This window comes from Dipodomys merriami, unplaced genomic scaffold, assembly GCF_024711535.1.
Source record: "Dipodomys merriami isolate MVZ:Mamm:240054 unplaced genomic scaffold, mDipMer1.0.p SCAF_471, whole genome shotgun sequence".
Classification (NCBI taxonomy): Eukaryota; Metazoa; Chordata; class Mammalia; order Rodentia; family Heteromyidae; genus Dipodomys; species Dipodomys merriami.
The window spans coordinates 703,710-847,888 of record NW_027206037.1 but is presented as its reverse complement, the minus strand read 5'-3'; the positions used below and the strand labels follow the sequence as shown (position 1 = coordinate 847,888).

Genomic DNA, 144,179 nt, shown 5'->3' with positions numbered 1-144,179 from the left:
CCAGGGCTGCAGGTGAGAGACTCGGTACAGTTGTGTGAGTCTTGGTATAGATGTGCGAGACTGTCCGATACAGTTCTCCAAGGGACCTTGGTGACATGAGGATGGCTATGCCCTGAAGCTTTTAGTAGACCCATCCATGCTTTGTGTCTCCCTCTTTGATAGAGGCTAGCTGGAAACTCTTCTGTCCTGAGCACCCCTGGACCCAGTTATCAGCAACCCTCCCAATGTCTTCCACCAGGTCATGGAGCAGCGGGCCCCAGAAATCTGCAGGTATCTGTTGGGTGGTGGTGCAGGGAGATAGAAGGCAGGCCCCAGAACTCTTAGTGGGTCTGATCTTCCCTGGACGACCAGTCCATCAGAGGAAGCAGATGGGAATTTAGAGAGGGCTAGTGATGTGGAGGGGGCCCTTTAAAGCCTATGGCCCTACCCAAATTCTCAGCCTCCCTTTGCTGTCCATGAGGGAGGTAGAGGAGTGTCTAGGTAGTAGCATCTAGAGGAGGACTAGGTGGAAATTCTGAAGGACGAGATACCATAAGCTGTGTGCCAGTGGCTCATGCCTGTCATCCCACGCCTATCATCCTGCACACTCAGGAGGCTGAGATCCAGAGGATCTCATTTCCCAGCCCAGGCAGGAAAGTACCATGAGAGCCTCATCTCCAATCCAACTGGAAGTGGAGCTGTGGTTCAAGTGGTAAAGCACTGACCTTGAGGAAAAAGAGACATTAGAGACAGTACCCAAGCCCTGAGTTCAAGTCCCTCAACCCAAAAGAAAGAAAGAAAGAAAGAAAGAAAGAAAGAAAGAAAGAAAGAAAGAAAGAAAGAAAGAAAGAAAGAAAGAAAGAAAGAAAGAAAGAAAGAGAGAGAGAGAGAGAAAGAAAGAAAGAGAGAGAAAGAAAGAAAGAGAGAGAGAGAAAGAAAGAAAGAAAGAAAGAAAGAAAGAAAGAAAGAAAGAGAGAGAGAGAGAGAGAGAAAGAAAGAAAGAGAGAGAGAGAAAGAAAGAAAGAGAGAGAGAGAAAGAAAGAAAGAAAGAAAGAAAGAAAGAAAGAAAGAAAGAAAGAAAGAAAGAAAGAAAGAAAGAAAGAAAGAAAGAAAGACAAAACGTAAGAGATGGTGAAGTAGTAGGGCTGCTCTGGTTGGGAGAACAGGTGCTGGCCTCACTGTACAGACATTTCTAAGAACTCCCCAGGTGTGCCCCAGTGTGAAGCCACAGCACAGTGGGCAATGCCTTACCAAGAACTCCAGAGGTCGTGGCCTGTGGCAGGCAGGGACTGGATGAATGGTAGCAGGTGTGGGATGGTAGAGGCTGATATCTGAGGATGGTGGTTCAAAGCCAACTTGGGCAGGAAAATCTGTGAGACATTATCTCCGGTGAAACACCAGAAATCCAGAAGTGGCACTGTGGGTCCAGTGGTAGAGCACTCACCTTTAGCTGAAGAGCTGAGGGACTGCACACAGGCCCAGAGTTCAAATCCCATGACCGACAACCAAAAATAAGGTAGCTGAGATTTCTGCATAGCAGTGTGTACATTTAGAAAATGCCAAGCTGTTATGAGCCATTTCAGACTTGTCAGAGGCCCTTAGTTTTGTCTATAATTGGTCTGAGGATAGTAGTGCCATCTTCTTGGGGGTGGGGATAGTCAGGGTCCTCAGGGACTGCTGAGGCCTTGGGCTTCCTGTGTGCATGTGCGTGCGTGTGTGTGTGTGTGTGTGTGTGTGTGTGTGTGTGTGTGTGTGTGTGTGTGTGTGTGTGTTTCCCTCATCTTCCTCTGTCCACTTCCTGAGTTGCCTCTTTCTGATCTCGGATGGTGCCCCTTCTCCACACTGATCTTCCCTTTAGCCCCCTATCAGGGTCAACAATGAGTCCTAAATTGCCAGAGGCCTGGATTCCAGATTTTTTGGGGGGCTCAAGTGAGGCCTGTCCAAATCTTAGGGCACCTCCAGAGGATTCTGGGTCAGCAGGGCCGGCTTGCATAAGTTCTCCCCTGCCTCTGGGCAGGCGTTAGTCATGTGATGTCCTGTCCTTTTCCCAATCTGGGCCTCTGACTCACGTCCCTCCCTGCATGCTGGCACTGGAGTGGGGGAAGGGGGGTTTGTGGTGGCTCTGGCCAACTTGAGCTTGATATCTGACTGAAGGCTGCCCAAGAAACGAGGATTCAGGGTTACATGGGATTTGAGGTCAAGGTGGCTTGGAAGTATCCATTGGTGTGTAGGAAATGTAAACATATCTTGTTGCAGCAAAGTCTATCTTCCCACCTGAGCTTGGCCTCTCATGTCCTTCTAGACAATTCTGGATGCCCAGAATACAGATGCACACACTTTAAATTCTAGGTCCAGGAAACTGGGGGGATTAGAGACTAGTATGGCCAATACTTCAATGTTATGGGACATTAGCCTTGACCTAGCTATGCCCCCCTTGTTGTATGTTCACTTCTTAATCCATTGCTGGCCCCACACCGGCCACTTATGGCAGTGTTGTGAACCGGCAGGAATGGAAGTGAGATACAGGGTGACCAAAATCTGGATTTATGGCTTGATTGGATGTGGAGTGGGGGTAAAGGGTGTCTTAAAAAATCTTAGAGCTGGAACTCAAGGTCTAGGCACAGTCTCTGAGCTTCTTTTGCTCAAAGCTGACACTCTATCACTTCAACCAGAGCCCAACTTTCATTTTTTTAGTAGCTTAGTGGAAAGAAGAGTCTCACGGATTTTACTGCCTGGGATGGCTTCAAGCTGCCATCCTAAGAGCTCAGCTTCTTTACCTAGGATTGCTGGTATGAGCCATTGGACCCTGCTAAGGATATGTGTGTGTGTGTGTGTGTGTGTGTGTGTGTGTGTGTGTGTGTGTGTGTGTGTGTGTGTGTGTGTGTGTGTGTGTGTGTGCGTGTTTGCGTGTTTGTGTGAGTTTGCCGGCTGGAACTCAGATCCTAGGTGGTATCCTTTAGCTGGTTTGCACAAGGTTGGTGCTCTACCACTTGAACTACAGTACATATCAGCTCTCTGCAGCTACTGACTCTCTGGAGAACAAAAAGCTCAAACCTGATCTTATTTCTTTGACCTCAGGGGAGGGTATGATTCCTGTGAAGCCTGGAGGAATAGGAGTGGGGTAGGAGGGGTAACTGTACGTGGGTGCTAGGCTGGGAGAGAGGTCCTCTGTCATTAGCCAAGAAGGAGAGTGTGGCCAGGTGCTATTAGGTCATGCTCTCATATTCCTAGCTACTCAGAGATCTGAGTAGCTGAGATCTGAGCATTGCGATTCAGAGGCAGCCCAGCTAGAAAAGTGTGTGAGACTCTCCTCTCTCAATAACCACCCAAAAGCTGAAAGAAAAACTGTGGCTCAAGTGGTAGAGTGCTAGCTTTGAATGAAAAAAAACTGAGGGACAGATCCCCGGCCCTGAGTTCAAGCCCTAATTCTAAGATGCACCCACACATAGAAAGGCGGTAATGATGACCTGAGCCAGAACTGGGGGAAGTCCTGAGGAATAGTAGTAGTAAACTCTTTAGCCAGTTCAAGTGTTTCTCCCTAAGTACTTGGGCTGAGGGGTCTGCACCATGGCAGTAAGTTCGATGGAACCTGCCCCTCCATCCTTGCACGGGGACACAGAGCCAAGGGAAACGACACTATGGATGCTCCTTTGTAGTAGGCCAACGATTGCAGACTTTCATCTGTCCCCGAGCACTGGTGAGGAAAGCAGGGCTCTGAGCCCTGGGACTCCTGGGATAGCAACTGCTACAAGCAGCAGCCAGCTGGCTGTGCATTGGTGAGCCCACAAGTCTTTCATGAGCCCAACTCAACACCCACTCAGGATGTGCCTGACAGATTTGCACTCTTGTGATACCGCATGAGCAGATGTTACCTGCCATGCCATCTTGCAGCTTTTGGACCTCCTTGCCCCAAACTGTGGTCTGAGAAGTTGATTTACTGCTCAGATCCACACTGCGCCCATGACAGATGCAAAGGAGGCCTAAGGGTCAGGAGCTGTGAAAAATAGGCTTCCAGCCACAGGAAATGACTAGGGTCCATGGTGAAAAAGATCTAATCTTCCCCCTGAGCCCCACTCTGGGACTTCACACTCTTTCATACCTGTGCCTGAAGTACAAACCTTGACCCAGCCTTGAATGTCCTGCCAAACTTGTCTGAAGCCACAGAACCTTCATTTCACACACACCACCTGCTCTACACCACACCGGAGGACCTTTACCCATTCTGTGCCTTCTGCCTGAGGCTCTCTGTCCTGTTCCAAGCCTTAGAACTCCTGTGGAATTTTGGCACTGGTTATATCACCTTCTGGAGCAAATCTTTCCTTCCTATCTCTCTCTAGATGTAGAATTGTGCAGACTTACTGGCAAATGCTCTATCTTGGTGTGTGTGTGTGTGTGTGTGTGTGTGTGTGTGTGTGTGTGTGTGTGTGTGTGTGTCAGTTCTGGTGTCAACGTCTAGTGTATTGGGGTCCCTGGATAAGGGTCACAATATCACCAGGACACAGGGGATGCAGCGTGCAAACAATTGCCACTGCATGCTGTGCTTTATTGTTAGTGGGTATTTAAAGACAAGCAAGCATAATCTTTGCCAAGATTTGATCAGAAGACATTCACACAAAAATTTCAACAGATACATTTTTACTTAACCTATAAGACAATGTCTAGGTATATTATTATCTAAACTATTTTAGAGAAAGCTAAAACTACTTCTCCAATCTCAGGAAAATGCTTGACCAATTGTTCATCTATGCTTAAGCAAGCAGAAGAGCCACTTCCTCAGCTCCCAGGAGTCTGTGACATGTGTTTTGAGATAGGGAGAGAGAACATTTTCCCTCTCTAGCCCAGGAGTCTGTGACATGTGTTTTGAGATAGGGAGAGAGAACATTTTCCCTCTCTAGCCTGGCATTCCAAGAGCTTTCCTAATCCCAAACACAGTCCTCAGATAATCCTGAGGCTGGAGCCTGCATCATTCTTACCCCTCAACATAGACCCGGAGTCTTCACATTCTGGGGTTTGAATTCATGGCCTGGACGCTATCCGTTAGCTTTTCTGCTCAAGGTTAGCAGTCTACTACTTGAACCACAGCTCTACTTCTGGCTATTTGGATGTTTAATTGGAGAAAAGTGTCTCATGTAGACCTTCCTGCTTGTACTTGTGATCCTCAGATCTCAACTTCCTGAATAGCTGAAATTACAGGGGTGAGCCACCAGCAGCTGCTCTCTACCTCTTACCTCGCACCTCGACCCTCCTGAGACACAGAAGAATATGTCTCACCAGGCTCACTTTTTTCTTTTTTTGCTGTTCATCGGGCTTGAACTCAGGGTCTGGGTATGTTCCTTAGCTTCTTTTGCTCAAGGCTAGCCACAGTGCCACTTTTGGCTTTTTCTGTTTCTGTATTACTGAAGATTCAAACCCAGGGCTTCGTGCATGCTTGGTAACCTCTCTACCGCTAATCCACATACACAGCCCAAGGCTGACTTGTAACCAGAGTTATGAGGGTGGGATTTATTGGCTTACCCCTTTTGGCATAGAAATCGCTGAATATTTCATAACTTTGCCGACATTTTGGACCAGTCTGTGACTGTGCAATGAGGAATGATGAATGAGTGAGAGCCACCAGGCCCTAGATGTCTAGGCTCACATTCTACATAGGGATAGATAATATGTATCCAGAACCTTCAACCACTCCTACAGCCTAGGAAATCTGAGGGCTTGTCCCGGGTTGCCCAAGTTGGGTGGGCTGAGCATGGGCAACCTGCTGAATGCCCATTATCCATACATCATCCATCCATACACAGAGACATGGAGTGATTGCCTCCTTTTGTAGGGGGCAGTTCTGTGTTTGTACCATGAGCTTAGGCCCTGTCTCTGAGCTCTTTTTGCTCCAGAGTAGCACTGTGAAACTTGAGCCACAATTTCACTCATTTTTTTATTTTTATTTATTTTTATTTTTCTGGTGATCTGTTAGAAATAAGAGTGTCACCGACTTTCCTGCCCTTGCTGAATTCAAAATGGCATTCTCTACATTCTCAGCCTCCTGAGGAGCTAAGATTATAGGCAAGAGCCATTGACACCTGGATTTCTTTTCTTCTTGTTGTTCTTTTTTCAATTGTGACAATCTGAAATCTTCACGGTGTCATTCCAATGGTTTGCATTCGAAGTAAACTACCCAGCCTTGGAGTTCGAATGCTAGGACTGCCACCCACAAATGGAGGGAGATTCTGACAAACTCATTCCTATTCGTATGACTGCTAATGGAATGCTATAAAAGTAATAATTAAATTTGCAGTTGATTCATGATTCTATTTCATAATGCCACACAAATATTATTGGATTTATATCTTCTATTTTAGCACCATGGTTTGATTCCCCTAATGGAAAGATTTTAACTAATTTTTAATGAATGCTTTTATAAGTATTCAATCATGATATTTATAAAATGGTGGAATAATGTAATAACTAATAATTGGTAATAATATATATATATATATCATTTAATATCCTCACATTCCCTCTCTCTCTCTCTCTCTTTATATATATATATATATATATACATATATATATATATATATACACACACATACATATATACATATCTATCAATGTATATATTGGGCACTACGGTGCCTTGATCAAAGGTCCTCAGAATTTTCTGGCAGCTCAGTTTCCTGGAGGCTGTTGTGTTAAGACTGTGACCCAATTTATGGATTGGGCATTGTAGGCAGTGAGTTGAAATCCCAGCATGGCCAAAAATTTATTTGTGGAGTAAGAAGCCAATTTTGACACATTTGTTTCCTTCTCTGTGAAAGTCCTAGGTCTCAGTACGATGTATAATCTATATGCAAATATAATCTAGGTGATATGATGTAATAAATGAAGTGTTATATGTGTAATAATACTACATAAATAATGGTAATAAACATCATACACAGTAAACCGATGTATGTAAATAGATCTCATATACGAATATTATTTTTTCCAGTGCTGATGCTTGAATTCAGGCCCTAGGGAACTGGTCTGAATTTCTTGTCTACAAGGACGGTGAGCTTCCACTTCACCCCCAATGTCACAGATTTAACTAGGTCCCAAGTTCAAATCCCATGCCTGCTAGAAAAATAGTGCAAATTCCAAGCCAGGGCCTTATTATTATTATGATTATTTTTTTTTGACCAAGCACAAGACTTGAACTTAGGTCTTTGCACCTCTGCCACAACCAAACCTGGGATTCTAGGACCCAAGTTCAAATATCGGGGCTGGCAAAAAAAAAGAAGGAGAAGTATAAAACTGAGAAGTTCAAGAAGGTGATATTAATTTTTTTGCTTTGTATTGTGACCATCCTGAGTCTAAATGACAAGGCCCAGAAAGTGCACATGACCTTGCATTGCTGATGTTTGGTGGGCTATTAGGGAAGCCATAGCCAAAACCAGCAACTTTGCCCTGGAGTTTTAATCCCGGGACTGCCACTAATGAATGGTGGGAGGTTCTGAGAAACCCATTCTGATGATATATCCATACAAATGGAATGTTATAAAAGTAACAATTAAATTAGTAGTGTATTTTTTATATTATAAAATTTTACACAATTATACTACATTGAATAATTTTCAATTAATACTTTATTATGTATTCAATCATGATGATTAAAAAAGGAAGGAATAATTTAGTTGCCAATAATTAGTAGTAATATGGTATATGCAAATTCATAATACAGACATCTCTCTTAGTTTATACATATACACCTATCTATCTACCAATCTACACATTTATCTGTTTATATACTTGTCACTCCTGGAGCTCAGTGGTAGAGTGCTCCTCTAGTACATACAAAGCCCTGGGTTCAATTCCTTGCTACCACATGCACAGAAAAGTCTGGAAGTTGTGTTGTCGCTCAAGCAGTAAGCACTAGCTTTGAGCATAAAAGATTAGGGACTGTGTTTAGACCCTTACTTAAGACCCAAGACTGGCACCAAAAATAAAAAAAATAAAAGAAGGTTGTGATTGCAATGATATAAGGATAGGACTGCAAATATCACATAGCAAGCTGGGAGTCTGGTGCTGACAGCTGCTATCTAATCTGACTTAACCAGAGGTAAACTGCTGCAACCCAGCTCCACGGAACCAGATGCTGCTGGCTCACTCACCCCTATCATCCAAGATAGTCCAGGGCTGAGGTCTGACACTGGTGGGTTTAAATCCCAGCCCTGGCAGGAAGTCTGCGAAACTCTGAGCTGTGGCTCAAAGTGTTAGAGCTCTAGCCTTGAGCTAAACGTCTTAGGACAGTAGCCCCAAACTTTGAGTGCAATGCCCATGGCTAACTCCCCCTTAAAACAACCCCACCCCTTTAAGCCATTAGATGTGAACTTTGTGCAGTTTGTGAAGTGTTTCTGAAAAATTGGTGATACTGATGAAAACACCCTAATTATAATGACAGCTTGTGGGATATAGCTATGTGATGAGTCCTTCATGAGGTGTTGTGTGCTGAGTCTTTCACCTTAACCTGGTATCTGCTCATTCTTCAGAGAGGTATCACTTCTCCTGAAAGCCTTCCCTGAAACACACACACACACATACACACACGCACACACACACACACACACACACACACACACACACACACACACACAACACAGAGTGCATCACACGTTCATCCACCTGCTGGTCCTTGTAAAGTTCCACAAGTAAGATGATTGTGCACATGAGAAAGTTGAGGCTCAGATATGTCCCCATGTCAGGGCCAAAATTATGTATGTACTGAACTCTAATGAGTTGCCTCCTGCAGACAATTGTTTTGGTTTATTTTTCTTGGTCGTAAATGTTGAACTCAGGACACTGACCTTTCCCTGTTGAGTTCATGGCTAGTGCCTTATCACATGGAGTCAAGGACCCTAGGCATATATACTGAGGTCTGTCATCATGCCTACTCAGGAAGCTGAGATCTGATAATCTGGGTTCAAACTATCCCGGACACAAAAGGTCCCATGAGACTATTACCTCCTACTCACCATTTAGCAATTTGAAATGGAAGCCAGGTGCCACAGAATCACGTCTGTCATCCTAGCTGCTCACAAGGCAGAGAGCTGAGGATCAGGGTCCAAACCAGCCTGGAGAGGAAATTCCTTGAGATGGTTATTTCCAGTGAGTCACCAGAAAGCCTGAGCGGGTGCTGTAGCTCAAGTGGTAGAGTGCTAGAGTTGAGCTGAAGTGCTCAGAGACAGCACCCAGGCCCAGACTTCAAGTCCTCCAAATTACAAGCAAAGAAAGCAAGAAACCTGAAGTGGATTGCTGAAAATGTGTCTTAGGGGTAGAGTGCTTTGCATATACGAAACCCTGGGTTTGAATCCTCAGTAACACATCCCTAGAAAAAAAGCCTGAAGTGTCTCTGTGGTTCAAGTGGGAAAGTGTTATCTTCGTACAGGAGAAACTCAGGTATAGTGCTCAGCTCCTGAGTTCAATCTCTAGAACTGGTGTATGCGCGCACACACACACACACACACACACACACACACACACACAGACACACACACACACACACTCACACACGAAGATACCAGAAGTAAAGCTGTGACACCAAATGGTAAAGCAAATTGCTTCTGCTCTGAGCTTACGATCAGCACCCTGGCCCTGTGTTCAACCGCAAAACCTAGCCACCCAAGGCCCAACTAGGAGAGGTCAAAGGTTTCAAAACTTGATGAGCTTCACCAGCACTAGATGACCAGAAACATTGTGATATTACATATGTACTTAGATTTAGCAAGCTTCTGGAAACCGAGGGATGCACTGTTGCCGATAATGAATCATTTCATTAGGTTCGGCTCCCTAACTTTTCTGCCAGAAGGACTCTTGAATTAATTGTAGCAACTTGTTTCAACACTGGGACATAGTTTAACAAAGACAGGATAAGTGCAGGGAACTTGGCCTGCCACTGGGAGGTGGCAAAAATGAAGGCTTCCTGTCAAAACAGAGCACTGGGACAGACAGAGCTTGGGTTACAAAGAGGCCTTTTTCTCCTTGACTTCAGAGCCCACCCACATTCATCCTCACCAATTGCCCCCAGATGAATTGTCTGTTTCACAGCTGTACAGGAGTGAGGCTTTTTGGGTGCCTGTTCCAACAAAGGAGGAGAAGAAGCAGAAGAAGAAGAAGAAGAAGAAGAAGAAGAAGAAGAAGAAGAAGAAGAAGAAGAAGAAGAAGAAGAAGAAGAAGAAGAAGAAGAAGAAGAAGAAGAAGAAGAGAAGAGAGAGGAGGAGGAGGAGGAGGAGGAGGAGGAGGAGGAGGAGGAGGAGGAGGAGGAGGAGGAGGAGAAGGAGGAGGAGGAGGAGGAGGAGGAGGATGAGGAGGAGTAGAAGAAGAAGAAGAAGAAGAAGAAGAAGAAGAAGAAGAAGAAGAAGAAGAAGAAGAAGAAGAAGAAGAAGAAGAAGAAGAAGAGAAGAAGAAGAAGAGAAGAAGAAGAAGAAGAAGAAGAAGAAGAAGAAGAAGAAGAAGAAGAAGAAGAAGAAGAAGAAGAAGAGGAGGAGGAGGAGGAGGAGGAGGAGGAGGAGGAGGAGGAGGAGGAGGAGGAGGAGGAGGAGGAGGAGGAGGAGGAGGAGGAGGAGGAGGAGGAGGAGGATGAGGAGGAGGAGAAGAAGAAGAAGAAGAAGAAGAAGAAGAAGAAGAAGAAGAAGAAGAAGAAGAAGAAGAAGAAGAAGAAGAAGAAGAAGAAGAAGAAGAAGAAGAAGAAGAAAGAAGTTCTTTCTTTGATTTTTTTGGGAGGGGTGGGAAAAATCCTGTTTCTCCCTTGTGTCCTTAACCTGCCTCTTGTTGGAGTCTCTGGTCTGCTTTTGGTCCTGTGGCTTGGTTGGTTTCTTAAGTCAGTTTGTTCAAACAGGTAGAAAAATGTTCTGCTTTACCCAGGATTTTTGCCTTTTTTGAAAAAAAATTGTTTTCCATCCTCCTCCCAGGCTAGTTCATTGGGAGGCAGATATGCTTTGAGTATCACAAAAGAGGGAGATGCAGTGATGAGGCTAGGTTCTGGGTAGAGTTGAGGCCTTTAAACAGACAGTAGCTTTTCCTGGTGGCTAGTTTGTGAAAAACTCACAGACCCCAGCCTGGAGCCACTCTCAGGGTTTCTGTTACTGAACTTCAATTGATTGTCGAGGCTGCTAGAGGGAGGGGAAGCCTCTGGCTCTGATTACCCAGTGAAGAAAGCCACTCCTAGAACTGGTGCTCGAGCTGGGTGACTTTTCCCGGGAGCTGAGTCTGGCAGGTCACACCGCCGTTAAGTTCTTGTGATCTCTTAAATGACTCGTTTTATTCCAAGGCTTGAGTTGGAGCTAGCAGCTCCGCCAAGCTTTGTCGGTATGCAAGATGGAGATCTCCGGTACTGGGGGGGGAGGAGTGGCCTTCCCTCCTCTGCTTCCTGAGAAGGATTGAGGACGTCAGGCTTCTACTCACGCTGAGTCTTGCTTCCTGGGTCGTCTCTGGTCTGCGAACTGGAGGATGACGATGTCTGCTCCTTGTCGGTTCTTGCTGGTGTTGAGTAGAATCAGCTTGTCCGCTGTGTCTGGCTCCTTCATACTGGACTCTCTGTGCCTCAGGTATGGCCGCGGCCGCCGCTGCCACTGCAGCTGTTGCAGTGGCGGCTGCTGGCAAGAGCTCAGATGTGTCTCCTTGCCTGGATTTTCCCTCTCTGGCCTGACTCTCTGTCCTGTGATGGCACACTTGGTGTTATTCTCTGGCTTGGGACTGTTCACTGGAACTCTAAAACTGCTTTCTCTGTGAGAGCTTGTTTAGATTCCAGCTTCTCCTCTGCCATCTTCCTGGAACTTCTCCATGCAATTTTTATTGTGTTAATGGTTAATAAAATATTAATAAAACTTAATACATATCCTAGAATTATTTCATCTAATTTTATTTAAAATTATACACTAATTAAACCCTTCATTATTTATTGTAGTGACAATTATTACACCTATGACATCCTATTACATAGCATATAGATTTGCACCTGAATTATACATCTTACCTGTCACCGACTACTTTCAAAGAGAAAGAAAACTGTCATGCTCAGCTTCTCACTCCAAGATTACATTTTTGGCAGTGCTGGGATCTAAACTCAAGGCCTAGAATTTCATGAATGGGTGATTTTCAGTGCAGCAGCCACTAGCCAATTCAACTCCTAGACAGTTCCCAGGCAGTGAGATCAAGCCCCATATGTTGAGGAGCTGGTAATTTGTGTGCTCATTTTTGTTGAATAGCATGAACATTTGAATTTCTTTTCTAATCTCTTCCATGACCCACTCGTGATTCAGAAGTGTGTTTTTTAACCTCCATGTGTTACAGGAATTTTTGATTTGGTGTTGAGTTCTAATTTTATTCCCTTGTGGTCTGAGAGAATACAAGGAATAACTTCAATGTTTCTGAATTTGGACAAGTTTGCTTTGTGGCCTAAAATGTGGTCTATTTTGTAAAATGTTCCATTTGCTGCTGAGAAAAACGTGTATTCTGATGCTGCTAGGTGAAATATTTGGTAGATATCTATTAAATCTATTTGATCTATGCAGGTGTTTAGATCTGCGGTTTCTCCCTTGAGTTTTTGCCAAGTTAAACTATCTAGTGCGGAAAGTGGTGTGTTAAAGTCCCCAACAATTAATGTCTTTGGATCTATATGGGATTTTAGGGAAAGTAGTGTTTCTTGGATAAATTTGGGTGCTCCATTTTTTTCCGAATAGATATTTAGAATTGTAATATCTTCCTGAAGGAGAGATCCCTTTATTAGTATATAGCGACCTTCTTTATCTCTTCTCACGAATTTCAATTTGAAATCTATTTTATCTGATATTAGTATTGCAACTCCCACCTGTTTATGGGAGCCGTTTGCTTGGTAGATTTTGTTCCAGCCTTTAACACTGAAAATGTCTTTGTTTTTTGGGCAAAATGTGACTCCTGAAGGCAGCAGATAGAAGGATCTTGCTTTTTAATCCAACTAGACAGTCTATGTCAGTTAATTGGAGAGTTAATTCCGTTAATGATGAGAGATAGAACTGAGAATTATTTGAGAGTTCCTGCTATTTTATCCACCTTCTTGGGGGCTGTGGCAACTGGGTTTTTTCTATGGTTCTTGGATTCTCAGTTTGGCTGCGGTTTCTTTGCCTTTTTGTGGTCTTGTTGGTTTTCTATGTGTAAGATAACTTTAAGAATCATTTGTAGGGCTGGTTTGATGGAGATAAATTGTTTCAATTTTTTCTTTGCTATGGAAAATTTTTATTTGACCTTTGGTTATGAAGGAGAGTTTAGCTGGGTACAATAAACATGGTTGATAGTTGTTTGTCTTTACGGTATGGCGTACATCATTCCAGGCTCTTCTTGCTTTAATTGTCTCTGCTGAATAATCTGAGGTGATTCTAATTGTTTTCCCTTTCTAAGTGATTTATCTATTCTCCTTGACAGCTTTAAGGATATTTTCCTTGGTATCAATTGATCCTGTGAAGATTATAATGTGATGCTGGGTTGTTCTGTTCTGGTCTGGTGTAATTGGAGTTATAAAAGCTTCTTCTATCTGAATAGGCCTATTTTTTTTACATGTTTCGGAAATTCTTTGCTAGGATCCTGTTAAATTTCCCAGACCATTAACTTCTGTCTCTAGGTGCTCCTCCACACCAATTATCCTCTGATTATGCCTTCTTATGGTGTCTTCCAAGTGTTGAGTAGATCTATCCCCTTTCTTGGATTTGTCTTAGATGGTTGTACGTTCTTTCTCTATAATATCTAGGCTGTCTTCAATCTCCGAAAATCAATTTTCTGCATAGTCTAACCTACTATCAAGACTTTCTACTTTGCTTTTAATTTCTTTTCCTTCTAGTTGGTTGGCTTTGATTGCTTCAAATTCTTTGTTGGATCTTTGTTTTAGATCTTGTATGAGCTGCTTTACTTCCTTAATTTGGTGTTCAGTGTTTATTCTCAAATCACTTAGTTGATTGGTTATGGTTTCCTTGGACTCTCATTCCTTCTGTTGGGTTCCACTCAGCATTCCCTTTGTGGTCTCCCTGACTTCCTTCAGTCTTTGTTAATGGATTCCATGAATGCCTTTAGCGATCTTTGTGTATTCTTATCCTGCGCTCTCAATTCCTGTATTACTCTTTGATTAGCTTCCTCCCCTTCACGCATTTCCTGTATTTCTCTTTGAGTGTTCTTAGCCCTGCCTATTTGGGATGAAAGTAACACCAGTTTTGTGCTAGAACACTATCTTAAAGCAAGCATCAACTAAAATCTGTAGTTTCAAAATCAAAGCCTGCAGATACGATCTAATTCAACAGATATATCTATTCAACATCCAACACCTATGTATTAATGGGTTACGAACCGCAAAGAATAGTTTGGCAAACCAGACATTATTAGGTTTAGGGAGAGATGTGGTTAAAAATAGGAATAGAGGGATGTGGACAGACAGAGGGAAGGTTAATTTAACGAAGTCCTAATTTCTAAGCGGGAAATAGGTTGGATAGAATGATAATAGAGAGAGAAAAAAAAGAAGAAAGAGGAAAAAGAGACAAGAAAAAATAGAAAAACAAAATTTAAAAGTTAAAACGTGAAACACTTAAATACTTAAAAATTATGCAAACTAAAAACACAATATTCAGAGAATATGGATAGGATAAGAGAAGGGTAGGGATAGAAAGGAGATGTGAAAAACTTAAAAATAAACATGCTTAAAATATTATATAAGTGTAAAGAGATAGTACTGCTATTAAGGAATTTAAGTCTAAGAGGTTTGGAATTGAGTAATAAATTTTTGGATTAAATGTGTACACAATGGGGGATAATGTCTAATAATCGACTATGGGTATATCTGAGGAAGAGCAGAACATCAATTAAATAACACAAAGAAGAATGAAAGAGAAGAAAAAGGTGAAAAGAATGAGAAGGAAAGAAAAAAACGAATCAAAAGATCAATAAAGCTAAACATAAAAAAATTTTTAAAAGAAAAAGAAAAAAAGCACATACATATACCCCTAAAATAAAAATTATGAGGAAGAAAAAAGTTAATAGAAAACACATTTTTTAAAGTTCAAAATGAAAAAAATTAAAAACAGTTTTAGAAAAAATTTCTTTATAAATGGTACAAAAAAAGAGTTCTTTGAGTTTTTTGGAAATGGGAAGATCCTGTATCTCCCTTGTGTCCTTAACCAGTCTCTAGTTGGAGTCTCTCGTCTGTTTGTGGTGTTTGATATTCCTGTGGCTTGATTGGTTTCTTACGTCAGTTTGTTTGAGCAAGCAGAAAAATGCTCTGCTTTACCCAGGATTTTATGATCCTCCTCCCAGGCTAGTTCAATGGGAGGGAGATCTGCTTTGAGTATCACAGAAGAAGGAGTGGCTGTTTTCTCTAGTTTGGAGATGCTGTGATGAGGCTAGGTTCTGGATAGAGTTGAGGCCTTTCAGCAAACGTTTGCTTTTCCCCGGGGGGTCTAGCTTCTGAGACACTCACAGAGCCCTACCTGGAGCCATTTTCAGGGTTTATGTTTAATGAATTTCAATTGATTGTCAAGACTGCTGTAGAGAGGGGAAGCCTCTGTTTCTGTTTATCCAGTGAAGAAAGACACTCCTGGGGCTGGCGACCCAGGCTAGGTGACTTTTACCTGGGTTGAGCAGAGCCTAGCAGGTCAGGTTAGGTTCCTGTGACCTGCTTAATGACTCTTTTGTTTTCTTCCAAGGCCTGAGTTGGAGCTAGCTGCTCAACCAGGCCTTTGCCATTATCAAAGATGGAGATTTCCCATAGTGGGCAGAAGGGTGGTCTTCCCTCCTCTGATCCCTGAGAGGATATCAGGCTTCTACTCAAGCCGGAGTCTTCGTTCCTGGGTCATCTCTGGTCTGTGAACTGCAGGATGACGATATGTGCTCCTTGTCAGTTCTTGCTGGTGTTGAGTAGAACCCGCTCACTGGCCGCGTCTGGCGTCTTTGTCCTGGACTCTCTGTGTTGCAGGTATAGTGTCTATGGCTGCCACCAAAGGTGCTGCCATTGCAACTGCCACTGCTGCCACTGCCACTGCCGCCACCACCACAGTCACAGCTGTTAGCAAGTGCTCAGATCCATCTCATTGCCTGGATTTTCCCTCTCTAGCCTAATACTCTTTACTGTGATGGAACACTTTGTGTGATTCTCTGGCTTAGGATTGTTCATTGAAGCACTGAAACTGCTTTCTATGGGAGAGCTTGTTTAACCCCCAGCTTCTCTTCCACCATCTTCCCGGAACTCAGTCCTATATTAGTATGTGTATAATAATACTAAATAGGGGCTGGGAAGGTGGCTCACTGGTAGAGCACTTGCCTTGCATGCATGAGGTCCTGGGTTCAATTCCTCAGCACCGCATAAGTAGGGAAAAAAAGCCAGAAGTGGCGCTGTGGCTCAAGTGGTAGAGTGCTAGCTTTGAGCTGAAGATCTGAGGGACAGCTCCCAGGCCCAGAGTTCAGATCCACGACTGGACTCCCCCCCCCAAAAAAATGCTAAATACAATAGACAATAAGTAAATGAATCAAGTAAAAAATAAAATAAATACAAAATCAATAATAAAAATCATAGTGTTATAAACATACATAAGAAAATATATATCATATATTACACATATATAGAAATATTTTTCCATTGCAGGCCCTTCATTCAGACCCTGGTAACTCTAAACTGAATTTCTTTTCCTCAAGGACAGTGAACTTTGCTTTCACCCACGGTGCAAAAGAGTAACCTGGATGGTGAGATCAAATCCGAGCACTGAAAGAAATACTGGCCCCATTTCCAAGACAGTGACTTAATTCTTTTTTTTTTTTAAATTTCATTTTATTTGTGAACATACTGTAAAGAGGGGTACAATTACATGGGCAAGATAATGAGTACATTTCTTATCAAGCATTGCAGCCTCCACCTTTGTTTACCCTTCACATCCCTTTCCAGCCTCCCCCCGCCCCCCACCCAATCCCGCCCACCCCCCCACCGCACCAAAGTTGTAAAGTTCGTTTTTGACATGACGACTTGTACTTCACATAGTTTCATAGTGTCCACTTGTATCCTTAAACGACTTGTTTTTCACCATCTCCTCCACAAATTATACTGACATCAAATATAGTGAAAGCAGGGGTTGTACTGTGGGGGAGGGACATACAAAGCTACAAAGAAATAATCTTATTAATGAGTTAGAAACAAATGCAGGAATGGAAAAAAAAAACATTTAAATACTTACCTAAGGGTTCATTTTCTTAACATCACATTATCTAATCTTTCTTGTTGGACTCTTACATACACTAGATATTGCAAATAAGGGAAACCATGGGACCTTTGTTTCTTTGGGCTTGGCTTACTTCACTAAATATAATTTTTTCCAAGCCTTTCCATTTCCTAACAAATGGGATAATGTCATTCTTTCTGATGGAGGCATAGAATTCCATTGTGTATATATACCACATTTTCTTGATCCATTCATCTATTGAAAGGCATCTGGGTTGGTTCCATATCTTAGCTATGGTAAATAATGATGCAATAAACATAGTTGTGCTAGTAGCTTTAGTGTGGTCTTGTCACATTTTCAATGTTAAAGGCTGGAGCAAAATCTTCCAAGCAAACGGCTCCCATAAACAGGCGGGAGTTGCAATCCTAATATCAAATAAAATAATCTTCAAACTAAAATTCGTGAGAAGAGATAAAGAAGGTTGCTACATTCTAATTAAGGGATCTCTCCTTCAGGAGGATATTACAATTCTAAATATCTATTCGCGAAACAATGGAGCACCCAAATTTATCCAAGAAACACTACTTTTCCTCAAATCCCACATACATGCAAAGACATTAATTGTTGGGGATTTTGACTTAATTATTTTTAAGTAAGCAGCTATGTTTAATCAGTTACATACTGAATATTAAAATAAAATCAGTGTGGAATTTTGTACATCTATTCAGACCTCTTTCCCTTACCCCCAAACTTCTTCTCTGAGCACGACTTTTTTCATTTTTTTATTGTAAAAATATTGTACAGAGAAGTTACAGTAAAATGAGCAAGGTAATGATTTTATTTCCTGTTGAGGATTGTAGCCTCCTCCTTTGTGTTCCACCTACCATCCCCCCCTCCCATCTCCACATCTACTCCCCCTGCTGAGCTCAGTGACTTAATTTTTATTTTTGGCTTTGCACCGGGTTTGAATTCAAGAAGTGGCAACTCTGCCACTTTCGTGCACACTGCTATAGAATTAATGAGACCTGAGTTCAAATCCCAGCCTAGGAAACAAAACTGGCAGAAATTCCAAACCAGGGAGCTTTCTTACTTTTTTAAATTAGTTAAATCATTAATTTTTAATTTGTTCTTTATTTTGCCAACAGGGGGCTTGAACTCAGGTCGTGGCAACCCTGCCTCAGCTTCAATCGCCGTAGGCTAGAGTGTAGCCTCTGGACCCATAGCTGATCCTCGTATCAGGCCCACAGGGTTTGCAGGAAGAAAAAAAATGTAGCATAGAAAAAAAGTGGTGAGCTGCATAGGGCTCAGGATTTCACATTTTTTTCTTTGCACAGTGACTATCTTGGGCCTGAATGACATGTTTGCATATTGGACCTGACCTGCCATTGCTAAAGGCTGGTGGGGTATCAGGGAAGACATAGGCAAACCTGTCAACATAGGTCCCGGGTTCAAATCCCAGTCCTGACACCTACCAATGGCAGGAGATCACAAGAGACTCATTCCTATGCATAGGAATACCAATTGAAAGAGTAGTTCATGTTTCGGTCTAGTCTAAAATTGAATGCAATAATCCTAGAAAGCTGGTTGATCCTAATTAATAGTTTATTAAGCCCAAAAAGAATAATATTCTTTCAATGGTGGTATAATACATGCCTAAGAGTTGGTAGGAATGTACTAGGTGTCATTCAATCATAGATGGAGGGCGCTGGTGCTCTTTACCTGCCATGCCTACTCCAGTGGAGTCTGCTTAGCATGGGAAATGAGCTTTCAGACCTGAAAATGGGGCTTCAGAGACCTACCTCTGAGTATTGGGACTTCACTGAAGTCTACCTCAGAGAATGGGGCTTTACAGAAACCTATTTCTGAGTATTGGGACTTCACCGAAGTCTACCTAGGAGAATAGGGCTTCAAAGAGGCCTACTCCTGGAAAGGCTGGCAAACCCCTGGGAAAGATGTGTTCTTGCTTTTCTTTTCTCCACTGTGTAAGAGTGCCTATAAATCTTTTACTGTTTCTGCTGTTCATTGTACTTACTCATTGTCAACGTTCCCCTATTCAAAGCTCTTTCTTAAGAGTGCTGACGACTCAAATATCTCATGAGTGTCTTAAAAATATGACTAACTCACCAGAGTTAAGTGCTACCCTGAAACCCCTCTTATGGAGTTTAGTAGACAAGTCATAATTAAATATAAAAGTATTGGGGGTTTCACGATGTCATCTCAGCAGAAGGAATTGTTTGTAAGAGATTTACAATAAGCTGTAGGTGCGGCTAGAACAGGAAGAATGTATAGCAATTGCTGAGATAACTACTTAGGAGAAAGATCTTCCTGTTACTCTCTTTCATTTACTAAGAGACTTGCTAGATCTAGGCCTCCATAACCTTATTGTTAAAGAAGGAACAGGAAAAATCTTATGGGACAATTAAGGCCTTTATAGAAATAAGGTAATGGTTAGATGGTGACAAACATCGAAACCCATTATATTTCTTAGAGATAAGCCGGAAACAAGTGCCTTTCAGGCGACCAGCTGGTGACCATACAAGAATGAAGCCCTGTAGCAAGATTGTGTAACCTTTTGCCCTTTCTTATGTAGACTTTTTGCTAAAAAAGTTTGTTATCCTCTGCATTAAATCGCACTCAGCATCCATTCCTAATGTGTGTGAGTTGTCTGTTTGCCATTTCCCCCCCTATTCTAGGTTCCTCCCCTAGGTGTCCTCCGTCGTCCCGCCAGAGCCGTTCCGCGGCATTTACAAATATATATTTATTTGTATAGCACCATCTGCCTATCTATGCATCACTGATTTGGCCAAACCTGGGGCTGGATCTCAGCACCTCGGAAGCACCTGAGAGCTTCATTGGCTAGAGGCTGCCATGCTCACATTCATCCATTCATGAATTCGGCCTGCCAGGCCCTGAGTTCAGATCCTAGCACTGACAAAAATTTAATCTTGGAGTAAGAAGCCGAGTGTGACACATGATTTCCTTTTCTGGGAGAGTCCTGGGTGGCAGTTATGATGGAGAACATATCTACAAATCTAGATGCTATGTGATAGGATGCAAATAATGTAATAAATGGTAGCGGTGTCATCCAAATAAATAAAATAATTGGTAAATAAATGAATAAAACAAGACATAAAATGAATAACCATACCAAACACAATATGAACTCAATATCTGTATAGAAATATAAATTCTATCTTTAAAATGGATATAAGGAGTATCTTTTCCAGGCCTGAGGCTTGAATTCAGGCCTAGGGAACAGGCCTGATTTTCTTGTCTTCAAATATGGTCAGATTCCCATCCCGCACAGTGCTGCATATTTACCCAGACCTTGAGTACAAATCCTTGGTCTGGCAGAAAAATGGCACAAATTGCAAACCATGGAGCTAAATATTTTTTTGTAATGGTGGGCGTTTGAGGAAGCCATAGTCCTGCATGGCAACATAGGCCTCCAGTTCGAATCCCAGTCATGCCACTTCTGGATGGTGGGAGATCCTAAGAGTCTCATTCCCATCTACAGGAATAACGATGGAATGTTATCAATGTCACGGTTGAATAAGTTGCTCATGAATGACACTTGAATAAAATTAGACTTCATGATTTCAGTCAGCGGATTGATTTTATTTAATTATCTTATGAAGCATTAAAAGAATACTATTTCTCACAGGGACACAATAATTTCAGAACACTGATTTACTTAATCATTTATTAAGGATGAAAATAATAACATAAATTACATGGAGGCATAATAAATACCCAAGTTTTGGTAGGAATGTAGTCTTTATAAGTGAATAATGGATAGACATCTCTGACACCTTATAAAGATATATATTTTTAGCATACTACCATCTGGGTGTCACTCTGTTCTTATTTTTTCAAAACCTGGGGCTCGAGATAAGGTCCTAGGAACTGCCTGTCAATTCATTTTGCCCCAGGATGGTGTGTTGACACTCACCCATTCATGAATTGGGCCTTGTAGGCCATGAGTTCAGATACCAGCACTCTGACAAAATGAATCGTGGAGTAAGAAGCTGATGGTGACACATGTTTTCCTTTCCTGTGAAAGTTCTGGGTGTTTGGTATAATTGTAATACGCATGCAGACCTATATCCTATGTAATCAATGTAATCAATGTTCTATGTGCCATAATAATCAATAAAATAGTCACTACATGAATGAAACAAAACATAAAATGAATAACTACACTGAAAGCAATATGGAGTCAACATATGTATGTAAATATAAATCACATATTTAAAATGTACCTGAAGAGGATGTTTTCTAGTGTTGGGGATCGATTTCAGAACTGAGGTGTACACATGAATTTCTTGACTTCGAGGCCAGCTTCCCCATTCCACACAGTGTAACAGAGTTACCCACACTAAGAGTTCCAATCCCAATCCTGGCAGAAAAAAATGACACCTTTATACTGTGTGAGGCGCAATTCTTAGGGAATGAAATACCAATTCTTAGGTGTTTCATTATGCCTCCATTTAATGAATGTGATTGTTTAAATGCTTCATAAAGTATTGATGATCAGTGTTCTATAACAAAATTGTATATAATTTTATCCTAGAATCATTCAAGAACTGCCCATTCAGTCATAACATAAATCACATTCCATTGGTATTCGTATAGATAGGAATGAATTTCTAAGGCTCTCCTGCCATTTGGAGGTGGCAGGACCAGGATTCAAACTGTGGGCTCCAGCTCCCACCACTTAAACCTGAGGATAGGGAACTCACTGATCTGTCCAAGAACAGCAACATCCATGATTAAGCAGGAACCAGGCCTCCTTGATATTTACAAGGCTGTGATAGGAGGATCATGGGCAAATTCACCCTAGGCAGGAATGTCCTTGAGACCCCGATCCAACTTCAGTGTCAACAAAGCTGTGTGGCTCCAGTGGTAGAGGGCTACCACTGGAGCAAAAGCAGCTCAAAGAATGTGCCCAGATCCTGGCAACAAACAGACATGCACAACAATCTGTGCAACCATCCGGCTAAAGCATGTCACCCTCTTGTACCCAACTGAATTGGACAGAGTTCCCTGGGAAAGGGGCTGGGGGAGCCGCTGTCACCTTGACTCCACCCATGGTGACTGCATCTCATAATTTCGGCCACACCCCCATTTTTCATGGTTCTTTCTGACCAATGCAAAACAAGAATTGTAGACATGACCACATTCCATGCTGCCCAGCACCAGGATTCCGTCAGTTGTTCGACACTACCACCAGCAGTTGAGGAAGGTAGAGGTGGCTGAGTGGTGAGCAGGAGATTCGAGGAGACTTTGGAATAGAATAGGAAATTGACATCCTAGTCAGTGAGTGGGAGAATAGAGGATTTCCCAGAGCCTGGTAATGTGACCAGCCCATCTTTCCCATCCCAGTGCTCAGATGTCTGAAACAACAAGACTCCATGAGAGAGCTACAGACAAGAAACTACTGCCAGAACACCGGCAGAAGAATCCTTCCATCAGACCTGCAACATTCAAGAAAACAAAGAACAGGAAAAAGGGAGGGATCCCCACGACAAACACCACTGGGGAGCGTGATTCAACAGAGCGTCTGGCCAAAGCTGATGCTGATTGCAGGCCTCCCTTGCCTTTGGACACAGTCATAGTCAATATTCCTGATACCACCAAGGATCTGCAGAGGTGCTATTTACATGTGATACCTACCCTGGATTGCAGCAAAAGAAACCAGGCATTCTGTGCCAAGATCCAACCACTGAAGCAGGAAAAGACAAACCTGCTGGATTGACTGGAGAAAGAGAGGGAGAAAATAGCTCAGGTGCACGAAGCACCAAAAACAGAGCTAGAGATCCCCAAGCCACCCATACAGAGGTTGGTTTCAGCAGAAAGTGATTTACAATCTGCACTGGCCCAAGTCAAGCAGGCAACCAATGGCAGAGAAATAGAGCAAGGAGTTCTCACCAGCCACCTGTAGGTCTCAAAACGGCACATGGCAGAACTGGAGATGGCGGCTTCTGTGGTCACTACTGCACAGAAGGAGAAAGAAATGTTTTTCAAAGAGCTGATATATGTGACACTTCAGCTCGAGGAAAAGACCAGAAGTTTCGATGACCTGGAGAAAGTGAACACAGAAATTCAGAAGAAGCTGGGAGTGCTCTGGACACAGAAGAGTAACAGGAAGAACAGAATCTGCAACTTCCAACAAGTGCTGGTGGGGCGTTGTTACTGGAGGGACTATTGGACAATCTGATCTGGATGGCCAACTCAGCAAATCTGGAGAGAAACACCTTCCCAGAGGACCTGAGCATTGACAGGCCTGAATGGAGGAGGACTTTCCTTGGCTCACCAAGCAGGTGAACCAACTGACAGAGGAGAAGGAGCAAAGGATGAGGCAGGTGCTTGACCTAGAGAATGAGCTGGGGGAACTGAGGAGGAAGCTGGCAGAACCATCTCAGGCTGAGCGGCAGTTGCAGGCCCAGGAATACCATAGACAGATGGAATTGAAAAACCTGGAGAAACAACTTCACATCCAGGTCAAGGAAAACCAGAGGCTCTGTCTCCAGAATGCGGAGCAGCAGGAGAAACTACAGAGACTGGAGGAAAAGGCCAAGGATTGGCAGGAGATCCCCAAGACCTCACGATGCACATGTGTGTGAAACCCATAACAAGAGGAACAGCTGGTTCTGCTGTGGGATGCTTTCCACAGGGTAAGAGGTGAGAAGGAGGAGCTCACCAGCATCCTGGCCACAGAGCAGCAGGTGTAGAAACATCTGTGGGAACAGCTAGTCCACTCAGAGGAGAAGATAGACGAATGTAAAGAGGTGGCTAAGAGAGAGAGAGAGATCCAAGCAGCTTGGGAGCTGCAGGAGCAGCAGGAACAGTCCCTAGCCCAGCTGCAAGAGCTCAGAGCCACCTGTGAGCAGCACATTGCCTCCAATGAGTGGCTCAACTCTGAGGAGGCCCTGCAATTGACCCTTCAGAGGCACACCCAGATGAAGCAAGTGCAGGGCCCAATCAACTGGGGGGACGAGGTGCCCCCAAAGTGGTAGGACAGGTTAAGTTCCTAGAAGTGACCAGACCACAGAAGGAGAGCCTGCAGGCCCAGCTGAGCTTCCTGGCTTTCCCTGGGGAGTGGAAGCTGTGAGCCCTGGAGAAGCAAAAGGTGAGGAGGTGACTTCTCCCAACATGACAATCGCAGAAGACAGAGACATGCCCCAGACCTAGAGTGACATGGCTCTGCGAGCACTCTCAAAGGCTCAGATCCACAGGGAGAAACTCATGCTGCAGGAGCTGCAGCCCCACTGCAGGCGCCCTGCCAACACAGCAGCTCAGTGCAAGATGGTGCTGGAGCCACAAGCCTCCCGCCCCATGAGCTGCTACCACAGCAGGCATGAGGATGGCAAGTGGGACACGTGGGCATCCAAGAAGAAAATCTGCTTCATCCATGACCTGCATGATGAGGTGGACTTCCATAGTCCAGCAGATTAACTCCACCATCGATGCACCCAGCTGTCAGCACACATTTGCACCATAGATGAGTCCCTCCTGTCATGTAAAGAGCAGATGTTCATCCTGGATGAGCTGTGTTTGGAGAAAGACAAGCATGTGTGACGGCTCTCCCAGAAGATGGAGAAGAGAGAGCTGCTGTTGCTACTCGCAGGGGAAGGTGCTGACAGAATGCTCCAGATGCCTGCATAGGCTGAGGCCCCCGCAACCACCGTCCCTTCAGACGCCTCAGGCTCCAGAGTGGGCAAAATGAGGGAGGAGCAGAAAGGTTTTGAAGAATTGCAACTTCAAGACCATTGGAAACTGCCAAAGGAGAGGTCAGAGTTCCCGACCACATAGAAGACTCCCCCACAGAGCACATCCTGTGGCAGATGCCCCACACCCAGAGCAGCCTACAGCTCGAGGGCTTGGGCAAGGGCTGCTCCCTCCCTTTCTTCTGTAGACTCATGCAGATGATAACTTTCTATGTGACATGACTCTCAAAAACTCAGCAGACACCACAAGTAGGTGGCCAGGTGGCCTTCTCTCAGTCCTCTATCTCCCAGGTGATGGGAAGGGTAAACTGTGGGTCGGGTAGGGCAGAGGCTGCCAGGAGGCAGCCAAAATTCAAGGGACATCTAATGGCCCATTGGTGGCCAGGGAAGAGGTCCGTATTTTGCTTATCACAAAGAATAATTTGTTTTCAAAGGAAAAAAAAGCCTCCAACAAAGATTTGTTCTTCCACTCCTGGGGCTTGAACTCAGTGTCTGGCCACTGTCCCTTAGCTCTTTTTGATCAAATCTGTTGCTCTACCAGTTGAGCACCACCTCTCCCTACAACTTTTTCTGTGTGGAATCAAACCCAGGGCTTCAAGCATGCTAGGCAACTACTCTACAGCTAAGACACATTCTCAGCTAGGATGATCCCTGGTCCTCCCAAATCCATATGGCCATTCCTCAGATAAATAGAAAGTAGGAGCTAGGATGACTATGAAGCACAAGTCTGGTTCACACAGAAATATTCCTCAGCCCCCTCTTCCCACACCCTTAGTTGAAGTTTCTCTTCTACCATTGAGGGATGAGAGAGGGAGAGGGGAGTCCTGAGAGGAGTACCAACAACAGTGTCCCCCCCCCTGAGCCCCACATCTTTCCCCACACAACTGGTTCTCCAGATTCCGATCTTACCTGACTCAATGTGGAGTCTACACTGACTCCCCACCCCTGCAAGGCTCAGGATGAAATAGAGGTCAGTCCTGGCCTCAGCCCACACTTAGCGTGGAAGGTCCTAGTCCCAGACCCACTTCCACCTCTGACTGCCCTGTTAGCCTGGACCACCACCACTCACCACTATATTGGCAGTGATGACCTCACAGATGGATTCCAGGAAAAAGGTCTATGGCAAAGAGCAGAAACAGCAGGGTGAGCAGGGCAGAAAGAGGGGGGTGATTGCTCTGGGATCTTCCTCCTTGAAGCCCTCCCGTCCAGCCAGGACCAGGCTGACCTAAAGCATGGCCAAGGCCAGGGGGTGAGACGAGATGGAGAAGCAGGGACTAAAGGAGGTACTGCTTTGTCTTGGAGCAATTGAAAATTCCAATTACATTTGGCTCATGCTAATCCCAAAGCCAACATGCAATACCTCTCCTTTTTGTTGTTGGCTGTGAGCATTGTCCCTGAGCTCTTTTTCTCGAGGCTAGAACTCATTACTTGAGCCACAAGGCCACTTCTTGTTTTCTGATGGTTCATTGAGGATAAGAGTCTCACACACTTTCCTGCCCATGCTGTCTTGGAACCATAAAGCTCCAGATCTCAGCTTCCTAAGTTGCTCAGATGACAGGAGTGAGCTACCAGTGCCCAGAATGTGATACCATTTGAAGGCTTCTTGGCGAGTCTGTAAAAGGAGCCCCAAAGGGACTGGATAGACATTGACATGACTAAGGAACTGGGATGCGGGAAGGCTGACCTTCAATCCATTCTGTTCCTTAAAATCAAAGATGCCAGATGGTGATGTATGCATCAAACTCTTAGGCCAACAACCACCAGGCTTAGTGGGGAAAAGGTAGAGAATACCCAAAGATTGCAGTGTAGAAATCTTTGATTTTGCATGCATGTGGGGTGTGTGTGTGTGTGTGTGTGTGTGTGTGTGTGTGTGTGTGTGTGTGTGTGTGTGTGTGTGTGAACACAAGGCCTAGGCTCTATCCTTGAGTTTTCTTGCTCAAGTCTAGCGCTCTGCCACTTGAGCCACAGCCCCACTTGCTTTTCTATAGTTAAATGTAGGTAAGAGTCACAAGGACTTCGATGTCCAGGGTGGCTTTGAAGCATGATGGGGGCCCCAGGGAAGCAAGAGTAAACCCAACTCGCAGGTACCATCCCTATGGTGGGATACTCCTGCCCCCTGGTGGCCAGACACGGGACATTGCCCCTCCCCTCTTCCTCCCCCCCTCCCCTGCCATCATCCTCTACAGTTCAATTTGGGAAAGTGACCCAGGCCAAGCTGATTTTGCTCACCCTGAGTGCTGATGCCAGAGCAGGTCTGTTCCAACCTAGACCAAGAGAGCTCCAGGAGGCCTGGCTCTGAGGGGCACAAGGAAGGGAGAGGTCAGCTCCAGGCCAAGCTAAGAGCCTTTGCCCATGGACACCCCTACTTGGCCTTTCTGATCACTGTAAGGCCTGTCAAAGTACAATCCCAAAAAACAAAATTGGAGCTGTGTCTCAAAATGGTCGAGCTTTAGAATTGAAACAAAGAGCTCAGAGACAAGGCCCCAAGCTTTGAGTTCAAGACCCCCAACTGACCCTCCTCCATAAAACACCGGTTAGCTAAATGTGAACTAATAGGATTTGTGAAGTATTTCTGAAGAACGGTGATACTGAAGAAAGCACACTAATTCTAATGACAGCTGAACTTGTGACATACAGCTATGTGCTGATACCTTCACGGGGAGCTGTTTGCTGGGTCCTTCCAACCTGGGGGTTTTGTGCTGTTTGCTGAGTCATCACAAAGGGTGCTATGTTCTGAGTCCCTAAGAAAGTTGAGCTGTTCTGGGTTTTCCAAAGGGTACTGTGTGCAGAGTCCATTACACAATGTACTGTATGCTGAGTCCTTCAAAAAGTGTGGTGTGTTAATTCATCCCAAAGGGTGCTACTATGTGCTGAACCCTTGGGAAGAGAGGGATGAGGTGAGATTTTTGAGTGCTGTGTGCCGAGTCCTTTACAGAGGGTGCTCTGTACTGTCCTTCAAATGGTGCTGTGTTCTGAGACCTTCCACAATGTGATTGTGCTGAGTCCTTCAAAATTGTGCTATATGCTGAGTTTTTCAAAGGGTGCTGTGCACTGAGTGTTTCACACAGTGTGCTACATACTCAGCCCTTCAAAGGGTGCTGTTTGTGGAGTCTTAACCCAGGGTGCTATGTAATGAGTACCTGGGAAAGAGTGCTACAGGCTGAGTTTTTCAAAACATGTCATGCACTTAGTCCTTTACATTGCAGGCTATGGTCTCCCTCCTTCAAATAGTGCTGTGTGCTGAGTTCTCTAAACAGGGTACTATCTGCTGAGACCTTCAAAGTTAACTGTGTGCTGAGTCCTTTACACAGGGTGCTTTGTGCTGTTTTTGGAAGTGGGCTGTGTATTGCGTCATTCAAAAGGGTGCTATGTTCTGAGTCCTTCAGTGGTAGTTATCCCAACAATCAGAGGCACACAAACACAATCAAACACACACATACACACACACACACACACACACACACACACACACACACACACACACACAAGGGTCACCATGCACTTGCTTGGTGTGTGGAGTAGAGGGAGTGGGGCTGAGGGGAGACTAGTTTTCCCCGAGCAGGTACTGGGGTTGGTGGGGAGTGCTATGCTGAAGTGAGGTTGCAATTGCCATGGCTTGGAAGCTTCCATGGACTGGAAGAACCAGGGCCCAGTCAGGGTTGCCATTGTAGTCGGGGTGAGGGGGCGAACCCAGGGGAGGGCTGCCCAGGGGCACACTGCAATGGCAGCCAAGGCCAGGGCCCTGTGAGGGTGGGCGCACATGCACGGGCGGGGGTGGGGCAGCCTAGGAGACGAGTGGAGGGCAGAGAGTGAGGTCAGAGAGAAGAGCAAGCACATGCAGGAGGGGAAGCAGCTTCAGTGGCTGGAGGCCACTTAGATCATAGTGCGGGTCCTGGCAAGGAGCAGAGAGCATGCGGAGCCAGCACAGCAGGCATATTGCTGAGCAGCCCCTTGGAGGCGAGGCGTCCATGGCATCAATGAGTCTGATATCCTGGCTGGGGGAGCAAGGTGGCAGTGGCTGAGGTGCAGCAGTGGAGAAGGTGGCTGCTGAGGTGGGGCGGGGGTGAAAGCAGAGGCCCCTGGGGAGGAGGCTGCTGAGGTGATGGCAGAGGCTACTGAGGAATGGGCAGTATCAGCAGCTGAGGAGGAGGAGCAGAGGAAGCTCACAGCCTTCCCAGGCACCGACAGACGCCCCTGCCCCCTCCCAGCAGTGCCGCATTTAACACATGGTGCTGCCAGCTCAGATCCTTGGTGCTTCTCTCAGTTGTCTGGCAGAGATGGCGCAGCCCTAACCTGCTTGTGGCCCGAACGTGACCCCGCCCCAGGTCCTCAGACTCCAGGGCCCTCAAACACCAGGAGCAACCGCCTATAGCTTCTCCCCAGCAACACACATAAGTGACTGTCCCTTGGGCCCACACCCCGTGACCCCTGTACCTCGTGACTTCCTGTCACTCCCCCAGTGGACCCAGACCCGCGCCTCCTGCCTCCCCTCTCCTGTCCCACCTGCACCTCCCTCATGCCCCACAGTCCGCCCTGGCTCTGCCACAAATGAGACCCAGTTGCTGAGGTGGGGTGTTGACCCTGGGATCCCATTCCCATCCCTAGTGGCCAGTGTCCCCAGGAAAAGAGAAGATGAAGAAATGGGTGAGGAGGGGACACCCCAGAGCCTCTGGCCTGGAGCAGTGGGAGCCACACAGCCGGATATCTGCACCCTTCCTCTCGCTGGTGAGAACCTGATGGCTTTAGTCAGAGGTGGGTAGCAGCACCACTCAGGTCTTTTCCTTTTTTTCTGGGGGTAGAGGGTGTTGGATGCAGAAGATAGGCCCCCTTATTGTTGTGGGAGCCCTTGTCTGTCTTCTGTGCTCAGTCACACCTTCACCTGAGGAGGTCCCAGAAGAGCCCAGTAGGGAGGTGAGGGCACTAGGGGTCAGATGGGAGGTGAATATTTGGGAGGTGTGTTCCTCCAGCACACATACACCTGTCCTGTCCCCCTCCCACCCCAGTTGTTAACAGTTTTCCCAGAGTTATCATATTTCCCAGCTCTGCCAGCTCTGCTAGTGCTCCTGGTACATTTGGTCTCCTCATCCTCCTCAAGAATCCACCAAGTCACCCAGAAGCATCTAGGCTGGAAGTAGGGAGTCCATCCATGTATATAGCCTTTAGGACTCCATTAAATTCCCCAACACTGCCCCCACCCCGGGTCAGACACCCCTCTAGAAGCACTATGACCTCCTTCTTTGTTTTCTCTCTTGGCTCTGAGGAGCCACCTGTCTCAGGACTCCTTCACCCAAGAGTCCTAGCATAGGGTTTTTAGTGAATGGGGACTCAAGGCTGGTTGTTCCCAATGGGAGGGGTCTGTCCCTGGCGAAAGGGAGAGGCAGGGGGGTTCTGTGTTATTAGAGCAATGTTCTCCTTGGTAGGATCCATGCTCGAGCTTCTACATTTCCCAGATGAGGAACCAACTAACTCAGGAGAGACAATGCCCTGAGTCTGTGTGTGCAAGAGAGAGAGAGAGAGAGAGAGACAGAGACAGAGACAGAGACAGAGACAGAGACAGAGACAGAGACAGAGACAGAGACAGAGACAGAGACAGAGACAGAGACAGAGAGACAGAGAGAGACAGAGACAGAGAGGGAGACAGAGAGGGAGAGAGAGAGAGAGAGAGCGATCATCTTTCTCCTTGTACAGACTGACTGTGAATGATCAGGTGGTAAATTGCAAGTGCTGCATGAATGAGTCTTCTGTCACTGGTTTGTATTTGTGTTTGTGTGTGTGTGTGTGTGTGTGTGTGTGTGTGTGTGTGTGTGTGTGTGTGTGTGTGTGTGAGTGTGTGTGTGTTGGGAGTGTAGGGAGATGAGAACAATGAAAATATACATTAGTCACCGTGCCTAAAAAGAGCAAAAGCATTTTATTTTTGTGTATGTGTATTTGTTGTTCTTTTTTCATGAATGCCCAATACAAGCCCAGCCACAATTTCTGTTTTCTCCTTCATCATTTCATGGCATCTTTGGAGAAGGTTTCAGTAGATTTCCTTTCCACTTCTTTCCACCTCCCTCTTCCCCTTTCCTGTAGCCAACTGTAGCTGTTGGGCCTGTCTAGGTCTCTACTCGGAGGCCTGTGGGAAGCGCAGACCAGAGTGGACACCTGTCCTTCTTTCTTCAGCCAGAAGGCTCATGCGTGTAACCACAGCCACACTCTTCCACCCAGACACTCTGCTCTCGTGTGTATAGTTGGAACTAATTCAAGGCTTGGGAATGTGTCTGCCAAACATAATTTGGGAATGAGATGTGGGGGAGGAGGGCAGGGGCTGTGAAGCTAGGAGGGTCTGGGATGTACTGAACGGTGTGATATGGCTGATGGCTCACCACGACGAAGGATGAGAGGGCAACCTTACCCAGGACATTGATGTGTGTGTGGGCATCTGGGCAGAGAGCTACAGGCCCCCACTGGTGGTGTGGATTCCCTTCCGTGTCAGTGCACTGTTGTGCAGTCCTCCCTGGAGTCCTGCAGACTCCAATCTCTGTCCTGCCTGGGCCGTTTCCAGCTGGGCAGTGGTATGCAAGTGTGTTCTCTCTGCTGGAGCCTGCTCAGTATCAGGACATGGCAGTTAGCTAGGGCTCTCTGAATGCCAGTTTCTGTAACCTGCTATAGGCTGCCTGGAAGGAAAAGAGTCCACTGACTTTGGAACCCTTTACGTTTGATTGGGACAAGTGAAATGCCATCTTTTCCAAGGTTTTTACTTGAAGTTGGCAATTTCCACTAACACCTGGGATTATGGGTCAAATTAGACTGACCATTTCAGCTGCCAAACAATGATGTTCAAAGCAACACAGGTAGAGTTCCCTAGACAGATGGTCTCCTGCTACGAACATCGTGCCCTAACTGCCTTTCTCCAGCAGCTACTGATTAGCCTCTGGCTCTGTCTAGGGTGGCCACCACAGTTGAGAATGTTGTGGGGAGCAGAGATTGTGACCTCGCCATCCCCAACCTGCCAGCTGTAAGCAGAGACGATTCCTATCACCTGTACTGGACTCTGGGAGATTCAGAGACCTGGGATGCCTCAAGGATCCTTTCTCTGCAACATGAAACTTGGGGGCCGGATATGGTGGACCATCCTGTCTGGCCCCAGGCGGTGGAGAGTATGCCCCTTCAGCCAGACGTTCAGCTCACGGCAACCTTGTTCACACCTGAGTGGGGAATTGAGTGCCACAAAGCTGGTCAGCCTCTGGACAGAGATCTTTAAGATAGGCATCCCAGAGACCCCAGAATCCAGCAAGTACATCGTGGCTCACGTCCTCGGAGCCAAAAGAGTTAAGTGCGGTGGCACCAGAAGGACAGGAAGAGGGAGTAGGGAGAACTGTGAGAGAGTTACATCAGGTTATGCCCACCCAAGATGCTTACCAGAATCAGATGGGACTTTTTTGTAGTATTGTCGTAGACAGATGCTTATTTATTTATCCAACAAAGAGTTACAGTGTGCGCCAAGCTCGGGGTGGGGGGGATAGGTCACAGATGATGAAAATTTCCAGTGCTGGTTCCACAACACATGAAGAAACCTTGGTTTGAGCTGGATGCCTGTGCATCATGCCTGTCATCCTAGCTACTTAGGAGGCTAAGATGGGAAGATCGAGGCTTAAGTTCTGAGCAGGAAAGCCTGTAAGACTCTTATCTCCAACTAACTACCAAAAAGAAAATGCCAGAAGTGGATGTGAGGGTCAAGCCTTAGTCCACTGGTCTTAAGCACAAAGACCCAGGGGCAGCACCTAGGCTCTGAGTTCAAGGCCCAAGAGTCAGAGAAAGAAAGGAAAGAGAGAGGAGGACGTTGGGAGAAAAAGAAGAAAGGAAGGGAAGAAGGGAGCATGTGAGCCTTGGTTTGGAGTCCCTGAATCAAGGGAGCCAACCATTCACAATATCTATGGGGACAGTTTCAGAGCTTAAAGACAGTATGTAGGACCAAGCCAATGACCCCTCAGCAACTTTATGACATCCAGGAACTTTGTGGTCACCGACTGCAGAGGGAAGCAGCCTCAGGTAGACCCTAAGGCTCAGGCTGTGTCACCAGGTGTCAAACATCCCCAGCCCCAATAAGTTTCTTTTCTGGTCCAAGATCTAGGGAGGTTTTGGGGTGAAGGAGTGTCAAGGCGGGGGGAGGCAAGGAAGATGAAGAAGGAGGATGATCCCAGGTCAGGTGTGTCAGGACATTGGAGCCATGACCTCGCCTGACAACTTCGACCATCAGTGATAGAGCCTTCTACCCAACCACATGGCTTTTAAAAGTCCTGCCACCTTGAGTTCACCATTGACCACCTGGCTGGCATCTGCCACAGGATGCCTGTGCAGTACATCCTTGGAGACATGAACATTCCAGGGCTCAATCTGAAGATGACACTGAGAAGACTGAGGCCTGGGTGACTTCATCTTGAGCTAGCGAGCATATTCTGAGGTATGAGTTATGCAGCTGACCATGAACCCGACCTGAGAATGAACAGAAGAAGCAATTCCCAGGGGACTAGGAACATAAACAATCCTTGGGAAAACCGCAGGCAGGCAGGTGCTGGAGTGCTTGGTGACGCTGCAGTCAGGCCACAGGTGGTGTTTGTTTAAAAAAGGAACTCTGCAGTTTAGCATGTATCCTCTTGAGACTCTTCTGTGGTGCAAGCCAACCAGTTTAAAGAACGTAGGCCCCCTTGATCTAACCAACAACTTGTTTCTGGTCCTTTCCCACTTTGTAGTGTGCCAATCATACTATAAAGTCGTTTTGTGATTTTCCTGGGGTTTGTAGTGATTTGTTACAAGAAATTATGATGTACGTGAAGCCCTACCTTCCCTAAAAAAGTGTATAAGAAGTGTTGTAACCATGGGCTTGGGGCCCTCAGCATCATGGGCTGCTGCCATGTACACTGGGGGGACCAAGATCAAGCTTCCAATAAAGACTCTTTTGCTTTTACATTGGTGACGGTCTCTGGTGGTCTTTTGGGTAAGGATTTCAGAGTTAGGTTTTACAACTACCCTGGTGTTCATTCCTCTACCAGAGACAGAGGTAAGTTTGCCAATGGCACAGGACAGACAGGAAATGAGGGCGGGAGTCGGGACCCATGTAGCCCCGAGACTTCCTCTAGGGGGCACTAAGACCTCTTGACTGCCATTCTCAGAGGCAGAGGTGGGTCTCTCTTCTGGCTCAGCCTTTAGTCTAGATGGCAGATCTGGCATTCAGAGAGGGCCAACTGAAGGTGGGCCAGGCTTGAGTAGAGGCTGGTGGGAAAACCAGAGACCCTGGGCTCTGAGCAGGGTTGTTATTGAGAATACTCACAACCCAGGAACATTGCTGGGATGGATCAGCCCTTTTCTCCTTCCCGAGAGAGATGGACATAGAGCCCTCCCATCTGCTTCCCTTGGCTGCGAAATCCTTTTATTCCCACATCCTGTGGTTGGATAACTAGACCTCACCTCACTGCTCAGTGTCAATGCAGGACAGTGAGAGATCCTGAGTCTCTGATAGGTCAGGGATCCTCAGTATGAGATTGTACTTGAACGTCCTAACTTGGTGCATGGTCAGTCCCATCTAAGACTGCCATGATGTAGGACATAGAATCTAGAGAATCAGAGCAGGATTGGGTCTGTTCTGGGAGTCTTGAGTATATGTGTGAGCTTTGAGCTCTGTTGTGCCCATCTGCTTCCTTTTCTTCGGTGGGTCTTTGCTACAAAAAGCTTGAAACTAGAGACTGGGTCCTATCCCATGTCTTTGATGCTAAAAGCTAGCAGTCTACATTTGAGCCACAGCTCCACTTACAACTTTTTTGAGTGTTTAATTGGACATAAAGAATTCTCATGGATTTTGCGGCGAAGGGTTGCATCCAACTGCAGTCCTCAGATCTCAGTCTCCTGAAGAGATAGGATGAAAGGCATGGAAAAGTATCTTTGGCTGGCTGCCAGTAACTCATGGCTGTCATCCTAGTTACTCAGGACCTGAGATCTGAGGATCACGGTTTAAAGCCAGCTTGGGCAGAAAAGTTCTGCGAGACTTGATGTCCAATGGACCACCAGAGAATAGGCTCTGTTGCTCAAGTGGGAGAGTGCTCACCTTCAGCTGAAAAACTGAGGGACAGTGCCCTGGCCCAGAGTTCAAATCCCATGATCAACAACAAAAAAAAAGAAGTGACTAAGTTTTCCGCATAGCAGTGTGTACAGTAGGAAATGCCATACTGGGCTATGAGACATTGGAGGTATGTGAGAAGCTTAATGTTTTGTCTACAGTGGGTCTGAAGTCGGGAGTGCCACATTCTCGGGGGTGGGATGTGATCCTAATGGAAGGAATTCATGGTTCTCTTCTCAGAGACTACTTAAGCTTTAGGCTGTGTGTGTGTCTGTGTCTGTGTGTGTGTCTGTGTCTGTGTCTGTATGTGTGTTTGGAGGTAGAACTGGGCCTTGAACTCAGGGCCTAGGTGCTGTTCCTGAGCTATTGTGCTCAAAGCTAGTGCTCTGACACTTGAGTCACAGCTCCACCTCTGGCTATTTGGTGGTTCACTGTAGATAGGAGCCACACAGACTTTCCTGCATGGGCAGGCTTTGAACCGTGATCCTCAGATCTCAGCCTCCTGAGTAGCTAGGATGACAGACATGAGCCACCTGTGCCGGCTTTGTGTGTGTGTGTGTGTGTGTGTGTTTGTGTGTGTGTGTGTGTGTGTGTGTGTGTGTGTGTGTTTGTGTGTGTGTGTGTAGAAGTAGGTTGTAACACGGAGTGCTGGACCCTTTGGTAACTTATAAATGCTATCTTTGGGGGATGCATGGGCCGAGGTTTAGGGGCCTGGAAGGGTGGAACACTAGAAGGGAACTCAGCACAATTAAATTATAAGACCAAAGGATCTGTGTTCCCTGGAGATGTCTACTCCCTTAGGCCTGGTTGGTGGCAAAGAGAGCTTAGGAGGACCTGGGGGTGGGGCCCACAGAGGGTGACTCCCCAGGGGGACAGACAGCATAGCCAGCCCTTAGTCAGGATGTGAGCCCTGTTAGTATGGAGTGCACTGGTATGGGTCAGAGTCTGGGTCTTCTCATAATGACGATTCATGGGTGAAGCCAATCCTATTTTAAATCTTGACCTGTAATCTTCAGATTTCAGTATCCTGAGTAGCTAGAATTACATGCATGAGCCTCTGGCACAAGGCCTCTGATTTTTTTTTGGTATATTAGGGTTTGTACTCAATGCCTTAGGCTTGCCAGTCAGGTCTTCTACCATGTGAGGTAAGCCTTTATGTCTTGGACATTTCTGAAATAGATAATATATGCTCAGGCTGGGTTGGATCGCAGCCCTCCTATCTGTGACAGGCATGTGCCAGCAGGTCTGCTCCTCTTTAGTTGGAATGCTAGACATGTAGCGCCACGCTCAGTCATTGGTTTAGATGGATTGTCCCAAACTCAGTCCATGGCAGCCGATTCTTGACCTAAGGTGAAGCTCTGGGTTGGGCCTCGACCATTGGTCCTCAGTCTCCTTCTGAGACAGTTGTGAGGAAACAAGGAATTAATACAGAGGGATCTCTGGGGCAGAGCCAGGCATAGAGGGAGAGGCTGTCAGATATGGTTCTTGACAATTCTGTGAGCATATGACAGGAAGATACCCAGAAAGTGCTCAGATGGGGCCTGTTATTTATCGTGCTAGTACGGGATTATGAAACAAAACATGGCTCTCTTTCATCCTTACCCTATCACCATGAGGAAGGGGATCCTTCACTGTGCTCAGTTTTGCAGCTGGGGAAAACGAGGCATGGAGACGCTAGGTGACCTACTCATGACCCCTAGCTGACAGCAAGCTCGGCCTGACTTCTCTGCCATGTTCCCTAGGACAGTGGGTGTTATTCAGTCCACTACTTGTGGTGGCAAGTCCACTTCTTGTCAGTTGTGAGGCTTGAACTCTGGACCTGGGCACAGTCCCCGAGCTCTTCAGATAAAGGCTAGCCTCTACCATTTAAGCCACAGCATCACATCCAATTTTCTGGTGGTTCTTTGAAGATAAGAGTCTCACAGACGTTGCTGCCTGGGCTGGCTATGAACCATGATCCTCATATTTCAGCCCCCTGTGTAGTTAGCATTATAGTCCTGTGCCACCGACACCTGGCTAAAGTGTAATTCGGATTTTCTTCCTTTCTTTCTTTCTTTCTTTCTTTCTTTCTTTCTTTCTTTCTTTCTTTCTTTCTTTCTTTCTTTCTATCTATTTCTTTCTTTCTTTCTTTCTTTCTTTCTTTCTTTCTTTCTTTCTTTCTTTCTTTCTTTCTTTCTATCTCTTTCTTCCTTCCTTCCTTTCTTTCTTTCTTGTTTCTTTTTTCTTTCTTCCTTTCTTTCTTTCTTTCTTTCTTTCTTTCTTTCTTTCTTTCTTTCTTTCTTTCTTTCTTTCTTTCTTTCTATCTATTTCTTTCTTTCTTTCTTTCTTTCTTTCTTTCTTTCTTTCTTTCTTTCTTTCTTTCTTTCTTTCTTTCTTTCTTTCTTTCTTTCTTTCTATCTCTTTCTTCCTTTCTTTCTTTCTTTCTTTCTTTCTTTCTTTCTTTCTTTCTTTCTTTCTTTCTTTCTTTCTTTCTTTCTATCTCTTTCTTCCTTTCTTTCTTTCTTTCTTTCTTTCTTTCTTTCTTTCTTTCTTTCTTTCTTTCTATCTCTTTCTTCCTTCCTTCCTTTCTTTCTTTCTTGTTTCTTTTTTCTTTCTTTCTTTCTTTCTTTCTTTCTTTCTTTCTTTCTTTCTTTCTTTCTTTCTTTTTTTCTTTCTTTCTTTCTATCTCTCACACATTTTCTGACTCTCTGTCTCTGTCTCTCTCCCTACCTATCTCTCTCACATAGGAACTGGTTGAATGGGTGCTGGAGGAGGTGGCCCAGGGTCCCCATGTGGCTGGACTCAAGGTGGTCCTCCCATTCTGGAGGTTGGCTGTAGGTCAGGAGCTGTCTCCTCAGCCTATTGAACTACCTCCCTGAAGTAAGCCCCACCGTGCCCGGGTTAGACTGTGTCGGATATTCATCGTCCGTCTCTCCCGTGAGTCCTTCCCCACTACCCTCTGCTAAGACAGTTAAAGGAAAGTGTATACGGAGGCATCACATTGTCCTCCCACCCAGCACGATCCAGGGCCTCTGATCCTCACCACCGCTTATCTCGCCAGATCCTGGTTATAAGAAAATGAATCCACTTTATGTCTACTTCACTTTGCTGGAGTGTGTTATTTTGGGGTGGAGGGGCAGTATGCAGAGGAAAGACCCTAGGCCTGACACCTCTTGGGGGACATTTGTTCTTGTGACAGAGCCAAGTCATTGCTGTCAATAAGGAGGAAGCTGCCGTCAGACTGACCTGGAACAATGCTCACAGGTAGGTAGGCTGTTGAAGTATAAAACGCACCCATGTCGGCTTCCCACTCACAACAAAGGGGGTGCAATGTGGGTGGCCCAGAACTGGCCCTAGGGGAATATAAATGGATGGTGGCAGTCAGGTGCTGGTGGCTCCCACCTGTCATCCTGGTTATTCAGAGGCTGAGGTCTGATGGTTGTGACTCAGGACCGGCCTGGGCAGAAGAGTCTGTCAGATTCTTATGTCCCATTAAAAACCTCCCCCCATACACAAAAAAGCCAGATGTGGTGCTGTGGCTCAAGTGGTAGATCCTCAGCCTTGAGAAAAAGAAACTCAGGGATGACACTCAGGCCCTGAATCCAAGACCTAGGACTCACAGAAATAAAATAGAATAAAGGAATAGTGGGCACGTGTTATCTTACTACCAAGAAGGATGGATTCAGTCTTCTCTCTGGTACTTGTAGCCAAAGATAAGAGGCTTCTTTTGATGTTCCTCTAAACCTCTCCTTCTCTCCATTATCTCTCCAGGCTTCAGTTGCAGGATAAAATTCAGATCATTCCACTCGATGTGAACTTACGTACTCTCCCTACCCACCTTCCTTGGGGTGGGGATCCAGGATGGACTCACCAATTGGAGGATGAGGCACCGCAGAGATGGGGGTAGGTATCCCTGAAACAAACCCTCTCTCTCTCTCTCTCTCTCTCTCTCTCTCTCTCTCTCTCTCTCTCTCTCTCTCTCTCTCTCTCTCTCTCTCTCTCTCTCTCTCTCTCTCACACACACACACACACACACACACACAGACACTCACCTATGCCAATTCAATTCAAAGTAGCCTTTTCCAAAGAGACTTTATCTCCTTGGATTAACTGATCTAGGAGACAAACTTGAACCCCTGAAATTGACTATTTTAACTGGGGCTTGCTAGTTGACACGAGATAAACAGAAACTCAAAAGAAAGGCTCTGGTGCCCATCACCTCTGGCTCAGGCTCAAGCCTGACATCCTGGTGACTTGGGAGGCAGAGATCTGAGGATCAAAGATCAAAGCCAGACATAAGCTAGAAAGCCAGAGAGACATTTCTCTCCATGGAAGCACCAAGAAGCCAGATGTGGAGCTGTGGCTCAAGTGGTAGAGCAGCAGCCTTGAGCACAAAAACTCACAGAGAGAGAGAGAGTTCCCAGATCCTGAGTTCAAGCCCACACAAAAATATGGCCCCATCTTGTTGCCCTATACTGCCTGGGCCTCGAGTGACCTCTCATGAAGTATGGTACAGCAGCGGTCCCAGGGTAGTGTATGAGAGCCTTCAAAAAGTGGGTGGTGGAAGCCAGGCCTTCTCCTTCATGCACTCTCAATCCACACCGGCCAGAAGGCAGAGCGTGACAAGGCCAGCAGCCTGCAGAATGAAGATCCCTCTCTGCCAGGACAATTGCAGTGGGCTTCTTAGAAGTAGAACTTGAAAGGGGATCTTACTTAACAAGGAGGAGCAGACAGGAAGCACAGAGTGCAAAGAAACTGTAGATATAGGACAACATAGCTGAGCATGATCATTTCCAGCCATGGCTGCTGATGAGAAACTCAGTACAGATGTGCAAGACTGTCCCGAGACAGGGTCAAGGGGTCACAGGAAAACAGCTATCCAAGGTTGGAATTGTGTCTTAGCAGTATTGGGCTCGCTAAGCACACAGGAAACCCTTGATGCCATTCCTATGTCCCACATACACAGAAAAAAGTCGGAAGTGGCACCTTGCCTCAGGTGGAAGAGCGCTCACCTCCAGGAAAAGAAGCTCCAACACAGCACTCAGGCCCCGAGATCAAGCCCCAGGACTGTCAACATAAAACAGCTCTCAAAGTGACCTTGGTGATGGGTGGATGGCTATGCCCTGTAATTCTTAGTAGATCCATCCATGCTTTGTGTCTCCTTCATTGACAAGGGAACTGGACACTCCTTCTGCCCTGAACACCTGGACCAGGTTATCAGCAACCCTCCCAACATATTCCACCAGGACATGAAGCAGCTGGCCCAAGAAATACTCAGGTCCCTGTTGGGTGGGGCAGGGGGATACAGGCAGGCCCCAGAGTCCTAGTGGGTCTGATCTGCTCCAGATGACCAGGCCATCCACAGGAGGCACATGGGAATTAGAGAGGGGTAGAGATGTGGAGGGGACCCTTTAATGCATATGTCCCTACCCAGATTCCAAGCTTCCCTTTGCTTTCCCTGAGGATGGTAGAGGAGTATCTCGGTGGTTGTGTCTAGAGGAGGACTAGGAGGAAATTCTAAAGAATGAGACACCATAAGCCCTGGGCTGGTGTCTCACACCTGTCATCCTGGCTATTTGGGAGACTGAGATCCAGAGGATCCTGTTTCCCAGCCCAGGCAGGAAAGTCCCATGAGAGTCTCATCTCCAGTCTCCAACTGGAAGTGTTTCCATGGCTCAAATGGTAGAGCACTGGCCTTGAGTAAAAATCATCATTGAAGACAGTATCCAAGCCTTGAGTTCAAGCCCCTCAACAACAAAAAACCCAGAAAGACACCCCTTGCCTGTAAGAGATGGTGAAGGAGTGGGGGTGCTGTGGTTGGGAGAACAGGTGCTGGCCTCAATGTACAGAAATTTCTAAGATCTCCCCTGTTTTGCCCGAGTGTAAAATCACAGAAGGGTGGGCATTGCCTTACCAAGAACTCCAGAGGTTGTGGCCTGTCTTAGGCAGGGAGTGGAGTGAATGTGAGCAGGGATGGGAGGGTAGTGTCAATTTTATTCTCTCCATCCATGGAAGTATGGTTTTGGGTGCTGGTGTCAAAGTCTGAAGCGAAGGATTGCATGTGACTTGTAGCCTGACAAGTTGGGTTTCCCCTGGGTATAAGAAGGTAACTGAAGCCAGGTGCTGCCATTGGCTCACAACTGTAATCCTAGCTACTCACCAGACTGAGATCTGAGGATTGCGGATCAAAGCCAGCTTAGGGTGGCTTTGAACCACCAGATAACCGGAAGTGGTGCTATGGCTCCAGTGGTAGAGCACGCACCTTTAGCTGAAGAGCTAAAGGACTGTGTGAAGGCCCAAAGTTCAAACCCCATGACCAACAACCAAAAATAAGGTAGCTGAATTTTCTGCATAGCATTGTGTACAGTAGGAAATGCCATGCTATGTTAAGAGCCATTTCAGAGATACTCAGAATTTTGTCTACAGTTGGTCTGAGGATCGTAGTGCTATCTTCTCAGGGGTTGAGATGTTCAGGTGCTCAGGGACTGCTGAGGCCTTGGGCTACTCCTGTGTGTGTGTGTGTGTGTGTGTGTGTGTGTGTGTGTGTGTGTGTGTGTGTGTGTGTGTGTGCGTGTGTCTGTGTCTGTGTCTGTGTGTCTGTGTGTCTGTGTGTATTTTTCCCTCATCTTTCTCTGTCCCCTTCCTGGGCACCTGTCTGCCTCTTCCTGATTTCAGAGGGAGCCCCTCCTCCATGGCACCCTGCCTTTAGCCCCCTATCTGGGTCTACAATGAGTCCTAAATTGGCAAAGACCTGTATATTCTAGCTTTTTGTTGGGGCCCAAGTCTGGCTGTCCATAACTTTGGCCGCCTCCAGAGGATTCTGGATCAGCATGGCCAGCTGGCATAGGTTCTCCTCTGCCCCTGGAGGGGAGGGGCTCAGTCATGCCATGTCCTTTCCTTTTCCTCAGCTGAGCCTCTGGATGCATGTCCATCTTAGCAGGCTGGCAGTGGAGTGGGGGAAGGGTGATTGCCAATGGCTCTGGCCAACTTCAGCCTGATAGCTGACTGAAGGCTGCCCAAACAAGGAGGATCTGGGGCTACATGGAAGGTAAGGCCAAGTTGTCCTGGAAGTATCCATTGGTGTCTAGGAAATGTAAATGTAACTTATCACAGGAAAGTCTATCTTCCCCCACCCAGCTGGGTCTCTCAGGTCCTTCTAAACAATTCCGGATAACAATAATACAGAGGCACAGACTAGATTCCAGGGTCAGGGTAGAGGGGGTGAGAGACTGGGATGGCCAGTACCTCAATGTTCTGGGACATTAGCCTTGACCTGGTTATATCCCCCTTGTGTAAGTTCAATTCTTAGCCCAGTGCTAGCCACACATCGGCTACTTGTGGCAGTTCTGTGGAAGTAGCAGGAATGGAAGTGAGATCTAGGATGACCGAAATCTGGATTTATGGCCTGTGGGGTTGGGGATGGCAAAGAGTTTCTATTTAACAAAAAATCTCAGAGGGCTGGGAAGGTGTCTCAGTGGTAGAGCACTTGCCTTGCATGCCTGAGGCCCTGGGTTCAATTCCTAAGCACCACATAAGCAAAAAGGAAAAAGCCGGAAATGACGCTGTGGCTCAAGTGGTAGAGGGCTAGCCTTGAGCTGAAGAGCTGAGGGACAGTGCCCAGACCCAGAGTTCAGGCCCCATGACTGGACCCCCCACCCAAAAAAAAAAAAACCAAACTCTCAGAGCTGGAACTCAGGGCCTAGGCACTGTTCCTGAGCTAACACTGTACCACTTGAATGACAGCTCACCTTTCATCTTTTTTAGGACTTTTTTTGCCTGGGCTGGCTTCAAGCTGCCATCCTAAGAGCTCAGCCTATTGAGTAGCTGGATAGCTGTATGAGACATTGGCACCTGCTAAAGATGTTACTCTGTGTGTTTACCGGGGCTTGAACTCAGAGCCTAGGTGCTATCCTTTAGCTTGTTTGCACAAGGTTGGTGCTGTACCATGTGAACTAGTGTAGCTCGGCTTCCCAGCTTTTTGATGATTCATTGGCGATAAGAGTGTACCCAGGCTAACTTTGAATCTTGATTGATCCTCAGGTGTCAGCCTTGAGTAGCTAGGATTATAGGCATGAGCCACTGGCACCCAGCTTCAAGGAAGTCTTTTCATATGCTCTTCTGTTCTAACAGCTGTCTACTTGCCCTGGCCTAGAACTTTGACCTCTACATCAGCTCCTAGCAACCCCTGACTGTGTGGAGAACCTAAAGCTCAAACCTGATCCCATTTCTTTGTCCTCAGGGGAGGGTATGTTTTGTCTGAATCCTGGGTTGCAGGGGTAGCTATACATGGGTGCTTGGCTGGGACAGACAAGTACTCTGTTTTATCCAAGAAGGAAAGTGTGGCCGGTTAGATACTAACAGCTCATTCTCTCATATTCCTATCTCCTCAGAGGCTGAGATATGAGGATTGCCATTCAGTGGCAGCCCAGCTAGAAAAGTCTATGAGACTCTCTTCTGCAAATAATCACAGAAAGCTGGAAGAAAAGCTGTGGCTCAAGTGGTAGAGTGCTAGCCCTCAATGAAAAAAACTCAGGGACAGAGCCCGGGCCCTGAGTTAAAACCCTGTACCAAAATGTGCACACACACATGCATGCGCACGCGCATGCACACACACACACACACACACACACACACACACACACACACACACACACACAGAGGTGTTAATTTTGAGCTGAGGTAGAACTGTGGTCAGTCCTGAGGCATAATCATAGTAAACTCTCAAGGCAGATCAAGTTGTTTCTCCCTAAGTCCTTCTTGGGCTGAGGGGTCTGGGTTATGGCAGTAAGTTCCATGGGACCTGCCCCTCCATCCATGCATGGGGCCACAGGACCAACAGAAGGACACTATGGATGCTCCTTTGTAGTTGGCCCACGATTGCAGACCTTCATCTGCCCCCGAGCTCTGGTGAGGAAAGCAGGGCTCCAAGCCCTGGGACTCCAGGGGTAGTGACTGCTACAAGCAGCAGCCAGCCACCTGTGGATTCCTGAGCCTACAAGTCTTTCATGAGCCCAACTCAACCCCCTTCAAACGTGTGCCTGACAGATTCACACTTTTGTGATACTTGCGTGAGTGGGCATTACCTGCTGTACCATCTTGCAGCTCCTGCCCCTGTTGGCCTAGAACCCTGGAATGAGATGTCGATTTCCTGCTCAGATCCGCACTGCACCTTTGACAGATGCCATTCTGATGACTCGACCGAAGACCTCCGTGCCCCAAGGCTTGACCTTTCTCTGATACTGTGGCCTATTCTGTAGGAAAAGACCTCCAAAGAGGCTGCTCTGAAGACTGGTAGGACACCTAGACATTGGGAGACCCTCAGGGGCACACTGGAAAGTACTCTGCCACAGAGTGAGGCCCATTCAGGCCAGGTGCTGTTCATGAGGCTTGAACTCTGGGTCTGGGCGCTGTCCACCAGCTTTTCAGCTAACCACTTGAGCCACAGCGCCACTTCCAGTTTTTGGGAGGTTCCATGGAGATCAGAGTCTCCTGGACTTTCTGGCCTGGGCTGGCTTTGAACCGTGATCCTCAGGTCTCAGCCTCCTGAGGAGCTTGGAGGACAGGTGTGAGCCACCGGTGCTAGGCTGATCTGGAGTTTCACTACAGTGGACTAGGAGCTCCTGAAAGCTTTTCTTTATTTTTTTAGGTGCCAGTACTGGGGCTTGAATTCAGGGTCTGGGATTTTTCTCTTAATTTTTCCCTCAATGCTGGGACTCTATCACTTGAGCTACAGCTCCATTTCTGGCTTTTGGTAGTTCATCGGCAAGAAGAGTCTTAGTAACTTTCCTCCCTCTGATCTCTGTCTCCTGAGTAGCTAGTATTTACAGGGGTTGTGCCACTAGTGGCATTAGGCTAGAAGCTTTTCTTTTTTTGAGTGGGGGGAGTCCAGTCGTTGGGCCTGAACTCTGGGCCACAGCACTACTTCCAGCCTTTTTCTTTTTTGCTTATGTGGTACTGAGGAATCAAACCCAGAGCCTCAGGCATGCAAGGCAACCACTCTACCACTGGGACACCTTCCCAGTCCCTAGAAGCTTTTCTTAAGCAAATGTTCTTCCCTGCATTTGCCTTGACTCCTCCATGCAAAGGAGGCCTGAGGGTCAGGAGCTATGAAAAATAGGCTGCCAGCTATAGGAAATGGCTGGGGTCCATGGTGAAAAGACAAGCTAATCTTCCCCCTGGACCCCATTCTGGGATCCCAACCTCTGCTCTACATGTGACTCAAGTACAAACCTTGACACAGCCTTGAATGGCCTACCAGACTTGTCTGAAGCCACAAAACCTTCATTCCACCCACACCACCTGCTCTTAACCACACCTCAGGACTGTTGCCCATGCTGGACCTTCTGCCTGCGGCTCTCTGTCCTCTTTCACATCTTAGAACTCCTGTGGAATTTTGGCACTGGTTATATCACCTCGTGGAGCAATCTCCCTCTCTTTTTTTTTTAGTATTAAGTTTCTAGAGATGGAACTTGTGTAGGCTGACTGGCAAATGCTCTATCTTGATGTGTGTGTGTGTGTGTGTGTGTGTGTGTGTGTGTGTGTGTGTGTGTGTGTGTGTGTGTGTGCATGTGTGTGCCTGGATGCTATTCTATCCCTGAGCCTTTGTGCTCAAGGCTAGCGCTCTACTTGAACCACAAGCTCTACTTCTGGATTTTGGGGTGTTTAATTGGAGGAAAGTGTCTCATATAGACTTGGTTGCTTGCAATTGTCATCCTCAAATCTCAGCCTCCTAAGTAGCTAAGATTACAGGGGTGAGCCCCCAGGACCTGCCCTCTACCCTACCTCTTACCTATAGCATCGGACCTCCTCTGAGTCCCAGAACAATATATCTCACCAAGCTGACTTTTGTTTTGCCAGTCTTGGGGCTTGAACTCAGGGTGTGGACATGTTCCTGAGCTTATTTTGCTCAAGGCTAGCACACGACCACTTAAGCCCTAGTGCCACTTTTGGCTTTTTCTGTTTCTGTGGTACTGAGGAATAGAACCCAAGGCTTCATGCATGCATGCTATGTAAGCACTCTACCACTAAGCCACATACACAACCCACAAACCAAGGCTCACTTCTCATGGGAGTTATGAGGGTGGGGTTTATTAACTTATTCCTTTCATTGTAGAAATCGCTGACTATTTCATATCTTAGCCAATTTGGGACCAGCCTGCGACTTGGCAATGAGGAATGATAAATGAGTGATAGCCACCAGGCCCCGGAGGTCTAGGCTCACATCATACAGAGGGATAGAGAATTTGAAGCCAGAACTTTTGACCGCTCCTATAGCCTAGAACCGTTGTCTCCCTGGAGGCACTCTCTGGCTTCTAGGTGTCCCAATGGGACACCTCGGCCAGAACATAAGGCTTCCGTTTTTTTAAATGGCAGAGAAGGATGCTTTGTTCAAGTTGCCCGCTCAGACTTAGTACTCTCTGAGGGCTTGTCCCAGCTTGCCCAGGTTGGGTGCCTTGGCATGGGCAACCTGCTGAATGCTCATCATCCATACAAAGATACAAGGAGTTATTGCCTCCTATATTTTGGCAGATCTGTGGTTGTACTATGAGCCTAGGTTCTGTCCCTGAGCTCCTTTTGCTCAAGTGTAGCACTCTACCCTTGGTTTTTCTTTTTCATGTGACCTCTTAGAAAGAAGGGTATCATGGACTTTCCCACCCAGGCTGAATTGAAATTGGCATTCTTTACACCTCAGCCTCCTAAGGAGCTAGGATTACAGGCAGGAGTCACTGACAACTTGCTTTCTTTTCTTCTTGTTCTTCTTCTTTTTAATCATAACAATCTGAAATCTTCACGGTGTCATTCCAATGGTTTGCATTCAAATTAAACCACTCAGGCTTGGAGTTGCAATGCTAGGTCTGCCACCCACAAATGGAGGGAGATCCTGACAAACTCATTCCTGTTCATGTGAATGCTAATGGAATGTTATAAAAGTAATACTTAAATGTGCAGTTGCTTCATGATTCTATTTTAGAATGCCACAGAATAAGTTTTGGATTTATATCATCCATTCTATCATGATGGTATGATTAAGGATATTGACTAATTTTTAATTAATGCTTTCATATGTATTCAACCAGGATACTTCAGTAAATGGAAACATAATTTAATAGCTAATAATTGGTAATAATATATATAATTTAATATCCTCACAGTCCCTCTCTCTCTATATATATATGTATATATATACATATATATATCTCAATCTACACATCTATCAACATACATATATATATGTATATTTATAGATAAATATACATATATATACTAGATATGTATATTTACATATATATAAATATACATATATAATCATACCTATGATCAAGCCCCACTAGTCCCATGGGAATAGTGTGGCTTGATCATAGGTCCTCTGAGCTTCCTGGCAGCTCAGTTTGTCAGAGTCTGGTCTGCTAAGACTGTGACCCCATTTATGGATTGGGCATTGTAGTCTGTGAGTTGACATCCCAGGATGGCCAAAAATTGATTCTTTGTAGTAAGAAGCCAATTTTGACACATTGTTTTCCTTCTCTGAGAAAGTCCTTGGTCTCAGTATGATGTATAAAATATATCCTATGTGGTATGATATACTAAAAGGAGTGTTATATGTGTAATAATACTAAATAAATAAGGGTAATAAATGTCAATGAAGTAAACCCATGTATGTAAATAGATCTCATAAAGGAACATTTTTTTTCCAGTGCTGGGGCTTCAATTCAGGTCCTAGGAACTGGTCTGAATTTCTTGTCTTCAAGGACAGTGAGCCATTCCCCTTCACCCACATTGTCACAGAGTTACCCAGACCCTGAATTCAAATACCATGCCTACCAGAAAAATTGTGCAAATTCAAGCCAGGGTCTAATTATTATTATTATTATTATTATTATTATTATTATTATTATTATTATTATTATTATTATTATTATTATTATTATTATTATTGCCATGTACGGGGATTGAAGTCAGGTCTTGGTATCTCTGCCACTGCCAGCACTGGGATCCTAGGACCTGAGTTCAAATCTCGGGACAGACAAAAAATATAAAAAATAAAAGGGAGAAGCATAATACTGAGAAGTTCAAGAAAGTAGTTTTACCTTTTTATTTCCTTTGTATTGTAACCATCCTGGGTCTAAATGCCAAGGCCCAGAAAGTGTACATGACCTTGCATTGCAGATGTTTGGCAGCTATTAAGGAAGCCATAGCCAAAACCGGCAAATTAGGTCTGGAGGTCGAATCCCATGACTGCCACTAATGAATGGTGGGAGATTCTAAGACACCCATTCCCATATGCATCCATAGGAATGGAATGTTATAAAAGTAACAATTAAATTAGTAGTTAGTGTACGATTTTATTATAAAATTATACACAACAATTATACTACATTGATTAAATTTTCAATTAGTATTTTATTATATATTCAATCATGATAATTGGTAGTAATATTTTATTTGCAGTTACATAGTATACAGACATCTCTCTCTTGTTGTACACATATACATCCATTTATCTGTCAACCAATCTACACATTTATCTGTTCATACTCTTGTCACTCCCGGGGCTCAATGGTTGGGTGCTTGCCTAGTACGTACAAAGCCCTGGGTTCGATTCCTCACTACAGCATGCACAGAAAAATCGGGACTATGTCTAGACCCTTACTCAAGACCCAGGAGTGGCACCAAATAAAAGAAAATAGAATGTTCTAACTGCAATGGTATAAGGATAGGACTTCAAATACCTCATCACCGAGCAAACCAGGAGTCTGGTGCTGACAGCTGACATTAAACTGACAGCCAGAAGTAAATCACTGCCACCCAGCCCAACGGAGCCAGATGCTGCTAGTTCACTCAGCCCTGTCATCCAAGATATTCAGGGGCTGAGATCTCACACTAGTGGGTTTAAAACCCAGCCCTTGCAAGAAGTCTGCAAAACTCTGAGCTGTGGCTCACAGTGGTAGAGCTCTAGCCTTGAGCAAAAGATCTTAGAACAGTACCTCCAACCTTCCAGTGCATTCCCTGTGGCTGACTCCCAGCCCTCCCAAAAAAACCCATCCCTCGAAATCATTAGATGTGAATTTTGTGTGGTTTGTGACGTGTTTCTGAAAGAATGCTGAAACCAAAGAAAGCACCCTAATTCTAATGACTGTGTGTGGGATGCAGCTATGTGATGAGTCCTTCATGAGTTGTGTGCTGAGTCCTTCATGGGGTTCATTCTTTCATCTGGTCCTTGTAAGAGCTCCACAAGTAAGATGATGGTGCAGATGAGAAACTTGAGCCTCACCAAAATTATGTATGTACTGAAATCTAGTGAGTTGTCTTCTGCAGAAAATTGTTTATTTTTCTCAGTCGTGAACCTTGAACTCAGGGCCTAGGCACACGACACTTTCTTGTTGGCTCATGGCTAATACCTTCCCACGTGGAGCCAAGGACTCTCTTGTAACAGAGTGTTATGATCTATGAGTCTGTAGCTGAGGTTTTGTCACCCTGCCTACTCAAGAAGCTGAGATCTGAGAATCTGGGTTCCAAACTATCCCAGACACAAAGTGTCCCATGAGAATATTATCTCCTATTCACCACTTAGAAACTTGAAGTGGAAGCTGGGCACCACTAACTCACGCCTGTCCTCCTAGATACTCAGGAGCCTAAGAGCTGAGGATCAGGGTCCAAAGCCAGTCTGGGCAGGAAATTCTTGAGATGGACGCTACTCTCTAGCGACCCAACAAAAACCTGAAGAAATGCTGTAGCTAAAGTGGTAGCGCACTTGGTTTTAGCTGAAGAACTGAAGGACAGCACCTAGGCCTAGACTTCAACTCCTCCAACATACAAGAAGAGAAAGAAAGAAACCTGAAGAAGAGGGGTTAGGCTGCTTTGCATGTATGAATCCCTCGGTTTTGATTCCTCAGTATCACATCACTAAAAAAAAAAAGCCTGAAGTGGCCCTGAGGCTCAAGTTGTAGATTGCTATCCTGGTACAGGAGAAACTCAGGTACAGTGCTCAGGTCTTGAATTCAAGTTCCAGGACAAATGTATGCACACACACACACACACACAAAGAGAGAGAGAGAGAGAGAGAGAGAGAGAGAGAGAGAGAGAGAGAGAGAGAGAGAGAGAGAGAGAGAGAGAGAGAGATCAGAAGTGAAGCTGTGACACCAAATTGTGGTAAAACGATGAGCTTCGGTTCTGAGCTCATGGTCAGCACCCAGGCCCTGTGTTCAACCCCAAAAGCTAGCCATCCATGCCTCAACTAGGGGAGCTCAAAGGTTTCAAATCCTGATGAGCTTCATCAGCCCTAGATGACAGGAATCAATGTGGTATTACACATGTGCTTAGATTCAGCAAGCTTCTGGAAACCTAAGGAGGCAACTTTGCCAATTAGGAATCTTTTAATTCGGTTCAGCTCTCTAGTTTTCTGCCAGAAGGACCCTTGAATTAATTGTAGCAGTTTGTTTCAACACTGGGACATAGTCTAACAAAGACAGGATAAGTACAAGGAACTTGGCATGCCACAGGAGGTGGCACAAATGAAGGCTTCCTGCCCAAACAGAGCACTGGGGAAAGAGATAGCTTTGGATACAAGGAAGCCTTTTTCTCCTAGCCTTCAGAACCCACCCACACTCATCCTCACTATTTGGCCCAGATGGAGTTGTTGTTACACAGCTGTACAGGAGTGAGGTCTTTTTTTTTTTTTTTTGGGTCCGGTCATGGGGCCTGAACTCTGGGCTTGGGCACTGTCCCTCAGCTCTTCAGCTCAAAGCTAGTGCTCTACCACTTGAGCCACAGCGCCACTTCCAGCTTTTTTCTTTTTGCTTATGTGGTGCTGAGGAATCGAACCCAGGGCCTCAGGCATTCAAGGCAAGCGCTTTAACCACTGAGCCACCTTCCCAGCCCCAAGAGTGAGGTCTTTTGTCTGCCTGTTCCAACAGTGAGGCAGACTTCCTCCAGCAGCCTGAGGTGCACAGAAACCCTTAGGCTACACTGTGAACAGTGAGGGAAGCCCTGGAATATGCACTGTCTTGATAGCACTCTGTGCTATGAAGCCATTTTATTCAAAGCAAATTTCCTAGATGTGTGCCTTTCAACATAGGGACTCTAGATCTTCACTGATAGAAATACATTCATACATACATGGGTAGACATGGAGTTACTGTTTTTTGTTTTTGTGTTTTTTGGTTTTTTTTGCAAGTCCGGGTGTTATATTATGAGCCTAGGCACTGTCCCTGAGCTCCTTTTGCTCAAGGGTAGTGCCCTTGAGAAACAGCCTCCGCCATGTTTTATTTTTAATTCTTGTAATCCCTTAGAAATAAGATTGTCCTGGGCTTTCCTGTCCCGACTGAATTCAAATTGTCATTCTCTACTTCTCAGACTCCTGAAGAGCTAGGATTACAGACAGGATCCACTGACACTTGGGTTTCTTTTCTTCTTGTTCTATTTTTCCTCATGACAATATGAAATCCTCACAGTGTCATTCTAATGGTTTGCATTTCTGAGTAAACTACTCAGGCCTGGAGTTGCAATGCCAGGACCACCACCTACAAATGGAGGGAGATCATGAGAAAATCATTCCTATCCATGGGAAGGCTTAATGGAATTTATAAAAGTTAGAATTAAATTGACAGTTAGTTCATGATTCTCTTATAGAATGTCACACAAAAATTATTGGATTATGTCTTCCATTCTAACACCCTGGTTTGGTTTTCCTAATTAAAGAACACTGACTTCTTTTACATTAATACTTTAGTAAGTATTCAACCATGATACTGCATTAAATGGAGACCTAATTTAATAACTAATAATTCACAATATATATAATTTAATATCCTCACATTGTCTCTCTCATCTATATAGCAAACTACACATCTATCTATCTATCTATCTATCTATCTATCTATCTATCTATCTATCTATCTATCTATCTATCTATCTATCTATCTATCTATCTACCTACCTACCTACCTATCTATCTATGTCTATCTATCTATCTATCTATATCTATTTTTCTATATCTATGCCTATATCTAACAATCTATCTATCTATCTATCTATCTATCTATCTATCTATCTATCTATCTATCTATCTATCTATCTATCTATCTATCTATCTATCTATCTATCTATCTATCTATATATATATATATATATATATATATATATATATATATATATCCCACTACTATGGCTTAATCCCAGGTCCTCAGAACTGGCTGGCAGCTCAGTTTGTCAAAGGCTTTTGTTCTAAAACTGACTCATTCATAAATTATGCATTGTGGGCTGTGAGTTCAAATCCCAGCAATGCCAAAAGTTTATATGTGCAATAAGAAGCCAATTTTGACACAATTTTTCTTCTCTGATAAAGTCTAAATATGATGTATAATCCATATGCAAATATATCCATGTGATAAGATATAATAAATGAAAAAATGTTATATATGTAATAATGCTAAATAAATAAACAATGAATAAAGAAGGGTAATAAATGGAGTAAACCTATGTATGTAAAAAGATCTCATATATGAGTATTATTTTTCCAATCATGGGGCTTGAATTGAGGACCTTGAAGCTGGTCTGAAATTCTTGTCTTCAAAGACGGTGAGCTTCCCCTCCCCCACAGTGCCACAGAGTTCCCCAGACCGAGTTCAAATCCCAGGCCTGCCAGAAAAATTGTGCAAATTCCAAGCCAGGGCTTTAATTTTTTTGGCCAGGCCCAGGCCTTGAAATCAGCTTGTGGCAACTCTGCCTCAGCCTTGATCACTCTAGCCTGGGGTGCAGCCTCTGGACCCACAGCTCATCCTAGGACCTGAGTTCAAATCTTTCGAGTGGCAAAATAAGGTGAAGTGTTGGGAAGGTGGCTCAGTAGTATAGTGCTTGCCTTCCATGCATAAGGTCCTGAGTTCGATTCCTCAACAACACATAAGCAGAAAAAAGCTGGAAGTGTTGCTATGGCTCAAGTGGTAGAACGATAGCCTTGAGCTGAAGAGTTGAGGGACAGTGCACAGACTCAGACTTCTGTCTGACAACTGACAAAAAAATGAGGGTGAAAGAAGGAGAAGAATAAAACTGGGAAGTTCCAGAATGTGGTTTTACATAGTTTTTTCCTTTGAATTGTGACCATCTTGGGTCTAAATGACAGGGCCCGGAAAGTGTACGTGACCTTGCACTGCTGAAGTTTGATGGGCTATCAGGGAAGCCATAACCAAAACCAGCAAATTGGTCCGGGGTTCAAAACCCCGCCACCTACAAATGTCAGGAGATCCTAAAAATGCATTCCGATAGACAGCGATAAGAATGGAATGTTGTCAAAGTAACAATTACATTAGTACTTAGTATATATTTATATTATAAAATTATACAAAATAATCGTAGTACATTGCTTAATTTTCAATTAATACTTTATTATGAATTCAAACATGATACCTAAATAAAGGAAGAAATAATTTATTAATTGATAATTGGTAGTAAAATAGTATATATAACTTAATAATATACAGACCTCTCTCTCTTGTTTCATATGTATATATATATATATATATATATATATATATATATATATATATAAAACCAAAAATATCTATTTCTACACTTGTCACTACTGGGGCTCAGTGGTAGTGTGTTTGGCTAGTATGTATGAAGCTCTGGGTTCATTTCCACACTATCACATGCAAAGAAAAAGCCAGAAGTGGTGCTGTCACTGAAGCACCAAAAAAAGTTAGAAAGTTATGACTGCAATTATAGAATGCCAGGACTTCAAATACCTCATGACAGAGCAAGCCAGGAGTCTGAAGCAGATGGCTCTCATCTAACCTGACTTAGCCAGAGGTCAACAGCTGCAAACCAAATCCATGGAACCATACACTGCTGGCTCACCCCTAGCTGCTCAGGGATGAGTTCTGAAACTGGTGGTTTGAGTACTCAGCCCTGGCAGGAAGTTTGTGAGACACTGAGCTGAGGCTCACAGTGGTAGAATTCTTGGGTTGAGGAAAAGGTCTTAGGAGAGTACCCTCAACCTATGAGTGCAATCCCCAAGGCTGAGGACCCTCCCCCCCATTAACCACCCCTCTAAACCATTAGATGTGAACTTTTGTGGTTTTTGACATTTTTCTAAAAGAATCGTGATACTGATGAAAGCACCTGAATTCTAATGACAGCTTGTGGGAGAGAGCTATGTGATGAGTCCCTCCTGGGGTGCTGGGTGCTGAGTCCTTCATAGGGTGTTATGTGCTGAGTCCTTCATGGGGTGTATTCTTCCATCTGGTCCTTGTTAGAGCTCCACAAGTATGATGATTGTGCAGATGAGAAAGTTGAGGCTCAGATATGTCCCCAAGGCAGGGCCAAATTTATATATGTACTGAACTCTAGTGACTTGTCTCCGGCTGACAATTGGTTTGGTTTAGTTTTCTCCATCATGAACCTTCAACCCAGAGCCTAGGCGCTGATTTTCCTCTTGGGCTAGCACTCTACCACGCGGAGGCAAAGACCCCCTTACAGCAAATTGTCACGGCTTAGGTGTTTTTATCTGAGGTCTATCATCCTGCCTGCTCAGGAATCTGAGGATTTGGGTTCCAAACTATCCCAGAAACAAACGGTCCCATGAGACTATTATCTCCTATTCACCACTTAGAAACTTAAAGTGGAAGCTGGGTACCAGTGACTCGCACCTCTCATCCTAGCTATTCAGGAGCCTGAGAGCTGAGGATCATGGTCCAAAGCCAGCCTTGGCAGGTGATTCTTTGAGATGGTTATTTCCAAAGAAACACCAGAAAGCCTGAAGGGGCACTGTAGCTCAAGTGGTAGAGTGCTAGACTTGAGCTGAAGAGATCAGAGACAGCACCCAGGCCCAGACGTCAACTCCTCCAACTTACAAGAAAAGAAATTAAGAAACCTAGGCTTGAATCCTCAGTAACATATCCCTAGAAAAAAAGTCTGAATTGGCTGTGTGGCTCAAGTGGTAGAGGGCTGTCCTTGTACAGGAGAAACTAAGGTACAGTGCTCAGGTCCTGAATAAAAGCTCCAGGTCTGGTGTATGCACATGCACACACACACACACACACACACACACACACACACACACACAGATACAAGAAATGAAGCAGTGACACCAAATGGTAAAGCAAAGAGCTTATCCTCTGAGCTCCAGGTCAGCACCCTGGTCCTGTGTTTAACCCGAAGTCTACCTACTCAAGGCCCAACTCGAAGATGGCAAAGGTTTCAATACATGATGAGCTTCACCAGCCCTAGATGACAGGAAGCATTGTGATTTTGCACAAGTGCTTAGATTTAACAAGCTCCCAGAAAACTAGGGAAGCACCTTTGATAATTAGGAATCTTATTAGGTTCAGCTCCCTAGTTGTCTGCCAGACGGTCTCTTGAATTAACTGTAGTAGTTTTTTTTTCAATACTGGAACATAGTCTAACAAAGACAGAATGAGTGCAGGAAACTTGACCTGCCATGGGAGGTGGCACAAATGAAGGCTTCCTGTCAAAACAGAGCACTGGGGAGAGAGAGAGAGCTAGGGCTACAAAGAGGCCTTTTTCTCCTGGCCTTCAGAACCTGCCCTCACTCATCCTCACTAATTGCCCCACATAAATTTTTTGTTACACAGCTGAACAGGAGTGAGGCTTTTTTTCTGCCTGTTCCAACAATGAGGCAGACTTCCTCCAACAGCCTTGGGTGTGCAGAAACCCTCAGGCTACACTGGAAACAGTGAAGGGATCCCAGGATCATGCACTGTCTTGAAAGCACTCTCTGTGCTATGAAGTCATTCTATTCAAAGCAAATTTCCTATCTGGGTTCCTCTCTTCATAGCGACTTTGGATGTTCTCCGATAGAAATACATGCATACATACACAGACACACAGACTTAATGGCTGTTTTTTTTGTGTGGCCACTCCTGAGGCTTGAACTGTGAGCCTAGACATTGTCCCTGAGATCCTTTTGCTGAAGGGAGCATTTATTGTGTCCTAAACCATGATTACCCTAGGCTGGGGGGCAGCATTTACACCCACAGATGATCCAGGGATCCTAGGAGCCGAGTTCAACTCCTAGCACTGGCAAAAAAAAATCAAAGCAACAAAAATGGAGGAAAAAACCAGGAAGTTTTATACAACCATTTTACCTTTGTTTCCTTTGCACTGTGACAACCCTGGGTCTCAATAACTCAGCTTGAAAATTGTACATGACCTTGAATGGACGAAGGCTGGGGACTCTCAGTGAAGCCTGAGCCCAATCCAGACATCTAGGCCCTGAGTTTGATCCTGGGGCTGCCACCTACACATGGCTGAAGATGCTAGGAAAGTCATTCCTATCTATTCCTATCTATAGGAAGACTAATAGAATGTTTGGCATGTACCAGTAGAATTACTAATTAGCTAATCAATCTAGTGTAAGATTGTACACAATAAATATAGGTCATTGATTAATTGAATTAATACTTTATTAAGTCTTCTACCGAGATTAATTAATGGACTCATAATTTTAGACCAAATAATAGGTAGCAATAGAATATATAAAAAGAAGTTATAGACATCACTTATATAGAGAGTTATGCAGTAGAATCTACACAAATGTCTATCTGTCTCGGTATACATTTATGTATAGATGCATATGCATATGTAAATACACACACACACTGCAATCTACACATCTATCTGTTTATATATTGGCCACTCCTTGGGCTTGATCTCAGGTCCTCAAATTTGCCCACCAACTTCACTTGCATCAGACTGGTGTGCTAACATTGATCCATTTATGAAGTGGGTCTTGTAGGCCTAGAGTTCAAATCACAGAACAGCCAAAAACTTAATCCTGGTGGAAGAAGCTAATTCTCCCACTTGTTTTCCCTATCGGCGAAAGTCCTGGGTCTCAGGAATGATGGATAATACGTAGGCATATCTATGTTCTATGTAATAGGATGTAAAAATATTATATGTGTAATCATACTCACTAAAATACTTAAGAAATAAGTAAAACACAAAATAAAATCAATAACTACATGAACCGGAATATGCAGTAAACTGTAAATATAAATCATGTATTTAAAATATATACAAATATTATTTTTTCAAGTGCTAGGACTTGAATTCAGGCCCTGGGAACAGGCCTGACTTTCTTGTCTTCCAGTATGGTGAGCTTCCACTTCCCCCACAATGCTGCAGATTTCCCAGACCCTGAGTTCAAATCCCAGGCCTGGCAGAAAAAATGGCGTCAATTCCAAGCCACGGGGCCTCATAATTTTTAAAATATTTTTAATGTATTTATTCATTTATTTTTATTTTGTCAAGCACAGGGCTTGAACTCAGATCATGGCAACTCTGCCTCAGCATTTTTTTTTTTTTTTTGCTGGTTGTGCGGCCTGAACTCTGGCCCTGGGCACTGTCCCTCAGCTCTTCAGCTCAAGGCCAGCGATCTACCACTTGAGCCACAGCACCACTTGCAGCTTCTTCTGCATATGTGGTACTGAGGAATCGAACCCTGGGCCTCATGCATGCAAGGCAAGCACTCTACCACTGAGCCACCTCCCAGCCCCCTCTGCCTCAGCTTTGATCACTCCAGGCTGGGTTGAAGCCACTGGACTCACAGCCGAACCTGGGTTCCTGGGCCCCAAAGATTGACAGGAATAAAAATAAATAAAAGGACACAGATAAAGTTTCCCTTATTTTCAATAACTAGTATATGTCTGAGTCAAGCAGAAAAGGTCAGATAAGGTGATGTTAGGAAAATGAACTCCAAGATAAGTATTGAAAAGGTTTTTTATTTTCTTCAATTATTTCTAACATATTTATAAGATGATTTCTATGTTGTTCGTATGTCTCTTTTCCACGGTATAACCCGAGCTTTCACTGTATTTGATGGTGGTATAATTTGTGGAGGGGAAGGGAAAAAACAAATCGTTTAAATAGGGATACAGGTTGACCTATTGCAACAATGTGATGTACAAGTCATTATGTCAAAAAATGAACTTTACAACATTGGTGGGGGGAGGACCTGGTAGGGGATCAGGGACGGTATGGGAAGGGATGGGAAGGGGAAACATATGAGGAGGCAATGATGTTTGATTAAAAAAATGTACTCATTATCTTGCCCATGTAATTGTAACCATTCTGTACGGTATTTAAAAAAAGAAAAAAAAAACCCAAAAAACAAAACAAAACAAAAAAAAAAACAATCGGCAACTCGCAGATGGCTGCCGGTTTTACATTTGTTTTCTTTGCAAGGTGACCATACTGGGTCTGAATGACATGGCTGAAAAGTTTTTCTAACCTGGCATTGCTGAAGGCTGGCAGGCCACCAAGGAAGCCATAGGCCAACACGGCCACATAGGCCCTGTGTTTGAAGCACAGTCCTGACCCCTACCAATGCAGGGAGATCCCAAGAGTCTGGTTCCTATACACAGGAATACCGATGGAAGGTTATGAATGTCAAGGTTGAATTAGTTGTTCCTGAATGATACTACTATAAAATTGAACAGAGTGATTTTAGGAAGCCGATGGATTTTAATGGATATTTTTGACACATTAAAAGAATACTATTAATTACATGGACGCAATAGTTTCAGGAGAGTAGTTGATTTAATTAATATTTCATTAAGGGTGAAAACGAAAATATTAATTACATGGAGGCATAATAAATACCCAAGAATTGTTACGAATGTAGTATATATAACTGAAGAATGTATAGACATCTCTGGCACTCTTTAAAGATCTGTATTTATTTGTGTACTACTATCTGCATATCAATCTGTTCTTATTTTGTCAATACCTGGGTCTCAATCTCAGGTTCTGTAAGCTCTATATGCTCAAGGCTGGTGTGCTGACACTCACCCATTCATGAATTGGGCCTTGCAGGCTAAGAGTTCAGATGCCAGCACTCACAAAAATTGAATCATGGAGTAAGAAGCCTATGGTGACACATGTTTTCCTTTTCTGTGAAAGTCCTGGGTGTCAGGTGTGAAGTTTCATACATAGACAAATCTATATCCTATATAATAAATGTAGTAAATATTTCATGTGTAATAACAGTCAATAAAACAAATGGTAAATAAATGAATAAAACAAAAAATAAAATGAATAACTCCACTAAGTGCTATATGGAATCAACATACAGGGTTCGATCTCAGGGCCTGGGAACTGCCTGGCAGCTGAATTGGCTAGAGACTGCTGTGCTGGCAGTCACCTATTCATGAACTGAGCCTTCTAGGCCCTGAGTTTAGATCCCAGCACTGCCAAAAATGTAATCATGGAGTGAGAAGCCGATGGTGACACGTTTTCCTCTTCTTTGAAAGTGCTCGGTGACAGGTAGGATGTATAAATTATATGCAAATCTATATGCTATGCAATAGGATGTCATAAAGGTAAGAAATGACAGGTGGAAGAAAAACAGATTGAATTAGTAGTGAATCGTTCTGGGATAAAATTAGACGCAATAATTATAGGACTTGGATGTTTAATTAATATTTTATTGAGCATTATGAGAAAAAAAATTACATGGAGACATAATTAAATACCTACTAATTGGTAGTAACACACGATGCATAATTTAATTTGTCTCATTTATAAAATATGTAATTATATGTATGGATGTATGTACATAAATGATAAATAATAACAGTATATTGAGTAATTTTTTTTTGAAAATTTTTTTTAATTTAATTTTATTTTATTTGAGAACATACTGTACAGAGGGGCTACAATTACATGGGCAGTATAATGCATACATTTCTTACCAAGCATTGCAGCCTCCTCCTTTGTTTACCCTTCACCTCCCTTCCCAGCCTCCCCCCTCCCCCAGGCCAATTATACCCCCCTCCCCCCCCACACCGACATTGTAAAGCTGGTTTTGACATGACATTTTGTACTTCTCATTGTGGCAACAGGTCCACCTGAATCCTTAAACGACTTGTTTGTCCCCATCTCCTCCACATGTTATACATCAAATATAGTGAAAGCTGGGGTTACACTGTGGGGGAGGGACATACAAAGCAACAAAGAAATAATCTTATAAATGCGTTAGAAACACATGCATGAAAGAAAAAAAACATTAAAATACATATTTAAGGGTTCATTTTCCTAACATCACATTATCTGACCTTTTCCGCTTGACTCATACCTATACTAGATATTGCAAATAAGGGAAACCATGGGACCTATGCTTCTTTGGGCCAGGCTTACTTCACTTAATATAATTTTTTCCAAACCTTTCCATTTCCTAACAAATGGGGAAATGTCATTCTTTCTGATGGAGGCATAGAATTCCATTGTGTATATATACCACATTTTCTTGATCCATTCATCTACTGAGGGGCATCTGGGTTGGTTCCATATCTTAGCTATGGTAAATAATGCTGCAATAAACATAGTTGTGTTGGTAGCTTTAGTGTGGTCTTGTTTGTAAACATTTGGGTAAATGCCCAAAAGTGGGATTGCTGGATCATAGGGGAGTTCTATGTGAAGTCTTATGAGGAACCTCCATACTACTTTCAAAGTGGTTGGACAAGTTTACATTCCCACCAACAATGAAGTAAGGTTCCTTTCTGTCCACATCCCCTCCAGCATCTGTTGTTGTTAGAGTTCTTGATTTTTGCTGTTCTAACTGGAGTGAGGTGATATCTCAATGTTGTTTTGATTTGCATTTCTTTTAAGGCTAGGGATGTTGAACATTTCTTCATGTGTCTATTGGCCATCCTTCTTTCTTCTTCAGAGAAGCTTCTCTTTAAGTCTTTGGCCCACTTATTTATTGGGCAGTTGTTTCTTTGAGGATTTGTTGTTGGGTGGTTTAATTTTTTGAGTTCCAAGTATATTTTAGATATGAGACCCTTGTCCTTTGTATGGCTAGTAAAGATCTTCTCCCAATCCGTGGGCTTTCTATTGATCTTGCTAGCTATGTCTTTTGCCCTGCAGAAGCTCTGCAATCTTATGCAATCCTATTTGTCGAACCTTTCTTTGATTTGTTGTGCTTCCGGGTCTCTATTTAGAAAATTTCGGCCTGAGCCAAGGAGACCTAGGGTTTCTCCTATTCCATCCTGTAATGTTTTCAGAGTGTCTGCTTTGAGTTCAAGGTCTTTGATCCATTTGGAGTTGATTCTGGTGCAGGGTGATATATAAGGATCTAGCTTTAGTTTTCTACATGTAGTTAACCAATTTTGCCAGCACCATTTACTGAAGAGGCTGTCTTTCTTCCATTCTATTGTTTTAGCTTCCTTATCAAAGATTAGATGGCTATAGGTCTGTAGGTTCATTTCTGGGTTTTCAATTCTATTCCATTGGTCCTGAGGTCTGTTCTTATGCCAATACCAAGCTGTTTTGATTACTATGGCTTTATAGTAGAGTTTGAAATTTGGTATTGATATTCCTCCAGCAGTGTTCTTTCCGTTGAGGAGCGTTTTTGCTATTCGGGGTCTTTTATTGTTCCATATGAATTTTTGGATTGCCTCTTCTATTTCCTTGAAGAATGAGGGTGGAATTTTGATAGGTATCGCGTTGAATTTGTAGATAGCCTTGGGAAGTATTGCCATTTTCACGATGTTAATCTTGCAAATCCAGGAGCATGGGAGATTTTGCCATTTTTTAAGTTCTGTGTTGATTTCTTTTTCAAGATTTTAAAGTTTTCATCATAGAGGTCCTTCACTTCTTTGGTTAAGTTAATTCCTAGGTATTTTATTTTTTGTGGGTCTATTACAAATGGAATTGCTTTCCTAATTTCAGCCACACTTTTCTCATTGTTGGCATATAGTAAATCCATTGATTTTTGGGGGTTAATTTTATAACCTGCTACTTTGCCAAAGTTTTGATTCAGTTTGAGTAATTTGGGAGTGGAGTCTATGGGATTCTTTAAATACAAGATCATGTCATCTGCAAAGAGGGAGAGTTTTATTTCTTCTTTCCCTATTTGGATCCCCTTTATGTCTGCATCTTGTCTTATTGCTGTAGCTAGGCATAATAATACTAGATTGAAGAGAAGTGGAGAGAGTGGGCATCCTTGTCTTGTTCCTGAGTTAAGAGGAAATGGCTTTAGTTTTTCACCATTGAGTATAATGCTGGCTGTAGGTTTGTCATATACAGCCTTTATTGTATTGAGGAATGTTCCATGGATTCCTAATTTTTCCAGAACCTTCATCATAAAGGGGTGTTGGATCTTGTCAAATGCTTTTTCTGCATCTATTGAGATAACCATGGGTTCTTATTCTTGCTCATGTTGATGTGATGAATAATATTAATTGATTTGCGTATATTGAACCAGCTTTGCATCCCTGAAATGAATCCTGTTTGACCATGGTGTATGATTTTTTGGATGAATTGTTGAAGTCGATTGGCCAAAATTTTGTTGAGAAGTTTTGCATCAATGTTCATCAAAGAAATGGGTCTATAGTTCTCTTTCTTTGATGAGTTCCTGCCTGGTTTTGGGATGAGGGATATGATGGCTTCATAGAATGTGTTCGGTAGTGAGCTTTCTCTTTCAATTTCATTGAAGAGTTGGAGGAGTATTGGTGTGAGCTCTGCTTTGAAGGCCTTGTAAAATTCCGCTGTAAAACCATCTGGTCCTGGACTTTTCTTAGCTGGGAGGTCTCTTATTGCTGTTTCTATTTCAATGCTTGATATGGGCCTCTTAAGCTGGTTTAACTCATCTTGGTTTAGGTTTGGCATGTCAATATTTGCTAGGAAAAGGTCCATTTCTGTCAAGTTCTCAAACTTATTAGCATAAAGTTTTGAGAAGTATTCCCTTATAATGTTCTGAATCTTGGTTGTTTCTGTGGTGATGTTTCCATTCTCATCTCTGAGTTTATTAATTTGGGTGTGTTCTCTCCTTTTTCTGATAAGGTTTGCTAAGGGTCTTTCAATTTTGTTAAGTTTTTCAAAGAACCAACTTTTTATTTTGTTGATTCTTTGTATAGTTTTTTTGGATTCTAATTCATTTAATTCTGATTTAATTTTGATTATTTCTTTCCGTCTACTGGATTGGGGTTTATCTTGCTGTTCTTTTTCAAGGAGGTTTAGATGTGTCATTAAATTGTTATTTTCAGATCTCTCCAATTTGTTGATGTAGGAGCTCAGAGCTAAAAACTTGCCTCTGAGTATTTCATTTGCTGTGTCCCAGAGGAGCTGGTAATTTGTGTGTTCATTTTTGTTGAATAGCATGAACATTTGAATTTCTTTCTAATCTCTTCCATGACCCACTCATGATTCAGCAGTGTGTTGTTCAGCCTCCATGTGACACCGGACTTTCTTTGGTGACTTTTGGTGTTGAGTTCTAATTTTATTCCCTTGTGGTCAGAGAGAATGCAAGGTATAACTTCAATGTTTCTGAATTTAGACAAGTTTGCTTTGTGGCCTAAAATGTGGTCTATTTTAGAAAACGTTCCATGTGCTGCTGAGAAGAACGTGTATTCTGATGCTGCTGGTTGAAATGTTCGGTAAATGTCTGTTAAGTCTAGTTGATCTATGCAGCTGTTTATATCTGCAGTTTCTCTGTTGAGTTTTTGTCGAGTTGATCTGTCTAGTGGGGAGAGTGGTGTGTTAAAATCCCCAACAATTAATGTCTTTGGATCTATATGGGATTTGATGGAAAGTAGTCTTTCTTTGATAAATTTGGGTGCTCCATTGTTTGGCGAATAGATATTTAGAATTTTAATATCCTCCTGAAGGAGTGATCCTTTAATTTGTATTTGGCGACCTTCTTTATCTCTTCTCACGAATTTTAATTTGAAGTCTATTTTATCTGATATTAGGATTGCAACTCCCGCCTGTTTATGAGGGCCGTTTCCTTGGTAGATTTTGTTCCAGCCTTTAACATTGAAAATGTGTTTGTTTTTTATGGGCAAGATCCGACTCCTGCAGCCAGCAGATAGAAGGGTCTTGTTTTTTAATCCAACTAGACAGTCTATGTCGATTAATTGGAGAGTTCAGTCCATTAACGTTAAGAGATAGGACTGAGAGGTATTTGGCAGTTCCTGCCAGGTTATCCACCTTCTTGGGGGCTGCGAAAACTGGGTTCTTCCTAAGGTTCTTGGATTCTCAGTTTGGGTGCAGTTTCTTGGCATTTGTTGCGTTCTTGTTGGTTTTCTATGTTTAGGACATCTTTAAGAATCTTTTGTAGGGCTGGTTTGGTGGAGATGTATTGTTTCAAATTTTCTTTGCTATGGAAGGTTTTTATTTGGCCTTCAGTTATGAAGGAGAGTTTAGCTGGGTACAGTATTCTTGGTTGATAGTTGTTTGTTTTTAGGGCATGGCATTCGTCATTCCAGGCTCTTCTTGCTTTGATTGTCTCTGCTGAGAAATCTGAGGTGATTCTAATTGGTTTCCCTTTATAGGTGATTAACCTTTTCTCCTTGACAGCTTTAAAGATCTTTTCCTTGGTCTGGGTTGATCCTGTGTGGATTATAATGTGAAGGTGGGATGTCCTATTCTGGTCTGGTCTATTTGGGGTTCTAAAAGCTTCTTGTATCTGAATAGGCCTATCTTTTTGTATGTTTGGGAAGTTCTCTGCTAGGATCCTGTTAAACAAATTTCCTAGACCATTAACTTCTGTTTCTAGGTGCTCCTCTACACCCATTATCCTTAGATTGGGCCATGGATGGTTGTATGTTCTTTCTCTATAATATCTAGGCTGTCTTCAATCCCTGAGAATCGATCTTCTGCATGGTCTAACCTGCTGTCAAGACTCTCTACTTTGTTTTTTATCTCTTTTCCTTCTAATTGGTCAGCTTTGATGGCTTCAAGTTCTTTGTTGAAGCTCTGTTTTAGGTCTTGTATGAATTTCTTTACTTCCTTAATTTGGTGTTCAGTGTTTGTTCTCAAATCACTTAGTTGATTGGTTATGGTTTCTTTGGACTCCCATTCCTTCTGTTGGGTTCCAATCAGCATTCCCTTTGTGGTCTCCCTGACTTCCTTCAGCTCTTTGTTAATGGATTCCATGAATGCCTTTAGTGATCTTTCTGTATTCTCTACCTGGTCTCTCAATTCCTGAATTACTCTTTGATTAGCTTCCTCCCATCTGTGGGATTCCTGCAGTTCTCTTTCTTCCCGTTCGTGGGATTCCTGCAGTTCTCTTTGTGTGTTCTCTGCCTGTTCACGCCATTCCTCCCTTTCTCTTTGAGTATTCTCAAGTTGTTCACGCAAATCCTGTATCAGTTTTTGAGTAGCTTCCTCACGCTCATGATATTCCTGTATAAACTTCTGGGATGCCTCCTCTCTCTCCCTATCACGCTCATACAGAGTCCTTTGTACATTGTCAAACTTCTCATTTATCATGTTTGCTATTAGTGTTTGTAGAGCTATTTGGGAACTCTCCTCTGGATTATTCTTTATCTGTTCTAATCCCTGATTATCAAGATTGGGAATTGAGATACCCGAATTTGCCATTTTTCTTGTGTTTTTCCGGCTTACTCGGCCCATTTGAGATGAAGATTGCACCAGTTTTGTGCTAGAACACTATCTTAAGGCAACCATCAACCAAAGTTTGCATTTGTACAGTCAATAGTCTACAGATACAATCTAGTTCAACAGATACATCTATTCAACATCAAACAACTATATGTTAAAGGACTTAGAACCGCAGAAAAGAATTTGGAAAACCAGAAATTATTAGGATTAGGGAGAGATGTGGGTAAAAAATAGGAATAGATTGGTGTGTGGAGGCACAGGGAGAGTTAACTATGTCCTAATCACAATGCAGGAAATGGGTTGGGTAGGATGCAAGTAGAGAGAGAGAGAAAAAGAAGAGATGGAAAGGGGAATGAAGAGAGACCAGAAAAAAAATAGAAACGTAAAAATTAATGTTATTATAGAGGTTAAAAGACCGTCTATTTAGAGAGGAATGTGAATATGTTGAGAGAAGGGGAGGGACATAGAGGAGATGTGAAAAACTTTAAGGATGGGAACGGGAGAAAAAAGATCAGAAGTTCAGTAGAGCTAGACAAAAAACAAAAAGATAATTAAGAAAGAAAGAAAAAGAGAAAGAAGACAAGAAAAGAAAGGAAAACGCTCATTCACATATTCCTAAAATAAAAATTATAAGATGAGAAAAAAAAGTTACTGGAAAACAATTATTTTTTCAGAAGAGGCAAAAATTAAAGATTAATAAAAGTTTTAGAAGGGAAAAAATTTATATATATATATATATATATATATATATATATATATATATATATATATATGTATGGTAACAAAAAACAAAAAACAAGCAAAAAAAAGAAAAGAAGAAGAAGAAGAAAAAAAAAAGAAAAAAAATCTTTTGATTTTTTTTTGGGGGGGAGGAGTGGGAAGAATCCTGTATCTCCCTTTTGTCTGTAACCAATCTCTTGGTGGAATCTCTGGTCAACTTGAGGTCCTGTGGCTTGATTGGTTTCTTAAGTCGGTTGGTTGGAAGAGGCAGAAAAATGCTCTGCTTTACCCAAGATTTTGAGATCCCCCTCTCAGGTTAGTTTTCTGGGAGGGTGATCTGCTTTGAGAATCACAAAAGAGGGGGATGTGGTGATGAGGCTAGGTTCTGGGTAGAGTTGAGGCCTTTCAACAAACAGTAGCTTTTCCCTGGGGCTATTTTGTGATAAAGCTCACAGAGCCATTCTCAGGGTTTCTGTTTTTCAATTGATTGTGGTGGCTGCTAGAGGGAGGGGCAGCCTCTGGCTCTGGTTACCCAGTGAGGCAAGGCACTCCAATGGCTGGCGCCTGAGCTGGGTGACTTTTCCCTGGATGGAGCTGAGTCTGGCAGGTCACTTCGCCGTTAAGTTCTTGTGACCTGCTAAATGACTTTTTTTATTCCAAGGCCTGAGCTGGAGCTAGCAGCTCCTCCGAGCTTTGTCGGTATCCAAGATGGAGATCACCGGTGCTGGGGGGGAGGGGTGGCCTTCCCTCCTCTGCTCCCTGAGAAGGAGTGAGGACGTCGGGCTTGTACTCACGCCGAGTCTTGGATCCTGGGTCGTCTCTGGTCTGCAAACAGCAGGATGAAGATGTCTGCTCCTTGTCGGTTCTTGTTGGTGTTGAGTAGAATCCGCTCGTCCACTGCGTCTGGCTCCTTCGTCCCGGACTCTCTGTGTCTCAGGTATGACCCCGCGGCGGTGGTCGCCGCCACGACCCTGCCGCCGCAGCGGCAGCTGATGTGTTTCCTTGGCCTCCCCTCTCTTGTCTAACTCTCTGTCCTGTGATGGCACACTTGGTGTGAATCTCTGGCTTAGAACTGTTCACTGGAACTCTAAAACTGCTTTCTATACGAGAGCTTGTTCAGATTCCAGCTTCTCCTCTGCCATCTTCCCGGAACTCATCTATACTGAGTAATTATTAATTAATGCTTTATTAATTGTTCAACTGGGACACATCATTAAATGGCGACATAATTTAAAACCTAATAATTGGTAGTAATATTATCTATAATTCAATAATATACAGACATCTCTCTTTTTGTGTATATAATACTGATATATAGGAAGCTCTATCTATTTATACCTCATTCACTACTGGGCCTCGGTGGTTGAATGCTCACCTAGTAAGCAAGAAGCCCTGGGGTGGATTTCTCAGTGCCACATAAACAGAAAATCCAGAAGTTCTGCTGTTTTTCAATCAATGGAATGCTAGCCTGCAGCACCAACACTTAGGGACATTTTCTAAGCCCTTACTCAAGCCCCAGGACTGTTGCCAAAATAAAGGTAGAATGTTCTACCTGCAATGATATAAGGACAGGACTTCAAATACATCATCACAGAGCAAGCTAGGAGTCTGGTGCTGACAGCTGCCACTTAACCTCAATTAGCCATATGTAAACTGCTGCAACCCAGCTACACCGAACCAGACGCTGATTGCTGGTTTAACCCCATCATCCTAGCTGTTTGAGGGCTTTAAAACCCAGACCTGGCAGGAAGTCTGTGAGACGCTTCAAAACGTGGCTCCTAGTGGCAGAGCTCTAGCCCTGAGCAAATGTTATTAGAACAGTATTCACATGCTTTGAGTTCAAGCCCCATGGGTAACCCCCCTCAAAAAAAAACACCCCTCTAAACCATTAGATGTGATCTTGTGTGGTTTGTGAAATGTTCCTCAAAGAAGGATGATACTGATGAAACCACCCTAATTCTAATGACAATTTATGGAATAGAGCTATGTGCTGAGCCCTTCATAGGGTGCTCTGTGCTGAGTCTTGCACAGTGTGCTATGTGTTGAGTCCTTTACAGGATCCAGTGTGCTGAGTCCTACATTGGGTGCAGTGTGCGGAGTCATGCAAAGTTTCACGTGCTGTGTCCTTTGCAGGGTGCATTCATTCATCTGTTCCTTGGTCCTTGTAAGAGCTCCACAACTGAGATGATTTTGCAGACGAAATGTGATATATATATATACATATATATATATATATATATATATATATATATATATATATATATATATATATATATATATATATATATATATATGAAAAAAATGACACTGCCACATTTGTTAGGAAATGGAAATATTTCGAAAAAAATTATATTAAGTGATGTAAGACAGGCCCAAAGAAACACCGGTCCCATGGTTTTCCTTATTTGCAATAACCAGTATATGCCTGAGACAAGCAGGTACTGTCAGATATGTTGCTCTTAGGCGAAATGAACCACACCATAAGGATTCAAATGTTTTGTTTATTTTTCTTTCATGCGGTTGTTTATAATATATTTAAAGGATGATTTATTTGTTGCTTTGTAGGTCTCTCCCCCACAGTATAACCCTTTTTTTCACTGTATTTGATGTTCGTATAATTTGTGGAGGGGAAGGGAAAAAGCAAATCGTTTAAATAGGGATACAGGTGGACCCATTGCCACAATGAGATGTACAATTCATTACGTCTAAAAATGAACTTTACAACTTTGGTGGGGGGGAGTGAGGGAGAAGGGATAGGAAGGGGAAACAAAGGAGGAGGCAACAATGTTTACTAAGAAATGTGTTCAATACTTTGCCGATGTAATTGTAACTCCTCTGTATGGTATTTTCACAATAAAGAAAAAAAAGACGTTTGATTTAATAAAAAAATATTGTGGCTCAGATGTGTCCCCATGGCATGGACAAAATTATGTATTACTGAAGACTATTGAGTTGTCTCATGCAGACAATTGTTTTGTTCTGTTTTTTCTCAGTCATGAACCTAGAACTTGGGGCCTAGGCACTGACCCTTATCTCTAAGCTCATGGATAGCCCTCCACCACGTGGAGCCAAGGAGCCCTTTGCAGCAGAGTGCCACAGCCTAGGGGTCTATAGCTGAGGTCTGTCATCCTGCCATCTCAGGAAGCTGAGATCTGAGTATCTGGGTTCCAAACTATCTCAAACACAAAATGTCCCATGAGACAATTATCTCCAGAAACCTGAATTGGAAGTGTGGTTATTGTGGCTCATGCCTGTCAACCTAGCTACTCAGGAGGATGAGATCTGAGGAACATGGTTCAAAGCTAGTCTGAGCAGGAAAGTCCTTGAGACACTTAACTCCAATGAACCACAAGGAAACCTGAAGTGGTACTGTGGCTCAAGTGGTAGAGAACAAGACTTGAGCTGAAGAACTTAGGGACAGCACCCAGTTCCAGACTTTAACTGCTACAACAGACAACAACAACAATAAGAAAAAGACAGAAACAAAATAACAAACCTGAAATAGAGGCCTGGGAATGGGCCTTAAGTGTAGAGTGCTTTGCACATATGAAACCCTGGGCATGATTTCTCAGGACCACATCATTAGAAAAAAGCCTGAAATGTCTCTGTGGCTCAAGTGCGAGATAGATATCGTTGTACAAGATAAACTAGGTACACTGCTAGGGTCCTAAGTTCAATCTCCAGGACTGGTGTATGCACACATGCACAGACACACACACACACACACACACACACACACACAGACCATAACTGAAGCTGTGACACCAAGTGGTATAGCGCTGGGCTTCTGCACTGAGCTCATCTTCAGCACCCAGGGCCTGTGTTCAATCCCAAAACCTAGCCACCCAGGGCCCAACTAGGAGAGGTCAAATGTTTCAAAACCTGATGAGCTTTACCAGCCCTAGATGACAGGAAGCTTTGTGATATCCGACATGTGCTTGGATTTCCCAAGGTTCCAGAAACCTAGGAGAGGCATCATAGGCCCATCATCGCCTGTAATTAAACATTTCATTACGTTTAGTGCCCTAGTTGTCTGTCAGAAGGACTCCTGAATTATAGTGAACACTGTATCTATACACCGGAATATAGTCTCACAAAGGCAGGATAAGTGCAGGAAACTTGGCCTGCCAAGGGTGAGCCATAAATGAAGGCTTCCTGTCAAAACAGAGCACTGGTGATAGAGATAGCTTGGGGTACAAAGAGGCCTTTTTCTCCTGACCTTCACAACCTACACACACTCATCCTCACTAATTGGCCCAGATGGAGTAGTTTGTTACATAGCTGTACAGGAGTGAGGCCTTTTGTCTGCCTGTCCAGACAATGAGAGACTTCTTCCAACAGCCCTGGGATGCAGAGAAACCCTCAGGCTACACTGGGAACAGTGAGGGGAGCCTCAGAATATGCAATGTCTTGAAAGGCGTCTCTGTGCTATGAAATCATTGTATTTAAAACAAATTTCCTAATTCAATGCCATTCATCATAGCTACTCTGTAGATTCACCTGGAGCTACACATTCTTTTTTTCTTTGGTGGGGAGCAGGTCCTGGGGTTGGACATTAACCCTAGCCATTGTCCCTGAACTCCTTTTGCTCAAAGGTAGCACATTAAAATTGAGTCAAAGCCCCATTTCTAGGTTTTTCTCAGATCTCATAGATATAATAGTGTCAACTTTACTACACTGGCTGGATTCAAACTAAGGTTCTCTACACCTTAGCATTCTGATGAGCCGGGATTACACTTAGTAGCCACTGGCACTTGCCTTTCTTTTCTTCTTCGCTTTTTACTCTGGATATCTGACTTCTTAACAGGGTCATTCCAATGGTTTGAATTTATAAGTAAACTACCCAATGTTCTTCATAGCTGGTTTCTCTGAGAAGGATTTTCTCTCCTCATCTTCCCCTCTGGCCACAGGTTTGAAGCCAAAATTGAGAAAGGAGTGTTCCACGATTTTGGAGCAAATGTCCACAGGACATGCCAGTTCGGTCACTTAGCATTGAGCTGCAGTGAATTTACTGTCTCAGGACGAGAGGACTGAAACCTTGAGCAATTTTCATACTGTCTGCATTGCTCCTTTAGACTATAAAATAACCTAATAATTATGAATGTTTTTGTCTACTCCCTTAAGTATCTAGAACACACTAGAAGCATCTTCCTGTTTCTGTTTTTCTCCAGTTCCTATCGAGATTTAGACTAAAGGTTTTGTGGAGCGGCATCTCAGCGAATCCCTAAGGAAAGCTGCTTAAATCCTCCTCAGGAGATCACCATTCAAAGCCAACCTGAGCAGGAAAGTCTGTGAGCCTCTTATCTCCAATAAACCATCAGCAAACCAGAAATGGAGCAGTGGCCCAGAGGGTAGAACTCCAGCTTTGAGAGAGAAAGCCAAGCAGGAGATATTTTCCAAAGCAGGCAGGAAAGCCTGGGGGGCGCTTATGTCCAATGATTGACCAGATGGCTGGATGTGGAGCTGTGGTGGTGGTAGAGCCTCAGCCTGAGCAAAATAGCTCAGGAATGCATTGGGCCCTGTGTTTAAGCCCTGCGATGCCTACAAAAAATTCAAAAAGAGAAGGCCAAGTTACGTATCAGTGTCCTCCTACCAACTTATGTGTGTATATTACTTCCCTGAGTACAAACAGACCATATCAATGCTTCTGCTTTTACTTACTGATTTATTTTTCAGATATGCTCATTGCGCATACTGCAGCATTCTCATTTCAGGCCCATCGCTTTTCTCTTCCAGGGCTCCACACCTGCACCCTTATATGATGCACAATTAAGCTCTCAGTAGCCTTTATTTACATTTTATTATGAGGCCAACGCAGGAACAGTCACAAATCAGGCAGGGGAAGAGAAGATCAGGGTTCATAGTTATAACAGGTATTCAGAAAAATTAACTTGGGGATGAAAAATGGTCGCCTACTTATGTAAAAACTACCATTAAGAAAAAGACGAGGGGGCTGGGAATGTGGATTAGCGAGTGTTTGCCTAGCATGCAAAAAGCCCTGGGTTTGATTCCTCAGTAGCACATACACAGAAAAAGCCAGAATTGGTGCTGTGACTCAAGTAGCACAGTGATAGAGACAGTGCCCAGGCCTTAAAGAGATAACAGGTAGGTAGGTATATAGATAGATAGATAGATAGATAGATAGATAGATAGATAGATAGATAGATAGATAGATAGATAGATAGATAGATAGATAGATAGATAGATAGATAGATAGATAGATAGAAAGAAAGAAAGAAAGAAAGATAGATAGATAGATAGATAGATAGATAGATAGATAGATAGATAGATAGATAGATAGATAGATAGATAGATAGATCGATAGATCGATAGATCGATAGATCGATCGATAGATCGATCGATAGATCGATAGATAGATAGATAGATAGATAGATAGATAGATAGATAGATAGATAGATAGATAGATAGATAGATAGATAGATAGATAGATAGATAGATAGATAGATAGATAGATAGATAGATAAAGATGATAGGTGAATCTGGTCTTGGATGTCAGTAGGAAAGAAGGGAACACTTCCCAACCATGAGGCCTTCTGCAGCGTGCCAGGACACCAGCATCGCCTTCACATAACCATATAGCAGGAAGACTGTCTCTCTCCCACTTCTCAGGCAGTGGAGAGCCCCAGAGTCAAGAGGGCAGAGCCAGCTTCTAACTCAGGTGCTTGGGGGTAGAAGAGAAAGGACCCTGCCTCTCCTTGGACTGGGGATTTACATTAATGATGTGGAGAATGAAGGAAGGAGAATGGACTGGCAGAGGTAGAAGAAGGGCCTTCAAATCTGACAGATGGAGAGTCAAGAACCCACTCCCTAAGACCAAAAAGCAGGATTTTTCTACTCTGTTCCTCCCCCTCTCTCCCACTAAACTGGCTCTCTATTGGTAACCTAAAGATAGCCTGAGGCTCCCTTCACCTGAGGGAGGAAGGTTAATTCGTCATTGTTTGAAGAGGCTGAGAAAAGCCTGACTCTGGTGTAACTCTAACAAATGTTTGAAGTTGCCCCCCCCACCCCTATTGCTGGTTGTGCCTGGGATGAATGAAGTGGTTTTGCAGCTCACTTCCCTGTTGAGTGTGCACATTCTGCTTCCTAATCCTGCAGGCCTAGGTCTCTGCACCTAGCCTGTTTTTTTGAAACTGTTCCCTGTCCTTTAAATACAGAGTTACATTGGAGTTCTTCATACTAACAGGGCTAGGTCTTGGATCCTAAAATCTTCATTTATAACCAGGATGGGTCAATGATGTTTCTTTCCTGCTTCTATAGTTTGAGAACTCTAAGAACATTTAGAGTGCAAGTAACTTCTCATCACCAAGGGAAACCCAGGAATTCTTGAACATGTGACCTTTCGGAAGCCCACTGGAGGACACAAGATGATTCCAATCTTCACGTGAGTGGCTGGGCAGATGGATCTGCTACACTTGAACCTTGAACTCGGCCTGCTCTCCTAGTCCATGTCCTTCTTTGGTGCTTGTCCTGCTAGCTCCTCAGGAGCTTCCAAGATAGAAATAGATTGATCAAACCCAAAGGGAGTTACTGGCTTTTTCCTTCATTTTCTGTCCTTTGCTTTAAATGTATTGCAGGTTTTGGGCTTGAATTGTGGATCTAGGCTCTGTCCCTGGGCTCCTTTGGCTCATGGCTAGCACTCTGCCACAAGTCCCTTTCTGCTTTGTCTGTGGTGAAGAGGAAGTCAGAGCCTCATAAACATTCCTGTCCTGGCTGTCTTCACCCTGTGATCCTCAGACCTCAGACTCCTAAGCGAGGTTGACAAGCATGAGCTTCTGTTGCTCAGCTAAGTTCAGAACTGTAATAACATTGAAAATACAAGTCAACTGCTCATCATAAAGGGCTTGGGGAGCATATTAACCCTTTCAACATTGGACCTTTCAGAACCCTGTAGCACACAAGGTTATAATGCTAGATCCTGAAAGTCTGGACATATGGATCTGCTATACTTGAACATTGAGCTCTGACTCCACTAGCATTCATTTTACAGAAAAATGTTCTCATAATTAACAAATAAGAAAAGTACTTTAACCCTCACTTTTTTTCCAGGTATGTGTCTCGAACTCAAGCCTGGGCACTATCCCTAAGCCCTTCAGCTCAAGGTGAACACTCTACCACTTGAGTCACAGCTCCACGTGGGGTCTTTTGGTGGTTCATTGGAGGTAAGAGTCTAAAAGGCTTTCCTTCCCTAGGCTGTCTTTGAACTGTGGTCTTGAGGTCTCAGCCTCCTGATTATCTAGGGTTGTAGGTGTGAGCCACCAGCATCTGGCCTATTGTTTTTGCCACTTCTGGGGCTTGAACCTAGGTCCAGGGTGCTGTCTCTGAGCTTCTGTTTCTCAAGGCTAGCACTCTACCACTTGAGCCATTCCACAGCTTCTGGCTTTTTCTGAGTACGTGGCACTGAGGATTTTAACCCTGGCATTCATGCATGCTGAGCAAGCTCTCTACCTATAAGCCACATTCCCAGCTTCACTCTTACTATTTTATCCCTCAACTTTCCTATCCTCAAGAAAAAGCCTCTGAGTATAAATCATCTAAAGAAATCCCTGTAGGAAGTTGTCCAAAGATGAATAAGACAAAGCTCATACTTTGGACAGACACTAAACATGTGATGACTGTGACAAATGCCTCCATTTAATTATGTATCATGTTTCAACACTTAATAAATTATTAATGAAAAATGACTCCATGTCCTAAATTATTGAGTATAATTTTATAATAAATGTACAAAATAGAATAAATATTATGCATGCAATAATACTAAATACATTAAACAATGAATAAATGAATAAAATAAAAATAAAATAAATAAAAACAATGATAATAATCATAATATGTAATAAACATTCATATGTAAGTATATATCATAAATATTTTTCCATTGCAGGGCCTTACTGCAGGCCTTGGGAACTCTAGCCTGAATTTGTTTTCCTCAAGGACAGTAAACTTTGAATTTACCCATTGTACAAAACAGTTACCTGGAATGTGAGATCAAATCCCAGCAATGGCAGAAATACTAGCCCTATTTCCAAGAGACTGACAATTTTTTTTGATGAAAGCAGTTATGTTCATTCAGTTCCATCCTGAACATTAAAAAAAAAGTGTAGAATTTTGTACAGCTATTCAGACAGCTTTCCCTTACCCCCAAAGTGCTTCTCTGAGCACTTCATTGTTTATTTTTTGTATGATGTTTATTGTAAAAATGATGTACAGGGGGTTACAGTTATATGAGCAAAGTAATGAGTACATTTCCTATTGAGCATTGTTGCCTATTCCTTTGTTTTCCCCCTACTATCCCTTCCCTCCCATCTGCACAACTACCTCCCCCCTGCCAAGATCAGTGACTTATTTTTTTTAATTTTTGCTTGGCACTGGTTTGAACTAAAGGAGTCGTGACTCTGCACCTTCCCTCACATTGGTATGGATTTACCAAGACCCTGAGTTCAAATCCCAGTATAGGAAATAAAACTAGCAGAAATTCCAAATCATGGAGCTTTATTTTTTCAATTTAGTTAAATAAATAAATAAATTATTTATTTGTTTGTTTGTTTGCTCTTTTTTTGCCAACCAGGGGTCTTGAACTCAGATCATGGCAACTGCCTAAGCATGATATCCCTAGGCTGGGCTGCAGCCTCTGGACCCATTGCCAATCCTGGGATCCCAAGCCAAGAGGGCTTGCAGGAAGAAAAAAAACGTGGAACAGCACCAAAAATAGTGAGCTGCAGAGGGTTGGGGGGTTAAATTTTTTTCTTTGCAGGGTGACCCTACTGGTTCTGAATGATATAGCTGCAAAGTGGACCTGGCCTGCCATTGCTGAAGGATGGCGGGCTATCAGGGAAGCCATAGGCCCACCTGTCAACATAGGCCTCAGTTTCAAATCTCTGTCCAGACACCTACCAGTGGCAGAGATCCTAAGAGACTCGTTTCTATGCATTGGAATACTGATTGAAAGAGTAGTTCGTGCAGTGGTTTAGTCTAAAACTGGATGCAAGAATACTAGGATGCTGATTGATCTTAATTGATAGTTTATTAAGCATGAAAAGAATCATATTCCTCCAATGGAAGTATAATAAATACCTAAGAGTTGGTAGGAAAGTAGTAGATGTCGTTCAATAATACATAGTCGGCTCTGGCAATTTTTTACCAATATATATTTATTTATATATCCCCGTCTGCCTATCCATGTATCGCTGTTTTGGCCAAACCTGAGGCTCAATCTCAGCACCTGGGAACCACCTAACAGCTTCATTGGCTAGAGGCTGCCAGGCTCACACTCACCCATTCATGAATTGGGCAAGCTAGGCCCTGAGTTCATATCCTAGCACTGTGAAAATTTATTCTTGAATTAAGAAGCTGACTGTGACACGTTTTCCTTTTCTGGGAGAGCCCTGTGTTTCAGGCATGATGGAGAACACATCTAAAAATCTAGATGCTATGTGATAGGATATAAACAATATAATAAATGGTATCGGTGTCATCAGAGTCAATAAAATAAATGGTAAATGAATGAATAAAACAAGAAATAAAATGAATAATCACACAAAACACTGTATGGACTGAACATCTCTATGGAAGTATAAACCCTACCACACCAAACACGATATGGATTGAACATCTGTTTGGAAGTATAAGTGCTAACTTTAAAATGTATATCAGGAGTGTGTTTTCCAGGCCTGAGGCTTGAATTCAGCCACCATACTAAGACGGTGGAGGAAGATCCCAAGGTATTAGTTTATGGACCTAGAAGAGTCATGGAATGCAATTGATGTCATCTTTGAATCAGTAGTTCATGGGTTATAGGAGTAGGCAATGATAGGCAAGAATCATGGGATATTGCTTATTTGCAATGAAGATTTGATGAAACATGACAATAATCATCAATTGTGAAACGGAGGCTTCAGGAAAGATCCAAGAATTGGTAGTCACACAGTAGATTCGATTCCATCACAGGTGGCCATCTCTCCTACTCTATACAAATACGTACTTATTTGCATACTACTTTCAGCTTATGAATGGATGACTGCTGTGCACTCTCCCCCTACCCCCACCTGGGGGCTCAATCTCAGGTCCTGAGAACGGTCTAGCTCCTTAGTGGCTCACAGGCTGGTGTATTCACGTGGACCCATTCACCTCTTGGGTCTGCTAGGCCTTGAGTTCAGACCCCAGTACTGCCAAAAGAATCATCCTGATGTCAGAAGCCAATCATTGCACCTGTTTTCCTTTCCTGTGCAAGTTCTGGGTCTCAGCTAGGATGGAGAATGCATGGGTCTCCCTGTGGCCATGGGAATTGGTTGTCATCCATGTCAGTGCAGTTATACCTGTCATCATATACTCAAGAAAATACACATTACATCCATGAATAGCATACAAAATAGAGAGAAGAACTACATTAAATTATCGATGCAGTCCACACACAGATGTGAATATACATCCCATGTTTCAATGATGCATTGATGTCTATTGCAGCCTCCCTGGGGCTCGATCTCAGTTCCGGGGAATGGCCCAGCTCCTTCATGGCTCACAGGCTGGTGTGCGCACATGGACCCATTGGCCAATTGGGACGCCTAGGCCCCAAGTTCAAATCCCAACACTGCCAAAAATTCACCTTGATGTGAGAAGCCAGACTTTGCACCGTTTTTTTTTTCTGTGCTATGCATGTTCTGGGTCTCAGCTAGGATGGAGAATGCATAGGCAACTCTCTACTTATTTGAATAGGTTGTCATCCAGGTCAACACAGTTATATTTGTCATTCTATACTCAAGAAAATACACACCACATCAATGAATAAGACAAAATAATGAGAATGACTACACAGAATGCAAGGTACTGCCCACCCATGTATGGAAATAGAGGTCCTCTGTTTAAATTGGGAATTTTTGACTATATTGGCCTCCACACTGGGAGGCTTGATCTCAGGTCCTGGAAATGGCCAAGCTCTTTAGTGGCTCACAGGCTGGTGTGCTCACCATATCCCATTCACCAGTTGGGCCTGCTAAGCCTTGAGTTCAAATCCCAGCACAGCCAAAAGCTTCACCCTGATGTGAGAAGCCAATTGATCCATCTGTTTTCCTTTCCTGTGAAAGTCCTGGGTCTCAGCGCAGATGCAGAATACTATATAGGCAACTCTATAGCCATGGGAATAGGTTGACATCCATGTCAGCACAGTTATATCTGTCATACTCAATAAAACATACAATACATCCATGAATAAGACACAAAATAAAGAGAATAACTACACTGAATGCAAGTTGCATAACACACCTGTAGATAAAGAGAGATCCTATGTTTAAAAAAGTTGGGCTTGTTTTGTCCAGTGATGGGGCTTCAGATCAGGCGTGGGACCTGGCCTCACATTCTAGTCTTCAAGGATGGTGAGCTTCCCCTTCCACCACAGTTCAACAGAGCTACCCAGACCTGAATTCACATCCCAGCACTGTCAAAAGTTTCATCCTCATGTCAGAAGCCACTCGTTGCGAATGTTTTCCTCTCCTGTAATAGTCCTGGGTCTCAACTAGGAAGGAGAACGAATGCATAGGCAACCCTATAACTGTGGGAACAGGTTATCATCCATGTCAGCACAGTTATACCTGTCACCAATAAAATACACAATACCTCCATGAATTAGGAACAAAATAAGGAAAAGAAGTGTACTGAATGCAAGATGCTGCTCACACATGTATGTAAATATAGAGCCTATGTTTAAATTATGAATTTATGACTATCTGGCCTTCCCTGGCACTCGATGTCAGGTCCTGGGAATGGCCTATCTACTTCATTGCTCACAGACCGGTGTCCTCATCTTGACCTTTTCCTCCATTAGGCCTGCTAGGCTCTGAGTTCAAATCCCAACGCAGCCAAAATATGAATCCTGATGTGATAAGCCAAACGATTCACCAATTTACCTGTCTTGTGAATGTTCTGGGACTCAACTAGGATGGAGAACGCATAAGAAACCCTATAGACATGGCAATAGGTTGTCATCCATATAAACACTGTCATATCTGTTACAATACTCAGTAAAATACAATATACCTCCATGGATAAGACACAAAATAAGAAGTACACCGAACACAAGATGCTGTCCACACATATATGTAAATACAGATCCTATACTTAAACAATGAATTTATAACTATTGTGCCCCACCCTGGGGATCAATGTCATATCCTGGGAATGGCCTTCCTCCTTAGTTGTTCACAGGATAGTGTGTTCACATTGACCTATTTACCAATTAATCCTGCTAGGCCCTGAGTTCAGATTCCAGCACTACCAACAATTGGATGATGGAGTAAGAAGCTGAGTGTGAAACTTGTTTTCCTTTTCTCTGAGAGTCCTGGGTGTCAGGCATGATGGAGAACATGTCTACAAATCTAGATGCTATGTGATAGGTTGTCATTAATGTAATAAACGGAATAGGTGTCATCATAGACAGTGAAATCAATGGTAAATAAATGAATACAACAATAAATACAAGGAACAACCACACCAAACTTGTATGGACTGAACATCTGTAGGTAAGTACAAAGCCTATGTTTATATAAATAGTATGTTTTCAAAGGCTGGGGCTTGAATTCAGGCCTAGTGAACAGGCCTGAAGTTCTTATCTTCAAGTATGGTGAGCTTCCCCTTTATCCAATGCAGATTTACCCAGACCCTGAGTTCAAATCCAAAACCTGGCAGAATAAATGGTGGGAATTGCAAGCCAGGGAGCTAAATTTATTTTATTTTATTTTTTCCCAGAGCAGGGCTTGAACTCGGGTCGTGGCAACTCTGCTTCAGCTTCGATCACCCTAGGCTGAGGTGCAGCCACTGGATCCACAGCTGATCCTGGGATCCAAGATCCCTAGGCCTTGAAGGGAAAAAAAAATCACAGGAAAAATATGGCAAGATGGCCTTTTTATGTTTTCTTCCTTTGTGAGGTGACCCTCCTGGGTCAGAACTGTTGCAATGGGTATTTTACCTTGCATTGCTGAAAGGTGGTGGACTATCGGGGAAGCCATAGGACCACGTGGCAACATAGGCCCTGATTTCAAATCCCAGTCCTGACACCTACCAATGGCAGGAGATACTAAGAGACTCGTTCCCATCCATAAGAATGTTATCAATGTCACGGTTGAATGAGTTGATCATGAATGATTCTCCTATATAATTAGACAAGATGATTTCAGGAAGCTGATTGATTTTATTTAATATTTATGAAGCATTAAAAGAATACTATTACTTACATGAATGCAATAATTTCAGGACACTGATTTCATTAATAGTTTATTAAGGATAAAAATAATAACGTTAATTACATTAATTACCCCACAATTTTTAGGAATGTAATCTATATAACTGAATAATGTATAGACATCTCTGGCACTCTATAAACATATTTATTTATATTTATTAGTGTACTGTCATCTGCATGTCAATCTGTTCATATTTTGTCAACCCCTGGGGCTCGATCTCAGGTCCTGGGAACTGCCTGTCAGCTCTATTGCCCCAGGTTAGTGTGTTGACACTCACCAATTCATGAATTTGGCCTGTAGGCCATGAGTTCAGATGCCAGCACTCCCAAACAATAAATCATGGAGTAATCATGGTGACATATTTGTTTCCTTTTCTGTGAAAGTCCTGGGTGTCAGGTATAAAGTGGAATACATATGCAGACCTATAATCCTATGTAATCAATGTTCCATGTGTCATAATAGTCAATAAAATAAATGGTGAATACAAGAAAAAAAACAAAAAAAGAATGAGTGAGTGTAATATGGAATGAACATATGTACATGAATATAAATCATATGTTTAAAATGTACATGAATAGGATGTTTTTTAGTGCTGGGGATCCAATTCAGGCCTAAGGAACAGACTTGAATTTCCTGACTTCAAGGAGGCAAGCTTCCCCTTCCCACACAGTGCAACAGAGTTACCCAGACAATGAGTTCAAATCCCAATCCTGGCAGAAAAAAATTGCACCTTTATACTTAGTGAGGTCTAATTCTTAGGTATTTCATTCTGCCTCCATTTAATGAATGTGATTGTTTAAATGCTTAATGAAGTATTAACTAAAATACACCAGTATCCTAGGATATAATTGTGCATAATTTGATCCTAGAATCATTCAAGAACTGCTCATTCAGTCTTGACAATGATCACATCCCATTGGTAATCTTATGGATGAGAATGAGTTTCTTAGGTTCTCCTGCCATTTGGAGGTGTCAGGTCCAGGATTCCAACTGTGGGCTCCAGCTCACACCACTTCAACCCAAGGATAGGGAACTCACAGGTTTGTGCCAGAACATCAGCAAGACCAATGATTAGGCAGGCACCAGTGGCTCTCAGCAGTCCTCCTTGATACTTACAAGGCTGTGATAGGAGGATCATTGTCAAAGTCACCCTAGGGAGGAAAGTCCTTGAGAGTCCTGTCCAACTTCAATGCCAACAAAGTCAGAAGTAGAGCTGTGTGGCTCCAGTGTTAGAGGGCTAGTCTTGACCAAAAGCAGCTTACATACTGTGCGCAGATCCTGAGTTTAAGGTCCAGGACTGGCAACAAACAGACATAGACAACAATCTAAAACCGGTCACCCTCTTGTCCCCAACTGAATTGGACAGAGTTCCCTGGGAAAGGGGTTGGGGGAGCCACTGTAATCTTCACTCTGGTCATTCTGCCTGAATCACAGGATTCTGGCCACATTCCCATTCTTTCATACTTCTTTCTGATATAAGAATGGTGGTCACATCCGCATTCCATCCTGCCTGATAGCACTGGGATTCCTCTGTTGGTTGACACCACTACCAACAGTTGAGGAACGTAGAGGTGGCTGAGTGGTGATCAAGAGACTCAAACCGTAGGAGGAGAGGCCTTGCTCAGCCCTGCCACGCACCTGCACACACCAGTCCCCTTCAGCATTCCGCATGGCACTGCATTTCAAACCTAGCACTGCTTGCTTGGACCCATGGCAGCTCTTGGAGTCCTCAGGTGATGGTACACCACAGGCAGACTTGTGGCCCTGACCTGGTCCAGGCCACCTGTCTCTGCTCCAAGCCTGAGTATTTGCCATGCTACTGCCTTCGCTGCTCGAACCCACCCAGAGCTACCTCCAACAGTTTCTCCCAGCAGCACATGTGAGTGGCTTCCTCCTGGGCCCATATCCTGTGACACAAACAACACAGAATCCCTTCCATGCTTATTGGACTTCCGGCTCCCCCATACCCTCCACTCTGGCCAGGGCTCTGCCATAAATGTGCCCCAGGGGTTGGGTGGGAGTGGGTGTTGATCAGGGGATCCCACCCCCATCCCTAGCTGCCAGTGTCCCAGGAAACAGGGAGATGCAGGAATGGTTGAGAAGTCACCACAGAGGCCCTGGCCTGGAGCAGTGAGAGCCACACAGCCACGAATCTGCACCCTTCCTCTTCCTGGTGGGAACCTGGTGGCTTTAGTCAGAGGTGGGGAGCAGCACCTCCACACCTGCCTTCTTGGGTCTTTTCCTTTTTTTCTGGGGGTTGGGGGTGTTGGATGCAGAAGATAGGTCTCTCTTGCTGTGTGAGCCCTTGTCCTCCGTGCTCGGTCACTCTTTCACCTGAAGAGAGGGTCCCAGAAGAGCCCATTAGGGAAGTGAGAGTGCTGGGGGACAGAGCAGAATGTGAATATCTGGGAGGACCCCCCCCCAAACAAACATACACATACACCCAGCCTGTACCCTCCCCCCAACTATGAACAGTTCTCACAGAGTGATCACATTTCCCAGCTCTGCCAGCTTCTGGTGGTGCTCCCAGTCCATCTGGTCTCCTTGTCCTTTCCAAGAATCTGCCATGTGGCCCAGAAGCATGTAGCCTGGAAGTAGGGAGTAAGTCTATGTATGTAGCTATTAGGACTCCATCCATTTCCCCAACACCGCCCTCAGCTCGGGTCAGACACCCCCTTGGGGAACCCATGACCCCCTGCTTGTTTTCAGTCCTGGCTCTGAGGATCCACTTGTCTGGGGACTCCTTAACCCAAAGTTCTAGCCTAGAGTTTTGGTGAATGGGGAGTCAAGGGTTTGGCCATGGAGAAAGGGATAGGCAGGGTGGTGCTGCATCATTAGAGTGGTGCTCCCCTTGGGTGGGAGCTCCAGATTCCTCCAAGGGAACCCCCGTGCTTTAGCTTGTGCATTGTTCCAGATGAGGAACCAACAAACTCTGGAGAGGCACTGCTCTGAGTCTGTGTGTGTGTGTGTGTGTGTGTGTGTGTGTGTGTGTGTGTTTGTGTGGTGCTGCATCAGTAGAGTGGTGTTCCACTTGAGTGGGAGCCCCTGATTCCTCTAAGGGAACCCCTGTGCTTCAGCTTGTACATTGTGCCAGATGAGGAACCAATAAACTCTGGAGAGGCACTGCTCTGAGACTGTGTGTGTGTGTGTGTGTGTGTGTGTGTGTGTGTGTGTGTGTGTGTGTGTGTGTGTGTGTGTGTGTGTAGAAGTGGGTTGCAATAAGGAGGCTGGGTCCTTTGGTAACTTCTGCCTGCTACATTTGGGGGATGCATGGACTTTGTGCCTGGGGTCTGGGGGCCTGGAAGTGTGAGATGCTTGGAAGGGACTCAGCAACATTAAATTACAAGACCAAGGGTCCTGTGTGCCTTGGAGCTGTCTACTCTTTTGGGCCTGGTTGGTGGCAGCTAGAGCTTGAGAGGACCTGGGTATGGGGCCCACAGGGGTTGGCTTCCAAGGGGGACAGACAGTATGGTCAGCACTTAGTACGGATGTGATCCTTACTGGTATGGATTTCACCAGCATAAATCAGACTCCGTGTTTTCTCATCATGACTTCTGATGGGTGAGGCCAAACCTATTTTATATCTTTTGCTGTGATCTTCATATCTCAGCATCCTGAGTAGCTAGGATTATATGCATGAGTCTCTGGCATTTAGACTCTCATTCTTTTTGGTGTATTAGGGTTTGAACTCAAGGCCTTAGGCTTGCCAGTCAAGTCGTCTACCACGGTAGCCAAGCCTTTCTGTCTTGGGCATTTCCGAGATAGACACTCACTCCATATGTGCTCAGGCTGGGCTGGATCGTGATCCTCCTATCTGTGACAGGCATGAGCCATGAGGCCTGGTCCTCCTTAGTTGGGATGGTAGACATATAGCACCATGCTCAGTCATTGCTTTAGATGATTGTCCTGAACTTAGTTTACAGCAACCATAAAGCTCTGGGTTGAGGCTCCACAATTGTACCTCAGTCTCCTCCTGGGACAGTTGTGAGGAAACAAGGGATCAATACAGGGGGATCTCTGGAGCAGTGCCAGGCACAGAGGGAGCAGCTGTCACATACGGTTCTTGGCAATTCTGTGAGCATACGACAGGAAGATAACTGGGAAAGTGCTCAGATGGGGCTTGTTTTTAGTCATGTGACATGTACGGGATTATGAAATAAAACATGGTTCTCTTTCATCCTTATCCTATTCCCATGAGGAATAAGATCCTTCACTGTGTTCAGTTTTGTAGTTGGGGAAAATGAGGCATGGAAAAGCCAGGTGACCAACTCATGACCTCCAGTTGACAGAAAGCTCAGCATGACTTCTATGCCATGGTCCCGAGGAGAATGTGTGGTATTCAGTATACTTCTTGTGGTGGGAAGTCCACTTTTTGTCAGTCGTGGGGCTTGAACTCTGGGCTTGGGTGCTGTCCTCGAGCTCCTCAGCTTAAGACTAGCACTCTACCACTTGAGGCACAGGGCTCCTGTTTTCTGGTGGTTCTTTGGAGATAAGATTCTCATGGACGTTCCCACCTGGGCTGGCTATGAACCATGTTAATCATATCTCAGCCTCTTAGTTAGGATTATAGTCCTGAGCCACCAGCACCCGGCTTAATTGTAATTCTGACTTTCTTTCTCTCTCTCTCTTTCTCTCACAGGAACTGGTTGAATGGGTGCTGAAGAGGTGGCCCAGTGTTCCCATGTGGCTGGAACCCAAGGTGGCCCTCTCAATCTCGAGGTGGGTTGTGGTTCAGGAACTGTCTCACTCCAGCCTGTTGAACCAGCCCCATGAGGTAAGCCCCTCTGTGCCTGGCTAGACCGTGACAGTTATTCATTGTCGATCTAGCCTTATTGGACTTAGTATTGTTTTCTACGTCATTTTCTAGCAATTGGCCACAATTATGATACTTAGTTATGGAATGAAAATATGATACCATCTTAAGAAATTCATTTAGAGCTCTGGGAATGTGGCTTCATGGTACGGTGATTGCCTACCATGCATGAAAACCTGAGTTCAATTCCTCATACCAGATAAACAGAAAAAGAAACACTGGAAGTGGTGCTGTGCCTCAAGTGGTAGAATGTTAGCCATGAGAGAAAGAAAAAGCTCAGGAATAATTCCCTAGCCCTGAGGTTAAGCCCCAGTCCTATAGGACTGGCAAAAAAAAATGTAGTGAGTAAATGCAAAATAAATAATCCATACTTGGAATATATATTGCTCCTTCCATACTAATACCTGACAATACTCCCTAATTCATGTAATTTACCTATATTAGGACACTGTGTTGAAAAAAAAAGTTTTGTTCATTAGATCACAGCAATTAATTCTGGGAATGTGCTTAGATGTCAGGTGAAGATTAATTCTGGAAACTCAGAGATTCTAGGCTTTTGAGTGGTCACTGCTAATCACAATGAGAAGGATAGTCAAGTGAGATTTGGAAATCTTTTTGGTCAGTCATGGCAACAAAAAGGCAGAGGCAAATTATCAGTTGGGACAAGAGAAGGAATAACTCAAGATGGAAGGAGCAAATGATAGTAACTAATGCATACCAGAAACCATTCTGGGGAACCATTTTTGGTTATTGAAGAACTAGTTATCAACCAGGCTTATTCTTCATTGCCTTTAGCATTCCAAATCTCTTAGGCTATTTCTTAATCTCTGTGTGATAAATGTATCTCCTCCTATTCTGTTTTTCCACACCTGATCTTTTTCTTTCTAAAAATCTCAATCTTTCCTGATACTAAATACAACTGCACAGATGGCAAGGGGTTGCTAATGTAAGAGTCCCATAGCTCATGCGTCATTAATGTAACAAAATGGAAGAGGAGGAATTATGTATTGCTACATCAATTTTTCTGAAAAGCTGCCATGTCATCATTTGATTCAAATTTCCATTCTTTGTCTAAATAGTGTCATTAAATGCACTAATTGGAAATATGAGCTGGGTACTGGTTGCTTAAGCCTGTAATCCTAGCTAATCAGGAGGTTGAGACCACAGGATTCCAGTTCAAAGCCAGCCTGCTCTGGAAAGTCCATGAGACTCTTATCTTCAATTAACTACCAGAACCCCAGAAGTGGTGCCATAGATAAAGTGGTAGAGCACTGAGGTTTAGCTGAATCGTTGAGGGACAGCACCCAGGATCAGAGTTCAAGACCCACGACTAAAAAAAAAGTGCAAATATGACTTAAAATTTCCCCAAAAGGAAGGACAATGTCAATAGTAATCTTCCAAAGCAGAAAAAATTCCAAAATGATTCATTGCACTTTCTTTTGCTGACTTATTTAAGTTATGGCTTCTTGGATGGACATATTCTCTTCTTTTGAAAATTGTCAAATATTAGCTTTATAATAAACTTCATATAGTATTTCTTCGTTCAAATCAGAAGTCTTGATACAGTTAATGTCACTTGGCTTTTTTTTTTGCCAGTCAAGGTGCCTGTACTCTGGGCCTGGGCACTGTCCCTAAGCTGTTCAGCTCAAGGCTAGTGCTCTACCACTTGAGACACAGCACCACATCCAGCAGCTTTTTCTGCTCTTGTGGTGCTGAGAAATCAAAGCCAGGGCCTCATGCATTCAATGCAAGCACTCTACTCCTCAGCCACCTTCTCAGCCCATCATTGACTTTCTTACTATCTCAGTTCAAAGCAAACCCAGGCAGGAGAGTCTGTCAACCTCTCATCTTTAATTAACCACCAAAAAGTCCAGAAGTGGGGGTTTGGCTCAAGCAGTAAAGTACAAGCTTTGGGGGCAGGTGGGCAGGAAAGACATCTATTCAGGTACATGGTCCAGCCTCTGGGATCAAGCCCCAGAATCCACACAAACTGAACAAACAAGCAAACAAAAAAAAACAGGTATTTCTTTGGGACCCTCCTTAAAGGAGTACTGGTCTGAGAAGAAACTGAATTTGCTGATTATCCTCACTGGATCGTGCTTTTTTGGAATCTTTATTGCTATGGAGAACTCAGGACCAGACTAAAGGAATGGATAACTAAATCATGCAACAAGAGATTCATCTCAGGAGTGAAATATCCATCCATAAAGCACTTTCAAACCTCCATGTCTTTTTTTCTTTTCAGTAGAACACTTTTAAAACAACGTTATTTCCTTTTCTTCCATGCTGGCCCTCAAATGGCACATTATTTCCTTTTGTAATACTCTCAACCAGAAGTTTAAAACAAGTTTTACATGAGTAAAAACACACTCGAAAAATCAGGGACAGAGTTTCCCTCAATCCTTGGATCCTTTTCTTGTACAGTAAAAAGGAAAACAAATTAACTTGAACTTTGTCATACCTCTATGTTCAATTCCTCTCCTGGGATCAGTTTCCACCTCCAGTAATAGTTACTTCCAGTAGCAATTTATGGTGCTGCTTAAGGTATAATGAATGTGTGCTGGCTTCATTGAAATAGCACCAGGACACCTTTGACATCATGTAGCAGTGTTTCAGAGACAACTTTGTAAAGAGAAAATATGAAATTTAAATTGCTTATAAATACATTATCCATGAGTACATTGAGCTCAAACTTCATAAGTGCTCTGTAATTTAAGGTGAATTTTAAATGGGAAGAGGGTTCTTAGATCATTTTTTTGTGAGTGTATGTGCTGTGCATTATTTTCCAAGTGTACAAAAGTTAATAATAAGAGAAACAATAGCAATAATAGGAGAAAGAGAAGTTCTGTGTTTAAGGGTTCAATACAATATAGAAGACTCTACAAATAAGACAACATTGAAACAATGAAGCCAAGTTCAGTATGTAGATTTACAGAAGTGATATAGAGAAAGCATTACTCCTAAGTGGAACATAAAGTATATATATTGTTGTTGGTCGTGGCACTTGAACCCTGGGTGCTGTCCCTCTGCTATTCAGCTTCAGGCTAGTGCTCTACCACTTGAGCCACAGTACCACTTCCAGTTTTCTTGTAGTTAGAGAAAAGAGTCTCCGGGACTTTCCTACCAGGGCTGGCTTTGAACCTCAATCCTCCGATCTCACCGTCACCCAGCTTAAGATCACATTTCTAACAGTGTACATTCAGCATATGTAATGTGTATGTTCATCTATCTTTATATAAATTCTTGAGTTAAAAATCTGGGCTACAGGTTAGACTTCACAGTCACAAAACATTTGTAGTTTAAAAGTTGATACTCCTGGAAAACTAAAACTTAAGAATGTAAAGGAGTCTGGGAAGTTCAGTTTTCATCCCGCCTGGGCAGAAAAATCTTTGAGACACTATCTATAATTAACCAGCCAAAGCTGCATTGGAAGAACAGTTCAAGTGATGGAATACCACTCATGAACAAGATTGTTGAATAAGAGCTTGAGGCTTTTGCATACATACATACAAACACACGCATACACACAGAGGCACTTATATGTGCACACATGAATACACAAATGAAACAACTCTCAGAATATGTAGAAAAGTTAGAAAGCAATAGAAAATATTTTCTGAGTAAAACTAGAATCAAGTGATAAATTTGAATATTAAAAAGTCCTCAAGTGAACTTTCTTCAAAAATGTTTGACACTATTACATAGGTAGGGACCAGAGATAGTAAGAAAGTCAAGTAATCATTATTAAAGGGATCGGATTCATGGAGGAATGAATCAGAGACCCCTGCATGTGCATCTGAAAATGGTCATATCCCGTGTCAAATGTTAGAACATCTTTCAAATTTGTACATAAACAGTCTGAGCAGTCAATGCATAAGATCATCAGAGAAGTTCAGAATTGCTAGAGTGTTTCTAGATTAAATAAACCAACAAACTATGGCAGGGCAATGTGATACAAGCCTGGAATTCTGGCACTCAGACTAAGACAGGAGATTAGAGAGTGGAATTACACAGTGATTCCTTCCCTGGACCAGGTAGTATAGTTTTGTCTCAAAAGAAACCAAATTATAAGAAAGGAATACACAGTTGGGAGTTTGGGCTAATTTTGTCATTATGTTTTGAGAAGTCAAGTTTCCTATTGAAATGCAACTGATATATAATCCTCAGTTGTGTTTTAAATGTTCTCTTCATTACAAACATTCTTATATGCAAAATAGCTCATGATTCCCATCCAAAATTTGAAAAAGTAAGTAAGCGTCATTCTGTTGGATGCCAAAGAAATGATGAAGGTTTACAAAACTTAAGCCCGGAGAAATAGCACAGTTCATCTAATGTAGGACTTTGTGGACCTTGCAAAATTAGAATTTAGATTCAAAATAAATAGTTTTTTTTGTAATTCCATATTCTATAGGGTACTACAAAATTCTTTTTAAGTAGAGGCTTTAACTGACAAATTCACAAATTATTCTGGCATTCTATTTGCCTAGAATATTCTTTCAAGAGAGTTATAATTAGAACTTAGCTAATAGGTAATTCCAACAGTTCATGTATAAAATAATAATGTGAATAATATAGACAGAATTGCCAACAAATGGATGATATTAATTTATAAATTTAGAAAAAGCATTTTTGAGGGTTTGGTATAACATGGTATGAAGAGAATAATTGTGTGACATCTTTCTTCTACCTATATGTTACACAGGAAGCAATTTCCTTAATTATGTGCCTCGGTATGCAATGAGAATAACGCTAGGTTTGGGTTCATTTTTGTTTTATATTTTTTAGGGGGGTCCGGTCGTGAGGCCTGAACTCTGGGCCTGGGCGCTGTCCCACAGCTCTCCTGCTCAAGTCTAGCGCTCTTCCACTTGAGCCACACCGCCACTTCTGGCTTTTTTTATTTTTGCATATGTGGTGCTGAGGAATCGAACATGCATGCAAGGCGCTCTACCATTGAGCCACCTTACCAGCCCAATTTTTGTTTTTGTTTTATTGGTTTGACCTAGGGCTTGAACTCTGGGCCTGGACACTGTCTCTGAGCTCAAGGCTCCTGCCCTACCACTTCAACCTCAGTGCCACTTGTGTCTGGCTATTTCTGAGAAGTTTATTGGCGATAAGATTCTAAGGGACCTTCCAGCCTGGATGGGCTTTGAACCATAATCTTCTGATCTTAGTATCCTGAATATCTATGGTAGTTAAAAAAGTATAAATATAAGTAATATTTGCAAGTGTTCTGATCTCAAGAATACCACTGGGGGAAAATTGATTCAACTGAGTTTATTGTGGTGTTCTTTGCAGAACAAGAAGGGCAACACAATACCAGACGTGTAGTATTTTTTTCACAGCAGATATAAGCTATTCCTGATGTGAATTAAGGGAACTTTAAGGTGCACCTTACAAGTTGGAAACTGTTGGGCTAGGATGACTTTATGGCATAAAGCTGGGGATTGCTTACTCTTGAAGAATTATTACAGATGCTTCATAGTTTTATCCTCTACAAGAATGTGACTATTTTTCTGTTCACTTCTCAATCTTTAACACCCCATTGGAAACTGCATCTATTACAGAATTATATAACATGAAAACAAGTACTGTTTTGAATCTCTCAGGTATGGAATGTTCAGAATTTGAAAATGAGTAGTTATTAGTCATAGGAATTTTGAAGAACACATATATTCTTTCCTAACAACTTATTTAATTTTAAAAGTTATGAGTTTCTATACAATTAAACTGTTTTTGTTTTATGTGTGTGAATGTGCTAAATTTATTTTTTCCAAAATATGCAAGTGTATTGGAAAATATTGTCTAGTTGGAAAACATTCAAGTTGACGACCTTCTGATAAAGAAAGGTTAATTAAATCAAATTAGATGACAAATATTATTGATTTTTTAAAATTTTACTCTATAAAGAATAACATTAACTATACCAATACAGTGAAATTTTATTTTATGCAGCTTATTTGTTAAATTTAATTTTACTCTCAAAGTAATGTACAGTAGGGTTACAGTAATTGTAAGGTAGTTAATACATAACTTTTCAAACTTGTTACCCCCTCCCACACTTTTCTCACAGTTTTCCTTCACCTTAATACCCCTCACAAGTTGTAATGTATATTTCCAACATATTGTCTTGTGAGTACTGCTAATGCATTGGTTTGCCCTTTGTCATTTGTGTCACCATTGTTATGTTCCTCTTCCCTTCCCTAATTAAGGTAAATGTATACACAATACACAGGGTACCAAAATCAAATACAGCAAGAGATAAACCGAAGGGGGAAAACCAAAGAAAATTGAAATCACATAATACATAAAAACAACAACAACCGCAAATAAAAATCTCTGATTCCATATCTTGGAGTTCATTTTGTTCAATATCAGCTTATGTGGTCATATATATGCATAACGAGGTCACTGGAAAATAATAGTTGAATGGACTAGATATAGTGAAAACAGCATGTTAACTGTTTTTGATGGTAAAGGTGGAATTAGGATTGGTGAATTCACGGTTTTGATAAAGGAATTTTAAAAGAGTTTTAAAATTATGACACGTACATTTTAATTGTTCAAACTTTTTAACAACGTAGCCTATTAAGAAAATTTAAAATTGCCTGGGAAAATAGGATTTCATGCAAAGAAATCTATGGATACTTAGGGGAGAGGGAGCAATGTGAGTGAAGATGGCTCATATTCACACTAAACAAACAAACCTCAGAAACCTTTCTGTAAATCCTGTAGCTTGCCTTGAAAATTGTTCTTACCCAGGAAATATACTCTCACTATGTGAAACAAGGTTATAGTGCAATTTAATTCAAATTTCTTTAAAAAAAAAGACATCAATATTTGTGAACTGACCTTTAATTACCAAACAGTAATTCTCTGAAAAATATAATTTGGGTCAAAATATTTTGGGAGAAAGTGCCCTCCACAATGAAAAAAGGTATTGGGTTAACACATTTCTGTTTGTAATACTTTCCACAATGTTTTTGTACGTAAAGCACTGAAACAGAAAAAAAATCTGATTGGCTCCTTCAAACCAGTGATTTCACATTTCTAAGTGGCTCACAAATATAATATCCTTATTAACATGAGATAGAGAAGACTTCTCTTAGTACATAAGACAAAAAGTTTTGGGTTCAGAAAAGAATTGAGCACATGGAAAAGGTAAGAAACAGTGTTCTTAGAAGCCCTAGCTAAGCAAATTGGCTTTAGCAGTGGAAGGAGGTCAAAACTTTTTGATATAGATTGTAATATTTTTCCTACCTAAAGTGATTTTACAAAGCCGATTTGACTCACTAAAATGCAGAACTGATTGAATGAAGACATGAAAATAAACCCCACATCCAAATGAGGCAAATTCAAACATTTTTAAAGGAGAAACCATGAAGATGTAGCAGTGAGGGAGGCCTTATAGTCCTTCAGCTTCACTAGACTTGAAGCCAAGAAGTTGTGATTAATTGGAAATCGGGCAAGAGATAAGAGGAGGACATAGAAATAGGACATAGAAGCATTGTCCTTTGTAACAGACACTGTCATCCAAGGTATGGGTGAATTAACTTTATTCTCTTCCATACATCTTGATGAGTAAATGCAAGACTAAGAGAAAAAAATCTATTGAAATAATTTTGCAAAAATAACTTTACTGTTCCAGATATGGTATCAATGGAGAGTCTTAAGAGAGAAAATAAAAGTGGAGTATTCTGCGGTTTCTCTAAGCACCTAGTTAGCAAAATATATCTTTGAGGTTAGAAGTGATTGAACCAAAAAGTGGTGGAGTACTTATGTTTGTGGGCACTTTAGACACAAGAAGACTTTCAAGGTAAAAGAATAAAGAAAAACGGATATCCAAATATTTGTGATCAAAATTTCTTGGAATGGTTTTTTTGGAGACAATGTTTTATATTAGAGTTTAGCCTGATTAACATCAATGTTGGGTTTTTATGTCAGCCAAATGCAGGGGTGAAGTTTAATGGACTCCCTTGAACAAGTAAACAGCATGATAAAAAAAAAAGGCAGAAGTAATGCTGTGGCTCAAGCAGTAGAGTGGTAACCTTGAGTGAAGAGCGAAGGGACAGCTCCCAGAGTTCAAGCCCAATGATCACCAAAAAAAAAGTACTCATTACTTTAGGGGCTGGGAAGGTGGCTCAGAGGTAGAGTGCTGGCCTTGCCTGTCTGAGGCCCTGGGTTTGATTCCTAAGCACCACATAACAAACAAGACCACACTAAACCTACCAGCACAACTATGTTTATTGCAGCACTATTTACTATAGCTAAGATATGGAATCAACCCAGATGTCCCTCAGTAGATGAATGGATCAAGAAAATGTGGTATATATACACAATGGAATTCTATGCCTCCATCAGAAAGAATGACATTGCCCCTTTTGTTAGGAAATGGAAAGGCTTGGAAAAAATTATATTAAGTGAAGTAAGCCTAGCCTAAAGAAAGATAGGTTCCATGGTTTCCCTTATTTGTAATATCTAGTATGTGTATAAGTGAAGCAGAAAAGGTCAGATAATGTGATGTTAGGAAAATGAACCCTTAGATATGTATTTAAATGTTTTTTTTTTCTTTCATGCATTTGTTTCTAACGCATTTATAAGTTTATTTCTTTGTTGCTTTGTATGTCCCTCCCCCACAGTATAACCTTTGCTTTCACAATATTTGATGTTGGTATAATTTGTGGAGGAGAAGGGGAAAAGCTAGTCGTTTAAGGATAACTGTGGACCCGTTACAACAAGGAGAAGTACAAATTATCATGTCGAAAACGAACTTTACAATTTTGGTGGTGGGGGGAGAGTTCGTTGGGGGGGCAAGGGGAGGCTGGGAAGGGATGTGAAGGGTAAACAAAAGAGGAGGCTTCAATGCTTGATAAGAAATGTACTCATTATATTGCCCATGTAATTGTAACCCCTCTGTACGGTATGTTCACAATAAAAAAATAAAAATTAAAAAAAAATCTAGAAGTAGCGTTGTTGCTCAAGTGGTAGAGCACTAGCCTTGAACTGAAGAGCTAAGGGACAGCACCCAGGCCCAGAATTCAGGCCCCACGACAGCACCAAAAAAAATGGCAAATAATATTTAGTGAATTACTTTCATCGATTACTTTTCCAGAACAAAGAAGGAAATATATAACTCAAAATCAATTGACTTTAAAGTATGAGGAAAGAGTAGTGAAGAGAGATGAAAGAAAACATAGAGGATTGTTTTCTCTTCAGCCGAGTATTAGGTTCTTGATCTTGTTTCTTCCATTCTGTCTTCACAAGCGATTAACTGTGGCTCAGAACTGGAGTATCCATTTCAGACAGAGAGAACTCACAGAAGTAAGATAACATTTGCAGAGATATAGGAGATTTGTAACCTGAGACAATCTATTTAAATCCGTTCAAATTTCTCCCCTACCCCAAACTGCCCTCTTTGAATAGTTTTGTTTGCTTTTCCCAAGACTGCCCTTCATTAACTGCTTAAAATTTTGAGAGGTCATATTCATATTCTTTAGAGATTGCTGTTTGGTTGTAATTTTTGTGTGTTTTTTCACAATTTCAAAAGATTGTGCAAGTGTGTTACAATTAAATATGTCGATCTAATTGTCCAATGCTCCTGGATCAGATTCACTCCTTCTATCATTGTCAACCAACTACTTCTCCAAGATTTATTTCAGATTTACCACTTCCTTTATCACATATGTACATTGATATTCTAGCTGTACTTGCTCATTGTTCCATTTCTCATTCATTCTTTGTATTTACTATTATTCCTCTCTGGTTTCAACTTCCTGATAGTCATTCTGTTAAACTGTCTGTTAATAGTTTGAAATGTTTATATACATTCCATGGAGTTTCAATCCTGCATATACTTGAACTTATGTCAGCTTATATTTCCATAATTCATTCATCTGCAATAATAATTTGCAGGACTGTACGCATGAATCACCTAGACATGATTTAATTCTCATCCATTTGGAAGATTGATCTTTAGTCAATAAGAAAGTTTAAAAATGGTTTAGAATGTATTCCTAACTACCAATTTTTATAAATGGCTTTGTACAATGGGGTGTGATTATTTTATTTTACATGGGATAATATTTTCTACTACATTTAAGTTTTGAAAAAAGAAAATTAAAATTTACTATTATAGAGGAATATGATAGAAATAGAAGACAGATTTTATGTTTGTCACATCTCTGACGAGAACCCATATTCAAGTCTTACTATGTTAGACAGATAGGGAAAATATAAAATAACATATGATAAGGCAACTATTTGTGACTTTTTAAAATGTAACTTATTAAATTATGAAATTTATTTTATTAGCTAATGTTTGGATTTGAAATATTGGAGGCTGATATATATAACAAATTTTGGAAGGCACCTAAAGAATGACACAAATGGTGGGTGGTACTATTTCTACAGTTCAATGAATGGTTGAACCTGATTGGCATTATTGAGGGTAAGTAAATCAAATCTATTGTAACTCTATTATAACTCTATTGCCACTAAGTATAATCTGTTTGTCAAATGTTATTTTGGCGAATGTGATTTTTTTTGGTAGATCGTGGGGCTTGAACTCTGGGCTTGGGGAATGTCCCTGCGCTCTTCAGCTCAAGGCGAGCACTCTACCACTTGAGCCAAAGTGCCACTTCTGATATTCTAGTGGTTTATTGGAGATAAGTGTCTAACGGATTTTCCTGCCCCGGCTGGTTTTGAACAGTTATCCTCAGATCTCAGGCTCCTGAGTATTTTTTTTTAATATTTTTTATTTTGAACATACTGTAGAGCGGGGTTACAATTACACGGGCAAGATAATGAGTACATTTCTTATCAAGCATTGCAGGCTCCTCCTTCGTTTACACTTCATATCCCTTCCCAGCCTCCCCCTGTACCCCCACCCAATGGTCCCCCCCACCAAAGTTGTTGCAACGGGTCCACCTGTATCCTTAAACGATTTGTTTTTCCCCTGCTCTTCCACAAATTAAACCGACATCAAATATAGTGAAAGCAGGGTTATAGTGTGGGGGACAGACATACAAAGCAACAAAGAGATAATCTTATAAATGCATTAGAAACAAATGCATGAAAGAAAAAACATTTAAATACATATATAAGGGTTCATTTTCCTAACATCACATTATCTGCCCTTTTCTGCTTCACTCATACATATACTAGATATTGCAAATAAGGGAAACCATGGGACCTATCTTTCTTTGGGCTTGACTTACTTCACTTAAGATAATTTTTTCCAAGCCTTTCCATTTCCTAATAAATGGGGCAATGTCATTCTTTCTGATGGAGGCATAGAATTCCATTGTGTATATATACCACATTTTCTTGATCCATTCATCTACTGCGGGGCATCTGGGTTGGCACCATATCTTAGCTATAGTAAATAGTGTTGCAATAAGCATAGTCATGCTGGTAGGTTTAGTGTGGTCTTTTTTGTAAACATTTGGGTAAATGCCCAAAAGTGGGATGGCTGGGTCATAGGGGAGTTCTATGTGAAGTCTTCTGAGGAAGTTCCATTCTGCTTTCCAAAGTGGTTGAACAAGTTTACACACCCACCAACAATGAAGTAAGTTTCCCTTCTGTCCACATCCCCTCCAGTATCTGTTGTTATTAGAGTTCTTGATTTTTGCCATTCTAACTGGGGTGAGGTGGTATCACAATGTTGTTTTGATTTGCATTTCTTTTATGGCTAGGGATGTTGAGCATTTCTTCATGTGTCTATTGGCCATCCTTCTTTCTTCTTCAGAGAAGTTTCTCTTTAAATCTTTAGCCCACTTATTTATTGTGCAGTTGTTTCTTTGAGGATTTGTTGTTGGGGGATTTAATTTTTTTGAGTTCCAAGTATATTTTAGATATGAGACCCTTGGCCTTTGTATGGATAGTGAAGATCTTCTCCCAATTAGTGGACTTTCTATTGATCTTGCTAGCTATGTCCTTCGCCATGCAGAAGCTCTGGAACTTCATGTTATCCATTTGTCCCACCTTTCTTTGATTTGTTGTGTTTCGGGCTCTCTAAGAAAAATTTGTCCTGTTCCAAGGAGACCTAGGTTTTCTCCTATTCCATCCTCTAATGTTTTCCGTGTTTACTTTGACTCCGAGGTCTTTGATCCATTTGGAATTGATTCTGTTGCAGGGTGATATATAAGGTTCTAGCTTTAGTTTTCTACAAGTAGTTAACCAATTTTGCCAGCACCATTTACTGAAGAGGCTGTCTTTGTTCCATTCTATTTTTTTTAGCTCCCTTATCAAAGAATAGATGGCTATAGGTCTGTAGGTTTCATTTCTGGATTTTCAATTCTATTCCATTGGACCTGAGGTCTGTTCTTGTGCCACTACAAATTGATTTTATTACTATAGCTTTATAGTATAATTTGAAATTTGGTATAGATATTCCTCCTGCAGTGTACTTCCGGTTGCAAAGCGTTTTTGCTAGGCGGGGACTTTTATTGTTCCATATGTATTTTTGGATTGCCTCTTCTATTTTCTTGAAGAATGAGGTTGGAATTTTGATAGGTATCACATTAAATTTGTAGATAACCTTGGGAAGTATTGCCATTTACACGATGTTAATCTTTCCAATCCAGGAGCATGGGAGGTTTTGCCATTTTCTAAGTTCTGTTTTGATTTCCTTTTTCATGATTTTAAAGTTTTCATCATAGAGGTCCTTCACTTCTTTGGTTAAGTTGATTCCTAGGCATTTTATTTTGGGCTGGCTATTACAAATGGAGTTGCTTTCCTAATTTCAACCACACTTTTCTCATTGTTGGCATACAGACAAGCCATTGATTTTGGGGGGTTAATTTTATAACCTGCTACTTTGCCAAAGTTTTGATTCAGTTTGAGTAATTTGGGAGTGGAGTCTATGGGATTCTTTAAATACAAGACCATGTTATCTGCAAAGAGGAACAGTTTTACTTCTTGTTTCCCTATTTGGTTCCCCTTTATGTTTGCATCTTGTCTTATTGCTGTAGCTAGGCATTCTATTTTACTAGATTGAAGAGACGTGGAGAAAGTGGGCATCCTTGTCTTGTTCCTGAGTTAAGAGGAAATGGCTTTACTTTTTCAACATTAAGTATAATGCTGGCTGTAGGTTTGTCATATATAGCCTTTATTTTATTGAGAAATGTTCCATGGATTCTTAATTTTTCCAAAACCTTCATCATAAAGGGGTATTGGATCTTGTCGAATGCTTTTTCTGTATCTATTGAGATAACCATGTGGTTCTTATCCTTGCTACTGTTGATGCGATGAGTAATATTAATTGATTTGCATATATTGAACCAGCTTTGCATCCATGAAATGAATCCTGTTTGATTGTGGTGTATGATTTTTTGGATGAATTGTTGAAGGCGATTGGTCAAAATTTTGTTGAGAAGTTTTGCATCAATGTTGATCAAAGAAATGGTTCTATAGTTCTCTTTCTTTGATGAGTCATTGCCTGGTTTTGGGATGAGGGTTATGATGGCTTCATGGAATGTGTTCCGTAGTAAACTTTCTCTTTCAATTTCATTGAAGAGTTGGAGGATTTTTGGCATGAGCTCCGCTTTGAAAGCCTTGTAGAATTCCGCTGTAAAACCATCAGGTCCTGGACTTTTCTTAGCTCGAAGGTCTCTTATTACTCTTTCTATTTCAATGGTTGATATGGGCCTGTTAAGATGGTTTAACTCATGTTGGTTTAGTTTTGGCATGTCAGTATTTGCTAGGAAAATATCAATTTCTGCCAAGTTCTTGAACTTATTAGCATAAAGTTTTGAGAAGTATTCCCTTATAATGTTCTGAATCTTGGTTGTTTCTGTGGTGATGTTTCCATTCTCATCTCTGAGTTTATTTAGGTATGTTCTCTTCTTTTTTTAATAAGATTTGCTAAGGGTCTGTCAATTTTGTTAATTTTTTTGAAGAACAAACTCTTTGTTTTGTTGATTTTTCTATAGTTTTTTGGATTCCTTTTCATTTCATTCTTATTTAATTTTAATTATTTCTTTCCATCTACTGGTTTGGGGTTCATCTTGCTGCTCTTTTTCAATTAAATTTAGATGTGTCATTAAATTGTTGGTTTCAGATCTCTCCAATTTGTTGTTGTAGGAGCTCAGAAGTATAAACTTGCCTCTGAGTACTGCCTTTACTGTGTCCCAGAGGACCTGGTAATTAGTGTGCTCATTTTTGTTGGATAGCATGAACATTTGAATTTCCTTTCTTTGTCTCTTCCATGACCCACTCCTGATTCAACAGTGTGTTGTTCAGCTTCCACGAGTTATCGGACTTTCTTTGGTGGCTTTTGGTGTTGAGTTCCAATTTTATTCCCTTGTGGTCAGAGAGAATTCAAGGTATGATTTCAATGTTTCTGGATTTGGACAAGTTTGCTTTGTGGCCTAAAATGTGGCCTATTTAAAAATATGTTCCATGTGGTGCTGAGAAAAACGTGTATTCTGATGCTTCTGGGTGAAATATTCGGTAGATGTCTGTTAAATCTAGTTGATCTATGCAGTTGTTTAGATCTGCGGTTTCTCCATTTAGTTTTTGCTGAGTTGTTCTATCTAGTGGGGAGAGTGGTGTGTTAAAGTCCCCAGCAATTAATGTCTTTGGATATTTGTGGGATTTGTGGCTAAATTTGGTGCTCCATTGTTTTGCAAATAGATATTTAGAATTGTAATATCATCCTGAAGGAGAGATCCATTAATTAGTATGTAGCGACCTTTATCTCTTCTCATTAATTTTAATTGGAAGTCTATTTTATCTGATATTAGGATTGCAACTCCTGCCTGTTTATGCGGGCCGTTTGCTTGGTAGATTTTGTTCCAGCTTTTCACATTCAAAATGTGTTTGTTTTTATGGCAAGATGTGACTCCTGAAGGCAGCAGATAGAAGCATCTTGTTTTTTAATCCAAATACACAGTGTATGTCGCTTAATTGTAAAGTTAAGTCCGTTAATATTAAGAGATAGGACTAAGAGGTATTTGGTAGTTCTTTCCATGTTATCCACATTCTTGGGGGTTGCAAAAACTGTGTTCTTCCTATTGTTCTTGGATTCTCAGTTTCTTGGCCTTTATTGTGGCTTGTTGGTTTTCTGTGTGTAGGACATCTTTAAGAATCTTTTGTAGGGCTGGTTTGGTGGAGATGTATTGTTTCAAGTTCTCTTTTCTATGGAAGGTTTTTATTTGGCCTTCAGTTATGAAGGAGAGTTTAGCTGAGTACAGTATTCTTGGTTGATAGTTGTTTATTTTTTAGGCATGGCATACATCTTTCTGGGATCTTCTTGCTTTGATTGTCTCTGCTGAGAAATCTGATGTGATTCCAATTGGTTTCTCTTTATAGATGATTAATCTTTTTTCCTTCACAGCTTTAAGGATCTTTTCCTTGGTCTGAGTTGATCCTGTGTGGATTATAATGTGATGGTGGGATGTCCTATTCTGGTCTGGTCTATTTGGGGTTCTAAAAGCTTCTTGTACCTGAATAGGCCTATCTTTTTGCATGTTTGACAAGTTCTCTGGTAGGATTCTGTTAAACAAAATTCCTGGACCATTAACTTCTGCTTCTAGGTGCTCCGCTACACCCATTATCCTTAGATTAGGCCTTCTGATGGTGTCTTCCAAGTGTTGGATAGATCTATCATATTTCTTGGACTTGTCGTGGATGTTTGTATGTTCTTTCTCTATAATATCTAGGCTCTCTTCAATCCCCAAGATTCAATCTTCTGCATGGTCTAACCTGCTGTCAAGACTTTCTACTTTGTTTTTTTTTATTTCTTTTGCTTCTAATTGGTCAGCTTTGATGGCTTCAAATTCTTTGTTGAAGCTTTGTTTTAGATCTTGTATGAACTTCTTTACTTCCTTAATTTGGTGTACAGTGTTTATTCTCAAATCACTTAGTTGATTGGTTATGGTTTCCTTGGACTCCCATTCTTTCTCTTTGTTTCCATTCAGCATTCCCTTTGTGGTCCCCCTGATTTTCTTCAGCTGTTTGTTAATGGCTCCCATGAATGCCTTAAGTGATCTTTGTGTATCCTTATCCTGATCTCTCAATTCCTGCATTACTCTTTGCTTAGCTTCCTCCCGTTCATGCCATTCCTGTAGTTCTCTTTGAGTGTTCTCATCCTGTTCACGCTGTTCCTGCCTTTCTCTTTGAGTATTCTCAAGCTGCTTACACAAATGCTGTATCAGTTTTTGAGTAGTTTCCTCACGCTCATGATATTCCTGTATAAACCTTTGGATTGCCTGTTCTCTCTCCCTATCACGCTCATACAGAGTCCTTTGTAGGTTTTCAATCTTTTCCTCCATTGACCTTTTGTTTGCCTCGTCTTTCTCCCTCTCACGCTCATATAGATTCCTTTGCATGTTTTCAATCTTTTCATTTATCATGTTTGCCAGCAGTGTTTGTAGAGCTATTTATGAACTCTCCGCGGGATTATTCATTATCTGTTCTGTCCCCTGATTATCATGAGTGGGAGTTGGGGTACCCAGACTTGCCATTTTTCCTGTGTTTATCTGGCTTACTCTGCCCATTTGGGACGAAATTAACACCAGTTTTGTGCTAGAACACTATCTTAAGGCAAGCATCAACCAAAGTCTGACTTTGTACTGTCAATTTGTACAGTACAATCTTGTTCAGTAAATACAACTATTCAACATCAAACAACTATAAATTAATGGGCTACACACCGCAAAGAAGAATTTGGAAAACCAGAAATTATTAGGGTTAAGGAGAGATGTAGATAAAAATATGAATACAGTGATGTGGGAAGGCACAAGGAGAGTTAACTTAACGAAGTCCTAATCTGAAAGCAGGAAATAGGTTGGATAAGATGAAAGTAGAGGGAGAGAAAAAAAAAAGAAGAAAGAGAAAGGGAAAAAAAAGAGACCAGAAAAAAACAGAAAAGTAGTAATTAAAAATATTATTTCAGAATGAAAACAAACTCTTCAGAGAAGAACGTGAATATAATGAGAAAAGGGGAGGGATATAAAGGAGATGTGAAAAACTTAAAATATTATATAGGTATAAAGAGGTAGTACTGCTATTAAGGTATTTAAGTCTCAGAGGTTTTGCATTGAGTAATAAATTTGTGGATTAAATGTGTACACAATGGGGGATAGGGTTTAATATTCAACTACGGGTTTATCTGAGGATGTGCAGAAAAACAATTAATTCACATAAAGAAGAACGAAAGGGAAGAAAAGGTGAAAAGGATAAGGAAGAAAGATAAAAAGATTAGAAGTTCAATAGAGTTAACAAAAAAAATTTTCTTACAAAAGATAGAAAAAAAAGAAAGAAAAACGCACACACACATGTACCCATAAAATAAAAATTATGAGAAGAAAATAAAGAGAATAAAGTTAAAAGAAAACAATCTTTCTCAAAAAAGGTAAAAATTACAAATTAAAAAAAGTTTTTGAAAAAATTTTTTTATAAAAGTACAAAAAAAAGAAGAAGATGAAAAAAAAAGGTCTTTGAATTTTGGGGGAGGGTTGTGAAAAATCCTGTATCACCCTTGTTTCCGTAACCAGCCTCTTTTTGAAATCTGGTCTGCTTGTGGTCCTGTTGCTTGGTTGGTTTCTTATGTCAGTTTGTTTGAGCAGGCAGAAAAATGCTCTGCTTTACCCAGGATTTTGCAATCCTCCTCCCAGGTTAGTTCAAGGGAAGGGAGATCTGCTTTGAGTTTCACAAAAGAGGGAGATGATTTTTTCCTCAAGTTTGGAGATGCTGTGAAGATGCTAGGTTCTGGGTAGAGTTGAGGCTTTTCAACAAACAATAGCTTTTCTAGGGGGCTAGTTTGTGAGAACCTCAGAGAGCCCAGCCTAGAGCCACTCTCAAGGTTTATGTTTACTGAATTTCAATTGATTGTCAAGGCTACTAAAGGGAGGGGCAGCCTCTGGCTCTGATTACCTAGTGAAGAAAGCCACTCGTAGGGCTGTCACCTGAGATGGGTGACATTTCCCTGGGTGAAGCTGAGTCTGGCAGGTCAGCTTAGAATCTTGTGACCTGCTAAATAACTCCAGTTTTCTCCCAAGGCCTGAGTTGGATTAGCAGCTACGCAATCTTTGTTGGTACCCAAGATGGAGATCTCCAGTACTGGGGGTGAAGCTGTGGCCTTCCCTCCTCTCCTCCCTGAGAAGGAGTGGTAGAGCGCTTGCCTTGCATACTTGAGGCCCTGGGTTCAATTCCTCAGCACCACATAAGCAAAAAGAAAAAAGCCGGAAGTGGCGTTGTGGCTTAAGTGGTAGAGTGCTAGCCTTGAGCTGAAGAGCTGAGGGACAGCATACAGGCCCAGAGTTCAGACCCATGACTGGACCAAAAAAAAAAAAAAAAAAAAAGAACCTGGAAGAAAGTAATCTTAAATTTTCTATACGGAATGCAATCTGAAAGGACTCATTTATTAATGAATACATATATATTATAAAACAATGTAGACTTCAAAGTATATCTAGGAAAGAATGAAATACATTATGGATAATATGCAAACATAGAATATAGAATATATTAAAATATACTTTTTTCAGACAAGAACCAGAAATATCTTTATTTTCTGTACTACTCATTTCAACAGATAAGATCAAATTATTTCTGATTAGAAAATCACAAACTCTGCAGAAATTATAGATGTACACAAACAACTCAAATACATTTTGACATCAAAGTCAGGCAATTCACTTGGAAAAATTCCATGGAACTTTTACAGTAAGATATTGCTGTTATTTAGATTGTGAAAATATTTTCTATGGAATCAAAGAATAGACTACCATTTTGATGTTTAAGAAACGTAACTGATATCTTAGCTATGCTAAATAATGCTGCAATAAACATAGTTGTTCTGCTAGCTTTCGTATGGTCTTGTTTGATGCCCCTAAGTAGATGAATGGATTAAGAAAATAGAAATCTATGGAATGGAATTTTATGCCTCCTTCAGAAAGAATGGCATTGCCCCATTTGTTAGGAAATGGAAAGACTTGGAAAAATTATATTAAGTGAAGTAAGCCAGGCCCAAAGAAACATAGATTCCATGGTTTCCCTTATTTGCAATAACTAGTATATGTCTGAGACAAGCAGAAATGGTCAGATAAGTTAATGTTAAGAGAAATGAATTCCAAGATAAAGATTCAAATGTTTTTTTTCTTTGTTGCAATTGTTTCTAACATATTTATAAGATGATTTCTTTGTTGCTTTGTATGTCCCTCCTCCACCGTATAACGCCTGCTTTAACTGTATTTGATGTTGCTATGATTTGTGGAGGGGAAGGGAAAAACAAATTGTTTAAATAGGGATACAGGTTGACCCATTGCAACAATGAGATATACAAGTCATCATGTAGAAAAACGAACTTTACAACTTTGGCCAGGGGGGAGGGGTAATGAGGGGGATGGGGAATGGGGGGGGGAGATGAGAAAGTTTGGAAAGGGGAAATAAAGGAGGAGGCTACAATGCTTGATAAGAAATGTACTCATTACCTTGCCCATGTAATTTTAACCCCTCTGTAGGGTGTTTTCACAATAAAATAATAAAACTCAACAAAAAAAAAAAGAAAAAGAAAAAAAGAGAAAAGAAACTTAACCGAACCATTACAATTTAATAGAACAATTTGTACAGCCTTCCACAACTTCAAACAGGTAGTGATACATACGTATCCTTTTGTTAATATCAAATTTCTTCCAAGTTGTTCTTCAGACCTGCTTTGATATAATGTTTCAACAGAAGGAGATCCATTGTATCTTTTCTATCTATATTCCCACCAGGAAGATGCAAGGGAGTCAAGAGGCGTTTAGTTTGGGCATTGGTATCTGCATGAAGTGAGAAAGACGCCACACTGATATTATTCCACAAGTATGCACTGCCCAGGGGTGTCCAGCTATTAACAATTATTGCATGGATTTCTGCTGCTTGAGCCACCAACTCATGGACAATGTCAAAGTGTCCACTGTAGGCTTCCCGATGAATAGGGGTATATTCATTGTCATCCATAGTATTCACATGAGTGGCTTTTATGGAAAGTAGTCACCATACTCTAGTAAGCCAATTATTTTCAGCAGCCCAAAGAAGAAATTTGCTTGGATCCTACTCCATTTTTTTCTTGCAATTAATACAATTTCTCCCTTTTCATTTTGTTACTCATCTTCATCAGAATTGCCTAACTAGAGACTTTAAGTGCCAGTGGAAATAAGGTGTCCATGTATTTCCCCAATAGTTCATATTGGTTGAATGTGTGAGAAAAATACAGTGAATTTTCTCTGTTTTTTTTTTTCATGATGAGTTATTTTCTCTCTTTTCATTTATATTATTCTAAGTCATTCTAACAGGAAAGTAGGGAATTGATGGAGAACAGAGGAAAGATGTTCCTCCATATTCAATAGTACAGACTGAAAATGAGCATCAGTGTTGTCTTCATGTGCAGCATCTTCTAGGAAGGAGAAAATAGAAGATGGCTCAGTGGTAGAGTTCTTGCCTTGCATGTATGAGCAACAGCAGGTCAGGTCCTCTTTGCAGCCTTGTAAGACCCACGGTGTAAAGAAAAAGATGTAATACCCCAGCCCTCTGAAGCTCGCCACTATTTGTGGTATCATACTTTTTTTTCTTCCTGCAAACCCTCATGGCCTAGGATCCCAGGATCGGCTATGGGTCCAGAGACTGCACCCCAGCCTAGGGTGATGGAAGCTGAGTCAGAGTTGCCACGACCTGAGTTCAAGCCCCGTGGTGGGAAAAATAAAGAATAAATAAAAATTAATTAATTATTTAACTAAGTTAAAAAGAAATAAAGCTGTCTGGTTTGGAATTTTTGCCGCTTTCCTTCCTTAGCCTGGGATTTGAACTCAGGGTATTGGTAAATCTGTAGCAATGTGAGAGAAGATGCAGAGTTGCTACTACTTGAGTTCAAACCCCATGCCAAGCCAAAAATAAAAAAAAAAAACAATTCACTGAGCTCGGCAGGGGGAGTAGTTGTGGAGATGGTAGGGAAAGGTTGGTAGGGGGAAAACAAAAGGTAGGGGGGAAAAAACAACAATGCTCAATAGGAAATGAACTCATTACCTTGCTCATGTAACTGTGATCTTTCTGTACAACATTTTTGCAATAAAAATGTACAAAAAAAGAAACAATGTAGTGCTCAGAGAAGCACTTTGGGGGTAAGGTAAGGATGTCTGAAAAGCTGTACAAAATTCGACATTGCTTTTTAAAAAAGTGTTCTGTATGGAACTGAATGAACATAACTGCCTTCATTGAAAAAAAATTAAGCCACTGTCTTGAAACTGGAGCCAGTATTTCTGTAATTGCTGTGATTTGATCTCCCCCTCCAAGTAACTCTTTTGCACCATAGGTGAAGGTGAAGCTTACTGTCTTTGAGGAAAACAAATTCAGGCTAGAGTTCCGAGGGCCCAAGTGAACACCCTGCAATGGAAAAAATATTTCTGTACAATTGTAATATATGATATATACTTACATATCTATGTTTACTACATATTTTATTTTTATTATTGATTTTTTATTTTATTTTTTATTTGATTCATTTATTTATTGTTTATTGTATTTAGTATTATTATATACATAATATTTAGTACATGATTTACATCTATTATAAAATGATTCACAATAATTTAGGACATTGACTCATTTTCATTTATACTTTATTAAGTGTTGAAACATGATACATAATTCAATGGAAGCATTTGTCACAGTCTTCAGATGTTTAGAGTCTCTCCCACAGATGAGCTTTGTCTTCTTTATCATTGGACACCTTCCTATAGGGATTTCTTTAGATGATTTATAATCAGAGGGCTTTTCTTGAGGATAGGCAAGTTGAGTGATAAAATTGTAAGGGTGGGGCTAGAAATGTGACTTAGTGGTAAGGAGCTCACTCAGAATGCATGAATGCCATGGTTTGAATCCTCAGTGTCACATACACACAAAAACCCAGAAGCTGTGGAGTGGATCAAGAGGTAGAGCTCTACTTTTGAGAAAAAGAAGATCAGAGAGAGTGCCCAGGCCCTAGGATCACGCCCCAGGACTTTCAAAAATAATAGGCCAGATGCTGGTGGCTCACATCTGGAAAAATAGCTTCTCAGGAGACTGAGAGCTGAAGACCACAGTTCAAAGAAAGGCTAAGCAAGAAAAGCCAGTTAGACTCTTATCTCCAATGAACCACCAAAAGACACTGTGGCTCAAGTGGTACTGTTTGCCTTAAGCTGAAGGGCTCAGGGACAGTGCCCAGGCTTGAGTTCGAGACACACAACTGAAAAATTGAGGGTTAATCAAAGTACTTTTCCTATTTGCTAATTAAGGGAACATTCTCTGGAAAATGAACGCTGATATATACCAGAATTGGAGTCAGAGCTCAAGATTCAAGTTTAGTAGATCCATATGCCCAGCTTCTGAGACTCTAGCATTATAACCTTGTGTGCTACAAGGTTCTGAAAGGTCCAATGTTGAAAGGGTTAATATGCTCCCAAGCCCTTTGTGATAAGCAGTTGACTTGTACTGACAATGTCATTACAGTTCTGAACCTAGCAGAGCATCAGTAGTTCACGCCCATCACCCTAGCTTAGGAGGCTGAGGTCTAATGATCACAGGGTAAAGCCAGCCAGAGTAGGAAAGTCTATGACACACTGACTTCCACTTCTGAAAGGTCAGATGTTCAAGAGCTTCCTGGGTTTCCCTTGTTGATAAGAAGTTACTTGCACTCTAAATGTTCTTAGAGTTCTGAAGCTATAGAAGCAAGAAAGAAACATTATTGACCCATCCTGGGTTCAAATGAAGTTCTCATGATCCAAGCCCTAACCCTGTTATCAGGAAGTACTCCATTGTAACACTGTATTTGAAGGACAGAAAATAGTTGCAAAAGCCAGGCTAGGTGAAGAGAACAGGGAAGTGAGCTGCAAAACCACTTCATTCATTGCAGTCACAAACAGTAATGGGGGGGGGGGACAACTTCAAACATTTGTTAAAGTTACACCAGGATCAGGCTTTTCTCAGCCTCTTCAAACAATGACTGCTTAACCTTCCTCCCTCAGGTGAAGGGAGCCTCAGGCTATCTTTAGGTTACCAATAGAGAGCCAGTTTAGTGTGTGAGTATATTGGGGGCGGGGAGGCGACGGAGGAACAGAGTTGAAAACACTGATCTCTGGTTTTAAGGAGTGGGTTTTCACTCTTCATCTGTCAGATTTGAAGGCCATTCTTCTACTTTGGTAAGTCCATTCTCCTTCCTTCATTCTGCACATCATTAATGCCAATCCAAGGAGAGGCAGGGCCATTTCTCTTGGCTCTCCAAGCACCTTAGTTAGAACCTGGCTCTACCCTCTTGGCTCTGGGGCCCTCAGCTGCCTGAGAAGTGGGAAAGAGACAGTCTTCTTGCTCTGTGGTTATGTGAATGCGATGCTGGTATCCTGGCACACTGCAGAAGGCCTCATAACTGTTAATTGTTCCCTTCTTCCCTACTGATTTCTAAGACCAGATTCATCTATCATATTTGTATCTATCTATGTATCTATCTATGTATCTACGTATCTATATATGTATCTATGTATCTATCTATGTATCTATGTATCTCTCTCTCTATCTATCTATCTATCCATCCATCCATCCATCCATCCATCTATCTATCTATCTATCCATCCATCCATCCATCCATCCATCTATCTATCTATCTATCTATCTATCTATCTATCTATCTATCTATCTATCTATCTATCTATCTATCTATCTATCTATCTGTCTGTCTGTCTGTCTGTCTGTCTATCTATCTATCTGTCTATCTATCTATCTGTCTATCTGTCTATCTACCTACCTACCTATCTATCTCTTTGCCAGTCCTCAGTTGAACTCAAGGCCTGGGCACTGTCTCTAGCACTCTACTACTTGAGCCACAGCATTAATTCTGGCTTTTTCTGTGTATGTGCTACTGAGGAATCGAACCCAGGGCTTCTTGCAAGCTAGGCAAACACTCTCTCACTAATCCACATTTCCAGCCCCTTCGTCTTTTTCTTAATGGTGGTTTTTACATAAGTAGGCAGCCAGTTTTCCTCCCCAAGTTAAGTTTTCTGAATACTGGTTACTTCTAAGAAACCTGATCCTGTCTTCCCCTGCCTGATTTGTGATTGTTCCTGTGCTGGCCCCATAATAAAATGTAAATAAACCCTGCTAAGAGCCTAAGTGTGCATCATATAAGGACACAGGCCTGGAACCCTGGAAGAGAAAAACGATGGGCCTGAAATGAAGATTATGATGCAGTATGTGCAACAGGCATCTTTGAAACATAAATCAGTAAATGAAAGCAGAAGCATTGCATATGGTCTGTTTGCACTCAGGGAGGTAATACACACTTAAGTAGGTAAGGCACTGATACATAACTTGGCCTTCTCTCTTTGAAATTTTTTTGTGGTCATCCCAGAGCTTAAACTCAGGGCCCTATGCAATCCTGAGTTGTGTTACTCAAGCTGAGGCTCTACCAACGCCACAGATCCACTTCCAGCCATCTGGACAGCCATCCAGGCTTTCCTGCCTGCTCTGAACAATATCTCCTGCTTGGCTTTCTCTCTCAAAGCTGGAGCTCTATCCTCTGGGCCACTGCTCCTCTTCTGGTTTTCTGGTGGCTTATTGGAGAAAAGAGGCTCACAGACTTCCTGCTCAGGCTGGCTTTGGACGGCGATCTCCTCAGGAGGATTCAGGAAACTTTCCTCAGCGATTCGCTGAGGAACTGCTCCACACAAACCTTTAGTCTAAATCTCGAGAAGTACTAGAGAAAAATAGAAACAGGAAGATGCTTCTAGTGTGTTCTAGATACTTCAGGTTGGAAACACTTGTAATTATTAGGTCATTTTATAGGCAAAAGAAGCACTGCAGACTGCATGAGGATCGTTCCAGCTTTTGATCCACATATCTGGAGACAGTAAATTTACTGCAGCTCAATGCTAAGTGACTGAACTGGCATGTCCTGTGGACGTTTACTCCCAAATCCTGGAACACTCATTTCTCACTTTTGGCTGCAAACCTGTGCCCAGAGGAGAAGATGAGGAGAGAAAATCATTCTCAGAAAAAGCAGCTATAAAGATCATTGGGTAGTCATTCCATTGGAATGACCCTGTTAAGAAGTCAGCTTGCCCAGAGTAAAAAATGAAGAAGGAAAGAAAGAGAAGTGCCAGTGGCTGCTGACTGTAATCTCAGCTCTGAGGAGGCAGAGATGTGGAGAACCTTAGTTTGAATCCAGCCAGTATTGGAAAGTCCATGACACTGTTATTTCTATGAGATCACTGTAGCGACCGTGTACTCGACCAGAGAGGAAAAACGACCACCACTCCAGGAGTCTTCTCAGATCACGCTTTATTGGAGAGCGTTTTAGTTGTAGGAGAGCTTGGGCACGAGAGAGCGTGCACCCGAAACACAGCCGCTTATATAGGGAATTGGAACACGGGTCTTTCTATTGTTGGTCGCCTGCCTTTCACCGTCACCAGGTGTCATGGGATTGGCTGGGAACTCTACCTGGCTCGTGCACGCGCACAGCCCAGGCCTCCCACCAAGCACCGTCTGGGGTGGAAACCTCAAAGCTGCAAGGGAGTGGGCGGAGTCTCGCCTCGGCTCCCTACAGTTCCCCCTTCTTTGTTTTATGGCAACAGGTAAGAGTAGAGGTTGGGCCTCTGTCTAAGACATTAATGAGAGGACCTTGCACTGGCCTTCGCCTGAGGGGCGCGCCTTCCCCAGTGATGACCAGGCCCGTCCGATGCCTTTTTTGCAGAGGTGGGATCTTGGGCATCAACCCACTTGCAACCCAGCATGCTCTTCTTGAGGAGATGAGAACCATCTCCTCAAGTGCAGTGCACTTGCCTTGCACCCTGTCCCAAATTGCAAATTGCATACCTGTCCCGGTGCAATGGGATCCCCTGATCCCTCGGGGTGCTAAGGCTATGCAGAATGGTAAGGCTTAACTGACTCTTAGGGCCAACAGCCAAATCTGGGGTGAGGATCCACTCTCCAAAGCGGCTAATGCTTGCGAGATAACAACCTTGTCCCTTCTGGTTTGGGCTCGAAGGCGACAGACCAACCATAGGCAGACCACGCATCCTCCCAAGCAGCAGGCTAAAAACATTCCGACTCCCACCCGCTCTTTGGAAAAGGACACCGCAGAGGCAATCCAGTCAGTAAATTGTAACAGCCCACAGCATCATTGGTTTAGCTATCACAGGGATTGCTATTAGCACTGTTGCTAACAGCAGGAAGATCAGCTGCATCTTCAAGAGCGGGTTCTGCTGCAGTCTCCACCGGCCTGGTCAGTCTCGTTGGCACCCAGTGAGGTACTTCTTGACTCTGTGGAAAAACACAAACAGCTCCCCTGGATCTCGTTATTACCGGATCCGGTCCATACCATTCATTATTAATAACATCCTTCCACATAACCATGTCTTTAGTATCCATGGAGTCTCTTGTCATATGCCGATCTGCGGCAGACTGATCGTTGTCATTTAGAATTAAAAAATTAAGGGTAAAGAGCGCAAGAGAAAGTCTTTCCCTGGGGGATGCGGACTCAGCAACTCCCCCTTTTTGTTTTTGAAGCATTTCTTTTATGCTTCTATTAGCTCTTTCCACTATACCTTGTCCTTGAGGATTGTAGGGCAATCCGGTGGTGTGGGCAACCTGCATTTGTGCGCAAAAGGCGCAAAAACCATGGGAAGTATAAGCAGGGCCATTATCCGTCTTGAGTCTAAGGGGCTTTCCCCACTTGCCCAAGCTTCTAAGCAGTGTATTCTGACGTGAGACACCTTTTCTCCTGCCAGAGGTGTGGCATGAATGACACCAGAAAAGGTGTCCACAGACACATGTAAATATTTCAACTTACCAAATTCCGTCAGATGAGTAACATCCATTTGCCATAGGGCATTTGGTCTCAACCCCCTGGGGTTTACCCCCACATGGGGAGGATGAAGAAAGGTAACACAAGATTTACAGGCTTTAACAATATCTCTTGCCACATGCCTGGACAAATTATATCTTTTCCTAAGGGTATTAGCAGGTACATGATACAATCTATGAAAGTCTTTTGCCAATTCTACAGGATCAGCAGCAACCAGAGCCATAGCCCGAGTTGCCTGGTCCACCAAATCATTACACTTTGCCATCGGGCCCGGCAACATAGAGTGGGCACGAATATGTCCAATATAAAAAGGATGTTTTCTGTTTAAGATAAGGGATTGAATCTGTAACAAAACATTAGAAATTGTACTGGCCTGCTTAACTGAAGCAGCAACTTCAAGAGAAGCAACGGCATTCACAACATATAATGAATCAGAAAATAAGTTAAAAGGTTGATCAAATCTTTTAAAAACTTCAAGCACAATTAAACATTCAACAGCCTGCGGGACATTCGGCCGAAAATTAAAGACTACCGGCTGTTTGTGTCCTTGAACAAAAAAGGCACCTTGTCCAGATTTTGATCCATCCGTAAAGATGGTTAGAGCATCAACCAAGGGCTCCTTTGAAGTGACAACAGGAAAATACACTAAATTTTTGTTAACTATGGCACGCAGAGGATGCTTACGATAATGATTATCAATTACATTTGGAAATGAGCAAACAAGAATTGCCCACATATCCATTGTGGCTGCTAAAACTTTAACTTGTTCACTGGTGTATGGAATAATTAATTTATCTGGAATTTTTGCAAAATGCATTAAACAATACTTCATACCCAAAATTGCCTGTTTTGCCACTAATTCAGGAAAATATTGAACAGTTTTTGCTCCCACAGAATTGCCGTGGAGCCACAATAAGGGGCCATTTTGCCAAAGAACCCCCGTGGGATAATTTTTTGTTTTTAATATACATAAATCAATAGGTAATTTTAAATCAACCCGTGAAAGTTGAGCCCTAGACAAAGCTGCCTCAACCTTTTGTACGGAATTTAGTGCTAAAGGTGTCAGGGATCTAGAGGAGGTGACTTCAGGGTTGCCCTCCAAAATAGCAAATAAAGGTAACAACTCTGACCGAGGGAGATTAAGAAACCCCCTTATCCAATTAATATCTCCTGCCAATTGCTGAAAATCATTAAGTGTTTTAAGATGACCAGTTCGAATGGAAAGTTTTTCTGGTTTAATCTCAGTAGGAGAAACAATGGTTCCCAGAAATTGAACAACACTAGTCTGCTGAACCTTCTCAGGGGCAATAATTAATCCTTTATTAGCTAAGGTCTCCGTTACCTGCCCAAACACCTTATGAAGAGTCTCTACCGAGGGAGCAGCCAACAAGATATCATCCATATAATGGACAATACGTACTTTTGGAAATCTTTCCCTAACAGGGGTTAATGCAGCCCCCACGAACAATTGAAAAATTGTTGGGCTATTAGCCATCCCTTGGGGGAGAACTTTCCACTGATAGCGAGCATCCGGAGTTTCATGATTAACCGAGGGCAAAGTAAAGGCAAAGCGCTCCCTATCCTTTTCATAAAGAGGTATGGAAAAAAAACAATCCTTAATGTCTAAAGCCAAAATAGGCCACTCTCTAGGTAAAGCAGAGAGCAGTGGAAGTCCCCTTTGGATGGGTCCCATAATTTGCATCTGGGCATTTACTGCTCTAAGGTCATGTAATAATCTCCATTTTCCGGAGGCCTTTTTGATCACAAAAATTGGGGTATTCCAAGATGACACTGAAGGCTCAACATGCCCCAGCTGCAGCTGTTCCTGGACAAGAGTTTGAGCCGCTTCCAATTTTTCTCGAGAGAGGGGCCACTGAGGAACCCACACCGCCTTTTGCGTTAACCAAGGTATGGGTACCACACCTTCAGTGGAAGCTTTGTTTTCAGAGGCCCCTAAGAAAAACCCAAACACTTCCTGTCCTGTTTAGGAAGTGGCTCTATTGGCTCCTTGCCCTTGGAGACGCCGACCAAGCCCCAAGGCTGGCACAAATCCTTGCTGTTTCATCATATTCTGACTGGCCTCAGAATAATCATTAGTTAAAGTTAGCTTCAGCTGTTGCTGCACATCTCTTCCCCAAAGATTGACAGGGACGTCTACCACAAATGGCTGCATTTTTCCAACCTGGCCTTCGTCTGTTCTCCAAGTCAATTCTTTTGCACTTAACTGTGGGGCATCGGCATAGCCCAGCCCTTGTAAGGTCTGGGAGGATTTCTGAGTTGGCCATTGCTTTGGCCACTCCCCTCTTTGGATGATGCTTCGATCTGCCCCTGTATCCACCAATCCCTCAAATCTTCTCCCTTCCACTTGGAGAGTTAGCATGGGTCTTTGGTCTAAAGTTATGGACAGGCATGTAAGGTCGACTCCAGTGGAGCCTAGCCCTTTATCTCCTCTCTCTATCTCCTTAGCAGGGAAGTTGCCATGAAGAGAAGGCAAAAGCAGAAGCTGTGCAATTCTATCCCCGGGAGAAATGGACACCACTCCATGGGGGACATGACAGAGGACCTTGATAGTCCCGTATAGTCAGGGTCAATCACTCCTGGGAAAATTATTAATCCTCTCATTGTGGAGGAGGAGCGTCCTAAAACTATTCCTACAGTGCCTTCATCTAGGGGTCCTGTCATGTCTGTCTCCACAATCTGGACTCCCATCTGCTGTGTTAATACCCGTCCGGAGGTGGCACAGAGGTCCAACCCTGCGGAGCCTGAGGTTGCTCTTCTTGGCTGGGGAGTTGTTGCGGGTTCTGTCTGGGAGCCAGAGTCTGAAATGCCCCATAAACTTTCGGGCCCTGGGGACGAGGGCCCTTCTCTCCGTTTTTTGGCTCCTGTTCCGAATTAGTGTTTGGAGTAATTTGGGGGATAAAATGTCCATTGATGTCTCTAACTGACCTGCATTCATTGACCCAATGCTTTCCCTTTTTACAACGAGGACACACTCCTGGAGTCCTTGGCGGCCTGGGTATATTTTGTACAGGACCACCATTTTGTGGGCATTGCTGTCTAAAATGTCCCAACTGACCACACCGGAAACACCCTTTTCCTTTACTATCTTTTGCGGCCCCGGCAGCCGACAAGACAGCAGCTGCCAGCCCCGCATTGGTCAGGGGGCCACCTACTTCTCTGCAGGCTTTTAACCAAGCTTCTAAGCTTTGGGTTCTTACTGGGGTAATTGCCCTCTGACATTCCTTGGTGCTTTGTTCAAAAATGATTTGTTGTACAAATGCCATGGCCGTTTCCAGATTTCCTAACACCCGCTCGGCTGTCTCTAGCATACGGGCAACAAAATCAGAAAATGGCTCATTAGGGGCCTGCATGATTTTTGTTAGATTGCCAGCCACCTCTCCCTTGTTTGGGAGGGCTCGCCAGGACCTGTAAAAAACCTCGTTTACCTGGCGGTATACTTCAAAGGGATATCCTGTCTGGTCTACCGAGTAGATTCCCTGCCCCAGAAGCATGTCTACGGTCCAGTCCGTGTGAACATCATGGACATTTTGTCTGTATTGGGCTTGAGCCTTGTCTTGTACAATTGACCGAAAATCAAGGAACTGCCCGTGATTAAGGCAAGTACGGGCCACTTCAAACCAATCATAGGTGTCATAGCATTAATAGTTAGCCTTCGAAGCAAGGCAGTGGTATAATTGGCCGTCACTCCATAAGTCCTGACTGCCTCAACTAAATCTTTTAACTGGGAGTAGGAAACCGGCTCAAAATTTCTTTCATTAGTAATGGGATTTTCAAAAACTGGAAAGGCGGCTGCTAATCGCGACCAGGTTTTTTCTTTTATAAAGTGACTCTTCCCTGCCGGCGGGCACGGCGGGGGGGCTGACGGGTGAGGGGCAGCTCCGTTTCCTCTTCCTGGCTGCTGCGGTACTCCCACCCCTAGGGGGCGCCACCCTCCATATCTGTCTGCCTCGTGCTCCGCCACAGCCTCTTCTAAGTCTTCACTATCAGCTGGATCGAGCTGTTCTCCCTCCTCCTCTAACATTTCTTCCTCTGAGTCACTCACAAGATTACTATATTCTTGGTCCCGCCCTTCCAAATGTAGGGCTGAGAACCGGTTTGCTTTTAAAGAAGGGCACGGGGGTCTCCTCGAGAGCCCCTCCCTAAAACCCTTCTCCTTTTGTGAGGGCTGCAGCCCCTCTTGCTTTAATTCTTTAGGATCCCTATGTCTTTTTTCCCTTTTTCTTTTAGGCCTATTTTCCTCCCCCTTACTGTATGCTGACTCTGATAGACTATCCTGATGCTGCGTTAGTACTTTGCGTCCTTCCTGGATTAAATCAAACCCTCCCTCCTCGAGGCAAGTGCGCACCATCAAAAAGACAAGCCACAAAGGAAGAAGCAATGCAAGCAACCAATAAATATCTAAATCTACAGTGAACAGCATACCGGGGGATATTTACCGACGTCTCCTCTCCGCGTGTTGAGTTCTGGCTCCGATTCGGCCTCTCGCGCGGGTCCCGTCCCAGGTTCGTTCCCGGGTTTCAGCACCAGTTGTAGTGACCGTCTACTCGACCAGCGAGGAAAAACGACCACCACACCAGGAGTCTTCTCAGATCACGCTTTATTGGAGAGCCTTTTAGTTGTAGGAGAGCTTGGGCGCGAGAGAGCGTGCACCCGAAACACAGCCGCTTATATAGGAGAATCGGAACGCGGGTCTTTCTATTGTTGGTCGCCTGCCTTTCACCGTCACCAGGTGTCATGGGATTGGCTGGGGACTCTACCTGGCTTGCGCACGCGCACAGCCCAGTCCCGCCAAGCACCGTCTGGGGTGGTTACCTCAAAGCTGCAAGGGAGTGGGCGGAGTCTCGCCTCGGCTCCCTACAATTGGTGTGAGCCCTGCTTTGAAGGCCTTGTAAAATTCCGCTGTAAAAACATCTGGTCTGGACTTTTCTTAGCTGGGAGGTCTCTTATTGCTGTTTCTATTGCAATGCTTGATATGGGCCTGTTAAGATGATTTAACTCATCTTGGTTTAATTTTGGCATGTCAATATTTTCTAGGAAAAGATCCATTTCTGTCAAGTTTTCAAACATATTTAGCATAAAGTTTTGAGAATTATTCCCTTATAATGTTCTGAATCTTGGTTGTTTCCATGGTGATATTTCCATTCTCAACTCTGAGTTTATTTATTTGGGTATGTTCTCTTCCTTTTCTAATAAGATTTGCTAAGGGTCTGTCAATTTTGTTAATTTTTTCGAAGAACCAACTCTTTGTTTTGTTGATTCTTTCTATAGTTTTTTTGGATTCTAATTCATTTAATTGTGATTTAATTTTAATTATTTCTTTCCATCTACTGGATTGGGGTTTATCATACTTCTCTTTTTCAAGGAGGTTCAGATGTCTCATTAAATTTTTGGTTTCAGATCTCTCCAATTTGTTGATGTAGGAGCTCAGAGCTGTAAACTTGCCTGTGAGTAGTGCTTTTGCTGTGTCCCAGAGGAGCTGGAAATTTGTGTGCTCATTATTGTTAAATGAACACTTGAGTTTCCTTTCTAATCTCTTCATGACCCACTCCTGATTCAGCAGTGTGGTGTTCAGCTTCCATGTTTTACCAGACTTTCTTTGGTGACTTTTGGTCTTGATTCTAATTTTATTCCTTTGTGGTCAGAGAGAATGCAAGGTATAACTTCAATGTTTCTTAATATGGACAAGTTTGCTTTATGGTTTCAAATGTGGTCTTTTTTAGAAAATGTTCCATGTCCTGCTGAGAAAAACTTGTATTTTGATGCTGCTGGGTGAAATATTCGCTAGATGTCTGTTTAATCTAGTTGGTCTATGCAGCTGTTTATATCTGCAGTTTCTCTGTTGAGTTTTTGCGGAGTTGATCTATCTAGTGGGGAGATTGTTGTGTTAAAATCCCCAACAATTAATGTCTTTGGATCTATGTGGGATTTGAGGGAAAGTAGTGTTTCTTGAATAAATTTGGGTGCTCCGTTGTTTGGCGGTTAGATATTTAGAATTGTAATATCCTTCTGAAGGAGAGATCCCTTAATTAGTATGTAGCGACCTTCTTTATCTCTTCTCACAAATTTTAATTTGAAGTCTATTTTATCTGATATTAGGATTGCAACTCCTGCCTGTTTATGGAGGTCATTTGCTTGGTAGATTTTGCTCCAGCCTTTAACATTGAAAATGTGTGTGTTTTTACGGGCAAGTTGTGACTCCTGAAGGCAGCAGATAGAAGGATCTTGTTTTTTAATCCAACTAGACAGTCTATGTTGCTTAATTGGAGAGTTAAGTCGGTTAATGTTAAGAGATAGGACTGAGAGGTATTTGGCAGTTCCTGTCATGTCATCCATCTTCTTGGGTGTTGGGAAAACTGTGTTCTCCCTATGGTTCTTGGATTCTCAGTTTGGGTGCAGTTTCTTGGACTTTATTTTGGTCTTGATGGTTTTCTATGTGTAGGACATCATTAAGAATCTTTTGTAGGGCTGGTTTGGTGGAGATGTATTGTTTCAATTTTTCTTTGCTATGGAAGGTTTTTATTTGGCCTTCAGTTATGAAGGTGGATTTAGCTGGGTACAGTATTCTTGGTTGATAGATGGTTTTTTTTAGGGCTTGACATACATCATTCCAGGCTCTTCTTAATTTGATTGTCTCTGCTGAGAAATCTGAGGTGATTCTAATTGGTTTCTCATTATAAGTGATTAATCTTTTCAGCTTCACAGTTTTACGGATCTTTTCCTTTGTCTGTGTTGATCTTGTGTGGATTATAGTGTGAAGGTGGGATGTCCTATTCTGATCTGGTCTTTTTGGAGTTCTAAAAGCTTCTTGTATCTGAATAAGCCTATCTTTTTGCATGTTTGGGAAGTTCTCTCCTAGGATCCTGTTAAACAAATTTCCTAGACCATTAACTTCTGTTTCTAGTTGCTTCTCTACACCCATTATCCTTAGATTAGGCCTTCTGATGGTGTATTCCAAGTGTTGGATAGATCTATTATATTTCTTGGACTTGTCTTGGATGGTTTTATGTTCTTTCTCTATAATATCTAGGTTATCTTCAATCCCCGAGATTCAATCTTCTGCATGGTCTAAACTGCTGTCAAGATTTTCTACTTTGATTTTTATTTCTTTTCCTTCTAAGTGGTCAGCTTTGATGGCTTCAAATTCTTTGTTGAAGCTTTGTTTTTGATCTTGTATTAACTTCTTTACTTCCTTAATTTGATGTTCAGTGTTTATTCTCTAATCACTTAGTTGATTGGTTATGGTTTCCTTGGACTCCAATTCCTTCTGTTGGCTTCCATTCAGCATTCCCTTTGTGGTGTCCCTGACTTCCCTCAGCTCTTTGTTAATCGATCCCATGAATGCCTTTAGTGATCTTTCAGTATTCTCATCCTGCTCTCTCAATTGCTGTATTACTCTTTGCTTAGCTTCCTCCCTTTCATGCCATTCCTCCAGTTCTCTTTGAGTCTTCTCAGCCTGTTCATGCCATTCCTGCCTTTCTCTTTGAGTATTGTCAAGCTGCTCACGCAAATCCTGTATCCGTTTTTGAGTAGCTTCCTCACGCTCATGATATTCCTCTATCAAACTTTGGATTGCCTCCTCTCTCTCCCTATCACGCTCATACAGAGTCCTTTGTAGGTATTTAATCTTTTCCTGCATTGACCTATTGTTTGCCTCCTCTCTCTACCTATCAAGCTCATACAGAGTTTTTGTGGGTTTTCAATCTTTTCTTGCATTGTCCTTTTGTTTTCCTCCTCTCTCTCCCTATCACGCTCTTACAGAGTTCTTTGTATGTTTTCAATCTTTTTATTTATCAGGTTTGCCAGCAGTGTTTGTAGAGCTATTTGGGAACTTTCTCTTGATTATTCATTATCTGTTCTGTCCCCTGATTATCAGAAGTGGGAGTTAAGATACCCGGACTTGCCATTTTTCTTGTTGTTTTCCGGCTTACTTTGCCCATTTGGGATGAAAGTAACACCAGTTTTGTGCTAGAACACTAACTTAAGGCAAGAATCAACCAAAGTCTGAATTTGCATAGTCAACAGTCTGCAGATAAAATCTAGTTCAACAGTTACCTCTATTCAACATCAAACGACTCTATATTAATGGGCTACAAACCGCAAAGAAGAATTTGGTAAACCAGAAATTATTAAGGTTAGGGAGAGATGTGGGTAAAAAATATGAATAGAGTGATGTGGGAAGGTACAGGGACAGTTAACTTAACTAAGTCCTAGTCTCAAAGCAGGAATTAGGTTGGATAGGATGGAAGTAGAGAGAAAGAAAACAAGAAGAAAGAGAAAGGGAGAAAAAGGGACCAGAAAAAATAGAAAAAATATAAATTAATAATATGCAGATTGAGAGCAAACTATTCAAAGAACGTGAATATATTGAGAGAAAGGGAGGGATATAAAGGAGATGTGAAAAACTTAAAAATAAAAATACTTAAAATGTTAAAAGAGGTAGTATTGCTATTAAGGAATTTAAGTCTCAAAAGTTTTGAATTGAATGATAAATTTGTGGATTAAATGTGTACACAATGGGGGATAGGGTCTAATAATCAACTACGGGTATATCTGAGGATGTGCAGAACAACAATTAAGTCCCATAAAGAACAAAATTGAGGAAAATGTAGGAAGGATAAGGAAAAAATAAAAAAAAAGATCAGAAGTTCAGTAAAGCTAAGCAAAAAGCAAAAAGAAAATTTTTTTAAAAGAAGAAAAAAAAAGAAAGCTACAAAGAAATAAACTTATAAATAAGTTAGAAACAAATGCATGAAAGAAAAACAAACATTTAAATACATATCTAAGGATTCATTTTCCTAACATCACATTATCTGACCTTTCCTGCTTGACTCATACATATACTAGATATTGCAAATAAGGGAAACCATGGGACCTATGTTTCTTTGGGCTTGGCTTACTTCACTTAATATAATTTTTTCCAAGCCATTCCATTTCCTAACAAATGGGGAAAGGTCATTCTTTCTTTCCCTCCCCCACAGTATAACCCCTGCTTTCACTATATTTGATGTCGGTATAATTTGTTGAGGACATGTGGAAAAACAAGTCGTTTAAGGATACAGGTGGACCCGATGCATCTATGAGAAGTACAAGTTGTCATGTTAAAAACGAACTTTACAACTTTAGTGCGGGGTGTGGGGGGGATAGTGTGGGAGGACGGGGGAGGATGGGAAGGGATGTGAGGGGTAAAAAAGGAGGAGGCTGCAATGCTTGATAGGAAATGTACTCATTATCTTGCCCATGTAGTTGTAACCCCTCTGTACAGTATGTTCACAAAAAATTAAAATTAAAATTAAAAAAATTTTAAAAAAAGAAGAAAAAAGAAAGAAAGAAAAATGCACACACGCATGTATAACTAAAATAAAGATTAGAAGGGTGAAAAAAGTTACAAGAAAATAAGTTTTTTCAAAAAGGTAAAAATTAAAGATTAAAAAAGTTTTAGAAAAGAAAAATATTTTTTTTCGTTAAAGGTATAAAAAAAAAGAAGATGAAAAAAAATTCATTGATTTTTTTAGGAGCGTTGGGAAAAATCCTGTATCTCCCTTCTGTCTGTAATCAGCCTCTGGTTGGAGTCTCTGATCTGCTTGTGGTCCTGTGGCTTGGTTGGTTTCTTAAGTCAGTTTGTTTGGACAGGCAGAAAAATACTCTGCTTTACCCAGGATTTTTCGATCCTCCTCCCAAGTTAGTTCAATGGGAGCAGGGTGTGCTTTGAGTATCACAAAAGAGGGAGATGGTTTTTTCCTCAAATTTGGAGATGCTGTGATGAGGCTAGGTTCTTTGTAGACTTGAGGCTTTTCAGCAAACAGTAGCTTTTCCCAGGGACTAGTTTGTGAGAAACTAATAGAGCCCAGCCTTGAGCCACTCTCAGGGTTTCTGTTAACTGATGTTGAAGCTGCTAAAAGGAGGGGCAGCCTCTGGCTCTGATTACACGATGAAGAAAGACACCCCTATGTCTGGTGCCCGAACTGGGTGACTTTTCCCTGTGTAGAGCTGAGTCTGGCAAGTCACGCATTTAAGTTCTTGTGACCTGCTAAATGATGCTAGTTTTATTCCAAGGCCTGAGTTGGAGTTAGCAGCTCAGCCAAGCTTTGTCGGTATCCAAGATGGAGATCTCTGGTACTGGGGGGGGGGGGGGAGGAGTGGCCTTCAATCCTCTGCTCCCTGACAAGGAGTGAGGGCGTCAGACTTCTACTAACGCCTTCTTGCTTCCTGGGCCGTCTCTGGTCTGCGAACTGCAGGATGAAGATGTCTGCTCCTTGTCGGTTCTTGCTGGTGTTGAGTTGAATCCGCTCACTTGCTGCGTCTGGCTCTTTCGTCCCCAGACTCTCTCTGTTTCTGGTATGGGAGTACCGCCGCTGTCCGTGCCAATGCTGCCATCGCACCAGCAGCTGCTGGCAAGAGCTCAGATCTGTCTCCTTGCCTGGATTTTCCCTCTCTGTCCTAACTCTCTGTCCTGTGATGGCACACTTGGTGTGATTCTCTGGCTTAGGACTGTTCACTGGAACTCTAAAGCTGCTTTCTATGGGAGAGCTTGTTTTGCCTCCAGCTTCTCCTCCGTCATCTTCCCGGAACTCCCTAAATGTATCTCCTTCTATGCTGTTCTTTCATACCTTATCTCCTTTTTTTTCTAAAAATCTCAGTCTTTCTATATTTCTCTATGAACATTTCCTGATACTAAATACACCTATACAGATGTCACAGGATGCTAATGTAAGGGTCCCATAGCTCATGAGTCATTAATGTAACAAAATGGAAAAGGAGGACATATTTACTGCTACCTCAATTTTTATGAAAAGCTGCAATGTCATCATTTGGTTAAAATTTTCATTCTTTGTCTACACAGTGTCATTCAATGCACTTAAATGCAAATATGAAATGGGTGCTGGTGGTTTACACCTGTAATCCTAGCTACTCAGGAGGTTGAGACCAGAGGATTGTGGTTCAAAGCCAGCCTTGTCAGGAAAGCCCATGAGACACTAATCTTCAATTAACCACCAGAAACCCGGAAGTGGTGCTGTAGCTAAAGTGTTAGTGTGCTCAACTTGAACTGAAGAGCGGTGGGAGAGTGCCCAGGATCAGAATTCAAACCCCACAACCAACAAAAAGGCAAAATATGACTTTAAGTTTCCCCAGAAGGAATGACAAGATCAATAATCTTCCCAAGCAAAAAAATTAATTCCAAAATGATTCAGTGCACCTACATTTGGTGAGTTATGTTATGGAATCTGTGCTGGACATATTCTCTAAAAACAAATCGTTTAGGGATACAGGTGGACCCATTACAACAATGAGATGTACAAGTCCTTATGTCAAAAAACGAACTTTACAACTTTGTTGGGGGGGAGGATGGTAGGGGGAGAGAAGGGGAGTATGGGAAGGGCTGGGAAGGGGAAAAAAAGAAGAGGCAACAATGCGTGATAAGAAATGTACACGTTATCTTGCCCATTTAATTGTAACTGCTCTGTAAGGTATTCTCACAATAAAAAAAGAAAAAAATGTCAAATATTAGCTTTACAATAAACATCTAATATTTCTTCTTTGAAGAGAGACGTCTATACAGTTGATGTCGCTTGGCTTTCTTACTATCTTAGTTCGAATCCAACCCTGGCAGGATAGTCCGTCAAACTCTTATCTGTAATTACACAGCAAAAAAAGCCACAAGTAGATTTTTGGTTCAAGCAGTACAGTACTAGCTTTGGGGGCAGGTTAGCAGGAAACAAAACTGTTCAGGGACAGGATCCAGCCTATGAGTTCAAGCCCCATAACCAACACAAAGTAAAAAAAACAAGCAAACAAAAAAAAAACAAATATTTCCTTAAAGGAGTACTGGTCTGAGAAGAGGTTCCTTTTGCTGATCATACTCACTGGATGCTTTTTTGAAATCCTTATTGCTATGGGGAATTCCGGACCAAATTAAAGGAAATGATAACTGAGTCCTGAAACAAGAAAAATCATCTCAGGGGTGAAAATACCAGCGACAAGAGACTTTAAAACCTCCATGTCTTTGTTTCTTAGCAGTAGAACAGTTTTGGGGGGGTCCAGTCGTGGGCCTGAACTCTGGGCCTGAGCGTTGTTCCTCAGCTCTTCAATTCAAGGTTAGCGCTCTACAACTTGAGCCACAGCACCACTTCTGGCTTAATTTTTGTTTATATAGTGCTGACGAATCAAACCTGGGCCTCATGCATGCAAGGCAAGTGCTCTACCACTAAGGCAACTTACCAGTCCCTGCAGTAGAACATGTTTAAAACAACGTTATTTCTTTTTGTTCTATGCTGGCCTTAAAATGGCACATTATTTCTTTTTGTAATATTCTCAATTAGAAGTTTACAGAAAAGTTATATATGAGTAAAAACACACACGAAAAAGTTGGAGACAGAGTTTCCTTCAAGCCTTGGGATTTTCTTGTACAGTAAAAAGGAAAGCACAAGTTAACTTGAACTTTGTCAATCCTCTATGTTCCATTCCTCTCCTGGGATCAGTTTCCACATCCAGTAGCAGTTACTTCCAGGAACAATCTACGGTGCTGCCTGAGGTATAATGAATGTTTTCTTGCTTCACCAAAATAACACAAGGACACCCTGATCTGAGGTTACACGTGTTTCAGAGACAGCTTAGTAAAGAGAAAATATGAAATTTATATTGCTTTTAAATACATTTTCCTTGAGTATATTGAGTTTAAACTTTGTAAGTTCTCTATAAATTAAGGTGAATTTTAAATGGGAAGAAGGTTCTCAGATCATTTTTTTGTGAGTGTATGTGCTGCGCATTATTTCCCAACTGTTCATGAGATAACAGTAAGGAAACAATAGCAATAATAGGAGAAAGAGAAGTTTTGTGTTTAAGTATAAGTGTTCAATGCACTATAGAAGATTCTAGAAATAATACCACGTTGAAACAATAAAGCCATGTCCTGTATGTAGATTTGAGAGTGATATATAGAAAACATTACACGTACGTGGAACAGGAAGTATGAGGCCACTCCCTTTCTAAATCACGCTTGCTAATCACGCAACTATGTAGACAGTAGAATGGAAGCATAATTCTCTTTCCAATGCAACTCAGATATAAGAGCATGGACTTAATTGGAAAAAAAAGTCCATCCTGAGAGAGCAGGGATTATACTAGCCATGAACTGGTGGATAAGATCACATTTATTTTCTTTCCTTTACTTATGTATTTTTTGTTGTTGGTTGTCTTGGCAATTGAACACTGGTCCTGGGAGCTGTCCCTCTGCTATTCAGCTCAAGGCTAATATTCTATACTTGAGCCACAGTGCCACTTTCAGTTTTCTTGTAGTTAATTGGAAAAAGAGTCTCCGGGACTTTCCTGCCCGGCCTGGCTTTGAACCCTATCTGAAGATCTCACCACCATCCAGCTTAGGATCACACTTCTAACAGTGTACACACAGCATATATAATGTGCATGCTCATGTATCTTTATATGAATTCTTAAGTTAAAAATCTAGGCTACAGCTTAGCCTTTACACTCACGAAAATGTTTGTAATTTAAAAGTTGATACTCCTGGAGAAATAAAACCTAAGAATGTAAAGGTGTCTGGGAAGGTCAGTTTGCATCCAGCCTGGGCAGAACAGTCTTTGAGAAACTATAACAAAAGCTGGATTGGAAGAATGGCTCAAGTATTGGAATACCAGTCATGAGCAAGATTGCTGAATAAGATCTTGAGGCTTTTGCATACATACATACAATCATACACATATATACAGAGACACTTATATGTGCACACACAAATACACATATTAAGCAACTCTCAGAATATGTGGAAAAATTTAGAAAACAATAGAAAATATGTCCCGAGTAAGACTAGAATCAAATGATAATTTTTAATGTTAGAAAGTCCTCAAGTGAACCTTCTTCAAAAAGTTTAAGAATATTACATAGATAGAGACCAGAGATAGTAATAGAGTCAAGTAATCATTATTAATGTCATCAGGTCCATGGAGGAATGAATCAGAGACTCCTTCAGGTGCATCTGAAAATGTTCAAATCCTGTGTCAAATGTTAGAACATCTTTGAAAAGAGTACAAGAACACTCTGAGCAGTATAGTGGATAATATTACTGGAGAAATTCAGAATTGCTAGTCTGTATCTAGATTAAATAAACCAAGAAACTATGGAGGGGCAATGTGATACAAGGCTAGAATTCTAGCACTCAGACTAAGACAGGAGATTAGATAGTGGAATTACACAGTGATACCTTCCATGGACCAGGTAGTATAATTTTGTCTTAATAAAACAAACCAAACAAGAAATGAATACAAAGTTGTAAGTTTGGGCTAATTTTGTCATTATGTTTTGAGAAGTCATGTTTCCTATTGAAATGCAACTCATATATAATCCTCAGTTGTGTTTGAAATTTTCTCTTCATTCATGAACATTCTTATATGCAAAATGGCTCATGATTCCCATCCAAAATGTGAAAAAGTAAGTGATCATCATTCTGATAGATTCCAAGGAAAGGAAGAAGGATTACAAAAGCTTAAGCTTGGAAAAATAGCAAAGTTAATCTAATGTAGTACTATGTAGATCTTGCTAAATTAGAGTTTAGATTTAAAATAAATGTTTTGGTTTTGTTTGTAATTTCATATTCTATCAGATACTACAAAATCCTTTTTAAGTAGAGGGTTTAATTGACAAATTTACAAATGTTTCTTGCATGGTATTTGCCTAGAATATTCTTTCATGAGAGTTATAATTAGAACTCAGTTAGTAGATAATTCCAAAACTTCATGTATAAAATGATAATGTGAATGATAATGTGAATAATGTAGACAGAGTTGGCAAAAAATGGATGATATTAATTTATAAATTTAGAAAAAGGGCGATTTTTTGAGGCTTTGGTATAACATGGTATGAAGAGAATAATTGTGTGACATCTTCTTTCTTCTACCTGTATGTAAGACAGGAAGCAATTTCCTTAATTACGTGCCTCTGTATACAGTGAGAAAAATGCTAGGTTTGGGATTTGTTTTATTTTCGTTTTTGTTTTATTTGTTTGTCCTAGGGCTTGAACTCGGGGACTGGACACTGTCTCTGAGCCTGTTTATGCTCAAGGCCCGTGCCCTACCACTTCAACCTCAGCTCACTTGTATCTGGCTTTTCCTAAGAACTTTATTGGAGATAAGAATCTAGAGAACCTTCCTGCCTGGGTGGGACTTTGCCAATGTCTAGTGCATTGGGGTCCCTGGGTAAGGGTAACGAAATCACCAGGACACTGGGAATGCAGAGTGCAAACAGCAATTGCCACTACATGCTGTGCTTTATTGTTAGTGGTATTTAACGACAAGCAAGCATGATCTTTGCCAAAATTTGGTCAGAAGACATTGACACAAAAATTTCAACAAATACATTTTTACTTGACCTATGAGACAATGTCTTGGTATATTATTATCTAAACTATTTTAGTGCAAGCTCAAACCAGTCAGGAAAATGCTTGACTAGCTGTTCATCTATGATTAAGCAAGAAAAAGAGCTACTTCCTCAGCTCCCAGGAGTCTGTGACATGTGTTTTGAGATAGGGAGAGAGAACATTTTCCCTCTCTAGCCCGGCATGCCAAGAGCTTTCCTAATACTCAAACTCGGTCTTCAGATAATCCTGAGGCCGGAGCCTGCATCATTCTGCCCCTTCAACCTAGACCCTGAGTCTTCACAGGCTTTTAACTGTAATCTTACAATCTTAGCATCCTTATTATCTATGATATTTAAAAAGTATAAATATAAATAATATTTCCAAGAATACCAGTGGAGGAAAAATGATGCAACCCAGTTTATAGTGGTGTTCTTTCCAGAACACGGAGGGCATCACATTAGCAGAGGTGCAGTGTATTTTCACAATGGAGATAAGCTATTCTTGATGTGAATTAAGGGAATTTTGAGGTGCACCCTACAAGTTGGAAACTGGTGGTCTAGGATGACTTTATGGCATAAATCTTGTGATTGATGGTCAAGAAATAATAGCTTAATCTGACAAACAACTGCTTACTCTTGAAGAATTAATTATAACATGCTTCATAGTTTTATCCTTTATCAGAATGTGGCTCTTTTTCTGTTCACTTCTCAGTCTGTAACACCCCATTGGAAAATGCACCTATTGCAGAATTACATAACATGCAAACAGGTATATTTTGAATCTCTCAGGAATGGAATGTTCAGAATTTGAAAATGAGTAGTTATTAGTCATAGGAATTTTGAAGAACACATACATTCTGTCCTCTTAACAACTTATTAACTTTTAAAAGTTATGGGTTTCCATAGAATTAAACTGTTTTCTCTTTTAGTATAAGAAAGTACTAAATTTATTCTATTTTCAAAATATTGGCAAGTATATTGTGAAAAAATTTTCTAGTTGGATATCATTCAAGTTGATGACCCTCTGATAAAGAAGAGGTAATTAATTCAAATTAGATGCTAAATAATACTGATTTTTAAAAAGTTACTACATAAAGAATAATATTTACTATACCAAAACAGTGAAATTTTATTTCATCAGCTTATTTTTTAAATTTAATTTTAATGTGAAAGTGATGTGCACTGGGGTTATAGCCATTGGAAGGTACTGAATACATAACTTTTCAAACTTGTTATCCCCTCTCTCATTTTTCTCACAGTTTTTCCTTCATCACAATACCCCTCAGACGTTGTAATGTACATTTCCAACTTATTGTCTTGTGAGAATTGCTATTGCATTGGTTTGCTCTTTGTCCTTTGCCTCACCGTTTTTTTTTTGTTCCTGTTCCCTTAACTAATTAAGGTAAATGTATACAAAATACACAGGGTACCAAAATCAAACACAGCAGAGGATAAACCTTAGGGGAAAATCTCAAAGAAAATAGAAATCACATAGTTCATCAAAAACAACAACTGCAAATAAATATTTCTTTTTCCATATCTTGGAGTTCATTTTGCTCAGCATCAGCTTATATGGTCATATATATGCATAACAAAGGCACTGGAAAATAGTAGTTTCATGGATACTATATCATGAAAACAACACGTTAACTCTTTTTGTTGGTAAGGGCGGGATTATGATCGGTGAATTCACGATTCTGATAAAGGAATTTCAAAAGAGCTTTAAAATTTATGACAGGTAAATTTTAATTGTTCAAACTTTTTAACAACTTAGCCTATTAAGAACATTTAAAATTGTCTGGGAAAATAGGCTTTCATGCAAAGAAATCCGTGTAGACTTAATTGAGAGGGAGCAATGTGGGTGAATATGGCTCATTTTCACAGTAAACAAACAAGCCTCACAAACCTTGCTGTAAATCCTGTAGGTTCTCTTGAGAATTGTCCTTACCCAGGAAATATACTCTCACTGTGTGAAACAAGGTTGCAGTGGAATTTAAATTCAAAGTTCTTTTAAAAAAAGACATCAAAATTTGTGAATTGACATTTAATTACTAAACAGTAATTCTCTGAAAAAGAAGGGAAGATGTAATTCAAAATCACTTACTTTAATAAAAGTATGAGAAAAGAGTAGTGAAGGTAGTGAAGAAAGATGAGAGAACCCATACAGGACTGTTTTCTCTCCAGTGGTGTAATGGGATCTTGACCTTGTTTCTTCCATTCTATCTTCACAAGCTATAAAGTGTAGCTCAGGACTGGAGTAACCAGTTCAGATAAAGAATACTCAAAGTGTGGGGGCTGGGAAAGTGGCTCAGGGGTAGAGCGCTTGCCTTGCATGCCTGAGGCCCTGGGTTCGATTCCTCAGCATCACATAAGCAAAAAGAAAAAAGCCGGAAGTGGAGCTGTGGCTCAAGTGGTAGATCGCTAGCCTTGAGCTGAAGAGCTGAGGGACAGTGTCCAGGCCCAGAGTTCAGGCCCCACGACCGGACCCCCCCCCAAAAAAAAGAGAATACTCACAGAAGAAAATATTTGCAGTCGATGTAGGTGATTTATAACCTTTGACAATCTATTCAAATCTGTTCAAGATTCTCCCCTACCCCAAACTGCCCTCTTTGGACAGCTTTGTTTGTTTTCCCATGACTGCCCTTCATTAACTGATTAAAATTTTGTGAGCTCATATACATACTCTCTAAGCATTGCTGTTTGGTTGTGATTTTTGTGTGTTTTTGTTTGTAGTTGTGTTTTTAACTGAATTTCAAAAGGTTGTGCATTTGTGTTACAATTAAATATGTCCACCTAATTGTCCAATGCTCCTGGATTAGAGTCACTCCTTCTATCATTCTCAACCAACCCTTTCTCCAAGATTTATTGCAGATTTAGGACTTCCTTTATTACATGTGTACATTGAGTATTCTAGCTGTGCTTGCCCCTTGTTCCATTTTTCATTCATTTTATGTCTTTACTATTATTCCTTTCTGGTTTCAACTTCCTGATAGTCGTTCTGTTAAACTGTCTGTTAATACATTCCAAGGAGTTTCAATCCCACATATACTTGAAATGATGTCAGCTTATATTTCCATAATTCATTCATCTGCAATAACAATTTGCAAGACTGGAGACGTGAAGCACCAAGACATGATTTTATTCTCATCGTTTTGGAAGATTAATCTTTAGTCAACAAGAAAGTTTAAACATCACTTAGAATTTATAGCTAACTACCAGTTTTTATAAATGGCTTTGTACAATGGTGTGTGATTATTTTATTTTACATGGGATGATATTTTCTACTACCTATAAATTTTGGAAAAAGAAGAAAACTAAAATTTACTACTGTAGAGGAATATGATAACAATAGAAGACAGATTTTATGTTTGTCACATCTCTGATCAGTACTCATATTCAAGACTTAAAGTCATATTTCTTACTATGTTAGACAGATAGGGAAAATATATGATAAGGCAACACATGATAAGGCATCTATTAGTGACTTTTTAAAATGTACCTTCTTATATGATGAAATTTACTTTATTAGCTAATATTTGGGTTTGAATTAAGGGAGGCTGATGTATTTAACACATTTCTGGAAGGCACCTACTGAACAACGCAAATGGTGCGAGATACTATTTCTACACTTTAATGAATGGTTGAACTTATTTGGCATTAGTGCTGGGTAAACAAATCAACTCTATTGTAACTTGATTCCTACACTTGAAAAACTTAATGTCAATATCATCTACTTGTCAAGTGTTATTTTGGTGAATATGATTATAAAAAGTTTATTTGAAAAGGAATATACTTTCAAGAGATTAAATGTATGTTATCATTGGTTTGAGAATGACAACATTTTTAGAATACAGAACCAAGTTTTACTGAAGTACCAGTGTTTTGAAGTACTAAGGGTCTTCTCAATTAATGGTTTTCGAAATTATATTTGAATTCCAAGTCAAGATTTCCTAGCCTTGGTAGAACAATTATGGATCTAACATTCAGGAATTATTTTTCGGCCTACTTATGCTGGACTGAAATCTTCCATTCATCATTAGGAGAGGGGTATTAAAAATAATCTTGTGACATTTGTGATTTTGTTTACTCATATGGGCTGGTCATCTGTAAATTGAAAGTTTGAACTACAGTACTTTCTGTCATATTTTGTGATCTCATCTTTCATTTTAAGTTGCCTTACATTTCACAATTGTTTACTGCTAATTCCTGCAAGGAATTGGGGCACTGAAATATTATAGGAAATGAGAAAATGAGATGGGTCTTCAATTACTTTCTCTTAGCATGTTGCATGGGCCAAGGTGAGAAGTCTTGCCCATGTTATCTGATGATGCAGGTAACTGGGACCTGATATCCTCATACCCATGGGTACTGCAGAAGAATAATAGCTTTTAGGCATCATATCAGCAAAAATTTGGGTATAATCAGTAAGAACGCTTCAGAAATATGGAAAAAAAACACTTTGGGACTAGCGAGTTAACACAAGAAACACATCAGCAGTGTAAAATCTCTTCTAGATTAGAGGAAAAACAATACTGCTTTTTTTTTTTTACTATGTGAATTCAGAAGACCAAGAACACTTAGAAGGTATCACAAGTTTATACCGAAGACATTGCATTGATACTTTTTATATTCTAATATATATTCTAAACCTAATTATTTATGTTCCAATCTATTTATGGGAATAATTTTAAATTTATTTGTCAAATTACCAATGAATTCTAGTAAGATTCACTGTGTGAAATTTAAGATCAGCACATATAAATATAAAATATGTATGTATATATAATAGAAGAAATTGTTATGCAATGTTCCGTTGTGGTTAGGGCATCAAAGGCAACTCTGTTTTAAAGTATTATTCCATTATCTCTACCTCAGTTTTTGGTAGAGTTAGACCTAAAACTTTACCATTTGTAAATTTACAGCCTGGAGGCAAGAGGAAACACTTTGATTAAAACATTACCAATTTAAGGCCTAATATCGAGGAAAAACATATGGACTTTTCCAGGAGTTATGGAAATATTTGGTGATAGAAAGTCAGTAGTGCAAGTTCCTGCCTGGTTGGATGGTAGACAGGCCAGGATATTAGGTAAACATGAATATGAACATTTTTTTTACCTTCTTGGCTTTAGCTAGTTTTGAAATGATAGGAATAATAAACAATTATATTTTGATAAAATACCTTCTATTCTGAAGAATTAAGTCTGAAGTGTTCATATCTCTATGAACCCATGTAACTAAGATTAGTTTTGTTCCAGTAAGACAATCTATGCTGTCAGGTAAGATATTCTGGTTGATCTGTTCCTACATGGAAGAAGGGTGAAGGGACAGAAAGACATTTGTACCACTGAGACCTCATTTAGAAAATTTTAAGCTGCAGAAGTTTAGAAGTAGCTCTTAAGCAAGGCTTACTTTGAATCCATTAGCTCCACAAAGCTAACTCAGTTGATAAATAAGTACTTGAAAAGCCATTACCTTTGAACTTAGCTATAAAGGCTTCAAAATATGATCAAATTTAAAATGAAAACGACAAAATAGTCATTGACAAAAAATTGCAAATATGAGCAATCGACCAAACAATATAAGTTTTTTCCACTATACATAGAAATTTAGAGAAATAAGATCAATAGCATTTTTAGTAACAATAAAGGTTCCTTGTTACAAATAGGCAACCAAGGATATATGCCTGTATAAAGATTACATCGTTAACTACTTAAATTTAGAGGGTACTACATGCTTCAGCAGCAGGTCTACACAAATTACAACAATACAGACATTAACATGGCACTTGCACAAGGATGGAATGAAAATTTGTGAATTATTCCATATTTTTCATTCTTCAAATGCAATGAAAAACAGTTATTAAAAAGTTGATTACAAAAATACAAGTGTAACAAAACCTGTAATTCATAGAATTAAAGGTTAGTTTGACATCAGTGTATTAAACTTTCACCTTCGAAAGGCCCTTACATAGCATAACCTTTACAATACTTGAAATTAGATAACATTATCTTTTTATCCCAAAGAAATAAAATAATATAAAGACTTAAGAAAAAGGAATCTTAAACTTTTCCTATATGGAATGTAATCTGAAAGGACACATTTATTAATGAACCTATATATTATAAAACAATGTAGACTTTAAGTATTATATCTAGAAGACAATGAAATAGATTATGGACTTTATACAAACATAGATACTTTTTTCAGACAATCACCAGGAATATCTTTAATTTCTATACTATTCTTTCAACAGATAAGATAAAATTAAAAAAATCACAAACTCTGCAGAAATCATTATAGATGCATACAAAAAACTCTTGAATACATTTTGTCATCAAAGTCAGGCAATTCACGTGGAAGAATAACATGGAATCCATAAATTTTTAAATTAAGATCTTGCTGTTATTTTGTATTATAAAAATATTTTGTAGGGACAGAAAGGATGGACTGGCACTTTTGAAATTTAAGAAACTTAACCAAACCATGACTACATAGGAGAACAATTTGTACAGCCTTCCACAACTTCAAAGAGTTAGTGATACATACTTATGCTTTTGGCAATATCAAATGCAGTTTCTTCCAAGTTGTTCTTCAGTCCGGTTTGAAATCATGTTTAAACAGAAGGAGATACAGCGTATCTTTGCTATTTCTATCCCGAGAAACAATATTTAAGGAGGTCAAGAGGCCTTTAGTTTGGGGATTGGTATCTGCATCATGATGAAGTAAGAAAGAATCCATTCTGGTATTATTCCACATATACGCACTGTGCAGGGGTGCCAAGCCATTCAGAATTCTTGCATGAATATCTGCCTTGAGCTACCAACTCATGGACAATGTCAAAATGTCCACTCTAGGATTCCCGATGAAGAGGGGTATACTTACCTCATTTCTAGTATACATATGAGTGGCCTTTTTGGAAAGTAGTCTCAGCACTATAGTAAGCCGATTAATTTCAACATCTCAAAGAAGAAATTTGCATGGATTCTTCTCCATTATTTTCTTGCAATTGATACCTTCCTCACGTTTTCATCTTGTTCCTTGTCTTCATCAGAATTGCCTAACCAGAGACTTTGAGTACCAGTGGGAATGAGGTGTCCATGTATTTCCCCAATAGTTCACGTAGGTTGAAATGGTCAGAAAAATCCGGTGAATTTTCTGCATGTTTTTTCACCATGATTTATTTTCTCTTTTTCCATTTTTACTATTTTAAATTATGGTAAGTGGGGAGTACTGAATTGATAGAGAGCAGAGGAAAGATTTTCCTCCGTATTAAAATGCACAGACTGAAAATGAGGGACAGTGGTGTCTTCATATGCAGCTTATTCTAGGAAGGAGAAAATAGGAAACAAAGCCTACTATGTAAATGATTTGGGAAATACAAAGATATAGTGTAAGAGAAATTACTATTCAATATATGAGCTTTAAGAGCTTTCTAATAGATCCATTATTTATTGGTAACCAACATTAGAAAAAAATGTATAATGCAGTAGTAAAATAGAAGTCCTTTGTATGACTACCTAAATTCTTGTTTTTTTTTAAACACTTGTTTCCATCTAAAAAATTAGGCCTGGGCTGGGAAAGTGGGTCAGTGGTAGAGCGCTTGCCTTGCATGCCAGAGGCCCTGGGTTCGATTCCTCAGCACCACATAAGCAAAAAGAAAAAAGCCGGAAGTGGCGATGTGGCTCCAGTGGTAGAGCACTAGCCTTGAGCTGAAGAGCTGAGGGACAATGCTCAGGCCAGAGTTCAGGCCCCACGACCGGACCAAAAAAAAAAAAAAAGTAGGCCTATCTATTCTCTTCAGGTGATTTTGATGATTGAAGATGCTTAATGAGAAGTCAAAATATATTAGTAGTCCTTTGATATCAATTAAATTTCATTGTTTCTTCTTGGAGAATATAATGATCAAAGCAATAGTTCAGAATCAGCAATCAATAGTTCAGCATCATGCTTCCAGTGCAAGTGGATCTCCAGTAAGTAATCCTGTGTACCATTTTCCACAAAGTTTTGTCACAGATACAATCTGCCTGCCTTCTCTAGCTGCTTTCCTAGCCTGGACCTTTTCTTTCATTGTGCAGGAAAAGTGTGATTCAACTGATTTCAGTCAGATCTGTTCCAAGAATTATCAAGGATTTAGATTCTTTTTTAAAAAAATTAGTTGTGGGGCCTGAACTCTGGGCTTGGGCACCGTCCTTGAGCTCTTCAAATCAAGGCAAGTGCTCTACCACTTGAGCCACAGAACAACTTCTGTGGTTCTGTTTATGTGTGCTGATTTGTTAAATGGTAGAGCAGAAAGTGAAATGATGCAACCAAAAGTATAAAAGCAAAATAAATTAGGATAATTATGGAGCAACTATATTGTCTCTGAGAATCATGAAAGAGAGAGAGAGAGAGAGAGAGAGAGAGAGAGAGAGAGAGAGAGAGAGAGAGAGAGAGAGAGAGAGAGAGAGAGATGTGCAATCACATAGCTAGCCAAAAAATCCATGCTTCTGATCCATTTACAAAGCAAACAATTTTATTTTTTATTTGTTAAAAGAGATGGAAATAGAATTTATATATTAACTGGGAATTAGTAAATACATTTTTAGTACCCTACATAAAGAGATATAGCTCTGACCAAATTACAAACAAGAATCTTAATCCTTGGGCTGGGAAAGTGGCTCAGTGGTAGAGTGCTTTTCTTGCCGCTTACTACGGTGCGGAGACTAATTTCCAAAAAGGACACTCCTATGAATACTAGGGATGAGGATGAGTATACCCATCTTCATCGGGAAGCCTAGAGTGGACACTTAGACATTGTCCATGAGTTGGTAGCTCAAGGCAGATATTCACGCAATTACTGTGAATGTCTGGACATCCCTGCACAGTGCTTACATGTGAAACATTGCAACAGTACAGACACACACACACACACACACACACACACACACACACACACACACACACACATCATCATCATCATCATCATCATCATCATCAGATTTCTTCTTAAGTATTTTTTGTGTATGGTCTTAAGAAGAAATTTACATTACTAACTTGAATTTCTGACAGAACAATATAATCACTATACATCTTGCTTCTATACTCTCAATATTAAATTGCTATCTAAGTATGTGCAATAGATATGTATAGGAAAAAGTAGGAGCCACACTGGTGGCTCATGTCTTTATTCCTAGCTAATCAGAAAGACAAAATCTGATGATTGTGGTTTGAAACCAGAGCAAGAAAAAAAGTCCATTAGATTCTGGTTTGAAAGTAACCAGCAAAATCTAGAAATGGAGCTGTGGTACAAGCAATAAAATGCTAGACTTGAGAAAACTAAAACAAAATCATAACAAATTCTGGGACAGAGCTAGGCCCTGAGTTCAAGCTCTAGTATTAGTATTTAACTAATGAAGGAATGAATTAGTTAAAGAATTACCTAAAATAAATTAAGTGGTCACAAGTGGAGGGGCAGATGAAATGTAACTACCATGGTGACTGAATTATGTATTATTTTGTAATAAGGCAAATTATCATTTGTCCTAATCACTAATATTTTATTTGAACTTTTTTGTACAATAAACCCTGAATTTGGCATGCATGTATATGTGTGTGAACGTGTGCACACATATGTGTTTATGTGTGTCTGTGTTTGTGTGTGTGTGTGTGTGCTGTTGCAATGTTGCTTGCCAATATGAACAGGGTGAGGCTGAAAAGAACTGTGTTGCAATGTTGTTTTATTTATCAGTGTTCTGTCCTGTCATTTCAGTGGAACCACCCTTCTGTACATTTTATTTGTTAATAACATCATCATAATCAAAGCATTTGCAACATAAGTTAGATAAAAGCGATCATTTTCAGTTCTTAATATATGTTAGGTAAAAAGATACACATATAATCAGGTAGTAATTTATTGCTGTAAGATGACTGTCAGTACAAAATATGTATTTTAAATCTTAAATTGGTTATATTTTTAAGAAATATTCATGGAGTGATTTTGACCGACTTGAAGAAATAGGTATTGCTCTCTGGTTTTTTCTGTGAAACTCAAGGTGGATAAACACTTTCCAAATTTCTGTTGAAAATAACTTTCTTTGTAATATCATATCTATTCACACTATGATAATAAACCCCGTATTTTTAAGGTTTGAATATCGCATCATATTGACTGAAAATCAGTATTGTGGCTATGCTTGTTAGATATATATTTAAAAAAAAACAAAAACACGTGTCATCTCCAGATTGTGGATGCATTTGAAGTTGTTTTGTACATACAAATACAAATGTTCCTTCATTAATAGTTCTTTTGTGGGAGTAACGATCACAACTTTAACAAATAAGGCTTTTCAAATATCTTTTCCAATATAAATAACATCCCAGAGCGAGTCTTGCAATTGTGAAAAACATTTAAATATTTTAGTAATATTTTAGTTCATTAACTATACAGCTAAAGATATTTCTGAAATAAATATTGTTAAGATCTGAAAATGTAAGTGTGTATATAGGCTCTTTTATGGATCATTTTATGAAAAGCCAGTTTTTATGAAACTAAAAGAAATAGAATAAAAGAATGTAAGTGAATTGGGTAACCTAATTATTAGTATAATTTTGCTTTCTATTAGCACAGTCCTTTGAATGTAGATGATGCAGTTAAATTATTTTTGTGTCACTGTGCTTCAGTTATTTTTAGAATCTTCGTAGTTATAAGAGTGAATTTGTAGTATAAATAAATGTCTTTAAATATGGTTAGGATTAATCTTGTGTTTTGTGTTCTACTCCCATGAAAATGAGTTATTTTCAAGTGTTAATAGTTTATAATTGAATCTTCAGTATCATAAGAAATTTTGAAAAACATTGGTAGTATTGATGTCTTTATTTTGAGGGGGAGGGGTACGGTAGTGGGGCCTGAACTCTGGGCACTATCCCTCAGCTCTTAAGCTCCACTCTAGCGCTCTACCACTTGAGCCACAGCGTCACTCCCACTTTTTTCTTTATGCTTGTGTGCTGCTAAGGAATCGAACCCAGGGCTTCATGCATCCAAGGCAAGCACTCTACCACTAAGCCACCTTCCCATCCCTTCATGTCTTTTTAAACCAATAGTATTCACAAGTTGGAGAGTCTTTAATTCATACTTAGGTCTTGGTGTCTATGATTTTTTATCCTCTCATTCCTAACATTAATGATAGGTCAGAGTGCATTTTTGAGTATAGGAAAGGTAAAATATTTATCTGGGGTCAAAGGTGATTTTTATATCAGTCTTGCTTTAATAGCATTTTGAAGTAGTACCTTTCTCTCAAAATGTTGGGTATAAAAAGCAATCAAAATACTTGAATGGTAAACAACTTAGTTGAGCTACAAAGTGGAAATGATTTGTCCATAAGACCTGCAGAATGTTTCCATCAGGAATTGGGGAGGTCATTCTTTCAGTAAGACAGTGTTAAACAGAAATAGGGTCCCCAGGCAGTGCAGTGATGAGTGAAGGGATAAAATATGATTTCTACTATTTTGAGCTAGAAATCAAGAATATTATACTTGAGAAGTTCCTTTCACCAGGGAGGTATGCATTGATTATGAACTTCGAGTTTTCATATTACAGTTCCCTATTTTCTAACAAAGATAAAGTGAAATATTGTGAAAGTGAAATCAATAATTCGGGAAATTTTCCTATAATTTGTAGACTAAGTGCTGGTATTTTAGTCATAAAATAGAATGAGGTTAATTGATACAGTCAGAGATGATCGTCAGGCTAACACTTACCATGTGTGCAATGTTGTAGTAGTAATTCCAACTCTGAAGACTTCAATATCATCATCTGAGAGATAAAAATGTAAGGAGTTCCACTTTATAGAATTATTGTGAGGATTCAATTATATACCATAGGTAAAGTACTTGGAAAAACAATCAATTAGCATTTGGCAAATTCTACCTCTTATTTTATCATGTGATGAATTCTAACATTTTTACTGTGATTTTATATGTGCAATGTGATGTATTGATATTCATTGCATTGATCACTTTTCTGTCACTATGAGGAAAATACCCGTAAAGAAAATTTCTGAGGAGGAAAATATTATATTGACTCATGGATTAAGAGAACACAGTTTAAGATCAAATATCTCCATTGTTTTTAATCATATTTTTATTATCTTAACTAGGTGTATACGGGAATTTCCATTCAATAAATGAATTTTTAACTATAGTGGAACTTTATATAACTTTTCCCTACCCTTCCAAACCTCACCCCACTTTAATTTTTTTCTAATTTCATATTATTTGCATTAAATATTATGTCTTCACTTTTTTCCTCCATAACTCTTTATTCCTTCCCTTTGACTTCCCCTCACATCTTCCAAGTGATAGTTTCCTGGTATTCATTTTGTTAGATTAAAAGTTCAATTTTATAAGAAATTACACCTTTTAAATACTGCTCTGAAAAATGAAAACTTTGGTTAATACTGATGTCTAACTTGCATAAAATTCTGGCTTCCAAATATGCGACAGAAAATGAGTCCTTTGTGTGTCTGCCTCTCACTTCATTTACTTAACATATTTTTAGATCTATCACTTTCTTTGTAAATAATGTAACAGTGCTCATAATGGATAGGTGCAATCCAATTGTGTATATATGACACACTTTCTCCAACCATCCCTTCGCCAAAGGGTATCTTGGCTGTTTCCATAACTTGGCTGTGGTGAATAGTGCAGTAATGAACAAGGTTGTGAAAGTGATTTTACTGTAACCTTTTGGAAGAATTCATCACTATCTTTCTGAGAGCCATCCTCTAGCCAGTTTTCTAGAATAAGCACACCTTCCTTTTATCTCCATCACAACGTATTGCAAGTCCTCAAAAACACACTCTCCCATACATGTCTCAATAAGCTAAAACCACACTATGCCCATATTCTTTCAATATATTTTTAATACTTACATAAATTTAGTGAGAACCTTCTAAGTATTTTCCTAATGTGGGAATGAGAGACATAACAAGAGAGGAAAAGTAAGAAATATATATTTTAATTAGCTATTATCATATTTAAAATCTTTTTCAGCTCTAACTCATAGCCTCACTTTTTATTATTTTAATCTTTATTTGATTACTTCATCTGTCCCCTAAATTATAACAGGTGAGTTAAATACAGACAAAAAATTTTGGTTTGATTTTGACACTCATGTGTGAGGATGTACAATATGGGCTAATAGATGGATTGGAATTAATAGCAATTATCCATTTTGTTAAAGTAGAGATGGTTTTTTTCCAAACTGATTCATATTTCATTCAACAAAAAGAAACTTGTAACAATTCCCTTTGTTTTGCTCCTCATTAACTTTTGTTTCCATATTATATTATAATGAAGGATGATTTCATATATGTTCTGTAGATTCAAAAATATGTTAAACTATTTCTACCCATATGTATTGATATATACATACATACATATATTACACAGGTTACAATGATAATTTATAACTTCTGTAACTATACAATTTACTAAATTATTAAAAACCTCGATGGTTCATGACTGGAATCCTGGTTACTCGGGAGGCTGAGATCTGATGAACATGGTTTGAAGCCATCCTGGGCAGGAAAGTCCATGAGCCTCTTATCTCCAAACAACCAACAGAAAATAAGAATAGGAACTGTGGCTCAAAGTAATAGAGTGGTAGCCTTGAGAGAAAAAGCTCAGGGACATCACCCAGGCTCTTAGTTCAAGAACTACAATCTACCCCAAAAAATCTATTTAATTTACATCTATGTAAGTAGAGTATTTCCATCACCGAAATGCACATCCATACTCATTTGCAAGGTAACTCTGTTTTGGCTGAAGTACCACTAAACATTATCACTAAAGTAGCATAGGAAAGTGGGTTCATTCTATCTCTCTAATGGATTTTTCTCCACTAAAATACTCAAGTGTTACAATTATTCCAATTATTTACAATCATAACTTTTTTCTTTAATATCCCTGATATTACAGTTTGAATTCAGTGTCGTGCCCCCTAAATGGGTGTGCTTACCACTTTGTCATGTGCCAGCCCTAAATTAACCTGATAATTTTTCAGATAGAAACTGGCTTCCTACTTGTGTATGATCTTGCCTCAGTCCAATTTATGTTATTCTTCCTGGAATTTAGAATAACAAGTGCATGGTATTCTGTACAGTTTTTTCTGTCTAGTCTGGGCTTTAACCACTGTTCTCACATCAGTGCACTCCCATGAAGTCAGGATTTTCATAAGCTTTTCATAGCTGATTTTTAAAAAATCTTTGCATTTCCTGCAGGTTCTTGAGTACTGAATTAATTTGTGTTTTCTTATCTTGTTTTGTTTCATTTGAATGTATGTGTTGAGTTGTTCCTCACTTTTCATTTTGTTTCTTTCCCTGATGTTCTTACCTAAAGTGCTGAGAAACCAATTCTTTTTTCTCAAGATAGTCAGGGTGAACATTATTTATTCCAAAGCAATTTCAGTAACATTTAAACACCGTCATATCTATGAATGGTATAAAAATGCTAAACGTTGAGAAGGGTGTTTTTACTTTCACGGTAGTCTTTGTCATATACAGATCATGAAATATATAAAGATAATATAACTACAGATGCATGCCAGGAGGAGAAAAACCTATTATTAATTGTTTGACAGAGGCTTCACTTCTAGTGAAAGAAATATATTGCTTGATGCAGGATTTCACAAAATCATATTGCTAGGAAGAACCTAAGCAATCATCTAATACTATAAAATTGAGTGTGAGGAATTGACTTCCTGAATAATTTACTTTTGGATCAAATAAAAGCAGGCTTCCAAAAAGAGTGTAGATTTTAGAGAAACATGATGAATTTTATATAAATATGTCCTTAGCTGATTTTGTTAATTTGTGAGCCAGTACAGGGAAATAAAGTACAGCAAAGGTAAAAAATAAAGAACTTCACATTGAAATACTCATTTGTGCGTGTATGTGTGTGTGTGTGTGTGTGTGTGTGTGTTCATGCGCATGCGAGTATGCAAACGCACACGTGCATGTGCTCATTCATGCAGTCATCATTCTTGAGGCTTGATAGTGCCTGGGAATTATTCCTCAGATTCTGTGCCCAAGGATAGTGGTCTACCACTTCAGCCACTTCTTTTTTTTTTCTTTTTTTAGATAATCGCTTGTATTTTCATGATTGGACTGGCTTTGAACAGTGGTCATGAGATTTCAGACTCCCGAGTAGCTATTTAAGCTTATTCATCCTCTGAGTACCTAGTTAAAATTCTGGCTGTCCTGTATGCTTCACTGCTCTTTTATTCATTTCCTGAGATAATCACAAGCCTAAGTCATATATATGTCTAATTTCTTTATACTGTTACTACTTGGCACCAGGGGCTCCTATCTGTACTCTTAAATACTTCGGAGGCTTGAGAACAGAACCCAGGCCAAAAGGTTAGTGAAATTCCTTCTCAATCTATAGCTTGGTGCATTGGATCATTTCCACCATTCTTCACTATCTAGTTACTACGATTAGATGGATTGGGGATCCAGGCCAGTGAAGGTAGCAGTCTGGACAAGTTGGTGTTCATCTCGGATGCCATTGATGATGAGAAGGCTAAAAGGACTGATCAGGTGCATGTTCTTGTGGAAAGGAAACCCCTCTCGTAAAATTAACCACTGATATGACGCCTGCCTAGCAAGAAAACTTTACCCGAAGTTGAAATACCCACAAGTTCCCACAACCAAAATAAGTATATACATGAACATTCAAAAACTTAATACAATCTGTTCTTTGCTCTAATATCAGCTTCATCTGATTATCATATGATGTGACAGAACAGTTCCTTCATTAATCTTATGATAATTTAAAAAGACCTAAAAAATTCTTTCTCACTTATTAAGTGCAAATTAATGGCAAATTGCATCATTTCTTACATATTTGACTACCACTATAAATTCATCTTATGATTATTATTAATAGTAATATATTCTGATTTATTACTTTACTTTGTAACAGTTTTTAAAATTTTGCTTTTCTGCTGAAGTTGAAGTATTTAAATAGTATCATCAAAGTATATTCCTTCGGTATTTAGGGCAGGTTTTTACAAAGTTTTTAACCAATGGACTCTAAGAATTCTTAATTGGTATATCACTAGGTTTATTTTTCATTTCAATTAAATAATTTTAATGGTAATGTACACAGGGGTTACAGTTATATAAATAAGGTAAAGTAATGAGTACATTTCATAGGGAAGGAACATTGTTATCTCTTCCATCGATTTTTCAGTTCACTCAAAAGAAGGAATACTGATGCTTTTGCTATTGCTATTGATCCATGGGTACGTTTGCTTTCTTTGTTAATGCATTTTTATTATAAAATCGATATACAGAGGGTTTAAACTTAATTAAGTCAACTAAAGAGTACACTTCATTTTATTTTCTAAATTTCAAATTTTTGGCTTACATAATTTCTTTTGTTTCTTTATGCTAATTCATTTTTTTCAGAGTTGTAGGATTAGTTAATTTATTTTTGCATGATTTTACACATGTAAATTATTCAAAAATTATTTTGCTTTTATAATATTTAACATGTGACTATTTAAAAATTGTTTTCTTAATTTGTATATGGCTATGATTTTAAATAAATTTATTTTCTTATAGTTATAAACATATTTGTCCAGGTAACAAATCCTTACTGTATTTTCAAGAAGCACATACTTTATTAAGAAAGGCTTCATTACTTGGCCACTTTTTGGAAATATTTTTTCTTGAATTAAAAAAAAAATTTGAGCTCGGCATTGTGATTTGTGGCATCCATTTTCTAGCTATGGTGGGAAGTGTAAATAGGGTTTGAAATTCGAGAGATACTGAGAAACTCTGTGACCTTATTATAAAACTATTCAGAATGAAATGATTAGAGATATAGCC

At 41.3% G+C, this 144,179-nt stretch overlaps 1 pseudogene; it reads left to right on the top strand.

Moving 5' to 3' along the window:
• The first annotated feature begins 133,038 nt into the window (after positions 1–133,038).
• Positions 133,039–133,138, top strand: LOC138808731 (U6 spliceosomal RNA; annotated as a pseudogene).
• The last annotated feature ends 11,041 nt before the right edge of the window (positions 133,139–144,179 follow it).